Raw genomic sequence first — 144,179 nt, 5'->3', positions numbered from 1 at the left:
GATGTACATGCAACCTATATAAATAATAACAATAAATAAAAAAAAATTTTTTTAAGAGAAGAAAAGAAAATTTGGGAAACACAAGCCAGGTGTAGTGGCATACGCCTTTAATCTCAACATTCAGGAAACAGAGGCAGCAGGATCTCATGATCTCAAAGCCCCTCTGGTAGCAGCATTAGTTACACGGTGAGACTCTGTATTTCAAAGAAAGAAAAAAACAACAACAACAAACCTAAAAAAAAAAAAAAAAAAAAAAAAAAAGGCAAGCAAGAAAACGGGGGTGGGGGGGGCATTTCCAGGACTCATTCAAGATGGTAATGGCTGCCAACACCCACGAGGCCACAGGGCCACTCTGAGGAGCCTGAGAGATGCACAGAGGCTTCAAAGGGTGGCATAGGGACAGAGGGCGAGTCTGCAAGCACACATGGTAGCTCTGGAACAACTAAAAACCAAACAAAAAGGAGTCCTTATGGAAAGATGTTTTTAAAAAGTGATTGGGTGGAATTGGAAAAAAACAGATGGCAGGACAGAGGAGAAGTGGAGCTAAGGATGCCCGACAGGCCTGGGAGCCAAGGAGCAAGGCTGGTCCTCAGGCCTGCAGGAGAGCTGCAGCTGCTGCCACCACTCTTGCTGCTCACCCTGCATGGGAGAGGAGATCCGGGGCTATGGTACTGCCCTTGGGCTGCAAGCATGTTGATTGCTTCCAGGGTGCTGATAGAGCCGCTAGGGCCAAGGGCAGGGCGGTGTGCAGCAACATAGAGTTCACACCGATCCTTACCAGAGACACACTGCCCCACTGCAAGATCATTCTGACCCTGAACAATAAGACATCCGAGATGACGAATGGTCCCTTCTCTGGATTAAGTCTCCTTGAATGAGATCTGTGGTCCCTGCTACCGCCGGAGGCCATGTGGATGTCTGTGGTCTGTTGCATGCCATGTTGATGTCCGTGGTCTGTATTGTTGCTGGATGCCACATTGATGTTCGTGGACCAGCCTGCGGCTAGAGCTCAGGTTGATGTCTGTGATCCGAGCTGCCATCTCACCACATGGAAGTTCGCGATCCATGTTGCCACCAGCCACTATAGGCAAGGAAGCTTCTTTTGTCAGGGTGTCAAAGACTGTAGACTCATATCTGAGAACGAGAGGCTAAGTTAACCGTGCTTCTCTCAGCACCTTCTTACTTTCTGGCACAAGATGTTCTAGGCTCATCTTTTATTTTATCTACAGTACTGGTGACTTGTTTATTTTTATTTACTTTTACAGTGCTGGAGCTTGAACCAAGGACTTTGTGCATGCGTGTTGAACTCCCTACTACTGAACCCTATGCATGGCTCTTGTTTTACATTTAGTTTGAGACAAGGTCTCAAGACAAGATGTCCTGCTGTAGTCCCTGAAAGCCTTTGACCTTGCAATCCTCCTGCATCTGTCTCCTAAGTAGCCAGGCTCAGCTACTTTTCTCTGCCTTATAGTCAGCCATTCCTCTAATCTAAGGGACCTTGATCCTTTTAATAATTCGGTTTGGAAACCAGGATGTAGCACTGTTGAGCTCCCTCCCTCTCAGTGCACAAAACTAGGGTCATGTGGCCGTGGCCATGTACACCACTCATGCACTCTTCTAGATTTGTTACATAGTGCACATCATACTGAAAACTTCTCGTTTCAACCCCACACAGCTTTTATGACACTTTCCCCTCTTGTTGCGTTTTAACTCTTCAAGAATGAGAAGCTTTGCTCTCTCTCTCCACATAGACAGTAAAACCACACACCAGACTGCTTCTCGGTAAGGACACCCTCATCTCATTTGAGTTCCAATGCTCATGTCAGACGCCCCCAAATGTATGCCTCCCTATATAAGTCAGTTTGGATACTAACACTGGCTTTCTGGCTGCCTGTTTTGCTTGGGCCCTAACCAACTATACACCAGATTATTCACGAGAGGGAAAGAGAAACGATATCCACTCTCTTGTAATTTTAAATTGTTTTTGAAAATTTAGCATACAAGGTAGTAGTCATTACAATTTTGTTTTGTTTTTGAGACACTGTTCTTCTGTGGAGCCCTGGCTGTCCTGGAACTCACACTGTAGACCAGGCTGGCCTCGAACTAAGAGATCTGCCTGCCTCTGCTTCCCAAGGGCTGGGATTAAAGGTGGTGCCACCTCCACCCGACCATTACAATATTTAACAAAGTGTGTTTTCCTAGATTCTCCTCTACTCTCTTTGCCTCTCCCCTGCTCTCTGCTCCTCTCCTTTTCTCTCCCTTCCTCTGCTCTCCTGTCCCCCACCTCTCTACTATTTCTGATCCTTTTAAACCCCTCCACCAGTCTCTCTGTCTCTGTCTCTCTCTGTCTCTCTCTGTCTCTCTCTGTCTCTCTCTGTCTCTCTCTGTCTCTCTCTGTCTTTTGGAGACAGGATTTCTCTGTGTATCCTTGGCTGTCCTGCAACTCACTCTGTAGACCAGGCTAGCATCGAACTAACAGAGATCCATTTGCCTCTGCCTCCCGAGTGCTGGGATTAAAGGCCTGCGCCACCACGCCCTATCCGCTTCTCTGTCTGCTTATTCCTGACCACGCTTAACTTGACAGTTATTTCTTCCATGTGTGACCCCTACACCAGGTCTGTGCTGTGGAGTCCTTGCTTCCTCCTTCAAGCCATCAAGCTCTCTGCCTTGGGCTTGGAGCCATGGGGAGACTGCAAACACCTCAGGATGGTTCCTCCTTTAGGGCCTCTGGCTGAAGGTCTGCTCGCACAAGAAAACAGTTCAGCTCAGGCCATGGTCGTTCCTGATAGTCGGCTGTTGGCTCGGGCCAGCCCTATCAGTCACTTGCACGCAGATGCCCTTTGCGGGAAGGGGAAGAGGCGTTGGCTACCGGAGCCTAGCCTTTAACTGTGGGCTGACTTCCCACATCTCAAAAGACAGCTCAGCCAAGACAGGCCTTCAGATGGCTTTGTGAGGGAAATGGCTTTAAAAGGTTAGTCAAATTTAACGCCCATAAAGGAAATAGTAGGTGACTAACAGAAATGACAGGCTAGCTGCACTCTCTTGCTGAAATGGCAGACTCATTTGTGTCTCTGAGTAATTTCACAACACGCTGTGCTCCTGTGCTCGCTCACAGAGGATGGAAACTGGGGCAATTAGGAAGGTCCATCCAGTCCCGTCCTTAACTGCCCAGGCCTCGTCAGGTTACTTCCCCTGGCTTCTCCCGCTCAAAGCATGCCTTCAGAAACCAATTTATTCATACAAGTGGGAGTTGCAGACGAAATATGTACGAGAAAATATAATTCAATAACGCTGCCTCTGAGGCTTGAATTTCCAGTAAAACATTTCCTGGGACAACATTTGCGTCGACTCAGCGCCACCTGCCGGCTGGTGGAATCCTAGCAACTGAATGTTCATTGGCCGGGCACCTTCACGTGGGTGGGGTGGGGTGGGGTCGGGGCGGGGCAGTTCATTTTACCCATTCATTCTCAACAAGTGTGTTGGTATCAGTACAAGAAATACCATCACTGTCCTGTCTAGTGTGGTACTTCTTAAATTCAACACAAGTTGGAATCATCTCGGGAAAAAATTCAGACTTTTAAGCTCTGCTCTACAAAGATTGTAGTAAATGGACTACAGTAGGTCATGGGAGCCTATATTTCATTTTAATTTTTATTTTAATTTTATTGATTTATTCAGAGAACAACTCAATTGTTATCCCATCACTTGTATCCTCCCGTTCTTCCCTCCCTCCTGCTTTCACCCTATTCCCCTCCTCTAGGTCTATGACCGAGGAGGACCTCCTCCCCCACTATATGGTCATAGGCTATCAAGTCTCATCTTGGTAGCCTGCTTATTCTTTCTTTGAGTTCCACCAGGCCTTCCCACCAAGGAAAGGTGGTCAAATATGGAGCACCAGAGTTCATTTCAAAGTCAGTCCCTGCTTGCCACATAACTGTGGAGAATGTCCTGTTCATTAGGTAGATCAGAGTAGGGTTTCGATGTTTACTATTTTATTGTCCTTGGTTAGTGCAATGGTTTGAGCAGACCCCCCCTGGGCCCTGATCCACCCATCATGATGTTCTTCTTGTAGGTTTCTAGGACTCTCTTGGTTCTTCTATTTCCCCATCTCCTATATTTCTCTTACCTAGAGTCTCAGTAGGATGTCCTCACGTCTATCCCAATCTCCTGGTAAGTGAAGACTTTCATGGGACATGCCTTTGGGGCTAGTGCCCAATCATAAGTGAGTATATACCATGTGAGTCTTTCTGCTTCTGGGTTAACTCACTCATTATGATCATCTCTAGTCCCATCCATTTGTCCACAAATTTCGGGATTTCCTTGTTTTTAATAGCTGAGTAGTATTCCATAGTGTAAATGTACCGCAGTTTCTTTATCCATTCTTCAACTGAGGGACATTTAGGCTGTTTCAGGTTCTGGCTATTAAGAATAAGGCTGCTATGAACATGGTTGAGCATATACCCTTGTTGTGTGGTGGAGCATTTTCTGGGTATATTCCAAGGAGTGGAATAGCTGGGTCTTGAGGAAGCCCTATTCCCAGTTTTCTGAGAAAGCACCAGATAGATTTCCAAAGTGGTTGTACAAGTTTGCATTCCCACCAGCAATGAAGTAGTGTTCCTCTCTCTCCACATCCTCGCCTGCATGTGGTACAACTTGAATTTTTGATCTTAGCCTTTCTAATGGGTGTAAGATGGAATCTCAGAGTCGTTTTGATTTGTATTTCTCTGGTGACTATTTTAAACAGACCGTCTAAGCTGGGTGTGTTGGTGCACGCTTTTAATCCCAGCACTCAGGGAGGCTGAGGCAGGCAGATCGCTGTGAGTTAAAGGCCAGCCTGGGGGTCCAATGGCCCTTTCACAGGGGTTGCCCAAGACCGTTGGAAAACACAGATATTTGCATTAATAACAGTAGCAAAATTACAGTTTCACAGTAGCAACAAAATAATTCTAAAGTTGGGGTCTCCATAGTGTGAGAAACTGTATTAAGGGCATTAGGAAAGGTGAGGACCACTGAAGTACGTGAATCTGGGAAACAGGAAATCCGTATGTGGGACAGGTTGAGGAAAAAGCAAATACAGAGAAAAGCAGAAAGATCTGTAAAGGCAGCGGGGCCTGGGACACCATTGCATTAGCGGGGTGGGGGTGGGGGGACAATGGGCAGAGTGTGCACAGACACACACTTGGTTGGCGTTTTCTTATCAGAAAACAAAGGACCTAGAAAAGCAGTCTAACTTTGCCTCCAGAGCACCTAGGATCCTAGAAAATTTTTACACAGGAGGGTGACTTAATCAAGATTCCCCAGGCAGCTAGACTGATAGCAGGGCCTTGAGAAAAGAAGCGTCAGAGTCCTGACTGGAGTACGGGCAGAGAGTGAGAGGAAGCAGGCAGATAAGAGGCTGAAAGAGCTACCTATGGCAGAAGTCAGCGATGGGTAAGTGGGGAGGGGGAGGGCCCTAGCGGGAGAGGCCTCAGCTCAGCTACAGGTGATCTGGCTAGTGTGATTAGACAATGCACAGCAGGACGGGGGACAAGACAGGAAGAGGAGGGACGCAAAAGGGAAAGTGAAAATGCACAATGTTCCTTCATAATTGCCTTTGTTGACCTGTGTCACTTGCTGTGTGATCTGTATTTTTCCTTCTACCCACTGTGTCTTTCTGTGTTGGCTCATCTGTAAAATGCAGATGTTAATTCTCCCTCCCCGCAGGATTGTGTTAAATGACTTAATTTATCCCATGTAGGTTTTTGTTTGCTTGTTTTTGTTTTTAGTTTTTGTTTTTCAAGACAGGGTCTCTCTGTGTAGCCTTGGCTGTCCTGGACTCACTTTGTAGACCAGGCTGGCCTCAAACTCACAGCGATTCGCCTGCCTCTGCCTCCTGAGTGCTGGAATTAAAGGCCTGCGCCACCACGCCTGGCTCACTTGTGTTTTTTAAAAGCCTAGCACAGAAGACTCAATAAATGTTAGTTATCATTTTATTATTTCATTATGTTGTTTATAATAAATTAGAATATGCTTATATATTATGAATAATTAGACATAATGTAATAATTATATAACTACACAGTTTTGTAACACACACCTATAGGACTGATTCTAGTGGTTAACATTACTTATAATGGCATTAGTTGGCATTTCACTAGCAAGACATGTTCCAATCCCAGTCTTCCACTCCCTGCATGTTTTGGACTGTGGCTTCCATGGTCCTGTCCCGAGCTTGCACTGGTACACCCAGAATACCTCCCTGTGTTCAGTCCACGGCTGCTGTTGACTAATGTCGTGTTGGTAGAGGTGACATGAGATGAGGCTTGGAGCATGCCCAGAAAGTTTGGCCAATTCGCCTTTGCTGATAACGTTCATCAGCAATGCCCTTGTCCGTCTGACCACCAAGCAGACCTGCGCGGACCTGCAGCCTCAGTCCAGAGGGGGGCCCCACCAACATACAGACTGTCATCCAGGAAACAAACAGGTCTTGTTGTGTGCAGATGGGGGTAGAATTTTCTGTTGCAGAGCGTTATTGCGGCTTGCTGGAGCTGAGTTCAGAGCCTGCACCCAGGGGCCAGACAAGGCTTTTTTTATTAGGGCATCTAGAATGGGAGATGCAGCACTCCCCAAGTCGGAGGGCGGACCCCTGAAGAAAGGCAGCTAACATGTGGCGAGACCCCCAAAAGTGTCCCGCTTAGGTCCTCTCTGCACCTAAGGCCCTGCTTGTCAACCTTCCTAATGCTGTGGTCCCTTAGGGCCACCCTTTAGTGGCCCCAGCCATAAAATTATTTTGTAATTTTGCTGCCATTGTCAAATCATAATGTACATATCTGATGCATAGGGTATCTGCTATGCGGCCCCCAGAGGTTGAGAACCGCTGACCGAAGGGATACGGAGCTTCAGACTGGCCTGGCTCTGTCCAGCCAACATTCCAAGTGATTGTAGCCAACTAACACGTGTGAGATTGATTACTAGTGTAAGGTGGGGGTGGAGGCTAGCCTTTGTTTCTGGATGAGTAGGCTGTGTTTGTTGTTGCCATGTTTTTAACTCTGGCTACTGGTGAGCCCCGACTCCCTTTCATGTCTTGGGTTGATTTTGACTTGAATATAAGAAAGAGCTATACTTCCTACAGGTCCCCTTCTCAGCATCTGATCATTTTATGCCCCCTTTGAGATGCACCTCAACTGTTTCACATACTCACCAACTGTGATAAAGGGACACTTTTAAAAAATTTAAAAAAAAATTTTTTTTTTAAATTTATGTGCATTGGTGTGAGGGTGTCAGATCTTGGAGTTACAGACAGTTGTGAGCTACCATGTGGGTGCTGGGAATCGAACCCGGGTCCTTTGGAAGAGCAGACGGTGCTCTTAACCACTGAACCAACTCTCCAGCCCCGGGACACTTTTTTATATTGATTGAGAGACTCTATTGTCTACCCACCAGGTTCTTTGCAAGCAGAGACTGCATTGCTGTTCTAGATCTGACAATACATAAGGGCTTCTCAGTTCTTTGTCAAGAGCAATAATTTTGGGCAGTGCTGCTCATTAAGTGTATGGATGGATAGAAGAAATATGATATATACACACAATGGGATACTATTCAGCCAGGAAAAGCCTGCAATCCTGTCATTTGCAGTATGGGTAAGCCTACAGCATATTATGTTAAGTAAAGAAGCCAGATGTAGAAAGGCCAGAACTACATGATCTTTTATGTAGAATCTACAAAGGGTTAATTCTTAGGAGGGGAGGATGGTGACTAAGAGTAAGCTCCACTCACAGCCCTGGTAGCAGAGTGACTCAGTGAGGCTATTTTAGTCTTGGAACCACGCAGCAGTCGTGCCCCCCAGGTGTCACCATGTGGCTTCTCTCTTCCCTCCCTTTGTTGCAGCTCTGGGGTAGAGCTCGGAGAGAGCTGGAAGGTGTTAGTCATAGGACATAAAGTTTCAGCTGGGCAGACTGGGCGTGTTGCTAGAGCGCATGTTGTGATAGAGGATTTAATCTTATAGTCCAGGGGCCCTGGGTTTGGACCCCAGGACAACAAACGGGAAGAGAGAAGAGGAGAGGGAGGAGGGGCAAGGAGATGGAGGCAACACAAAGAGAGGAGAAGAGAGGAGAGAGATGAAGCGCCCAACATGGCGACTATACGTCAGAGCAATGTATCATATACTAAACAGTTGCTGAAGAATAGACTCCCAAGTGCCCTCAGGACAAAAAGAAACAGAAAGTATGGGAAAGAACGCTCATGAGAATAGCTTGATATCACCATTCCACGACACACACACACACCAAAGCACCATGTTACAGGCAATCAACACATGCACTTTTGTTTTGTTTTGTTTTGCTTTCGAGACAGGGTTTTTCTGTGTAGCCTTGACTATCCTAGACCCACTTTGTAGACCAGGCCAGCCTCAAACTCACAGTGATTTGCCTGCCTCTGCCTCCCGAGTGCTGGGATTATAGGCGTGGGCCACCACGTCTGGCCTCCAACGCATGCATTTTATTCGTCAGTTTTACAAGGACATTTAAAAATAACAGCATTTAGGGCTGGGGACCCAGCTTAGTGTTGGAGGGCTTGCCTAGTGTGAGGCCTTGTGCAAGGCCCAGAGGTTCAATGTCCAGCGCTGTCCAGTAAATAGATGATTTATCACACCTGCCTGGGGTTTTCCCAACTTGGCCGATGAGGTCACTCAGGATGTCTTTATGTCTAGAAAAGGAGTGTCATAGAGAAAAAAATATAGTAGGTGCCCAGCCCATACCTCCATACCCTTCCTTCCCCATACACAGCTCCACTCACAGCCCTGGCAGCAGAGTGTCTCAAGGAGGCTAAATTGAATCGCTGGGTGCAGGCTCCCTTTAGCCTCAGAGCCATGCACGCAGCAGTTCCCCGGGTGTCACCCAGTGGATTCTGCCTCCCTTCCTACCTTCCTTTTGTTGCAGCCCTGGGCTGTTGGGCTTGAGGAGCCTATTATGTTCGGTACAACATAACAGGAATAGTGCTGGGTCAGGAGTCGGACTTACTGCCTAGTAGCCTCTGACACGGCATAACTTATACTTAACAGGTCTAGCCAGAAAATGGGACCACTAGGGCCTGCCCCTACCACCACCGGCTGTTGGAGAATCCAGTGGGAGAGCGCTCTTTGAACTGTAAGGTGAAGTGGGGAAGACCACATGGCGTGGAGCTTCATTAGTGGGGGATGAGGGGGCAGCAGTGTAGAGGGAGCAGGAGAATGGTACAAGCATAGTGTGAGAAATAAAAAAGAAAAAGATAAAAGCAAAAAATTAAAAAGAAGGAGGAGGAGAGGAGGAGAAGAAGAAAAGTGTGAGGGCCAAAGTTATATTTTACGTTTTAGTTACTAGGCCCAAGAGATCCCTGAAATGAAAATGAAATGCCTCTAAGCTGTAAGCCCCTTGCCCAAGGACAGATACTTCCTGAAATGCTGGAGGCTAGTGTTTATGGCAAGCCACATTTTTTGCTCCCCTAAATAAGTCTGTTTGACCCAACTACACAGAGGTGCTTGATCACGTGTAGCCAGGAAATACTTTAGGATGTATGATTACCCATGATTGGATGTAGGCAGGAGGCATGCAGGCAGAAATATATTCTCGTCCTGGGTTGGACCCGGTGGGAAACACAGTAGCCTTATAGGTTTGCCTTTATAAACTTCTGCAAAATGTATCTCAATACCATTTTCTGGGAACCCAAGAATGTGCCTGGCTAGAGTCCATCATCCTGGCTAGTATTTAATTAAAGCTTGCTTCAAATTTGGCTCCAGATTGTGGCAGGGGTCTTATTCTCGTCGGGTGGGATTAACATCGGCCTTGCTTTTGTGCCCTCGTGGTCTTGGACCTCAGAAGCGGCCTTTCTTGGAGGACAGTCCCTGGTATCTGCAGCAATCCTTTGCTGCCTGGTTGACTTTGCCCCTTCCCCTCTTTTGATCTGGGCAGCTTTGAATTCTTAGCCTTGAGGGCCTGTGACCATTTCTCTGCCCCACTAGTGGCCTCTGTTAATCTCTGTGAGTTTTCCCTGCAGGAACCTCCAAGTGAGACACTTGGGATCGGGAACTGATTGTGGCTGGGTACACATCTTTAATTTAATCACACCACTCAGGAGGCAGAGGCAGGCAGAACTCTGAGTTCGAGGCCAGCCTGGTCTACAGAGTAAGTTCCAGGACAGCCAAAGAGCTCCACAGAGAAACATTGTCTCAGAAAAAAAAAAAAAAAAAAAAAAAGCTGATTATGAAGTGATTAGGAGTAGCCAGGCTGCCCAAGGCCAGCCTGGACTATATAGTAAGTACTGGCCAAGCAAGGCTACATAATAAGGTCTATCTCAAAAAAAAAAAAAAAATAAATAAATAAATAAATAAATAAATAAAATGAATAGTAACAACAACAATAACAGAGTTAACGTTTTTCCTTATCAACTAGTGCTTGGAAAAAATGATAAAATGATTTTTTTCCATCTTCATATCCACATTTTCCAGGTACAAATGCGAAGAAGAGAAACTTTGTGTGAAGGTCCCTCCATCCTCCACCTGCCGTCTGTGCAGGGATTTGCTTTTTGTTGTTATTTTGCTTTGTTTGTTTGGGATAGGGTCTCCCTATGTAGCCCTGGCTGACCCAGAACTCTTTATGTAGACCAGGCTGACCCAGAACTCTTTATGTAGACCAGGCTGACCCAGAACCCTTTATGTAGACCAGGCTGACCCAGAACCCTTTATGTAGACCAGGCTGACCCAGAACCCTTTATGTAGACCAGGCTGGCCTGGAACTGGTAGAGATCTTCTTGTCCCTGCCCGTCTCCCACTTCATTCTACTCTGAACTCTCTATTCATTCCCCAAAGTGTCCAGGTTGTCCTGTTAGGGCTAACTGGATTAACTCTACCGGGTTACCTCGAGGTGTTAATCTCTTCCAGTGCTGATGTAATTGTCTAAATGATAATCTTTAAACCTTGATTCAAAGTTGGAGAAGGGAACGGAGTGTGGAGGGGGAGTCAGTGCTTGCCCAGCCCCGCAAGCAAGCAAGTTACTCATTGAGCCAGGACTTGCAGACTCAGCGTCTCCTCGTTGGTGGGCGTGTCCGGGCTGGTGGGCGTGGCCAGGCTGGTGGGCGTGCCTTTGCACCTCGCCTGTAGCTTAGAGCCAATCTTGGATGTAGTAGAGGTTGTAATAAGGGATTTAAAGGAGCTGTTGATATGTAAACTTCTTGCTCACAGATTTATTTTCCTCCGCACCTCCAGCTTCCTTTTTCATAGCATTCATCATTTCAATGAAGTAAAAAAGGCCAGTGAAGGGAGGGTAGAGAAGAACTGCTGCGACAGGACAGGACAGAAGGTATGAGGTATGCGTGGAATTTTACACAGAACCTGTGCTAACCTCTCAAGGAGTCCCAAAGGTGTTTCCTACCTCGAGTCCATAACGAAGAGTGAATCGTCCTTACAGAGCCTTCTTATCTCGGCCCCTCAGCTCATCCTATATGAGCTTGAGTTTCAGAAAACAAAACAAAAAACAAACAAACAAACAAACAAAACCATTGCTCTCAGAGGAGCACATGAGGTCCCCTTCAGGGAATCGGTACCTTGGAGTTATGTTTAGAACATTTTAAGAAACAAAACCTTGTAGAGTTGACTAAATTAACCAAAGACCAAAGCGCAGGGCTGAACCGATGGCTCAGTCAACAAGGAGAAAAAGCTGCCCAGGGTGGTGTGTGTTTGTAATGCCTGTACTGGGAAAGCAGAGACAAGTGGACCCCTGGGGGTTGCCAGATACTAGCCTAGCAGTCATGAGAAGTTCTAGATCCATCAGAGACCTTGTCCCTCCCTCCGAAACCTGAGTGGTACCTCAGGTAACAATCTTCATGTTAATCTTGTCCTGCTTTTGATTTTTACCTTATGTGTATGAGTGCTTTGCATGCACCTATGTCTATGTTCCCCTTACGAACCTGGTGGCCAAGGACCCCTCGGAACTGAGCTACAGTGGGCTTCGAGCTGCCATTTGTGTGCTGGGAACTGACCACAAAAGAGTTGCCAGTACAGCCAGGCGTGGTGGCGCATGCATTTAATCCCAGCATCTGGGAAGCAGAGGCAGGCAGATTGCTGTGAGTTCGAGGCCAGCCTGGTCTACAGTTGCCAGTACTATATAGCCTCTAATTAATAATAATAATAATAATAATAATAATAATAATAATAATAATAATAATTTAAAATTTTGGTCCTGGCGATTGAAACTAAGGCCTCATACACGCTAGGCGAGTGCTCTATTCTTGAGCTATGTCCCCACGATGTAGTCAGTCCTACTTAAAATGATAATTTTCAGATGTAGAAAGGATAGCTCAGTCCCTGGAGTGCTCGCTCTTCAAACATGAAGGCCTGAGTTCAACTCCAGAACCCACATTTTATTTTATGTATTTATTTATTCAAAATCCCAACCACAGTTTCCCTTCCCTCCTCTTCTTCCAGTCCCTTACCTCATCTCACCACCTCATCCACTCTCTTCAGAAAAGGGGAGCCCTCCCATGGGTATCAACCAGCCATGGCATAGCAAGTTGCACTAAATCTAGGTACCTCCTTTTCTATTAAGGGTAGACAAGGCCACCCAGTAAGGGGAAAGGGTCCCAAAGGCAGAAAACAGAGTCAGAGACAGGCCCTGCTCCCACTGTTGGGGGTCCTACAAAAAGATCAAGTTACACAACTGTAAGTTATGTGCAGGGGGTCTAGGTTAGTGCCTTGCTGTTTGGCAGTTCAGTCTGAGTTCTGATGAGCTTGGGTTAGTTGATTCTGTGGGTTTTCTAGCAGTGGGTGCTCTTGACCCCTCTGGTTCCTGCAGTCCTTTCTACTCCTCTTCTGAAGGATTCTCTGACCTCCACCTAATGCTGAACCCACGTTTTAAAAAGCAGGATGTGGTGGCATCCCAGCACTGCAGGGGTTGAGCCAATCTGCCTCGCCTAATGGCAAGCTCCAAGCCAATGAGAATCCTGTTTCAAAAACAAGGTGGATGGATTCTAAAAAAATACCCAAGGTTAACCTCTGGCCTCCACACAAGTACATATGCTCCCAGACAGACGTAAACCATATACACACACACAACAGACACACACAACACACACACACACAACACACACACACACTCATGCCCAATAAACACAATTTTCTTTTTTCAACACATGGCCACTTTTTGTATTTTAGGATGACCTAAAACTCATAGTAATCCTCCTGTCTCAGCTTCCCAACTTCCTTCTTCTTATAAAGTAGTAGTAGATAACCTAGGTTATGAAAATAAAATAAAATGTGATTGTGCATATGCTCCTGTTTACAATAAACCATAGAGGGCTAACAGTAACGAAAAAACAATTTCCCCAAGTCTTCATGCTTCGTGGAACATCAATCCCACCAATCTCTAAGTACTTTTTTTGTTTCTTAAAATTACATTTATTTACCTGTTTATTTATTGGGGTGGGCAGGAGAGTAGTCGCATATGCATAGATGTCAGATGACAACCCACAGGAGTTATTTTTCTCCTTCTACCATGTGGATCCTGGGGGTTGAGCCCAGCTCATCAGTGCCGTCAGCAAGCACCTTCATCCACTGAGCCATGTCTTTGTCCCTCTAAGTCTTTTCTTTGGTTTTATTTTACTGAGAATGAACACACCAGGAGCTCTCCCAATGAGCACCAGCCCAGCCCTTTCTTTGTATGACATCACTCCCTGTCTACTTCTAATCTGATCAGGTCCCTGGAATTCCCTTTATGTTGGTATGATTATCTCCACATACATACGTCCTTGGCTGTTTGGGGTCATGAACAGACTTCTGAGTATCCACTATTAGTCCCTAAGGAGAATGGAGAAGCGTCTCACTCCATTCTCCTGTTGTTGATACAAAACCCAGCTCTTGCCTCAAATGGAATAAGATAGTTTATTCTGGAGCCAAATATGAGTAACCTCAGCCCAGGGAACACGGATCCAAGCTGCCCAGAAAGATACATTCTACTGCAAAGGGTTACATGAGATTTGTTAGTTATGGAATGAAGTCGTAATTCAAGGCAGTTGCCAAATACACTGGTGGGGCAACAGGTAGGCAGGCTATAGCAAAGCAGGGGAGGAGCCTTTGCTATAGGTCTCTGATGGGTCTGATAATGTCTTAACCTCTGGATTGATGGAAACTAGTGGTCTGTTAAGATATTTTGCTTGGGTCTATAATGGTGTGTGTGTGTGTGTGTGTGTGTGTGTGTGTGTGTGTGTGTAGGCATGCCCTTATGATTGGGTTGTACAGAGGCCAGATGGGGATATCTGGTGTCTTCCTCTATTGATCTCTGGCTGATTCCCTTGAGACAAAGGAACTTAAACCTGGAACTCTCTGGTTTTTACTGGGGCTGCCTGGGCAGCAGGCCTAGGATCTACCTGTCCCCACATCCCAAGTGTTGGGGCTGCATGTGCCTGTGGCCACACCTGCCTCTTCACATGGGTGCTGGGGATCTGAACTCATGACCTCAAACTCAAGTGATCTTACTCACTGAGACATCTTCCCAGTGCCTGGTCTTCACCAATCTCACTCTCCAAAATCATGAAGTTCAGTCATCAGCCTTCTAGAATCTCTAAGTATAGGTTTGACTTTCAGTGTTTTTGGGGAACTTCCATTTCACAACTTTAAATATATATGATATACATAGCAGTATATAGAGGTAGTTCTCACTTCTTTTCATGAGTGCATAATATTCCAGTTATATGAATGGATCATTAACAGCCATCTATCATGGGTAGATTTTGTGATTCCCCTTCCCCCAAATCTCCCATTATTTCAAGCAATGTTCATTGGCTTTTAAGGATGCTCTTTTGTGATTTTGCCAAGACTCTGCTTTTCTTTTAGAGACAGGGCCTCTTTATGGAGCTCAAGCTAGCTGTGAACTCTCAATCTTCTTGTAGTCAGCTCAGTGCTAGGATTGTAACCCTGTACCAACATGCCTAGTTTGCTAGAGTATCTTTGAGATGAAAGTCCTAGAGGTGGGATTTTTGGATTAACAGAAAAGAAATTTTGCTAAATATTGTCAAATTTTCCTCTCCGCATATTGTACCGTTTTTCATTTCCATTAACTGTACTTAGATTTTTAAAAAATTCTTTGTCGTTTAGAAACTTAAAAAAAAAAGATTCATTTATTTATGTACACAGTATTTTGCCTACATGTACACTTGCACACCAGAAGAGGGCACCAGATCTTTCTGTAGATGGTTGTGAGCCATGTGGTTGCTGGGAATTGAATTTAGGACCTTTGGAAGAGCAGCCAATGGTCTTAACCTCTGAGCATCTCTCCAGCCCTGTAGTTATATTTTTAAAACTACTTTGTTGGTTCTTTCATCTACCACCCTTCTCCTCCCTTATTCCACCCTTCCAACCCCACAGCTCTAAGAGGGTAAAGGTGTCATTGTTATCATTAGATTGCATCCTGCTGATCGGCAGCATTGAGTTCCTTGGGGCACAGTTGATCTTCACCAACAAGCTATCCAATTTCTTCTTCCCATCTCTTTACACAGCACCATGTGACAAATGGCAACAAACTGCAACCAACAGCAACAAGCAACCACAGAAGCAGCAGCAGCAGCAGCCGCCGCTCTCTGGGCTCCCCCCATTCATATGCCCTCTCAAGAGTCCTCAATATTCCAAATGTCATACACCATCTGTAGCTAGCAAAATCACGTTACAGCATGAGGCAAATCATAGTCAGCTGCTGTGGACAATCTGAGCAGCCCTGTATCCCACACCTGGGATTAAAACAAAACATATTCCTGCAACATTTCTGTGTTTTTAAAGAAAGCAAAAATTCTCACTACAATGAATGAAACACAAGCACCTGTTCTTCACTGCCTTCTCCACACACACTGCCTTCACTTTCAGGTCTGTGCTTGTTGTCACCTGCTTAGCCTGCTTAAACTCTAGCGCTCCTCTGTTCAGACCTACTTTAGTTCCTAGCATGGCTTTAGCGCCTCTGGTAACACCAGCTGTTAGCATACCAGAAGCCATTTTGCCTCTAAGTCTCCATTTTGATTATAAGATAAAACTAAGTTCAAATTCTCAGGCCCCTACATGCCTGAAACCAGGAAGGTTCGATGCCTGCTGCTTGGGATAAAATGATAGACGACAAGTGCATGCTGTGCTTGGGTTAAAGATAAATGGTGTTCTATTAGTGCTAAGGCTGCAATATCCTGTTACGTTCCTTACTCCCAAAGAACTGGAAAGCGCCCAAGATCTCCCCTACCCTAAACCCCAGCCAACTAGCTTAAAATGCTTTGTCTAGCCACTTGGTTACATTGTGCTGAGAACAAAGTCAATTCTTTTTGTGTTTACCTAATCATAATGATGTAATGCTATCCTCCTCCTTGCTTCCCACCTGGTAACCTGGTTACAGAGATATCTATCATTATCTATCTATCTATCTATCTATCTATCTATCTATCTATCTATCTCTATCTGTCTGTCTGTCTCTCTCTCTCTATCTATCTATCTATCTATCTATCTATCTATCTATATATATATATATATATATATATCCTGCCTTAAAAACAGACCAATGTCACAGTCTAATTGCCAAATTTGAACTGTGGCCCTGACTGGTTCAGTTCTTCTTACCAATGTCACAGTCTGAATTTGTAGGCTGTTGCCCTGACCAGTCAGTTCTTGTTCAGCATTCAAATAAACTTCCATCAATCTGAATCTGGTGTTCGGGTGGTCAGTGTGTACTTATTCCTGAACCCATAACAGTGCTAACTTGACAGCTGAGACAGTGATTCACTGCCAGCAGGGAGGGTCAACAGAGTCACAGCACCAAACTGCTGCTTGCGGCAGCCTGTAAAGTTGTTTTCAGAGACCTCTCTCCTCCCAGGCAAAGCTGACAGTGTCATGATGAGCTGATTCAAAAGAGACCCGCAGTTTATTAAAAGAGGATTTAAAAAAATCCTCTCTTACCCTAGAGAGTAAAACAAGGGCCTCATACATTCTAGGCATGCGTTGTGTTCCACCACTGGCCTACATCCCCAGCTTTAAAAGATTTTTAAATATAGATTAAAACAAGTGAAAGGGTAACAGAAGTTCAGAGAAAGAATCAGACTCATCCAACAGCATGGGCGCTTCTTCTCAAAGAAGTCATTGTCTTTATAACAGCTATATATGTGTAGGAGTTTGGTGATTAAAAAAAAGTTAGTGTGGGGGGTGGGTGGGTGGGGGTGCATGTGTGCCAAAGTGTACATGGAGGTCAGAGGACAGCTTGTAGAAGTCAGTTCTCTCCTTCTACCATGTGGATCTTGGGGCTCAAACTGAGGTCTTCAGACTATGGGGAGCCCTTTCCCCCACTGGGCCATCTCACTGGCCAGATTTGGGTGCCTTTTGACTGTCGTTAGAGAATTCGAGTGTGATCACAGGGTGGCTCCCTGGATGTTCCACGCAGAACTGCCGCAGCAGAGGTAAGCTCAAATGCTTCTACTGCAGCAACAATAATTGTCTTGTTTGTGAGATTTCCAAGGCCAGGTGTGGTGGCATACGCCTTTAATCCCAGCACTCGGGAGGTCTGGGAGGTAGAGGCAGGAGAATCTCTGTGAGTTCAAGGCCAGCCTGGTCTACAAAGAGAGTCTAGGACAGCAAGGGCTGTAGGAGCCAGCCTAGTCTCAAGTTCAGAAAGTGACCCTTCCTCAAAGGAATACATACAGAGCACGACACCTAATGCCTTCTTCCACACATGTTCCTGTGTGCAAGTGCACACATACATACAGACAGATAGACACACAGACACACATATACACACACAGTTAAGGAACTGAGAGTGTAACTCAGTGGTAGAGTATTTGCCCAATGTGCAAGCTCCTGGACTCAGGCACTGGTCACCCCCTCCCCGACACATACCAATTAAGGGATTCTGAGGTAGTGTTTGTGAAGGTTGTGGAGAGCATTGGACTGACTGTCCAGCACAGCCACCAAACAAACAGCAGAAAAGAGAACAAATCTATGGTCTTTGGTTCCTTGCAATTCATCTTATAATGGAGAACGAGATAAGAATACTTCTTTAACTGGGTGTAGTGGCACAGGCCTTTAATCCCAGCACTCAGGAGGCAGAGGCAGGTAGATCTCTGAGTTTGAGGCCAGCCTAGTCTACAGAGTTCTAGGACAGCCAGGGCTACACAGAGAACTGCTGTCTTAAACAAACAAAAACAAAACAAAAACCCCCAAACCAAAAAGACTGCTTCTTTCTCCCTCTTTACCCCAAGGCTTATTAAGGCATTTTTCCTACTGATAAGAGATGTCATTACATTATCACATATTAAATTTCTCGATTAAATTAAGTTTAAACTTTTGAATATCCTATGCCTTTATTCATGTGCTTTGAATGTTTGTCCCAGCAGAAACTTATGGCAAGTTTTTTGTTTGTTTGTTTTTGAGACAGGGTTTCTTTACATAGTCTCCTGGAACTCTAGGCCAGACTGTCTTTGAACTCACAGAGATTTGCTTGCCTCTGCCTCCTAAGTATTGGGACTAAAGGTGTGTGCCACCACTTAATTTTATTTTGAGACAGGCTCTTGCCACATAGCACAGGCCAGCCTGGGGGTTGTCCTACCTCAGCCTCTCTGTGCTATGATTACAGGCTCTGGGAAAGGAGACATCTAGAAAGCTGTTGAATCATGGAAGCTCTGCCCTCCAGGGTGGGCTCACTGCCTTATAAGGGCTGTGGGCCTGTGCTCCTCACTCCCCCTTTGCACTTTTCTGATACCATGTTGTTCGTCCACTATCTGCTATGTGTACTTTGATCCTGGATTCCCTGCCTCCAGTGCTGTGGCCACCAAATGATTCAAATTATAATAGCCCAGTTTCAGATACTGTGTGATGGAGGCACAAAGTGCACTAAAGTGAACAGTGGTACCATGGAAATGGAGTGGACACATGTAGTGTGGACCTGGATGGCGGAGGCTGGACTGTGTCAGTGACCACTCGAAGCCTGTCCTGCTGTGAAGGTCCTGATGAGACTGAGGTGGGTAGAAGAGGAGGGTGTGGGGGAACGTCTACTCTTCTTGGAGATTCCTTAAGTGGTTGTGATGAGAACACTGGTGGAAACATGGACAGTAGCAGCTATTTAGGCAAGGCATCACACGTTGTGGTACACGGTAAGCTGAAGGGTGCGCCATCTTTTATTGAGTGGCAAAGAACTTGGCAGAATTGCACCTCTGTCGCAGGATCTGCTGAAAGAGCCACCTCAGCACATCGTTTGGGGTGCTACGTAACTTCTTTTAACTTTGCAGAGTGAAACATAACACAAGTAAAGTGCTTTAAACGAGGAAATCTATCATCTATCTATCTATCTATCTATCTATCTATCATCTATTTTGTTTTTTTGAAACCCCGTTCCTTTGTAGAGGCCTAGCTAGCCTAACTCTGTTCTCCCTTTTCTTCTATATTTTTCTTTGTGGCACCTCTAAGCAACTGCCATTTTATTTATTTTTGTGCTTGTGTTCCATCTTCTCTCCCCAATGGACCGTTAGCTCAAGAGAACAAGTAATGTGCTTCCTTTGTTCAGGTTTGTGTGCTTGTCTGGTGTGTTGCTGGGAGTCAGATCCAGGCCCTCATCTTCTCTAGGTAAAGACAGTATCACCGAGCCACATCCCCAGCACCTTACGCTTTTGAAACTACTTTCCTTGGCTAACCGTCACTGAGGGTCTGAGATGCACCAGCAGCGACATCAGGGAGCTCGGAGGTAAATCTTCTCTAGGTTGAAGAAGATTGTAGCCTCCGCCAATATCTTCGATGTAGCACTTTGTAAGACCCCTCAAAAAAGTGCCCCCTCAAAAAAAGAAAAAAAAAAGACACTGAGCCAGAGGCGCCTACTTAAACTGTGCCTATGTCTGCATTCCTGATGTATGCTTACTATGGGTAAGCTATCATTGTTTGTGTATGTGTGGTTTTGTTTTTTGTTTGTTTGTTTGTTGTTTTTCAAGACGGGGTTTCTCTGTGTAGCCTTGGCTGTCCTGAACTCACTTTGTATACCAGACTGCCTTCGAATTCACAGAGGTTGCCTGCCTTTGCCTCCCTGAGTGCTGGGATCACAGCTGTGTGCCACCATGCCTCGCTAGCTAGCATTGTTTTAAGTTGCTAAGTTTTGGGGATAATTGTTTAAGTTGTAATAGATAATTAATAAAGAGTCTCTGAGCCAGATTAATTTATTACTGGTTTCTACACACACACACACACACACACACTGAGCAGGAAGAGATGTAAGAAGGATTTACACATCAATACACTCCACTCCAGGAACCCAGACACCATAGAATCTGCACATCAGGAGTCTGAAGAGCAGATGGACAAACAGCCACTTCTCCAGGCTGTTCTAGCCATCCAGCCCATTGGCTAAGCCATGAAGAACCAGCTTGAGACACTAAATCATGCTGTGCTAAGCCAGCAAGCAAAGGTTGGGGCGGCTTCTACTGAAAAAAGTACCAGATACCCCTCCCCCCACCCCTTTCTGGATTCTTTTCTGTCTCTTTACTCAAGTGCAACGCTGGTCACGGCTTCCCAGACACTGACCCTGTCTACCCTCCATTCTCCCAACTCATGCTGAGCAACACATTTCTGGTGAGTATATTCATTTCATAGGCCTGAGTAGCAAACTGCCGGGGACCTTAGAGCTTGAAGGAAAGGGATGCGTTCTCTCATAGTTTGAGCTAAAAGCAAGGTATCGCAGGGTTGGGAGTTCTCTAGAAGGCCTCTAAGAGAGAATAGTTCTTTCTCTTTCTCTAGGCATCTAGTGTTGCCAATGCTCTCTGGTGTTCCTTGGCTTGCAGCCCTTTAAATCCAGTCTCCTGCCTGTTACCTCACACTATTCTCCCTGTGCCTTCATGTCACAGCTGGTAAAGAAAATGACTGACCACTCCGATGTGATCTCCCTAGCTATGACTGTAACAGCTTTCCTCTAAATAAGGTCACACTCTGAGGCACTGGGACCCAGTGCCAACCACACCTCCATATTTTGGAGGCGATAGATTTCAACCTGTGACACATACCTATAGCCCCTGATCCATTCTGTGCATTCCAGGACCTTGAAATATTGTCTTTAATGTGACAAAACAGTAATCCTTAGTGTTTCACCAACAGACATTTATTGAGTGCCTACTACACAGAAGGCACTCATGTGGGTTTTCTGCGATAGAAATGAATCTGTAAAACATGTGGCCATATGTACTTTGGGCACTCTTGCTAGGTTAAAATCTAACCTAGGGTCTATATTAATTTTGAATTCTGTCATCAATAGTACAAGTTAAACAAGGAAACAAAGAGCCACACAAATAAATGCCTGTGTGTGATGAAATGACTGCCCTGTGCCCAGTTGCCAGGAGACTTGCCAGTTTGGCAGCCTCTCGCTCCTCTGTAATCAACAGCTTTGAGTGAAGCCAAAACCAACAAGCTTCTGGGGGCCGGTTAACGTGACCACATGCCCGACTCCTTCCCACCTTATGCCTCTAAACACCTGACATTTCATATATTCGTGGCTTTGCTCCTGTCTTCTCTCCAAGTAGGATGTTAGCTCCAAGCTCATGTCTGCTCAGCTCTTCCTGCTTGTTGGCTGTGGTGTTGGGAGGGTGGTCCTTAGCTGCTCCAAGCCCTGGTTTTTGTTGTTGTTGTTGTTGTTTTGTTTTGTTTTGATTTTCGAAACAAGGTTTCTCTGTGTAGCCTTGGCTGTCCTGGACTTGCTTTGGAGACCAGGCTGGCCTTGAACTCACAGCAACCTGCCTGCCTCTGCCTCCCAAGTGCTGGGATTAAAGGCGTGTGCCACCACCACCCCGGCCTCCAACCCCTGTTGGTTTGAACATTTCCCCCGCATAATCAATATTTCCAAAGATTTATTTTCATGTGTCTCTGAGAACTGAAACCACAAATGTTCCCAAGTCTGGAGATTAGAAATGCTTTTCTCCACCGTCAGGCTTTCTGCTTCTGCAGTTGCGTAACTGTTCTTGCCTAGACCTTTCCATTTCTGCCTGTTGTTTACTCACTGCCTTCCTTGGCTGTCCTTGGGTTACTCTCACGCTCCGTTCCTCTCTCCACACACAGGCACTGACTGTTTAATTTATTTCTCTTTATTCCTTCTTGTGCAGTACTAAAGTATGTGAGAGTCACTCCTTTTCTTTTTAAGTACAAGGCTGTCTGCCTCACCTTGCCACCCAGAGCAGGTCCTCTCTCTGAGCAAGTAAACTTCCCTTGCCATTATTATTTTTTCCGGAAATAATTTCTACTTGGAAACCGCAAGTAGTTTTGAACCAGTCATTTGGCAGCCTCTGAGGGAGACACACGGCGTTCCCTTTAGAGACTCCTTACTGCTCAGCACAAAGACACCCTATCATATGGACAGTGAGTAACGCTCACTGAATAGGCTCCCTGCAGCTCGTAATATTGCGCAGGCAACTCACACATATTTTGACTGCACACTAATCTCCTGAGTCCGTTTTACAGATAAAATGCTACTCAATGACTTCTCTTCTGCTTTTGTTCCTATGTCACTGTCCCTCTGTATTTAATAAAGTTTTCAGAGCCAATGTCAGAGCTTCTTGGTTCCTTCCCACGATCCCACATCTTCTGTTTTTGTTTTTGATATTTATTTGGTTTGTTGTTTTTGTGACTGTCCTGGAACTGACTCTGTAGACCACGCTGGCCTGGAATTCAGAAATCCGCCTGCCTCTGCCTCCCCAGTGAGTGCGCCACTGCCTCCCGCTGTTTTGGGTTTGTATTCCCAGTATTGTTTCAAATGCTCTTACTGTTTGCTTCCACCACTGGGCTTAAAACAAAAACAAAAACAAACAAAAAATGCCAGCAATAGAAACTCAGTTTTGTTCAGCATAGCATTGTGTGCCCCTACGCACAGTGGCAGGGCACACCACAGGCACTGAATAACTAACTATTCCTGAAATAAAAGCATTTCTGAAGGCTCTAGTTACTTTTGACTCCTGCGAAGTAACAGCGGCAGCTACTTTTAGTTCTGAAAGTGGATTCTGGGAGATAAGACACACAGTGGCAGGACGTCACTTGATGAAAACTTCAGTGAGCAGGGTTCAAGGTCACCCCTGGAGGAGAAGGAAATGGGGCGAAAAGGAGAAGGGAGGATTGATGTGAAAAGGTGGGGGGTATCTAGTGAGCCAGAGGACAGGGGATACAAAATGGGGCATCCTGCTTCCTGCTGGGACTGAGCAGGACAGGGCCTGACTCTCAGAAAGGGCTAAGGGTGAAAAAGATAAACACAGAGAAAATGAAATCCAGCTACCCAGAGATGCCAAGGGGGAGAATAGAAGTGGAAGGCCTGCCGCGCCCCCGCCCGCCCCCCGCACAGAGCTTGTCTACTGTGGAGAATGTAGATTGGCGAAGCCTGCAGGTTGGGACCAGGCAGCACAGGGCACGAGGGTCTGGAGATGCCAAGAGGCGTGGGGTGGGGCCGAAGGGAGTGGGGTGCAGGGGCGCGGAGAGGCGGTGCAGCGGCGGGCGGGGCGGCCCCGGTGGCCGTCGCTCACTTCCGGGAGAGCCGGGCGCCCTGGCCACCGCCCGGTTGGAGCCGCCAGCCGGCCGGGGCCTCGGAGCCTGTGAGCGCACAGGCAAGGCCGCAGCCCAGCGTCTCTGCAACTGCCGTCACGGTCCGTCACCATGGGGGCGTCTGGGCAGCTGCTGCGCGCCGTGATCATGGGGGCCCCGGGCTCCGGCAAGGGCACCGTGTCGTCGCGCATCACCAAACACTTCCAGCTAAAGCACCTCTCCAGCGGGGACCTGCTCCGCCAGAACATGCTGCAGGGCACAGGTGGGAGCTGAGACCAAGGGCCGGTGAAGGGCGATCGTCCTGACGGGGCTTTGCGGGCCGGGGTCGAGGGTCCTGCAACGCGGGTGCAGCGCTCCCGGATCTCGCCTGGGGAAAGAGCCGCTACTCCCCGAAACCTCTGGTCTCGGTGGGCAGCTTCGGGTGGATTGCGGGGGGTGAGGGGAGGAGGAAGGACTAGGAAGTTCAAAAACTAAAGGAAAACCCTTGGCTTTGTTTGAAAAACACATCCGACTCCGCTGGCAGCTGCTGTGGGGGTCCAGCTGGGGGAGCTGTGCCCGCCTGTCCACGTGTTCGCGGAAGGCAGGTTTTGCATTTGCCTGGGTTAGCCTTCTTTTCTGCACCCCCCTTCCGCCCTTATTAAACTCCGTGGGATCTTGTAAGTGCTGACCTTTCTCTCTTCAAGGTCAAGTATTACTTATTCTCTTTGCAGTCACAAAATTGGCTTAGATTTTTGATGCCCCCAGATATTTCTTAGGCACGAAAGTTATCCTTGTAGGCGGTTACATAAATGAGTGTTGTTTCTCCTGCCAAATTCTTCTAACTCAGCACAAATCTAGTCAACAAACTACATTTTACAATAGGTGGGTTTGTGATAAATTCTATTTTAAGGAAAACATTTTAAGTTTATTTTTCTGAGGCAGTGTCATTCGATGTAGCCAACAGTACCTTTAACTTAAACTTGAGAGTCTCCTGCCTCAGCCTCCCTGGTGAGTGCTAGGGTCACAGGCACAGCCAATTAACAGCTGTAAACTATTTTTCAAAAGCTTACACCAGATGTTTACCTCACAATGGCGCTGACCTTCAATTCCAAACTAGTGCCTATTTTGAAATTCACCTGAAGCTTATTTACATAGAAATAATATCTGTTCAAGGCAAAAAAAGAAAAGAAAAAAAAGAAAGAAAGAAAGAAAAGAAAAGAAAGTAGAGGTGAGGGAGAAGGGAAGACAGAAATGCATAAATTAAAAAGCAAAGCTTTCACTTAGTCCCTCCCTTAACCCCTTCCTCAGAGAGAAACAGTGTATTTCCTTCTGGGATATCTCTGAGTACAAGCACATTTGTACATCCTCGGTGTGTTACTCTAGCTCCCTGTTTTCTCACTGTGCATTTAGTCCGTCATCCCATATGGAGCCGTTTATGTCCTTTACACTGTTTGTTTACCTTTACCTGTTTGCTGAGTCCACTACTATTTATTTAACCTGTCCACTCCCTCCTGATGAGTGGATAGCTAATTTCCAGGAAAGGGTGGTTTTTGTCTTTTTGTTTTAAAGACACTGATATTCGGGGGCGGGGGGGGGCAAATCAACCCACTGTTTTCAGTTTTTTTGGCTGGGTCCTCTGCACCCCTGGGACATATTTTCCTCCTCTTCTAATGCTGACCTTAAAAAATAATAAAGGTTGCAGTTAATTAAACGTTATCAATAGGTTGTTTGCCCCTCCCTCCCCCCTTGGTAAATGTTCTTAGTGCAGCAGATTGCAATGTTTAGCTACGTGGACAGTCCTCACCGGAGACTGCTTGGCTGGTTTGCTGCTATCCAAAGTACAGAAGAGCTCTTTAGGAATGACCTGCTCTCTGACTCAGAGCTGGCCTGACTGTGGGTGGCTAAGAATGCTCAGGGATGGAAAACACAGAACATTTACAAAGAGTAAATGACGGGTCTTTAAATAAATAAAGTTTTGAAAAATGAAGAAACAGGGCTCCTTGCTTCACTTTAACACCTGTAAGAGTCAGGCTGACCTCTCCCTTGCAACTCTGTAAAAGGGAAAGAGGTCAGAGAGTTGGGGGAGGGGCACATTAAGATGTTCAGCTCCAGTGGGTGGGGCCATGCACGCCTGTAATCCCAGCACTCTAGGAGGTAGAGGCAGGCAGATCTCTATGAGTGCAAGACCAGCCTGATCTACAAAGTGAGTTGAGGACAGGCAAGGGTACTCAAAGAAACCCTGTCGCAAAAAAACAAAAAACGAAAAGACGTCCAGCTGCTCACTCGACAGTTTCAGTAAGCAGCTGTTTAGTATCTTTTTTCTATGACACAGAAAGACAAATCTTAAAACTTTTAAGATTCCCTTGAGCCCACAGAGATCCACCTGCCTCTGCTACAGAGTGAGTCCAAGGCAGCCAAGGTTGTCTTAAACAAACAAAAAACAAAACAAAACAACCCAAAAAGAACCTTTTATGATTCATTATCAGAAGTAGGTCTTTTGTTTTAACGGGGGTCTCACAGAGTTGCTTTGGCTGGTCTTGAATTTATAGCAATCCTCCTGTCTCAATCTCATCAGCGTTGGGATTAAGATCCATCGGGCCCTGTTAGGAGAACTAAGGTTCTTGGGAGAAGTCTTTGCAGGTCAAAGTTCAAGGTACACAAAGAGCCATTTGCTCTCTGTTCAGCTGGGAAAACATCTCAGAGGGTGAAGCCCTGCTGGGCCCTGGGGATGGTTTCCACTGAGCCTGGCTCATCCAGCTGATGCCTGAAATCCAGAACTGCCAGGGCTTGGGATGTCCGAGTTACTTGCTCCTTAAAGAAATATGAGCAATTCCTTAGCAAACATAGAAAATGACGCTTGGGAGGTGCTATGAGATTGTTTTTACAGATGTTAATGGCTCCTTACGCAGAGTAATTTTTACTAAGTGGTATTTGGCAGGTCCCATAGGTCAAGATTGAAAATATATTCCCAATAAATATTGTGAGTGGATTGGATATTTCCCACAGAATCAGGCAAAGAAGATGTAATCTTTTTTGGGGGGGGGGGAAGGGGCTGGGGTTTGAGACAAAGTTTCTCTGCATAACCCTGGCTGTCCTGAAACTCTGTAGACCAGGCTGGTCTCAAACTCACGGTGATCCTTCCTGTCTCTGTCTCCTGAGTGTTGGGATTAAAGGTGTGCACCACCGCTGCCTGGCTAGAAGATGTAATTAAAACAAAGCAGAAAACCTGCTTCATGTTTTCCGATACTAAATCATAAGAAACGAAGGAAAGAAGGAAGGAAAAAAGAAAAGAGGGAAGGAAGGGCTGGAGAATACTGAAGAGAACACTAACATCCTTGGTAAACCAGCCTCACCCGGAGACCTGACTGATTAACCCTTTGGTGCTTTCTCCTCTATTCTCTCTTTTCTCTTTGTCACACTTGTGCGCGGTTGCACAACAGGTACTTTTCATTCTCACTTGCTGTGAGCATGCTTATATATATCAGTAAGTCTCAGCTTTACTATCACAAAGACGGCACAACTGATTTCTTTGCCCCTGTGATTTATTGGCTTATTACACCAAAGCTTGAGCTTTGCTCATGCTAAGCTGGCTCTCCAGAGCCCTGTTTACTGGAGACTTCTGTTGTTAACCATTCTTTTGCGGTAATAAATAGTGCCCTGCGGGCAGCAACTTTACTTATTTTCCTATGAGTAAATTCCAAGTGTGGAATTTCTCGGAACTAACTGTCATTTTATTAAAGTGCCGCTTTATAGCCCCTGACTAGATCGTTCCAAATGTGTTTGGTGGTAGGAGGAGGATCTGTTCCTTCCTGCAGGAATCATCTATTTTGGTCGTAAACATCTTCCTCAGCTCTACATTCGATTTAAAATGCAAGATGTGAATAGTATTCATTAAAACAAAAAGTGTATGTGATGAGAAAAAGTCATCTCAGAAGAGAGTCTAATGACCCTGGAAACAGCGGCTGACCTGTTGACAGTAGCAGCCCAGGAAACCTTAGGACACCAAGCAGAACAGTGCAGTCAGAAGGCTAGGGTCTGAGATTTTCCTCTCCTTCCTTTCATGAGAAAACAGTGCCACAGAGGTCGAAGTATTCCCTCAGTGGTGAACAGCCTTTCCGCACTCACCCGGGCAGCACGTACATATGCTGAGGTTGAGAGGATACAGAATCAACAGTATGTGCCCAGACTACAGTGAGATTCAAACCGATGAGCTACCTCTCCCGTATACACAAACACCAAAATGAAAATAAAACATCATTTTCTGAGGTACTAGGGTGGAAACACAGGTCCCGAGAGAGTCAGTTCTATAGTCTTTCCACAGTCAAGATTTCCCAAACTGAGGTTCAGGGTGTAATTTTAAGTAGACTATTATTTATCTCGGAGTGTATTTTCAAAAAAAGGAACTTAGAATTTTGTGAACATTTTAGCATACTTATTGAAAGGGCGTGTTGTTTACGGGAAGCAATAATAATTCATCTGTGGCAGATGTAGTAAGGTGAGCATGTGAGTGGCAGAGTCTGGTCTGGCTCCTTGGCGGGCGCTTCATCTGTGATACAAGCCTAGAGGACTAACACTTTGAACGTCATTATCTGTATGTTGAGAGAGCCTAACTCAGCAGGTAATCTTGGGCCCCTAATCAGCTCTCAAGTGTCCATATGGCCAAGCATCATTGTGTGGACTCATGAACACAGACGTGGATAACGACACCCAGATTGATGGCAGAACAGGTTATTTTCATAATGGTAGTTTGGAATAGTCAATATATTTACATGGTTTGAAGTTCCAAAAATAAAATCTAAGAGACTATTTAGTGATGAGAGCCTTGTAAGATATTTCATGCACATAGGACTTGACGTGTTCCCTTAGTGTAATGGTTCCCAACCTGTGGGTCGTGACCCTGTGGGGTGGCAGTTGGACAGCCCTTTAGCAGGCATCACCTAAGACCCAAAACACAGGTGTTTACATTACAGTTCACAACAGTAGCAAGATCACAGTTACGAAGTAGCAACGAAAATAATTTTATGGTTGGTAGTCAGCACAACATGAGGAACTATATTGAGGAGTCACAGCGTTAGGAAGGTTGAGAACCACTGACTTGGTGTTTTCTGTAAGTGGTAACACAGGCCCTTACTGTTCAGAACCGCCAACAACAGTATGCTTTCCGGGGGTGCGGTTCATGTCTCCCCTAGCATTGCCTTCTTGAGATGATTCATCGGCCATGTAACTTCAACATTTAAAGTGTATGTAAGAGCCAGTGCACTTCGGATGTCACAGAGTTGGGTAGCTGTCACCACAACAAATTTTAGAACATTTTTAGTACCCACAGAAGAAATCTTATACCTATGAGTCACTCCCATCACCACCCACCCCAGGCAAGCCTCTGGCAGCACTACCATATCTTTCAATTCCCACATTCTGGACATGTCGCAGAAATGAAATGATAGTCTGTGAGCTTTTCTCTCCGGCTTCTTTCACTTAGCACAGTATTTCTCTTAATTATATTCATTTACTCAGTGTGTATGCATGTGCACACATTTGTGTATGCTATGTTCAAATACTATGTATGTGGAAGTCAGAGGACAACTTGGGCGTGGGCAGATTGTCTCCCTCTGTCCTGTGGGTCCAGGAATCCAGCCTACGCCGAGAGGCTCAGTGGCAAGCTTCTTCACCCACTGAGCTGTGTCCGCTGGTTTTAGAATGTCTCACAGTGTTGCCCAGGCGGTTGTGAACTCCTGGGCTCAAGTGATCCTCTCTGTCCAGCCTCCTGGGTAGCTGAAATTCAGGGTGACTGCCACTGTGCCCAGCTTAGCTTAATCGTTTAAAGATTCCCTTGGGTTGTACTCTATTACTTCTTATTGTCGTATATATATGGAGGGTCTACAGTTTGTTTTTAGTTGATGTTTAAATTAGCTTCTCTTTTTCCATTAGTTATATCTAAATACTTCAGAGCAATCTTAGAGCAATCTTAGGAGAGGTTGGTTTATGTCTACTACCACAAAAAGTAAGCTTCCACTAAGTTCTTAGTAGTTTTCATTTTTAGTTTACAAAACAATGGTATTTTTGGCCTTTTTATGCATATGTGTCATTGTACATTGTTCACATTCGCCCCCCCCCCACACTGTCCCCCACTCATAGTTATTGTTTTTTTAATAAAACATCAAAGCTAGAACTCAGAAGAATCCTGGCCCATGCCTGTCTGACCACATTATCCATCCATGCACCCGGTAATCTGGGGGTCCAGTAGGCACACACACAGAGTCGGGGATTTCACTGAAGATGCTCACAATCAGGCTGCGGCTGTGAGGTCAGGCTCGCACATGGGTATGTGTGTCAGTCAGAGTGGCTGCCGTAAGAGCACACCACAGACTGGATGGCTCAGATCGCAGAATTGGTTTTGGAGCTTAGAAGACCAAGACGAAGGCTCTAGAAGAGTTGGTTTCTGGTGAGGCTTGCCTTTCTGGCAGGTAACCAACCGTCTTCTCACTTTGTTTTCAGACAGCGTTTCTTCTGTGCTCAGGCACTCCCACTGTCTCCTCAGAGTTTACAGGCAGTTTCTGTCAGATTGAGGCCCCACCCTATGGCCCCATTCAACCTTAATTACCTTCTTAAAGGTAAATATAGACTTAAGTATAGTCACATTAGGGGTTAGATTAGGGTTTCAGTGTATGGACTGAAATAGCTCAGTCCATAGCAGGATGGAGACACTTGGCTTCAGAAGAGGTAAAGGTGGGGGGTGGGGGGGGCCATGAGAGAGGGGGGAAGGAAAGGCAGGAGGGGGGAGCTTGTGACATTATAGAAGCTTAAAGGAGGAATTTTTGGTTAGCTAGGAGGTTAAGGCTGGCTTGCCATAAGAGCCTTCTAAAATAATGTCTGTTTTCATTGCTACAATCAAAGACTAGACACAGAATAATTTATTTTTAAAAAGAAGTTTATCCAGTGCACCGATATTGGAGTTGGAAGTCCCATGATCTTGTGGCTGCACCTGGCAGAACCTTTGAGAGGTTTGGGCTCTAACTATGTCGTAAAGCGATAATAATGCTGGGCTAATTCTCTCAGGAGTGAGGTCTAGGTGACTGCTTACTGTGGTTTCTCTCTTCATGCATCGACTTGCTCTTCCACTTGCCTGCACAGGATAATCCATTGTTTCTCTGGGTGCCAGATTTTATAAGCGGTTCTGGCTCATGAACGTCTGGCCACCTACCTAACACACATCTGTATCTTCTGATTTATTTATTTTGGATTAACCCCATCAAAAACATGGTGTTGAGTCAGATTATCTCTCAAGAGGAGGAGCAAGGGACTTTTGCCGAGGTGAGGTGAGGAGGGCTAGTGAATGTTAGTCTCCTGGTAGGGGGTGTGCCTGGAGGGGGTGTGCCTGGAGGGGGTGTGCCTGGAGGGGAGGGTGCAGGTGGGGAAGGGAAGAGGGAAGGTGAAGACAGACTGCTAGGACCGTGTCCATGCTGGGAAGCGGTGCACCACTGCCAGAGCTGTGCATCTGGATTTCTGTCCTGGAAGGGAAAGGAGGAGGAAGCAGGACACAGATAGACCTGGGAGAGAGAAGGGGGTTGACCTGAGAGGGCGCACAGTAGCTGGGAGGAGGAACAGTGGCAGAGGGAGGTTTTGCTGTTCATTATTTTGTTAAAATGTCATTTTCGGGAAATGTTCAAGACCAGGAAGTGTTGTAATAAGTATGTAAGGAGAGTTAGAAGAGCATTCATGGGCTTGGAGAGATGACTCAGCCAATAAGAGAGCGGCTGCTGCTCGATCGGAGGACCAGGCTTGACTCCCAGCCAACAATGGCAGCTCACAACCATCTGTCACAGGGGCTCTGAGGCCCTCTTCCGGCCTCTTTGGGAGCCAGGTATGCACACAGAGCCCAGACATACATGCAGAGAAAACACCCACACACATAATTTTTTTCAAAAGAAGTGGTCTAAAGGGACAAATGAGGTATGTATTATGTACATGGAACTTTCCAAAGGCTATTTTATTTAGTTACTTAAAATGTTGTTTTCTTTTTATTTTATTTATTTATTTGTGTGTGTGTGTGTGTGTGTGTGTGTGTGTGTGTGTCATGCACACATGAGTGCACACAGTGTCCATGGAAGCCAGGAGAGGGCCTTGAATCCACTGGAGCTGGAGTTACTAGTGTTTTTAGTTACCCAGTCCGGTGCTGAGAACTGAACTCAGGTTCTCTGAAAGAGCAGCCAGTGCTCTGAACCTCAGAGCCACCGCTCCGGGGCCACCTCCCCCTCAAAAGCTACATTTGTGGGCTTGGAAAATACTCTCAGAACCCAGGTCCTTTCCCAGGCACTGCTTTGTATAGTTGTGTGGTATGCTTGTGTGTAGTATGGTTTAGTAATGATAAATTCTTGGTTAAAATTCATGGTTTAGGTATCATATACTCTTTTCCTTGGGACAGGGCCTCCTAGTGCCCTGGAGCCGACCAAGTGAGGCTGGCTGGCTGGCTGGCTGGCAAACCCAGGATCCTCCTCGGTCCGCTACCTACCTGGTGTATTACAAGTTCACGCCACCACAGCAGATTCTGTTTCCTGTGGATTCCAGGGACTAAACTGAGGTCCCCGTGCTTTCAAGGCTAGCACTTACTGACTGAGCTACCACCCTCTTTAGCCCTTGTGTAGTTTTTTCTAACAAAATTGTAAAAGCTATAGAAAAATGAAACATTTAAACATTTGTGCTTATACCATTGTACATATTACATGAGTAGAAATAGGCTTACTTTTATAAAAAAAAATTTTTTTTGAGACAGGGTCTCCGATAGTCTGATGTGCTACGAACTCTCTGTGTAGCTGAGGACGATCTTGAACTTCTGATCGTCCTGATTCCATTTCCCTGGTGCTGGGATCATAGGCAATGTTTATCCACCACATTTGGTCTTATGCTGGAGAGCTAATCCAAGGTTTCTTTCATGCTAAGCAAGCACTTTAAAAACTCAGCTAGGGACTGAAGAGATGGCTCAGCGGTTAAGGGCACTGGCTGCTCTCTTACAGAGGACCTGAGTTCAATTCCCAGCACCCATATAGCAGCTCACAACTGACTGTAACTCCAGTTCCTGCAGATCTGACACCTTCATACAGACACATATGCAGGTGAAACACCAATGAAAGTATATGAATGAATTAAAACTCAGCTAAATCCTTAACCCTTTGCTCCTCCTGCCCCTTATTGTGGTTTTTTGTTGTATTTGTTTTTAAAGATATGGTCTTGCTGTGTATCTCTGGCCGCCTAGAACTCACCATGTGGCTGAGATTGGCCTCAGACTTGCAGAAATCCTCCTGCCTTGGCCTTCCAAGTGCACCACCACAATACATCCACTTTGCTTTTGTTGTTCTTTTGAGACAGGGTGTCATCATATAGGGACTTGATATGTGACCAGGTGTCATCATATAGGGACTTGATATGTGACCAGGTGTCATCATATAGGGACTTGATATGCGAGCAGGTGTCATCATATAGGGGCTTGATATGCGACCAGGTGTCATCATATAGGGACTTGATATGCGACCAGGTGTCATCATATAGGGACTTGATATGCGACCAGGTGTCATCGTATAGGGGACTTGATATGCGACCAGGTGTCATCATATAGGGACTTGATATGCGACCAGGTGTCATCATATAGGGACTTGATATGCGACCAGGTGTCATCGTATAGGGACTTGATATGCGACCAGGTGTCATCGTATAGGGGCTTGATATGCGACCAGGTGTCATCATATAGGGACTTGATATGCGACCAGGTGTCATCATATAGGGCTTGATATGCGACCAGGTGTCATCATATAGGGACTTGATATGCGACCAGTGTTCATCATATAGGGACTTGATATGCGACCAGGTGTCATCATATAGGGGACTTGATATGCGACCAGGTGTCATCATATAGGGACTTGATATGCGACCAGGTGTCATCATATAGGGACTTGATATGCGACCAGGTGTCATCATATAGGGACTTGATATGTGACCAGGTGTCATCGTATAGGGGCTTGATATGCGACCAGGTGTCATCATATAGGGACTTGATATGCAACTAGGTGTCATCATATAGGGACTTGATATGTGACCAGGTGTCATCATATAGGGACTTGATATGCGACCAGGTGTCATCATATAGGGACTTGATATGCGACCAGGTGTCATCATATAGGGACTTGATATGCGACCAGGTGTCATCATATAGGGACTTGATATGCGAGCAGGTGTCATCATATAGGGACTTGATATGCGACCAGGTGTCATCATATAGGGACTTGATATGCGAGCAGGTGTCATCATATAGGGACTTGATATGCGACCAGGTGTCATCATATAGGGACTTGATATGCGACCAGGTGTCATCATATAGGGACTTGATATGCGAGCAGGTGTCATCATATAGGGGCTTGATATGCGACCAGGTGTCATCATATAGGGACTTGATATGCGAGCAGGTGTCATCATATAGGGGCTTGATATGCGACCAGGTGTCATCATATAGGGACTTGATATGCGACCAGGTGTCATCATATAGGGACTTGATATGCGACCAGGTGTCATCATATAGGGGCTTGATATGTGACCAGGTGTCATCATATAGGGACTTGATATGCGACTAGGTGTCATCATATAGGGACTTGCATATGCGACCAGGTGTCATCATATAGGGGCTTGATATGCGAGCAGGTGTCATCATATAGGGACTTGATATGCGACCAGGTGTCATCATATAGGGACTTGATATGCGAGCAGGTGTCATCATATAGGGACTTGATATGTGACCAGGTGTCATCGTATAGGGGCTTGATATGCGACCAGGTGTCATCGTATAGGGACTTGATATGTGACCAGGTGTCATCGTATAGGGACTTGATATGCGACCAGGTGTCATCATATAGGGACTTGATATGCGACCAGTTGTCATCATATAGGGACTTGATATGCGACCAGGTGTCATCATATAGGGACTTGATATGCGACCAGGTGTCATCATATAGGGACTTGATATGTGACCAGGTGTCATCGTATAGGGACTTGATATGCGACCAGGTGGCTGTTGAATGTGGGACAGTCCCACTCTTTGTTTCCCTTTGGTTTGCTTGTTTTGAGACAGGATCCTTTGTAACACACACTGGCCTCAAACCCATTTATGTACCTGGGGCTGGCTTTGAACTCCTTATCTTCCTCTACCTGCTGGTATTACAGATATATGCCACTATGTCCAGAAAAGCTGTTGTAAAACACTTTATTTTTTTTTTCTGTAATTTTTCACTGATTCTTTGTGAGTTTCACTTCATGTACCCCAGTCTCACTCATCTTCCAGTCCTTCCATGTCTTCATTTATTTATTTATTATGTGTACATTGTTTTGCCTGCATGTACCCCTGCATGCCAGAAGAGGGCACCAGATCTCATTATAGATGGTTGTGAGCCACCATGTGGTTGCTGGGAATTGAACTCAGGAGCTTGGGAAGAGCAGGTGGCGCCCTTAACCTCTGAGCCGTCTCTCCAGCCCCCCTTCCATGTCTTCTACCCTTGTAATCTCCCCTGTAAAAGAAAATAAAATATTTTTAAAATTACATAAACAAAACAAACGGAGAAACAAAATCCCAATGTGGAAGCCTCTGTGTGTCATATAGTATATGCTTTTGCCCAAACACCTTTACTTGAATGTTCACTGCAGTGAGTCATTGGTCTGGTTCAAGGCCTCTGGTTTCTGCTACACCATCAACTCTGGACCCTCACTGACACTGCTCTTGGATATCCTGCTTTTGCTCTGAGTCATGGAGATCCTGCAGCTTTGGTTCTGCAGGTCCAGGCCCTTCATGCCCTCCATCAGCTTATAGGTTGGGAAGATGTTGGGGTGGCCCAACTCAAAGCCCTAGATCTGGGCCTCAGTGGTAGCTGAGTTGGTCAGCCTGCCAGGTCTCCCACACCCACACCACTAGGGGCGGTTCAGGAGAAGCCCTAGGTGAGGGATAGCCCAGGCCTCCTGAGTGCCAAGGCAAGAGAGGGTGCTCTCCCACATCCACACCCACACTCACACCACCAGGGCCATCGATAAGGCACTGTCACATGGGCCCAAGGTCCAGCAGCATCCTGTAGACAACTAATTCCAGAGATCTGGAATAGGCCACAGCAAACACACTTACTAGTTTTTTTCCTTCTGCTGTAGAAATCGGTGTGTTGGCCAAGACTTTCATTGACCAAGGAAAGCTCATCCCAGATGATGTCATGACTCGGCTGGCCCTTCATGAGCTGAAAAACCTCACCCAGTGTAGCTGGCTGTTGGATGGTAAGTGCAGTGTCCCGAGCATCTCAGCCACAGAGGTAATGCGTGCTGGGACTACGGCGGTCATCAGGAGGACAGTCAGTCACCTCTGAGTCCACCTTTAACATTTAATTAGTCAACCGGTTAACTTGTTTTATTTTTGAGATGAGGTCTTAACTATCCCACACGGGCCTCCAACTTGCTGTGCAGCTCAGGATGAACTACAACTTTTGATTCGCTTGTCTTTGCCTCCCAGGTGCAGGGATTACAAGAGGGGGTGGTCACGTTTGTTTCCGTGGTGCGGTGAGTCCTCAGGGCTTCCTGCATGCTAGGCAGGCACGCTACCACCCGAGCGAGAGCCCAAGCCTGTGGGTCTAGGTCTTTTCTTGAAAGAAAAGAGGGTGTGGGAGCACATGATTTCTAGGTGGCTTCAGATGAAACTTTAATCCCTTCCCCTACTCTTAAGAATAGTGTTTAATTTGTTAAACTTTGGTTGTCTTGCTTCTTGAGACAAGGTCTTATTATGTTGTCTGGGCTTGAACTTATGAGCTTCCTGTCCCCTGTCCTGTCTTCCCTTTCCCCTATTCCTGGCATACCCAGCTGAGACTATTGTGTGCTAAGGAAGGATCTACCGAAGAGAAGTTAGACTGAAGAACAGTTCAATTTACAGTAAGATGTACACCTTCCCCAGGCACAGCCCTGTTAGAGTCTTTGTGGGTCGCTTGGCTTGTACAACCTGCTTGTTGATGTAGTGAGGACTTGGGAGCGATGCCAATGTTTTTGTTTTGTTTTTTTGTTTTGGTTTTTCGAGACAGGGTCTTTCTGTGTAGCCTTGGCTGCCCTGGACTCACTTTGTAGACCAGGCTAGCCTTGAACTCACAGTGATCCACTAGCCTCTGCTTCCCAAGTGCTGGGATTAAAGGCATGCGCCACCATGCCCGGCCAATGCCAATGTTTTAAACTTGGGATACTTTTCTTCAAGATCAATGTTTTGATACTGTCTTGGAAGAAGTGTGCTACCCCAGCGCGGTTTACTTCCCCCCTATTTGACCCCCACTCTCCACCATCACATGGAAATACTCAGTGTTAGCCACCAAGCCCTGCTGCCCAGCTCCCTAGCGCCCAGCCTGCTACAGTCAGAGAAGGCGCTGTGTTCCTTAACTGCAAAAAAGGTTCTAGATGACTCAGGAAGGTGAGGTGGAGAACGAACAAAGGGAGAGGCGGGGCAGAGTACTTACTCAGGTTGTTAAAGCTAGTGTCAAGGGGAAAAAAACTTATGCTTACTTATACGTTCCTCAATATGTGCAGAATCTTGAAATTCGAGGTCTCTGGCGTGTGGATACCAAGCTCAAGAGAGGTGGCTGTGTAGACCAGGGCTGTGTATATTTATTCATGACGTTAATGTTGACTTCGTAGACCAGGGCTGTGTATATTTATTTATGACATATATGTTGACTGCATGCCTCCCAGGTACACAGAACTGTTCCAGGCACTAAACCAAAACAAGAACAAAATCCAACAGGATAGTCTAGTGGTAGAAACATTTGGATAAGTTCAGATTCAACGTTGATGGGAACAGAGAGCCATGTGGTGAGCAGGTAGCTGCTTGCTTCCTTTTCTGATAGAAGATATTGAGAGATGACTCAGCAGTTCCTGCTCAGGCTTAGTGACGTCTTGCTGTTGTGTAAGATGCTGGAGTTTGGCAGTGCTCCTGTGGCAGGCAGCCTGTCTGAATCTGTTCTGTGGGAGGAACGAGGTGCATGAAGGTTGAGAGTAGATGCTGCACAGCACTGGGGAGTGGCCAGCTTCCCACGAGACCAGCCCATGGCCATCCGTGGAGAAGATCTGGGGACTGGGCCAAGGACAGGGCACCAGGGGAAGGGCCTGGAATGGGGAATGTTTGTTTTTTATTTCTTCATTGTTGTGCTGCAACAATGCCTTTTCCTTTAGAAAAACTAAAGCAGGTGAAATGTATAAGAGGAACAGATTGAGTCCTCAATGATCACATCCTTCTAGAGCAAGTACTTTTAAGTGCCTCTCTTTAATTTAAAAAGGCATTCGCTGCAGGAATAAAAAAAATACACATATATACAAACTTCCACTCATGATTAGATATGTTTTGCTCTTCCTATTTAATACTGTTTTTCTTTATATATTGTGTTAGTCAGGCTTGTTTTTTTTTTGTTTTTTTGTTTTTTTTGTTTGTTTGTTTGTTTTTCTGGTGTGACAAATACTTCAGAGAGACAATTGGAAAGAGGGTTGGGTTATCTGGGCTCCTGGTTACAGAATTTTCAGTCCACACTGCAGCCCCTGATGTTCCTGGGCTTTGTTGAGAGTGTGGCTGAGTCAAGGCTGTTCTCTCCATGGTGTCCAGGAAGCATTGAGGAAACCAGAAGCAGCTAGAGGCAATGCCCCCTTCAGAGGCACGCCCCCAGTGACGCCTAAGCAGGCCCTACTTCTCGCATATCTATATTATTGACTGCACCGTCGTAGATTAATTCAGGAATGCAGTCACAGCCTTTCTCAGTGACTGGCTCTGCCAACTGGGGATCAAGACTTCATCACATAAGCTTTTGGAAGATACAACTTGTTACCTAAACGGTAACACACACACACACACACACACACACACACACACACACACACACAGAGAGAGAGAGAGAGAGAGAGAGAGAGGAGAGAGAGAGAGACAGACAGACAGGCCGACTGACTGACTGTGATGGTTTTTCTTGGTTGTCAACTTGAAACTAAATCCCAAGAATCAAGCAGCTGGGTACACTAGTGAGGGATTTTTTTTCTTAAGTCATTCGAAGTGGGAAGACCCACCTCTAATCCAGATCTTTGAGTGGGTAGGTCTATCTTTAATCAGAACCATACTTTCTGCTGGCAGACTATGTAAAGGACATAAAAGAAGGAAGCCTGATCTGTTTGCCTGCTTGCTGTCAATCTCCTGCTGGCAAGCCCATTCCCTCACTGGCATCAGAGCTTACTTCTTGATTCTGAAGACCAGCTGACACATCCAGCCTTATGGACTGAGCCATGGATTCTTGGACCTTCTGCTGTTCAACAGTCATTGTTGGACTAGATGGACCACAAACTAAGCCATCCTAATAAATCCCATGTATGTATATATGCATATTGTTGGACTAGATGGAACACACAGACACACACACACACAGACACACACACACACACACACACACGGGATTTATTAGGATGGCTTACAGGTTGGTCCATCTAGTCCAACAATGACTATTTAACAGCAGAAGGTCCAAGAATCTGTAGTTGTTGAGAATATATATATTCTATAAGTTCTGTTCCTTTAGAGAACCTAGATTAGTACAAATACAGATTTTGGTCCCAGAAGTGGCTTGAGAGCAATAGAAGAATAAGGGTGAATTTTGCTTTTTAAGTATCTGGAATAGGCCTTTCTAGGTATTGAGGCCTCTCCTAGAAGCTCAGAGAGTACTGAAAGCCCATGGTGTGAAGTATTTTACAAACTTAAGGAGACATGAGCCAAATCCCAGCATTCAGGAGACAGAGGCAAGTGACTCTCTGACTTCTGAGCCAGCCGGGCCTCAGAGCAAGCTCCAGGACAACCAGGTCTACAAAGGGAAACCCTATCTCGCTGTGACCCCTGTCCCTCCCCCCAAACACCTCAAAACACCAAAGAAACTTAAGGAGATAAAATCATTTGCTTATCCTGATTCAGCAGTTGTGATAAGCAACAGATTGGGTGACTATGTATATTAAATTTTTGACAGTTTGTGGGAAAATAAGAAAAATGGGGGACTGGAGAGATGGCTCAGAGGTTAAGGGCACTGACTGCTCTTCCAGAGGTCCTGAGTTCAATTCCCAGCAACCACATGGTGGCTCACAACCATCTGTAATGTGATCTGATGCCCTCTTCTGGCCTGCAGGTGTATGTGCAGGCAGAGCACTGTGTACATAATAGTAAATAAATAAATCTTAAAAAAAAAAAAAGAAAAGAAAAATGATGATGTTAGTTGATCGCTCTGAGCATCTCTGGATAAACTGACACAGGAAAAGAATGAGCTCCATGGTGAGATTAACCAGCGTCTTGCCTCTCAGAATACAGTGAAGACAATGAACTCAGCTATACAGTTGGCTGGATCTAGATGTGAATTATTAACAGTCTAAACTTTAGGCTCTAAAGGGTTCCTAGTGTGGCCTAGAAGACATCTTCTCTCCAGAGGCCACAGAGCTCAAGTTTTGGAAAATAAAACCAAATCCCTCATTATGAGCATTAATTAGTACAGAATGGGATCCTGTAACTTGGGGTGGAGATGTGTAGGAGGACTCTACTGAAGCTGAGAACTTTGACTCCTCAGATTCTCAAGGGTTTACCTCGCCTAGAGGAGTAGTGTCCCCACCCTCAGCAGCAAATGTACCCCACCCCCACCCCTGAAATACTTCCTTTTCCATCTTTGGCTGAGGAAATTAACTAATCCTTCATTGTCTGCTAAACCAGCAGTGACTTTCTCTGAAGGAAATGCCATGAAATACAATACTGATGTCCCTCAGGGCCCACCAGTAACTAGACCTATAACTATATAGCTGACCTTTAACCGGACTGAAGGCTAAGCAGGCTCCTGGAGATAGAAAGTGTAGTCCGTATGGAGCTACACTACAGATGAAAAAGCTTAATGATTTTGTTAATTCATTCAAGCAGAAATCTGGGGACCACCATGTGTAGGAATGGACTTTACGGGTGTAGGATAACGGTGAGAGGAGCATACAATTGCCACAGGCGGAGTTTATTGATATGGGTTCTCAGAGTAGAGATTCTAGGTTTAATATGGAAGCTCACACAGTTGAAAAAGGTGTCAACATCTGTCTGAATGGTTGGCTGAAGCATTTCTCAAAAGATGGCCTACTGAAAAGGAGCTGGAGATGCCAGGTGCCCTTGGCTTAGTGTTGATGAAGGGGTTGTAAGGCTCAGGGCAATTGCAATGCTAGAGTGGGTTGCGGTGTAAAACCTAATCCTCTACAGTGGGGCAGCCCAGAATACATGCCTTTCATTAATCCTATAAGACGCAAAATGGTGAGAGGGGCACTGGCACGTTTAAGGAGCTTTGTAGCCGCCCTTTTCCTTGCTCCAGACCTTAGGGTTGGAGCCACCGCTGCGCAGTTGCATGGATTAAATGCAGTGGGTTTCATTGGGCCCCAAAGCAGCAGGGGCCAAGTGGCAGCACTGAGTTGCCAAAGGCCAGGTGACCGTAGTTGTTGCAATGGGAAGCATGTCCATAATAATGGCCTGACCCTCAGGGCTCAGTGCAGGCAGAGTGAAGTTTATGGTGGCATGACTCACATGGACCTTTGGTCCTGGCTAATCAGGCACAGTGTTTCCAGGCATGAACTAAATAAGAAGCCCACTGTGTTTTTGTTTGACCTGTATAACTGGAAAATTTCTCAAACCAGTAAGAAAGGCTGCATTGGATGATGGCAAAAGAGAATCTTGGCTCTTGAACTAATTTCTAGATGAGCCAGTTTGCAGACCAGACCCAGAACCCCTTGGATGAAGTGATGGCCAGATTCCCCTGTAGAAGGACCCTGATATAATACCTAAGAGTTTTACTGTTAGCCTTGCTCCAGTTCCTCCCCAGAGGGAGCCTCAGCCTTTTACAGGGGTAACTGTGCATGGAGGGAAAGGAAAATGTCAGACTCCCTGGAGTCTACTCGATACTCGTTCTGAATTGGTGCTGATTCTGGGAGACTGCAGGAAACACTGAAGTCCTCCAGTTTAGGCCAGGTGATTAATGGAATTTTGGCTGAAGGTTGACTCACAGTAGGTCCAGTGGGTCCCCGAACTCATGTTGTGGTTGTTTCCCCAGTTCCAGAATGTACAGTTGGGACAGATATACTTAGAAGTTGGCAGAGTTCGTCTATTGATTCCCACCTGTGGACTAATGAGTATTGTTGCAGATGCAAATGGAGCCTTTACCAGGGAAAATAGTGAATCAAAACCAGTATTGCATCTCTGGGGGAACTGCCGAAATTAGTCCCACCGTCAAGGACTTGAAAGATGCAGGGGTGGTGGAACTCCCTTTAATTCTCCTATCTGGCCAGGAAAAGACAGACGGATTGACAGCTATCCAAAGCTAAATCAGTTAGTGACTCTAATTGCAGCTGTTGTAGCAGATGTGGTCTCCTTCTTTATGCAGATTGTTTTAGTTAGGGTTGCTGTGATAAAACATCATGACCAAAAAGCAAGCTGTGGAGGAAAGGTTTATTCAGCTTACACTTCCACATTGCTGTTCATCACCAAAGGAAGTCAGGACAGGAACTGAGATGGGGCAGGAACCTGGAGAGAGGAGCTGATGCAGAGGCCATGGAGGGGTGCTGCTTACTGGCTTGCTCATCATGGCTTGCTCAGCCTGCTTTCTTATAGAACCCAGGACCACCAGCTCAGGGATAGCACCACTTACAATGGGCCGAGTCCTCCCCCATTAATCACTAATTAAGAAAATGCTCTACAGCTGGATCTCGAGGCATTTCCTCAAATGAGATGCCTTCTCTTATGACTCTAGCTTGTGTCACACTGACACAAAACCAGCCAGTACAAAGATTAACATCTCTTGGTACATGGTGTGCAGCTATTGATCTAGCTTGGTACATGTTCATAAGGATCACCAGAAGAAATCTGTTGTCAGTTGGCAAGGCCAGGCAGTTTATCTTTACGATTTTACTCCGAGGATATATTAACTCTCCAGCCCTATGTCATAACTTAGTTTGAAGGGTTCTTGACTGTAGGTCTCTTTCACAGAATATCACTATTGGTTCACACTCTTATGCTGATTAGACATAGTGAGTAGGAGGTAGCGACCACTTTGGACTTGTTGGTAACACATATACATATCAGAGGATGGGAAACAAATCCACCTGTAATTCAAGGACCTCAGTGAAATTCTCTGGAGTCCAGTGGTGTGGGGCATGGGATAGAGATATTCTTTCTAAGGTGAAGGATACGTTATCATACCTGGCCCCTCCCACCACCAAGAAAGAAGCACAGTGTTTAGTGGGCCTATTTGGATTCTGGAGACAGCACATTCCTTATTGGGTGTGTTACCCTGGCCCATACCAAGTGACTCAGAAAGCTGCTAGCTTTGTGTGAGGCCTAGAACAGGAGAAGGCTCCTCAACACATCCAGGCTGCTGTGCAGGCTGCTCTACCACTTGGACCATATGATCCAGCAGACCCGATGGTACTTGAGGTGTATAGGATGCTGTTTGGAACCCTTGGTAGACTCTATAAGTCAATCACAAAAGAGACCTTTGGGATTTGGGAGCAAGGCTCTCCCATCATCCTCAGACAACTCTTCTCCCTTTGAGAGAGAACTTTTGGCCTGCTATTGGGCCTTGGTGGAAACTGAACATTTGCCAGTAGGCCTCCAAGTTACCACATGACCTGAGCTGAAGCCAATAGATTGGCTGGAGGTCAGGGATTTGGAAAGAGCATGATTGGAAAACTGGTGAGAAAGACATCCCTGCAAATGGGCAAAGGAGGTGAAGATATTGTGTCCCATGTAAATCCTCACTGAAAGATGGCATCACCAGAAGAGGAGCTCAATAATCTAATAGATTGGGAGGCCCATTCTGTGGACAGTCAGCCTCTTTGCCCAGTCGTCCCTGTCACTGCCAGGAACAAGGTGGCCATGGTGGCAGAGAGAGTTCATACCTGGGTTCAACAACATGGACTTCCACCCCGCAAGGCTGAGCTGGCTAGAGCTGCTGTTGGCTGCCAGATCTACTAACAGTGGAGACCAAAACTGAATCTCAGATATGGCACCAGGTGACCAGACAGCCACCTGGTGGCAGGGCCACTTCCTTGTTGAAGAGACAACACTTTCTCCTTATCGGAGTAGATCTTATTCTGATTGTGGATTTGCCTTTCCTGCATGTAATGCTTCTGCTAAAACCATCATCCATGGAATTGCAGAATGCCTTATTCACCGTCATGGTATTCCACATAGCATTGCTTCTGACCAAGGAACTCACTTCACAGCTAGAGAAGTGTGACAGTGGTTCCACAATTATGAAGTCCACACTCCCTACCATCCTTAAGCAGCTGGCCAGATACAAAGATGGAATGGCTTTTTTTGGGGGCGGGGTAGACCAGGCTGGCTTCGAACTTACAGTGATCTACCTGCCTCTGCCTCCCAAGTGATGGGATTAAAGGTGTGTACCACCACCTGGCTTGGAATGGCCTCTTGAGGACACAGGTACAGACACAGTTGGATGGCAGCATCCTGGCAGGCTGGGTCAGGGTTCTCCATAAGGCAGTATATGCTTTGAATCAGTGCCTATACATGGTATGGTTTTTCCCATAGCCAGGATCCATGGGTCCAGAAATCAAGGCGTGGAAAGGGGAATCGTTCTGCTCACTAGCACCCCCTAATGGCCCATGGTCTTAAGTTCTGCTGGTTCAGAAGTTTTGGTTCCAGAAGAGGGAGCGTTCCTGCCAGGAGACACAACACACTACATTGAACTGGAACCTCGTGCTTCCCCTTAGTCACGTTAGGCCTCTGATGCCCATAGCAGTGTTAGGAGGGGTGATTGCTCCAGATGGCCAAGGGGAAATTGGATTGCTACCCGACAATGGAGCTAAAAAAGATTATGTCTGGAGTGCAGGGGACCCTTTAGGGTTCTCTTGGTGCTACCATGTCCTGTGATTCAAGTAAAAGGGAAACTACAACAGCTGAATCCAAGCAGGATGACAAAGAGCACAGACCCTTTAGGAATGAAGGTGTGGGTCACTCCTCCAGGAAAAGAGCCAAGACCCACTGAGGTGTTTGCTGAGGGTGGAGGAAATAGAATGTGTGGTACAGGACGGTAGTAATAAATACCATTGTTAAAGCCATATGACCAGTTGCAGAAATGAAAATTATAGCTGACATGAATGTTTCCATAATATTTTATTAAGAATGTGTTTGGAGTTGGAGAGATGGCTCAGAGGTTAAGAACACTGGCTGTTCTTCCAAAGGCCCTGTGTTCAATTCCCAGCAACTGCATGGTGGCTCACAACCATCTAGAATGAGATTTGGCGCCCTCTTCTGGTGTGTAGGCAGATATGCAGGCAGAATGCTGTATTAATAAATAAATCTTTTTTTTAAAAATGTGTTTGTACATATTTAAGTTTTGAGATACTAAATTTATAATATATTTTCAGTTATATGAGGGATGGTTATATCATGTTAGGCATAATTATGACCCGGTTAAATATAAAATGTGTTTGTGATTGTATGTTGGAGGTTATGATCAGGCATTATTATGACCTGGTTATTGCTTTCATTTGGAAACTAAGCATGGCATAAAGTTGACAAGAGGTGGACTTGTGGTGGCTATTCTTGGTGTCAACTTGATGACATCGGGAATTAACTGAGTGGCTGGGTATACCATCGGAAGTGTGAAGACCGGGTATACCATCGGAAGTGTTAAGATCCACTTTTAATCCAGATCTCGTGAGGTGGGAGGATCCACCTTTAACCTAGGCCACACCTTCTGCTGGCTGCCTGTATTAAGGGCACGGAGAAGGAAGCTCCCTCGCTCTGCCTGCTTGCCCTGGCTCTCCTGCTGGCAAGTTGATTCCTTCACTGGCACTGGAGCCTAGTTCGCGTACACCGAAGACTAGTTGAGACCTATAGCCTACAAGCTATTCTAAAATCACACACACACACACACACACACACACACACACACACACACACGAGATTATGTTTATATTTTGGTATTATACATGGCAATATATACACTTGGAGAAATATATATATTTGGCATACATGTAACACTTTAATTCCCCACTTGAGGAGCATTTGGGCGGCAGCCAGGGTTTCAGTATTTGAAATGATGCTGCAAAACACATTTCTTCTCCTGTCACAGGGTATTTTGATTCAAGTCTTTCATTCCAGTCAACGTTTTTGTTCTAAGTTACTGAAGATAAACATTAAAAAATAACTGTGTAGAGTGTTTTGCCTGCACCCATGTATGTGCACCACGTGCGTGTGATGCTCATAGAGACTCAGGGCATCCAAGCTCCTGGAAGTGGAGTTCCAGGTGGTTGTGGGTACTCTGTGGGTGATGGGAACTGAACCCGGGCCCTCTGCAAGAACAGCAGCAGGAGCACTGTGATAAGAATCAGGTCAATGGACAGGTATTTTTGTTAGGCTTTTTTCAGTGCAAACTCCTTGGTTACAAGTGTAGGCATTAGGCTAGACAGCTGTGTCCACACTTCCCTGCCACTGCTTAATAGCTTCATGAGCTACAGCAAGGCACTTGTGATTGTTTTGCCCCTGTTTCCTCACAGTAAGGTGGAGATAACAGCACCTGTCTTATGGTTATTAGGGCAGTTGAGAGAAAGAGTCCCTATAAAATATTTAATATTTGGTATCTGAAAGCATTCTGTGAATTGATATTCTATTAGTTTCATTAAGTATACTAAAATTTTTTCTCTCAAGATGACTTACTTCATTACAAATTTTACAGTAAGTACTTGCTTTTCTTTTCTTTTTTTTCAACTCGAGACTATATAATATGTTACAGGTCAGCCAGGCATGGTGGTGCACACCTTTAATCCCAAAGCTTGGGAGGCAGAAGCAGGCAGATCTCTGAGCTTGAGGCCAGCCTGGCCTACAAAGTGAGTCCCAGGACAGCCAGAGCTACACAGAGAAAATCTGTCTTGAAAAGCCAAAAGAATTGAACTCAGGACCTAGAAGTTACAGGTCAAACCTCTTGCCACTAGCTTTCTTTTGGAGGTTATTTTCCCTCCCATCCAGGTTCCCTAATTAATATGTGATCACATTATAAGGCCCAAGTCATGAGCAAAGGCTTCCAGGTTCTATTGTTGGCAAGATATGTGTTTAACAAAGCTGGTGCACACGCGTCTTTAACGGTGGTCACTGTCGAAAAGTGTATTATTTCCATCAATTTTAACTTTTCCATGTGTTCTGCACAGAATGTCCCCAGTCATAACACTGCAAAGTAAAGGAACTAAGATCAGAGTATTATTTAAAATTCCCCAAAGTGCTTGTAATCTATTTTGGGATTCGATAATCAGTTCTCCTTGCTTTTCTCTGTAGTTTGAACCACATTGTTTAAACTATTTTAGCTGCACTAAATCTTGCATTTCTCAAATGCTTGAGACCACATGTTTCTATTTCAGAGTTTTTGTGCTTTGGCCTGGATAGACTTTACCAGCTGAACATTCCTGAGCAGCCTAAATAAATCCCAATTCCAAATTGGACGCTTTCTGACACTGCTGCACCTAGGTTTCTGGAGTAGGGATGTTCGTTCAGATTGCAAAAAAAGTTGTTTTGTAAGTTAGGGCTTGCTCCTCTGTGTTTTGCTTTCTGTCATATTCCAAACACAGCCTTCTTAGATTTTGAGTGCAACTGATGAGACCTTCCTGATATATCCTTCCTAATTTTTGTTTGTTGTTTTTCTTAGACAGTGTCTCTCTGGACAACCCTGATTAGTTGGAACTCACTATGTAGACCAGGCTGGCCTTGAACTCAGAAATCGGCCTACCTCTGCTTCCCGAGTGCTGAGATTAAAAATGAGTGTGCCACATCTCCCCTGCCCCCTCTCTCCACTCTTTCTATCTCTCCCCCCTCTCTCTCCTCTCTTCTCCCTCCCCTTCTCTCCCCTCCTCTCTCTCTCTTCTACTCTTCTCCCCCCTCCTGTGTGTGTGTGTGTGTGTGTGTGTGTGTGTGTGTGTGTGTACTCACCATCATTGCTCGGGTGTTGGAGGAGGCCAGGTGTCAGATCCCTTGGAGCTGGAGTTACAGGGGGTTGTCAGCCACTGGGTGAGGGTACCTTGTGTTTGGCTGGTTTTTGTTAATTTGTAGGGTTTGCTTGTTTGTTTTTTTGCTACAGTTTTGCTTTAGAGAACCAAGTGTGGTGCCTCACACTTGTTCAATTTAAGATGCATTTTTATAGTGTTGCGCTCATGTGTTACGTACGTGCACCATGCACATGCCTGGTGCCCACAGAGGCCAGAAGGTAAGATCAAATCCTTACACCTGGAGTTATGGAGGCTGTGAGCTGCCATGTGGGGGCAGGGATCTGAGCCTTTGCAAGGGCAGCAAGCAGCTTAACTCACTGAGCCGTCTCTCCAACTCCTTTCCTTTGTTTTTGAGATAGAGTTCCGTGTGACCCAGACAGGCCTTTAGCTCCATTTTTAAATACGTAGCCAAGGCTTTGAAGTCTGGATTGTCTTGCCTCCACTTCCCATGGGCTAGGATTACAGGCGTGCCACCGCCCCGACTTGAACTCAGTTTGGCTGAAGAGCAGAGATCCTAGTTAGACGGCAGGCCGTGTTCCTTTCTTGTCTACTCAGGCTTTCCAACTGAGGCTTTCCTCCCCCAGGAGGGCAGTGTTTTCTGTTACACAGAAAGTCCCTCACATGCACACTCAGAACGCTTGTGCACTCTACAGCCCAGTCAAATAGACACCAAAAAATACAATTACAGTTACATTATGGCTCTGGTCAACATGCCTGGTATCATTCCTTGGGTTCGATTTGCCTAACACTTTTTCTTTCTTGCCTTCCCCTCCTCCCTATCGCGTAAGGTTTTCCAAGGACACTTCCACAGGCAGAAGCCCTGGACAGAGTTTATCAGATAGACACAGTGATAAACCTCAACGTGCCCTTTGAGGTCATTAAACAACGTCTAACTGCTCGATGGATTCACCCTGCCAGTGGCCGAGTGTACAACATTGAATTCAATCCGCCCAAAACTGTGGTAAGTAAATGCAGCGGGGCTGCCATACAGCAGAATGTCCCCCCGAGTTCTCGTACCCTAATAGATACAGACTAATGACAGGGGAGTACTTGATGGGTGTAGTCCACTCAAGCTTGGCAGTAAAGGTGTGTTCTGCTCTGACAGGTCTGGTGTTTGTTCAGAAGTATTATGGTTCAAATATAAAATGTCCCCCGAAGGCTCAATGTGTTAACTGCTTGGTCCCCAGGTGGTGGGGTGATTGCTGAGGTGGAGCACGACTGGACGAAAGTGTGTCACTGTGGCAGTGAGTGCCTCTGCAGGTTACATATGATCCTTAGTCCCTCCCCCACTCTCTGCTTCTCATGCATCCTGTGACACACACACACACACACACACACACACTCTCTCTCTCTCTCTCTCTCTCTCTCTCTCTCTCTCTCTCTCTCTCTCTTCAACCATGATGTTCTGAGTCCCAGCTCATGAGCCCAAACAGCCAAGATTTGAACCATCAGAAACTACATGCCAAAATAAACAGTTTCTCCTTTCTAGTTGTTTTTCTCAGGCGTTAGTTACAGCAATGAGAAACCCAACAGAAAAAAATGTTTATTGATTGATTTTTTTTTTTTTTTCCCACTCTGTGCCAGGGTGTGAGTGGAGGGCAGAGGGATTTGAAACACTGGCTTATAGCTGGGATTTTTACCACCTCTAGTATCCCATGCCTGGGAGCCAACCCTTGAGGGCTTGGGTGTGGGGGCAGGGAGGGGCTTTTAAATCCAAACCTTACAGTACTATGGAAGCACCCCCCTTCCCCCGGAGCCTCACACCTGCAGTGATCTGCCTGTAGTTTGAATCCTGTCCACTGAAATGTTAGCGAGTTTGTGACTGGCATTTGAACATTGAAAAGCTATCTGCTTAAATAGGTGCTGACATTCTTCAAATGACTGTCTAGGGCATCGATGACCTGACTGGAGAACCGCTGATTCAGCGGGAGGATGACAAGCCAGAGACAGTGATCAAGAGACTGAAAGCGTACGAAGCCCAGACAGAGCCAGTCCTGCAGTATTACCAGTGAGTTCTTGCTTTTCTCAGCTTCTCTTGTACAATCAAGGTTTTGATTTTCCACACTTTATGGCTGAAATACTGAGTTACCAGAGCACACGATTCCAGCTTGCTGAAGCAAAGGGAAAGTCTAGGCTTTTGTAAAGAAAAGACCAGAAAGTAGGCAGGGTTCCAGCCTCCTAGGTTTCCTGTTTTGCCATTCTCTTAGTTATGCCTGCTTCCAAGGAGGACTTTGTCCTCCTCCTTCCTGCATGGTTGCTGGTATTTGCCAGAAAGGCTACACTTTCCTCTTTCATGAAGGGCTGAGTAAACCTTTTATTCAATGAACAAAAGCTCTGAGCATCACCCAGATGAAACAGAATAGCCACTGGTCCGGGAAACCTCATACTTACTGTTGTAGGCCTGGGTTACTGCCAGTTCTCAAGTCAGTCACAGGCCTTGGGAGGGTCGATATGGACTGGTCCACATCCAAGGCTTGAGGCTCCATTTCCACCCACATTCTGCCATGTAGTGGAGGGCTGGACCGGTGCTGGGGCAGTAAGCCCAGTAGTGCCCACCAACTGTGCCAGGAGAGGACGCTTGAGCATAGAATTTCAACGGCAGCTTTGAAAGCTCCTACTCATATGTTTTTTATCTGCTCTTCAAGGAAATCTGTATCTTACAAGGAATATGAGAATTACCCTGAGCTAATTCCTGACTCAGGCCAAGGAGCGGCTTGGTTTCCTTGTTCAGCCCTTCCTTCTTCCAGGGGATGAAAGCTGCTCTCTGCTTTCACTGTATCCTGCTGATGATTTGGGCCGAACCAGTACATGTTGTTGCAGTAAAGAGCACAGACGCCAGAGTCCAAAGGCCTAGGCTCAAACCCCAGCTCGCTATTTAATTTAACATGGCCTTCGCCTCTGGCTTAACCTGCCTGGTTTCTCTTTCATAAAATGTAGATGAGGTGAGAGGCTTGAAAGTGAGTTAATGTGTATAACTCTGCAGTTGTCCCAGATGCACTTTAAGCACTGGACACATATTAGCTGTTACTCTGGTGGCCATCACTGCTACATTAGGAGAAGTGTGCAGGAAAATTCGAAGCCAGTTTTGAGCTGTTGCAATACTTCTCAAGTTTACTTCTGGAGGGGAAAATTAAAAGAGTTGGCAACTTACTTAAAACAAAAGAATTACTTATTATTTATACAATATTCTGCCCGCATGTATGCCTGCAGGCCAGAAGAGGACCCAGATCACATTATAGATGGTTGTGAGCCACCATGTGGTTGCTAGGAATTGAACTCAGGACCTTTGGAAGAACAGACAGTGTTCTTAACCTCTGAGCCATCTCTCGAGCCCAGCAATTTACTTTTTACAGAAGCCATTACTCTAAGTTTGTGTTTGTATGTTGAGCCTGGCTCTGAAGATTAACAACTCTCTAACCTGGGCAAAGCATTTCATCTCTGTGCCCGATTGCTTACTCAGCCAATATATATAGTATACCGCTTTACAGAACTGTTAGGGACTTGAAGTGAGAGACCCTCGGGAAAGGCTACTGAATCAGCCAGTGTTGGGCACTGTGCTGGTCCTGTGCCAGGCCCTTGTCCACACTGACAATTAGATTTAGTTCCTGTGAGCCTCCAAGTAACTCACTTTGTATGGATAAAGAGGAGAACTGGCCAATGAGATATAACATGTGCTTATTATTGGCAGAACCACTCACACAGGCTGAAGCAACTGGTGGTATGGAGGGGCCATTAGTCATATAACTGAAGAAATTCGAATACAGATAACTGGCCCAGGGGCTTAAGGAGTGCTGTCAGACTTAGCCCTTTCAGCGCCATCCCTGTGTTGGCTTTAGTCACAGGAGGCTGCAATGTCTTCTGATTGTAGCTCCTGCCAGCTCTGTTAACTGAACAGAAAAGAGAGATCTTCCCCTGGCCCAGCAAATGTCATGGGACTGATGTCCATTAGCTGCAGCCTTGTACTTGCTGAAGACAGGGTGTGGGAACAGTTTCACTTGAACCTCCTGTACTGAGTGTGGTCACCTTGATTGGCCGCAGGGTGAACAAGAGAATGCTTTGTGCCTGTGCAGGAAGCACTGCTACTGATAGGCTGTGGATAGAGCCAACTCTCTAGGGCTTAGCTCTGTGAAAATGTAGGAAGTTGAGGAAAGCTACAGAAATCAGTGACTTTTGGGGAGTGGGGTGGGTGGTGGTGGTGGTGGTGATGGTGATAGTCTTTCTGGGCTTCTGGCTACTGCCATTTCTTGCTATAAATTCAAGCTTTTCTGCCTAAGATCTCATGCATAGGGTCATCTCTGGGCTTAACTAAAAATGAAAAGAGCCTTAAAAAGAAAGGACAAAATAGCTGGTACTGTGATTTTTTTTTTTTTTTTTTTTTAAGATTTATTATGTATAGTGTTTGGCCTGTATGTACACCTACACACCAGAAGAGGGCACCAGATTTCATTACAGATGGTGGTGAGCCACCATGTGGTTGCTGGGAATTGAACTCAGGACCTTTGGAAGAGCAGCCAATGCTCCTAACCCCTGAGTCATCTCCCTAGCCCCAGTATTGTGATTTTAAAAAGCTTACAGTTGCCTTATTCTTTCCAGCTGTGGAACATTCATGTCTAGAAACATGATGATGCACTTACTCTCTGGAAGACTAATTTTTGGAGCTGGGTCCGTTTCATTACAGAGAACTTATAATGGCAAACGTTCATGTGGTGCAGCGTAAAGAGTGAACAGGTGCCTGTGTTTCAGCAATACTGTGCTCCTGGCACTGCAGCTCGTGTCTCCCTCAACAGGCTTTCCTGCTCAAAGCTTGCTCTCCTGAATGCTCTACCTGCCTGAGAATTTAGACAACTCAAGGGCTTCTACTATGCAAATACCACCTCTGCATAGTTTCCCTCTGTAGCAGATGTTATTTTACCTAGAAAACAGCTGCTGTTATTTAAGTTAACCATGACAAATGTCACGAGGTGTCAATAAAGGGATCCTTTTGTCCCAATGAAAGCCTAATGAGACCAGTTATACAGAGCTATGGCAGCCTGTTTTGGGAAAGTAGCTAAATCAAGTTATCTGCCCCTTGGGTGACCTGCAAACCAGTCTGCACACCCAAGAAATGTGTGTGGGTTGGGGAAGTTCAGAACCTTAAGGTGGTCTGTGTGTTTTGAGAAGCAGACCCCAGGAGCCTGACCTCCACACTTCATCCTTCCCCCTACTGGAGTGAAATACTCTTCAACGACTAGTCTGTCTAGCGACAAGCCAGACAAGCACAGGGATGAACAGAGAACTCTGACAGAAGACACAGTTTAGGAAGGTAGACTAGAGGCAGGAAAGGAACTTGATAAAAGAATGAGTATTTGAAAACTTTCCCAAGGCTTCGGTGGACAAAGCCAGGGTGATGTCCTGGTGGCTGACACACCCTGTTTTAAACCTACCAGCCTGGGGGCTTGAGGCTGAGTCCCTTCCCAGAAGCCAAGTGCATCTTCAAGTAGAAGCAGCTGGGCTTTTGGTAAGATAGAAAGCATTAATATATAGGCTGGACCAACAGCACTGGTGCAGTATGACAGCTAAAGTGCTGCCTTCTTTATGTGGAGGACAAAACACAAGCTGGAATCTAGGTTCCCCGATGTCCAGCTAAGCTCCTCTCCCTGGATTAGAGACCTTAACACTCTGGACTTCTCAACTCATGTGAACTTTACAAATTGTTTTGAAAAAGCTCACTAGGCACACTCAGACTGTGTAATCTACCTACCTACCTATTTGTTTTGTTTTTCATCTTTAGGAAAAAAGGGGTGTTGGAAACATTCTCCGGAACAGAAACGAACAAGATCTGGCCCCATGTATATTCTTTTCTACAGACGAAAGTTCCAGAAACTATCCAGAAAGCTTCTGTTACTCCCTGACGAGGGCAGTAATCAGGACAAAGCAGGGCCTCCTTGCCTCTCCTCTGTATTTCGAAGCTCTTTTCCTAAGACTTCTCTGAAAATTATGATTTATTCCTAGTGGCTTTCTTTTGGGGATTACTAAGGATGTGCCAAATGAGTCAGATACTAAGGCTGATCTGTTAAAAATAACCTCATATGTTTGGTCTAGAATCTAGTTGTCTTCTGTGGATGTGCAATTAGAATACATGAGATGTTGAAACTTAAAAAAAAAAAAAAAATCAGAGCACAATTAAAAAAGAGCAACCGGTCGTCATCTAACCTTTTCAGTTAGTCAGCATGGGTGACTGCATGGTCATGTTTTTCTGGAAAAGTTAAAAAAATCATGTCACTTGAGGCAAATAAATATCTCATTAGGGGCTTCTGCATAAGCCAGTGCTCCATTGCAACCCCAAAAAGGTGTTTTCTAGCCCAATGGGACATGATATTGGAAGACGCTGTTATAGATTCCAGAAAGAAAACAACTGGCTTTACAGATGTTGACAGATGCAAACTCACTGCTCTTTACAGGAAAAGCAAGGGTACAGGCCACCATGCTTTGTGTTCTCTACTAGTTCAATTTGCTATAAAAAAGGCAGCCACTGGCCCTTAAGAACGCGTGACTTTAATATGGCTTGTTTTCTTTTCCAAACATGCATGTACTAAGGTATATGATTTATGTTAACTGACTTTTTAAGTTCTAGCATGAGCCCTGGCAACTGGCAATGGAATTAATTCCCAGGTTCTCACATATTACTCGGTCTGAGGACTGTGTTTTAGGACCTGTCAGTTTCCCGCTTTGATCCAAGTGGACTGTCTGCCTTGAAGAGCAAGGGATAGTAAAAAGAAAACTAAAGGGTAAGAGAGAACCCCCATGGCAGTTTGCCACTGAGGAAGTAGATGGGAAATGCCAGGATGGCCCCTTGGACAGAGCGACCAATCAACTCTTCCACATGTGTAGTAACAGAAGGAACTGCAGGATGGGTTCAAAAGCACTGAACCGGAGTTCCCTTGAGGGCATCTGTACCTGTATTGAAGTTCCTAAATTCAAGCTCCTCTTGTCTCCGGCTCTCTCAAGTTCTGGGATCCCTGTGTGCTACCACTTCCCATCCCACTTTAAAGGGAGACAACTCTTACGGCACCATCTAAGCAGCCGCCTCTTCCACCTACAGCACTGGGAGTCCGACTCTGCCTTGTGTGCTCGGCAAGCACCCCGTCACTGTGCTCTCTCCAGTCCTTAGGGTTTTTGTTGTTGTTTGAGACAAGATCTCGCTGTGCAGTTCTGGCTGTCCTGGAACTATGTACACACCAGGCTGGCTTCAAACTCAAGAGATCCGCCTGTTTCTGCCTCCCAAGTGCTGAGATTGAAAGCATGCACCACCACACCCAGGCCCAGCCTTTAGTGAGGCAGGCTTTCACTATGTAGCCCAAGCTGGCCCCACATTCGTGACCCTCGTTTCAGCCTCCTTAGTGCTTAAATCACAGGGGTGTACCACTAAACCAAGCCTGAGAAACCACTTTAAAATGTCAGTCACTTTAGATTCGTTAGTGGGAGAAGGGCTTGTCCTTATACATTGTGGCCTCAAGTGAGAAAATAGAAGTGGAAGAAAAACAAATCCTACCTTTCAGAAAGATGTACTCTTATTTTACTTGGTGCTAAATCAAAGAATCAAGCCCTTGTACAAGCCTTTGAAATTCTGGCCTATTTTATTTCAGACACTTGAAGTACAAATGCCAGCAAGTGGTTCTTATATATTTGGGAGTGAGGAGGAATCTTTGATTTTTAAATTTCATTTTTGATCTTTCAAAATGGACTAGGCCTTAGGATTCCAATGAACACTTTGTCCTTCGTCAATGTCTCTATAATGCCTTATCTGAATGTTGATAATCGCTTTCTAAAAATGTTGTGAACTACCTAAACCCAGGCTGATCAGCAACATTCGGTGATGTTGGTACTGTGGCTGTTGCCCTTTGCCTCTGGCCCTTCATAGGCCCTCAACCCCCTTCCTGTATGCTGCTGTGATGTCTCAGTGGCTTCTAATAAATAAGTCTTTAAAAAATACCTAGACTGTTTGCCGTTTTATGAGATTCTTTATCTCCTGCTATATACATATAGTCACTGGCTTTCATGACACTGTTAGATGTGGGGGTTAAAGAGGAGTAGGGAACATGAAGTGAGAAATTTTTCCCCCTGTGACCAGAACCAAAAATTTCCTCTTGGGAAACATGTATGGCTTCTTTTCTGTTGAAACAAATAAAAGAAACCTGTTTTCTGCCGCTGGACAGGCTGGTATCAGACATGTATTAAGAGTCATTGCTAACAGCAGGATGGTGGCACACTCCTGTAATCCCAGTACTCAGGGAGGCAGAAGTGGACAGATCTCTGCAAGTTTGAAGCCAGCCTGGTCTACAAAGGGAGTCCAGGACAGCCAAGGCTACACAAAGAAACCCTGTCTCAAAAAACATTAATAATAATAATAATAATAATAATAATAATAATAATAATAACAATAACAACAACAATAGAAAAATTATTGCTGGGGCTGGAGAGGTGGCTCAGCAGTTAAGAGCGCTGCCTACTCTATCAAATGACCTGGGTTTGATTCCCAGCACCCACATGGCAGCTTATAACCATCTCTAGTTCCGGGGAATCCAATGTACTCTTCCGGCCTCCAAGGGCGCCCATGCACACATGTGGTACACAAACATACATGTGGGCAAAACACCCACACACACAAATTTTTTTTAAAGTATCATTACTGAATACATTTGCTAACCAGCAGAATGCTGCAATCAGTACAAGAGTTATTTTTGTGTCCCATGGACTATACATGGAGCTAAATGCCCTGGGCAGGTGCACTGTGTCTGCTCACTGACAAAATCCCTCCATTAATAAGTTTGCAACTAAAGATTTTTATTCTGGAAGTTAGGATTCAATTTTATTTTATTTTAACAATTAAATTAGTCTAGCTGGGCTTAAAAAGCATTAGTAAAAGCCAGTAAGGTTTCTGAATCTCTAGCATTCTCCTACAATTTTTTAAAAAGATTGTTATTTATTAATCTATGTGTATATGTGTGTGGGTACCTGCAGAGAGCTACAGAGGGCATCAGGTCTCCTAGAATTAAGAGTTTGTGAACCAAACATGAGTGCTGGAAGTCAAACTCTGGCCCTCTTTAAGAGCAGCAAGTGCTCTTAACCAATAAACCATCTTTCTAGCCACCACTTTCTTAAAAATAAAATGTATGTACATATGTATTAAGTATGTATTTTATGTATGAGTGTTCTATCTGCACACCAGAAGAGAGCACTGGATCCCATTATAGATGATTGTGAGCCAACATGTGATTGCTGGGAACTGAACTCGGGACTTCTGGCAGAGCAGCCACAGCCCACAGCCCTCACTTTTTAAAGATCTCTAACGATTATGAATTTTTCCATATACAGCACCAAACAGTATCATGCGAGTGTAGACTGGCCCAGAAGCTTCATATTGTCTCACAGGATTCTACATGTCTGAAGAGTAACATGAGAAACCAAGTAAAAGATGCAGGGATTTTAAAATGATTTTCTATCTTTAGAAAAGATCTAGTTTTAAAAAAGCCTATGAGCACATGTCACCTTTGTTATTGATGGGAGGCAATTCATACTCAACATGTATGCATCTTTGTAATTCCGCACTAACTGACACTGTAAGCAAACCAATGCCAGCTGGATCAGCTGCTTGGACAACCTATGACATAGTATAAACACACCCATCATTAGGGGAACTGAAGGCTGCAGGACTTAAGTGCCTTCTTGATAAAATGTGAATGGTGTGCTGGAAAAACGGAAGTGGCACACCCAACCCTAATCTAGACAAGCACCACCTGAGAACAGTAAATTGGCCTTTTTCTCTGAAGAGACCCCAGGATTAACTTGAGAGTCACCCTGCCTACACTGTATACTGTACGAGAAACCATTTATTAACAGAAATGCATGCTCCTTGGGGAAACATATGAATTTACTTTTTTAAAAAACTTAAATTAAAAATAAAAAATGTAAAATACGTGTGTATATACATGTATGTTCTCCTGTGTGTGTAAGATGGTCAAATGATACTTGAGGGAGTTGGTTTTCTCTTTCCAACATTTAGGTCCCAGATTGAATTCAGCTTGCCAGGTTTGGTGCAGGCACCTTAACCCAAGTGAGCCATCTCAACAGCTCTTACTCACTTTTAAAATATGAATGCTAGTTTTAAAAAAGCCTAATATTTCCCAAGAAAAATTATAGGCTATTATAAGCTCCTTAGGCAAAGATTTCTGAACGAACCACTGATGGAACAGTTAAAAGTGAATCTCAGTAATAATTCTAACCAGTATTTTCTCTACCACCATCAAGTGGAATGACAGCTCACAGGGTAAATGGAGGTACAGCTATTTCTTCTGCTCTCTCCTAAGACAGAGTGTCACAGAAGATTGGCTGTGAACTTGCTATGTAGCTGAGGAAAACCATGAACTTCTGACCCTCCTGTCTTCACCTCCCCAGCATTAGGGCCACAGTTATGTGCCACCATGTCCAGTTATGTGGTGCTGAGGACACAATCAAGGGCTTCATGAATCCTTGGTGAGAGCTCTATCAATCTTAAGTCCTCAGCTACTTCATTAAAAAATAAAACATTTTATGAACAATATATGAAATTTACTAAGTAAAGCAACAGTCTTAGATATCAAATATTTTTCATTGGTCAGTTTGAACTTCCCAATAGATTAGAAAAAATTTTCTAACCTGAACTATGAGTTGTCTATTTGCTAAATATTACTATTTTCTATTACTTCTTAAGAAAAGAGAGGAAACTTATTTTGGCAAGAGATAGCTGGCTCTGAATACTAAGAGGACATTTCCAAAATAGAGGAAATTAAAGGACTCCAATATACTATCTTCTTGTTTTGTTTTCTGACTGGACCTCCCAGGCTGTCCTTGAACTTAGAGATCCACCTGCTTTTGCCTCCCAAGTGTTAGGATTAAAGCCATATGCTACCACACCCAGACCAATAAACTGTCTTAATATTAAAGTCACGCCAACAATTAAGTTACCATCCTCAAGTGCAAATTATGACATCCATTAGTGGTTCCCCCAAACAAATCAATCACACTTTTATATACTAAAACACAGAATACTTCCTTTGGTTTAAAAAAAAAAGAAATCCAGCCAAATACATAAAAATCAGTTCTTTCTTAATCCAAGTCACAGCCGTTTGGCTGACCGTAGACAAGTTGTGGGCAGGAGTGAAGTCTGAATGGCTACCGCTGGTCAAGTGCCACTGCTGTGAAATCAGGGATTTATTTTGTTCTATTCTACCCATTTGGTATGAAGAGAGCATGCGGCAGACAAGAAGAAAAAAGTAACTTCCGAAGACTAGGCCATCAATTAAAATAAAAAAGCCAGTGAACACGACCATATAAATTAGTCAAACATTTTATTATAGAGTATATATATTTATATCAAAAGCACAAAAAAGACTTTATTTTGGGAACCAGGAAGATTGTGGCATTACAGGAGTAGGAGTCAGTGACTCCAGTCCACTTCCACAACAAGCACTAGGTGGCCCATCAGCCAAAAGGAGACATGAGGCAGAGGTCACAGCTCTGCACCACGCATGGCTGCTTAGCATGATTTCCTTACTCAAACAGACCTGCATTCCCAAACCTCAGGTACCCACTTTCCAAATATTTGCTATGAATCGAAGTGGGTACTGAGCCAAAGATTACACTCCAAAATAACCAAACTAGTGCTCCTGTATGCCGGAAGATTAATCCTCAAATAATAAGGATATCATAATTGGCACTGTCTTCTAATTCTAAATAAAAAGAATCATCAAATATCCGGGTGGATCTGCAGTGAATTACACAGGAAGAAGTAAAGCTCAGAAGCATCTTCTAGTAACTGAGCTAGAAGCGAGTGACAGGTGGAGTGAGGCCCACCATCACCACTGAGGGTGACTGTTATCAAATTTAGACGTGGTTGGCAGCTCAAGGCAGCGCAGCGCTACATTTCTCAAGGCGTCACCAGAGCCAAACACACAGTAGCTGTAATCTAACAGTGACCTTCTCTTCCTGTTTGTCCTCACAGGCCATTACCATTCTTTTAAAATTTACTCCCTGAGAGGTCGCAGACTATGTCAAGTAAATTAAGAGTAAGCTTGCAGTTCGTCTTGTTGGAAAACTCGAAAACTGTGTCGCTTTTCACACTCACTACTCGAATATTTAAACAGTCATTAGGACAAAGTCACCTTCTGAACAGTTTTGAGACTATTTTGGGGGTAAATGTAATGTTTTTAACATCAATTTTATACTAGTCAAGGAGTTAACCTGTGGTGCCGAAAGCAAATGTAAATATTATCTCAGAACAGTAATTTGTGCCATCCAGCTTGCTGATTAGTAAAGTAGGTCACCACTACTGATTTATTGCTTTTAATGTGATGGACCCCAGATCTGACAGCTGAACTATGCGGTGGGACACAGCACTTTTCTACCTTGAATTCTTTCTGCGAAGTTGGACAAGTACATACCCATGTGACAGAGGACTGAACCAGATGCCTCCTCAGCCAGCCAGTCCTGTGAACACTGCCTTGTGCAGATTTTCATACTTTGATTCCAAAATTAAGAACAGTTGAAGGCAAATTTAGTAACTGAGGGGTTGGGGAGAGCCCAGTTAGACCTCCTGCAACATATGGTACCGCTCCTCCCTTCAGAAACCACAAACAGCAAAAACCCCTAGCAGCACATAAAAAAAGTTGCAAAACATTTCAGTACTCTTTTCCCTCCCATCAAAAACCGAACAAAAATAAAGTGCAGCACCCATAAAAGTGTCAAGAAAATAGCCAAGCTCTTCCTTTCTTGTAACAAAATAGTCCTTGGCCTCAGCAGTCTTAGCTGCATTACACAGTGTCCATCATTTTGTCATCATCTTCTTTATGTACCACTGAGTTTAAACTGCAGAGAGGTGTACTGACAGAATACTGAAGATAATCTGGGTTCTGGATGGGAGAGAAAGAAGAGGGAAACAGCACTTGATAAGCAGTTTCACAGCAGAGCATGCAACTGTGCACACGGCTTCAGCTTCTCTGTTCTTCTGCGGCGCAGCAAAATAGGAAAGCAAGTGGGTTTTTGGACTTCACTCAGGCGGAAATCAAAACAAAACAAAACCCTAAAGATAGGATGTTATTACTTAATCCACAGAGATGTGGTAAAGACAGAGTGGATATATGTGAACAGAAATTAATAAGTACCATCTTTTTAACCCTTTCAACAAAACTATAATTTTAATTCTTTAATCATACAAGGCTAAATTTCCCCCATGATCCCTACATTTAATAAATATGGCTTTTAAGGAGCTAGAGAGATGACTTAGCAATTAAGAGCACCGGTTGCTCTGCCAGAGGACCAGAGTTTGGTTCTCAGCACCCATATGGCAGCTCACAACCATCTGAAACTTTCATTCCAGGGGATCTGACAGCCTCATCTGGCCTCTGTGCACGCACATGGTATACAGATAGAAATTTAGAAAAAAAAAAAAAAAAAAAAAAACAACCCATATACATAAAATAAAATATAAAATTTGTTAAAATACAGTTTTTATCCAGCAGTGTATTCTTTTTTTATTTTATTTTTAATTTTTTAATTAAAAAATTTTTTTTCAGCAGTGTATTCTTAAGATTATTATCTAATTACAACAGTTAAGTATTATAAATGTAAGACATTTGGATAAAGGCAAAATTCATGTACTGAGTAAAATAAACTTGAAGGAAAACCAGATTTTATTTTCTAAAACTTAGATAGCATGTTCAGTTAATGTAAAACTAAATGAATTACTTTTAAATATTCCATGGATAAGAGTGTAAGATCTTAAAACCTAAGACTTTACTTAGCAATATGACGCAGCTGCTCCTTTATCCACGAAGCCGCTGTGGAATCCTATCAAGGCTAAGCACGGTAGTACATGGTGTGTTTCAGGGACTCTTTCATTATTAAAAAAATGAAAATCAAGAGCGCTACCACATTGTAAGCTTATAAAACAAAACAGTCAGTACTCTTGTGACACTACTCTGCTTCCACAAAGTAGTGCCAAATCCTTTCTGCCGTCCAGTTCAGATGCCAGAGTCCTCCAAGACCAAACTTACAGGAACTATCATGACAGAATTCTGAGCATTAAGTATTGGCTGAAGAGATTCTCTAGAGCTCACTGACCCACTTGAAAGAACAAAAAGGAACCCTCCTAACCTAACTGGCACTGAGACTGCACTGACTGCCCCATGGCTGTCGTGTTCTCAGCACTTTGCTTGTCTCAGTACACAACTCTCCCCAAGAACACTACTTGTAGCATATGACTCAGAAGACTGAAAAGTGGAAGGGACATTCAAAACTAGATTATCAGCCCCATAACTTACTGTGTTGGCTTTAGGCAAAGCAATTTAACCTCTGCAATTTTCAATTTACTTATCTGCAAAAATGAATTAATACAATCATAGTGATTTTAAGAGATGAAATGATACATGCCACTATATTATACAACCCATAAAGTGATATGAAATGCTATGTACCATTATTACAGTAAGAATGCTTTCAGACCTCAAAATTGTCATTTTGATGCCTCAGGTAGCCTCTCATTCTACCCTGTTTCATCTAGTCACTAGCCTCATGCAACTCAAGGGATCTGGAACAGCACTCCTCTCCCTGAGGAGAGTCTAGGTCAGGATGCTTAAATCCTCACCCTGTAACGAACCACTGGTCTATTAACCCAGGTTAACTAGTATGAAGTTTCCTGATAACACTTAACAACTCCAGTGACAAAGTTGTATGACTCCAGCCCTCACAACCACAAATGGCAATGGAGGCCTAGCCACTGGTATCAGCTGTTAATTGGCATGTATAAAAAGGACTTAACGACTTGAGTCTCTCAAACTGGAAGCATTTTCTTTTTTTTTTTTTGTTTTGGTTTTTCAAGACAGGGTTTCTCTGTGTAGCCTTGGCTGCCCTGGACTCACTTTGTAGACCAGGCTGGCCTCGAACTCAGAGAGATCCGCCTGCCTCTGCCTCCTGAGTGCTGGGATTAAAGGCATGCACCTCACCATTCTGCATCTTCTTGATAATACAAATTGCTAGTGTTTTAAGGTGTGTATGTTCTCCTTTTATGTAAAGAACCAATGACATCCTTTAAGTTTCTTTATCCTTTCCATGCTCTAGGTACTAATTTTAGGTTTATTTGCTGACTTTAACATCATCATAAAACTCCGTTGTAAAAATTGCTTTCTCATGTGCTACTTCCTAATACTGTATTTAAGTAACATTAAAGATGTGATCAGGGGGCTGGAGAGGTGGCTCAGCAGTTTAGAGCGGTTGTTGCTCTTGCAGTGGACCAGGATTCAATTCCCCATACCTGGTGGCTAGAAGTCATTTGTAAGGAACAGTTACTTCCAGGGGGATCCAAGTCCTCTTCTGGTTTCTGTGAGCACCAGGTACACATGTGGTGCACAGACACACATGCAGGCAAAATACTTTCACACATATAAAACGAGTCTTATAAAATTAAAAATAAAGAAGTAATCTGCAGGCATTCTTCAGGGGGCTATTCCTGACATGTCTAATTAAAGGAGATCACTAGTAATTCTTTAATGCCAGAACGTGAATATTTACATCCTTGAAAATGTTTTTGGTTAAATATGATCAACTGTTTTCTGTATTATTTTAGATAAATTAAAGTGTTAGTGTAAATTTAATAACTGTTTTAAATACCTATTACTAAAATGGTAAAATTATAGTGACATACATAAGGTCAAGAGGCTGAAAATCTCAATCTTTACCATTTTATGAGGCTTAAAGACAAATACAGGACTCTCCTCATATTGTCTTCTGAATGACACTTTCCATCTCCCAATGTAGACAACAAAATAAACTGGCTAAAGCTGGTCTTAAAATGGAAGTGAGAGGTAACTAGGCTCTATCAAGCTGCTACTTCTAAAATTACGATGGGGAGAGACTGCCTGACAACATTTTAAAGTCTGAAAAGTACTGTCAGCTTCACTAGTGGCCTGCTCCCCTCGTCACTGATTATTTTTTTCATGCCACTAGCAGTTTTTGTCTTCATCTGGCAGCAGACCCTGAAGAGGTTCAAAACAGTTGCCAATATCACGTACACTATTACTGGATACCTAACATATAAAGAGTGCTGATTTACAAGGTATTAATTTCATAAAGCCATCAACAGATCACTTTAGCTACCATTTACATGTTCGCTCTTAAGCTGAAATAACAAAAACTGCCAATAGTGTTTGACTAGACGCGATGTTTGTGGAGAGCCACCCTGAGTTTGGAATGGAGATGACCATTAGGTGGTGACACTTGGCCTGAAGAATGTCTAGGTATAGCTCATCTTTTCCACATTAAAAGGAGAGAATTTGGTGTCTCTAAGAGACAGAAGAGACTCAATGCCAAAACATGAAATAAGACTAAGGGTTATTAATCAAGCAATCACTCAATCAATTTTGAGGCAGGGTGTCTCTAGGTAGCCCTACAGCTCACAGATTCATCTGCCTCTGCTTCCCAAGAGCTGGGATTAAAGTTGTGCTCCACCACATTTGGCTTAAGGGTTACTTTTTGAGGCGAGGAAATTTTAAGTGGTCACAAATATATTATGCATGAGTGGTCTAAAGAACACAATTATGTGAGTAGTCCCTGTTGCCGCTTACCTGTGATAAGGATTCTAAGGAGCCTAAGCACCCAACACCAGAATGGGGAACATGATTCTGAACTGTCACAGGTTGAAAACTTTGTGATTGAGCATAAAGTCTTACTCTTGACTTGAAAGCTTCAAGTTCATTTTTGAATGCTTCAAAATACCCTTCTTCTTCAGCCTAGAATGTGAAAACAGACAGACAGAAAGAATGTTTCTGGACTACTAAACCACAGAATCAATTCTAAAAACCACAGAGAAAGCTGAAGCAGAGGCAGTAAAGAGCAGTCAAATTGCATGAACCGGCACAGTCTCCTGGCAGATTTGTGCATGCTGTTTCTTTTACAGGAGCATGAACAAATAGTTGGTCTGCTCCATGTTTCTTTCTGCTTCAACAAAATTAACTAATAGGAACAACACTCCCCACACAAACGCAAAGTAGGAGTAGCCTGGTGGTACCATTAGTAAGACTAAGGCTAAGGCAAGAGGACAGTAAGTTCAAGGTCTGGAGGCTGCACAGTTAATTTACAAGGAACAGAGCAACTTAGTGAAACTGTCTCAGTGGCAGGGCACTTGCTTAACATGCACGAGGCCCTAGGCTCAATCCCTAGAATTGCAAAGCAAACTATCAACCCTGCACATTTGCCCTGTTCTCAGTTGGGGAAGGGGGCAGTGTTACCTGTCTAGTCCACCTCTGTCCTTTTTAAACTGTATTTGTAAATGTTATAAAAAACAAATTCAACAGTCAACTTAATTATTATAAGGATATTGTAAGTGTTCTAGTTAAGCAAGTGTCTCTTTGGCACCTGGAAACAAACAAGTATGGTAACTTCAGCTAAGAGAAGCATCTAATGACGTAGGAGTCTCTGTTCTCCATGAAAAATCCCTCTCTACTGACAGAGGCCTCTTTTTATAAACATTTCTTCTAAGCCAGGTGGTGGCGCTTGGGAGGCAGAGGCAGGTGGATCTTTATAAGTTCAAGGCTGCCCTGGTCTACAAAGCGAGTTCCAGGACAGCCAAGGCTACACAGAGAAACCCTGTCTCAAAAAACCAAAAACCAAATCAAACCAAACCAAACAAACAGCAAAAACCATTTCTTGTATATGTAACTGGCAGGGTGCATGCCCTCTGCTAACAGTATGCTGGCTTTAAGTTCAAGTGGTAGAAAGATCTTGTTCTTCTTGTCAGTGGAGTTTAAGAGTTAGATAGAACTTGGGTGAGATTGAAGACTAGTTCTGGGTAACATAAATAAGGAAAGTATGTTCTAGGAGGATATCCTGTCTTTTTAAATATTTCCTTAGTTTAGCTTAACATGGTAGTCTAGTGATAGCCAGTACTTGTGTGGACCTATGTTACTGCCCCATGTTAGCATCCAAAACTAACTGCTATCAAAGGCAAACAGCCCAACTGCTGACTTTACTGTAATCCTAAGGCCTAAAGAAAGAGAAACCTGTTTAATGAAGGAACATTCCAGACACTTCTCTTCTTTATGCCAATTTCTTTTCTTACAAAGCAGGGGTAAAAAAAAAAAAAAATCCTCATAAAACACAGAAGGGTTTAATAAGGATTTAATGCACTATGCTTAAAACAGTGCCTGTCATGACAGAAGCATCCCATGAATATTCCTGCCTAAATTTAATATTAAAACAGTTAAGGTTGAAGAGTTCTGTTTTAGCAAAGAAAAACCTTAAAATGTAGTATGGAAATGTCCCATCACCAAATTAGTATCAGTTTAAACACATCCATTAAGGTATCACCAAAAGGGATGGTTTTTATTGCTTCTGTGAGTCATGTAAAAATTTAGTTAACATACGTCTAGCTAAAATTCCAACCCAGTCATTTGTTCATTAAAAGCCTACTTGAAACTGTAGAGTGAGACTAGGAAACTTCAGATGAGACTGTAGGAAACTGTTGGATGAGATTAGGAAATTGTAGGATGAGACTGTAGGAAACTGTGGATGAGACTGTGGGAACCCATAGGATGAGACTATAGGAAACTGTAGGATGAGACTGTAGGAAACTGTAGGGTGAGACTGTAGGACACTGTAGGATGAGACTGTAGGAAACTGTAGGATGAGACTGTAGGAAACTGTAGGGTGAGACTGTGGAAACCCATAGGATGAGACTATAGGAAACTGTAGGATGAGACTGTAGGACACTGTAGGGTGAGACTGTAGGAAACTGTAGGATGAGACTGTAGGAAACTGTAGGATGAGACTGTAGGAAACTGTAGGGTGAGACTGTAGGAAACTGTAGGGTGAGACTGTGGAAACTGTAGGATGAGACTGTAGGAAACTGTAGGGTGAGACTGTAGGAAACTGTAGGATGAGACTGTAGGAAACTGTAGGATGAGACTGTAGGAAACTGTAGGGTGAGACTGTAGGAAATTGTAGGATGAGACTGTAGGAAACTGTAGGATGAGACTGTAGGAAACTGTAGGATGAGACTGTAGGAAACTATAGGGTGAGACTGTAGGAAACTGTAGGATGAGACTGTAGGAACTGTAGGATGAGACTGTAGGAAACCAGGATGAGACTGTAGGAAACTGTAGGGTGAGACTGTGGAAACTGTAGGGTGAGACTGTAGGAAACTGTAGGGTGAGACTGTAGGAAACCAGGATGAGACTGTAGGAAACTGTAGGGTGAGACTGTGGAAACTGTAGGGTGAGACTGTGGAAACTGTAGGATGAGACTGTAGGAAACTGTTAGGGTGAGACTGTGGAACTGTAGGATGAGACTGTAGGAAACTGTAGATGGACTGAGGAAACTGTAGGGTGAGACTGTGGAAACTGTAGGATGAGACTGTAGGAAACTGTAGGGTGAGACTGTAGGAAACTGTAGGATGAGACTGTAGGAAACTGTAGGATGAGACTGTAGGAAACTGTAGGATGAGACTGTAGGAAACTGTAGGGTGAGACTGTAGGAAACTGTAGGATGAGACTGTAGGAAACTGTAGGATGAGACTGTAGGAAACCAGGATGAGACTGTAGGAAACTGTAGGGTGAGACTGTGGAAACTGTAGGGTGAGACTGTAGGAAACTGTAGGGTGAGACTGTAGGAAACCAGGATGAGACTGTAGGAAACTGTAGGATGAGACTGTGGAAACTGTAGGGTGAGACTGTAGGAAACTGTAGGATGAGACTGTAGGAAACCAGGATGAGACTGTAGGAAACTGTAGGATGAGACTGTAGGAAACTGCAGGATGAGACTGTAGGAAACTGTAGGGTGAGACTGTAGGAAACTGTAGGATGAGACTGTAGGACACTGTAGGGTGAGACTGTAGGAAACTGTAGGATGAGACTGTAGGAAACTGTAGGGTGAGACTGTGGAAACCCATAGGATGAGACTATAGGAAACTGTAGGATGAGACTGTAGGACACTGTAGGGTGAGACTGTAGGAAACTGTAGGATGAGACTGTAGGAAACTGTAGGGTGAGACTGTAGGAAACTGTAGGGTGAGACTGTAGGAAACTGTAGGGTGAGACTGTAGGAAACCAGGATGAGACTGTAGGAAACTGTAGGGTGAGACTGTGGAAACTGTAGGGTGAGACTGTAGGAAACTGTAGGATGAGACTGTAGGAAACTGTAGGGTGAGACTGTGGAAACTGTAGGATGAGACTGTAGGAAACTGTAGGATGAGACTGTAGGAAACTGTAGGGTGAGACTGTAGGAAACTGTAGGATGAGACTGTAGGAAACTGTAGGATGAGACTGTAGGAAACCAGGATGAGACTGTAGGAAACTGTAGGGTGAGACTGTGGAAACTGTAGGGTGAGACTGTGGAAACTGTAGGGTGAGACTGTGGAAACTGTAGGGTGAGACTGTGGAAACTGTAGGGTGAGACTGTGGAAACTGTAGGGTGAGACTGTAGGAAACTGTAGGGTGAGACTGTAGGAAACGGATGAGACTGTAGGAAACTGTAGGGTGAGACTGTAGGAAACTGCAGGGTGAGACTGTAGGAAACTGTAGGATGAGACTGTGGAAACTGTAGGGTGAGACTGTAGGAAACTGTAGGGTGAGACTGTAGGAAACTGTTGGATGAGACTGTGGAAACTGTAGGGTGAGACTGTAGGAAACTGTAGGATGAGACTGTAGGAAACCAGGATGAGACTGTAGGAAACTGTAGGATGAGACTGTAGGAAACTGCAGGATGAGACTGTAGGAAACTGTAGGGTGAGACTGTAGGAAACTGTAGGGTGAGACTGTAGGAAACTGTAGGGTGAGACTGTAGGAAACTGTAGGGTGAGACTGTAGGAAACCAGGATGAGACTGTAGGAAACTGTAGGATGAGACTGCGTTTCAGAGAGTTGAGCATTTAAGGTAACTGTCATCTTTTTACATTTAAAAATAGAATTAGTTTTTTGTTGTCTGTTTCTAACAGGAAATGTTCATTGCCGTATATCATGAAGAGAATGAAAATAATTCAACCACTCAAGCATAATCAAAGTTAAACCTCTTGTATATTTCCTTTTAACTTTTAATTGCATGTTAAAATGTGCAAAAAAAAACCCTTATGTTTGTGTGTGTGTGTGTGTGTGTGTGTGTGTGTGTGTGTGTGAACGTGCGCGTGTGCAACTTACTGAACAAAAATCTATGTACCCACAGACATTAGGAATAAGACTATCACAAGAACCTCAGGAAGCAGTTGCCAAGGGTTCTTCTCCTCTCTCTGTGTTTTAGTCATTCCTTTGCTTTACTTTTTCTTCTCATACAAATAGCTCCTAAAAACATACTGTTTAATTCCATCTTTATAAATGCTTTATAAAATATAAAATACTTAAAACTACCAGCTTTATAAAAATTGATACTGGCTATACAACTAGCTTGTTTCATTCATTCCCATTGGTTTTTTTTTTCAATCTATTATGTTGATGAATTATATTAATGAAAAATACCAAAATTTATTCTTAGGGTCAGGCTGATATTATAAGTAAATCTATAAAAGTACAGCACTGAGTACAGAGATTTAAGAACTGCTGTGGGACAGTAATTTTCAAGGCACATAGATCGTCTACACTGTAAAAACTCATGTGTGCAACAATTTCTTTTTATGTACATTTATGCACATTTACTGTGTTCAGAAATTTGAAAAAAAACAAAAAAAACAAAAGACAAACTACTTTGTTTGTGTTTGGAGACAGTGTCATGTAACCCCTGTAGGGAAGAACTCACTATATAGACCAGGCTGGCCTAAAAGTCACAGAGCTCTTCCTTCCTCTGCCCCTTGAGTGCTGGGATTAAAGGAGTGCAGTGCCATGTCCAGGAAATTAGACTTAAAAGATCCAGAAACAAATATACTATGTGCTGCCAGTAGCAGTGCATTTTTATTTTACACTACCATGTTCTTCAAGAGCTAACTGTGACCACTTGAGACTCGGAAAGGGTGACCAGTAAAGCCCAGGAATGTGACAAGTCTCAACAACAGTGACACATTCTCTAAAACACGATCCTCGGCTCCTATGTAAAATCCCAGCACAGTGGCACACCTCTGTAACCCCAGCACTGAGGAGGGGGAGGCACAGAGACAAGCAGACCCTACTAGGGGCTTGCTGGCCTGCCAGCCTACAGTGAGCGTCAAGTTCACTGAGAGATCCTGTCTTGGAAAATGGGATGGAGCTTCATAGAGGAAGTTACGCTGTCAACTTCTGGCCTTCACACTGTGTATATATGTAAACCTGCACACACACAGCACACACACAATATTTAAAAGGCAAAGACTATTCTTTAAAGCACCCCCCCTCCCTTCCAAAGGTAAGAACAGTGAACTCTGCTTTTCATCTTCACAAGTCTCTCGTGCCTGGCTTAACAGCAGACAGCAGGTTCTTCCACTCGCTTCGGCATCAATTGCACAGTCATGAGTGAATCAGAGTGACTGCAGCCTCTAATGTCATACGGCATTGTGGAAATCTTTGTTACTGAGGGCTTGCTGACTATCAGGGCTCCTGAGCACAAGCTGAGAACCTGCTCTCTATGGTACATCCCTCAAAATGCTTTTGCTATTCAGATGTGCACTTGCTCAGTTCCTCTAGAAATACTTCCAAAGAGGTTGCTTTAATGTATACTTCTACTAGCAGTGAGTTCAATTCTCACAGCTTTGCTTCTTAGAAAACTTTTAATTATTACCAATTCAGTAAACACAAAACAGTAATCTTTCTGACCGTATCTACTGTCTTTAGTAGGGCCAGCATTATGTTTATATAAACATCCATCTCTTGTTCTAACCCTGTAACATACACATTTTCTTAGATTATTAACTGCTCCATAGATACATATTAGCTGCATAATATTCCCTGTACCACAAGCTTTCTGGAAGTCATCCTTTCTTGCTTGCTTCCTTCTTCCTCCCTGTCCCGCCTCCTTTACTGTCTCTCAACAACATCTCACTATTGCAGCCATGCTGACCTCATAATCCAACTCACAATCCACCTGCCACATCTCTACTTTTTTTTTTTCATTACAAATTTGGTTTCTTTTCTTTTGGTTTTCTGAGGCAAGGTTTCTCTGTGTAGCCCCGGCTGTCCCGGAACTCTCTGTGTAGACCAAATTGGCCTCAAACTCAGAAATCCACCTGCCTCTGCTGGGATTAAATGTGTGTGTCACCACGGCCCAGCTACAAATTTGGTTTCTTAAACAGTGAGTTCTACATGTGGAGGATGCTGTATCTGTTTTGCTCAACACTGCACCCTAGCCTTTGAAATGGCTTTGCTTTACATTAGAAAACACTCCTTATATACTAAATGAGTAAACAATGAGGTACTCCAGAACAGTCACATTAATTTGAATGGGCTTCAATTTAAATACATGGTCTAGTGCAGCCTCTTACTCTTTAAGTCCCAATCAGCAAAACAAAACAAAACTGTAATACTTTTGTGGTAGTTTGAATAAACATGGTCCCCATAGATTCATGTATTTGAATGCTTGGCCATAGGAAGCGGCACTTTTAGGAGGTGTGGCCTTGTTGGAGGAACTGTGTTACTGTGGGGGTGGGCTCTGAGGTCTTCTATGCTCAAGGCACACCAGTGTAGTGGAACACAGTATCTTCCTGCTGCCTTCGGACCAAGATACAGAACTCTCGGCTTCTCCATTACAACGTCTGCCTGCATGATGCCATGCTTCCTGCCATGATGATAATGGATTAAACCTCTGAACTGTAAGCCAGGCCCAATGAAATGTTTTCCTTTATAAGAGTTGCTGTGGTCATGATGTTGTTTTCACAGTAGTGGAAACCCTGAGACAACTATGTAGTATAAATACCATTTATACAATATAGGCACTATACTAAGTTACACATACTAAGTACGAACACTATACATTTCTTTTCACTAGAAAACCTACTGTATTTAGCAGCCTACTGGCTAGACAGCTTCTGATATTCACAGAACAAAGAGAGCTCAACTATAGTCCAATCTTTGCATTTAACAATACCAAGTAACTACTTACTTTGGCTTTCTGGAAAAATAAACGAAAACAGCCTCTTGGATCCACATTACAGTTTTTGGCCATTTCCATAATAAACTGCATTACAACAGCTTGATGTGCTATTTGTTCCATTAGAGCACCTTTCTGAAAAAGACATACACAAAGTTATAGAAAATACTTCTGAAAAGAGACTGAATTAGTACTGATGCAAATTTTGAATTTTTAGAGTGCCTCTGACTTTATTGTCCAGTAAAATATTACATGTACATAAAGTGAATGTCTTACTGCTATTACATGGACTAGAATAACTATATGCTTTTGGCTTAGTTTATATTATGATTACTTTATGAAAAATTTAAAACATGACTTTCTAATTAGTAAAAAAGAAAAATGTTATGATAGTTCACGAGAACAGGAGTGATGAGAAGGCAGCAAAGCAGGGCACAGGGAAACAACAAAATCCCTGCAGTTAGCTAGAAGGTTGGAAACAATAAAACTTTATAATTCCTTCTAATAACCTTCCTGCTTTAATTTAAACAATGTTAAAAAGGGGGGCGGGGGGCAAAAAACTAGAATTCTAATAAGGTTTCCAGACACTAAAGATTCATACAATACCTGCTCAGCTTCTAGGTGAAAACACCATAAAATAAGATATTTAGCAGTTTCTTCGCATACAAGGTATGGGTGGTCAGACAAAAATCTCTGACTATCATCCCATCGACTCAACATACCTGTAAAAAGAATTGAATCACAAATGTCAAATATTTTCCTTCTTCCCGTAAGGCAAGAAATGGATTTTAAATATTTCTCTTTACAGACAGTTCACAGTTCCAGAGCAATGTGATACACAATAGGGCAAGCCAAGAGCATAAACCTCTTAAAGCAATGTCCAGGCTGGAATGACAGCAAGTTTATTTCAGATATTAGTCTTCCTTAAGAAGAGTTAGTGGCCAGGTGAAGTCTCCTGCTTATGGCAATACCCAAAGTCCCCCCACACTGAGACACTTGATCTTCCCTTAAGGTGAAAGATACTTAGTATTGTTTACTAAGAGAACAGGATGGTTTTTATTATAAAGGTGGAGAAGAATCTCTGCTATTGAGTGGCCACGGCAAAGACTGAAAATGCAAGGGCTGTCTGGGCCACAGAGCCTGTTCAAGGACAGCCTGAACATCTTTGTAAGACTGGTCTCAAAAACAAAACAAATCAAAACAAAAAAGAGCAGGGCGTGGTTCAATGATAAAGTATTTGCTTATTATGTATGAGGCCTGAGGGTCAATCTCCAGTATAAAAAAATTTTAAAAGCACGACTTCAAGAAATTATAGTTACCAAACATAAGGGCTTACTAAAAAATCAGAATACTGTATGTGTAAGATATATATCTTATTTATTTATTTATTTGGCTTTTTGAGACAGGCTTTTTTCTGTGTAGCCTTGGCTATCCTGGACTCCTTTTATAGACCAGGCTGGCCTTGAACTTATAGTGACCCATGTTCAAATGTTAAAGTGTTCAAGAGACAGTAAAATGTGGACATTTACCAATTTAGGAAACTTTATCAGTCAGGAAACAAATGTGTCAGTATTGTAATAACTGATATACTTAAGTTACTTTGGTGATGTTAGTCCTTTACTAATGCCACCTGGTCAGTGTGTACAGGAAACAATCATTATTTTTTTAAAATTTAGTTGAACATATTTAAAAGGCTGCCATCTTTTTTTTAAGATGTTAAACGAATCCAAATACTACATCTGCATCTTTATCAAAGTCACTGTGCCAAGCAGCGCAGCAGATGGAGTGCTGTTCAGGGCTATCCATGAATGCACGACAGTCACAATATCAGAAGCTTCATACTTAGATTTACACGCAGCAGCAGACAGTTGGGATGTTATTAAGCCATCATGGAAGTTTCACAGGACTGTCTTGACAGTATGATAATAAAGCTTTGCTTTCAACACAAAATGAATTCCTTCCTATATACTAAATTTCATATGAGAACATAAGATCAAAACCAAAGACAAATACTTCACTTGGAAATACACAGCGACATGTGGGAGACCAATTGAAAATACACTATCTTTAGAAAAAGGTTGTGGGCAATTTTTAAGATTTTGAGACACAATGATTATGTAAATTTATTTGAAACTACTTCCCCAGCTCTGAAAAGGAGAGCTGAAAAGAGCACAATCCTTATTTCTTATACCCAAAGACATAAAATGACTCTTATGGCCCATCCCCTTTCCCCATACTCTTTCCAGAGGGTCCCTTGGAATCCAGGCTGCCTCTGACCTTGCCATGTTCTCTCTCCAGTGCTGGAACTATAGGACCTTGCCTCACCAGCCTGATTTAAGCAGTTGAGAGATAAAGTCTAGGGCTCCATGCATGCTATGCAAACACTACCAAATGAGCTACACTCGCAGTGCCTTTGCTAGCTTGCTTACACGTCTACTTTACCTACAGTCAATCATCTGTTTACCTCAACACGGCAGCGCCATGAGTGAGTTAACAAAGCCTTGTCAATCTCGATTCTAAATTAAAGATAATATGAAAAAGATACGTAACACCTGTTAACAGCCACAGAGCTGTCATTACAAGCTGAAGTTTTTATCTTTTTAATTAATACCTAAGACCTTAACACTTTAGACGGGACAACAAAGTAAACTAGATCTTGAATTAGTATGAAATTGAGAAGTTACAAGTAGTCCATATAGGTCTTAAGAGAAAAGGTGTGGAATTTTATAAGAAAATATTTAAGGAGCATCCTGGATTACAGGATGAGAACATATCTGAGGTTACTGTTATTCGGAAATCTGTAAACACAGTAATACAATGAGGGTGACGACCAGAGAAACGGACCAGAGCTGAGCAGCCTCAGTGTGCGCCTCAGCTTCACCGGGCAAGTCCCTTCACAGACCTGTGTCTTCCTCCGTAAGGCAGGGCTAAACCAGTACCCAACACGAAGGGTTTTTATGAAAGAAAGACTTTAACTCAGATAAAGCACTTAGAACAGTAACCCACATAGCAAATGCTCAATAGCAGGTGTTAACACAATAGTAAATAATTCACTCAGACAGCAAATACTTATGAAGACAATCTTTTGGTTAAGAATAAGTCAGCCACTCAAACTACCAATCAGTTTCTCTGAATGCTTAATATAGCTTACTTTGACAAAGAAAAATAATTTAGCTACATGTTTCAAACCATGTGTCTTCCTGGTGAGCATCTGAATGTCTTCAGTGCTCAATAGTCTATCTGACTTTTAAACTGCCCCCAGGACAGACACCCTGCACTATATTTACAGAACATGTTTAACATTTTACACCATCTACGCTAACTCCACCTGCTAAATTCCTCTAGCTAGGCTGTACGGTCCTTGGAAGACTTTGACTGCTTTTACATTCTGAGCCCTAGATTTCAAGTGTTTCTCATCATCTGTCACCAGACAACCATTTTTTAACCTCCATGTCCATGCATAGTCAGGTTACTTAAAAACAAAATCCACCCTCTTTCAGCCATCCTACAATGCTTCTAAGGCTTCAGGTTGCCCCATCAAATACTCTATAAACTCTTCTGACATTTCCATTTCTTTGATGTTCAGTGATTACACTATTATATATATTTAATACATTTTAAAATATTAAGCCATCCCAAAATTGTTAAAATAAGACCTTAAAGTATTTTTTCAGTGGGGCTGGAGAGATGGCTCAGCAGTTAAGAGCACTGTTTGCTCTTCCAGAGGTCCTGAGTTCAATTCCCAGCAACCACATGGTGGCTCACAACCATCTATACCCTCTAATGCCCTCTTCGGGATGCAGGCATACATACATACAGAGTACTCATATACATAAAATAAATAAAGGCTTAAAAATATTTTTTCAGGTAATAGAAATGAATTATATTTGTTGTGGAGAATTTGGAAAAGTTCTCAAACTTGAAAAATAATGCAATTCTATCACAGAGACAATTTACTTCCTACATTTTTAGTTAACTTTATATTTTATTCAAGTACCTCATAGCATGTTTTTCAAAAACAGGATATTTTTTAAAAAGTAGAACCAAGTGAATACAATGAAGATATTATAAATGAAAAAAATAAACAGCTTCTGTGCAAATGTTTACAGTTCTTAATAACATTTCCAGGGAACATCCTACATAGATTTTTTTTAATGCTGAATCAAAGCTAAGCATGGCTACAAGAGAAAACGATGAGCTCTGACACACCACTGTACAGCTCAAACAGCAGCCTGAGGACCACGAGGACAGTGGTGTTAAAGATGCAAACAACTGTGGGAACTGTTTAGAGAGTAAATGAACTCTGTGACTAAGCCAGCGTTTTGTATTTCTAAAGCACGGAGTCAACTAATAAACGTAAGTGTAAAAGAAAATCAGATCTCAGTAAACCATAACACTACAACAGTGGTACCATTTACCATTAATTGGTAAATTTCATCCAAGTATGGGTAAAAACAACAAAAGAAAGAGAGTTGTCAAATAGCACAAGGGAGCGAGAGAGTGTTAGGAAGAACTATGAAGAATGTAAGTAAAATAGAGACACTGGTGTGAGTCCCTGAAGCCTACACAGACAGCTCCAGTCACCAGCCCCGCCCCCTTTCCCCCAAGAGTCTAGAATGGAATCCAAGTTTGGAAAGTCTTCACTTGGAAGCTTTAATTATAGCTGTCATTCCAGATTTATTTTAAGCAGTTCATCAACATATCTATCAGCCTGGCAAATGCTTTTTCCCTTTAGTAATAAGCAGACACTAGCATATTTACTTTCTCCAAAGGCTGATAACATCAAACCCTCAGACTCTTGTCTCAGGTCTCTATCAACTTTGCTATCACTTTGTAAATGTGGATTTTGAAATCTCATCATCCCATGTAACTGCAAAATAGTCCACTCTACGTTGATGGAACTTGGTAAGCAGAAGTAGCAGGTGCCCCAGATGTCTATTTATAAGAAACACACATGCCAGAAAGTGGAAAGTAAAACATGAAAAGTTTGGGATCCTACTACCTTAGGACATTTCTGTGGATCCAATGTGCTGCAGCACGTAGGTTATCTCCTCCAAAGTGAAAAGCCAATGTGCATTTCCACTAAGAAACAGGCACAATGGGAATCTGGGAGTGGCTAAAGTCTGGTTGGATTTGAAGACAGCAAGGGTCTGGTTAGTATTACAAGATGAGGTGCTGGAAGCTCACAACATGCAATGGTAAAACAACTGCTCACTGATCATTTGTGGATGCCAAGTCAGCCTTTTCTCCTGGCCATCTTATTAAACATACAATAGTTTCATTAACTAAGGGGTCATGGCAGGCATAGGCTTGAGATTACACACTGATTCAAGAGCATGAATTCTTTACATCAGGATGTTTTGGTAGCCTCGTCCAGTAGAATCAATGGATACTGAATTTTCTACAAGCAAAAAACTCATGTTAAAACCTCAATAAGGCACCGTATTCCATAGAATTTATTATCCCTGCCACCAAGTAGTAGCTTGAGTATATTGGTCCAGTTTTCTTGTAGGGATCAATAATCCCTCTTATGAACAAGCCCAGTCTGGAGCTGGAAGTACTCTGTTGCTCCCATGCTTCTACCAGTAATACAACATTCTTGGCTCTACCAGATGAATTGGTTACTGCACCACATTACTTTTGACTCATTTTATACTAAGATGAATATGAATTAATGAAATTCATGGTCTTACCATGGTCTACTCAGAAAAACAGCTGGTTTTACAGTGAGGAGGAAAGGATCTACTGAAGACTCCCTCTCAGTGTCAGGTGGCTTACAACATCTTGTGAAATTGGGATGTTTTCCCACACAAATCTGCATTTCACCAAACCACTGACTCTACAACAAATGAAGGTACTGTTTTTCACTTACTAGGTGACATGGCTCCAAAACAACAGGCCTACAGAATGCCAGTTGTGAAAAAAAACACCACTAGTGACACTATTCTATCAAATGCTGTGTCCAGAAAGATACCAGTAGATGATGGCCCATCACTTTCCCGCAGCAGGACACATGGACTTTGGCAACAAGGAATGGCAACTGACAGACAACACAGGACTTGCTTGCAAACCACTGTCTTCTATCCTTGTGATGTAAGATTCTGCTGTGTTAAGGATTTTATAATCTACCCGAGAGGGCTGTTACTCCTTTTGTTTCTATAATATGTGATGACACACTGATGTATGTAGACAGGTGAACTTCTGTGTTTAGCTCTTCAAGTACTAGCTTTTGCTAGTCTTGCTGTTTTGGTTTGGCTGTCTGTGACAGGGTTAGCCTTCCCAGTGCTGGGAAGACAAGCATGCGTTGTCATCATGCTCCCATCATTTCCTCAGGTACTATTCTTTTTTTTTTTCTTTTTCGGTTTTTCGAGACAAGGTTTCTCTATGTAGCCTTGGCTGTCCTGGACTCGCTTTGTAGACCAGGCTGGCCTCGAACTCACCGTGATCCGCCTGCCTCTGCCTCCTGAGTGCTAGGATTAAAGGCATGTGCCAAATGCTTTTTCGGCATCCAAGGAGATGATCATGTGGTTTCTTTTCTTTCAGTTTGTTTATATAGTAGATTACATTGGTAGATTTCCACATAGTGAACCATTCCTGCATGCCTGGGATTAAGCCTACTTGGTCATGGTGAATGGTATCTTTGATGTGCTCTTGGATTCAGTTTACGAGTTATTGAATATTTTTCCATCAATGTTCATATGAGAAATTGGTCTGAATTTTTCTTTCTTTGCTGGAGCTTTGTGAGGTTTTAGGTATCATGGTAACTGTGGCCTCATAGAATGAGTTTGGTAGTGTTCCATCCATTTCTATTTTGTGGAGTAGCTTGAAGAGTAGCAGTATTAGATCTTCTTTGAAGGTCTGGTAGAATTCTGTGCTGAAACCATCTTGCTCTGGGCTTTTTTTGGTTGGGAGACTTTTGATGACTGCTTCTATTTCTGTAGGAGAAATAGGACTAATTTGTTTATCTGATCTTGATTCAAATTTGGCAAGTGGAATCCATCAAGAAAACTGTCCATTTCCTTTAGATTTTCAAATTTTGTGGCATATAGGTTTTCGAAGTAAGACCTAAAGATTCTTTGTATTTCTTCAGTGTCTGTTGTTATCTCTCCCTTTCTATTTCTGATTTTGTTGATTTAGACAGTGTCTCTCTGCCTTTTAATTAGTTTGGCTAACGGTTTGTCTATCTTGTTGATTTTCTCAAAGATCTGGTGCCCCCCGTTTGACTACTTCCCTTGGTGGGGAGGCCTGGTGGCCCTCAGAGGAAGGGGAAGCAGGCTATACGGATGAGACCTGAGAGGCTGTGATCATATGGTGGGGAGGAGGTCCCCTTCTGTCACAGGTCTAGGAGAGGGGAACAGGGTCAAAGAGGGAGGGAGGGGGAACGAGAAGATACATGTGAGGGGATAACAATCGGGATGTAATCTGAATAAATTATTTTAAAAATAAAAATTAAAAAACGGAAAAGAAAGGCATGCGCCACCACGCCCAGCTATCAGGTACTGTTCTTGAGTTAAATGTACAGGTTTTCCTTTTGAAGCAAAAATAATACTTTGAGGGAGCACAAATAGAGAAAGGTTTCAACGTGCCATTGATTAACAAAACATAAACAAGAGCCATGTCTATTAATTCACACAATACCTGAATAAAAAAAAAAGTTTGAACCTCAACTTCTCACCCTTGCAAGCAGCATTTTCAACCCAGCTGTGTGGCACTGCTTGTCTCAGAACACACCATGCATGTACTTTCTGACTCTGCATTTCCAATGCTGTTGCCTAATCTTTATAGAAACCCTTATCTGCCCTTCCTCAACAAACTCAGATGTTACATCCTCTAGGAATCCTTCAACCTCATCATCTTCACCCCACTCTTCCTCCCCTAATAGAAACAGCAAGTTCTGAGGCTGGAGAGACAGTTTAACCATTAGTAGTGCTTCTTGCTTTTCTAGAACCTGAGCTCAGATCCCAGCACCCACACTGGGTAACTCATAATCACCCGCAACTCCCACTCCTGGGGATCTGACCCTCTCTTGTGGTTTCCATGGGCCCCCTACACATGTAGCATATACCTAAACAGACACAGAAACATACACATAACTAAAAATTTTAAAAAACTTTAAAAAGGGCAAAAACTGTATGTTAGATCTTTGTCTATACATTTCTGTTTTATTATCTGAACAACATGTCAAGGAACTGTGAATTAAACAGCATCATACGCAAATGTAAAAAGAAAGGAAAAGAAAAGAAAAATGAATGTTGGAGCTGGAGAGATGACTCAAGTGAGTAAGGGCACTTGCCACCAAACCTATGATGGAAGTGCAACCTCTAGGACCCACATGGTGAAGAAGGAAAGAACTAACTCCAATAAGTTGTACTCTGACCTCCACATATGTGCACCTGATCTCTCCCCACTGCCTATGAAATAAATATATAAAATTCTTAAGTAAATGCTAACCTTTTAATGTTAAGAAAAATATCAACCAAAAGAAAAAAACCCTGACTAGTCAAGAAATGCAAAGAAGTGATACTGTCACGGAGAGTGGCATTAACAACTGTTCTTCTCTTCACACCCTGGTTTAAGGCACATAGAAGGTCTGAGGCAGGCCTGACAACTGTGCCAGAAGCCAGAACAACAGTGGAGTTGGCCACATGTAGATTTTTTTAGACCTCATTTTATAGGTTCATTTTTATACACATACCAATGATATCTAACACAATCAAGGAGGAAACTTATTTAATGTACTTACCAAAATGTCTGATTTTTTGCTCGTATCTCTGCATAAATGACTGTGATTTATCTTCATCTTCTGTTTTTCTTTTATCTTGATTAATAAAACTCTGGAAAAAGTTTAGTAATTAAAATCAGCATTCTAATTAAGTCTGTTCAGAGACTGAACCTTAGCAATTTTTACTACAGATGTAATGCTCTAAGAATATAGCATAGCACTATACATCATTGATCTGTTAAATTTGTCATTAAAAAAAAAAATCGAACATTCTCATTTGGTAGTTACATTAGTTTTGTTTAAAATTATACATTTATCTAGCAATCACACTGAGAAACAATTAAATGAGCCTTTTCATTAACCTGATTACCCTATCAAAGAAAGATTCTTTACATGTGTAATTTACATCTGGATCATTCATTTCCAAACTCTAGCCTAATCTTTGGGTTTCTTGATAGAAACAAACTCAGCAATCCAAGCACATAGAGTCAAAGATATTTACTATAAATTCTTTGAGAAGAGATTTTAAAAAATAAGCCTTGATTGCATTTCTAAACATTCTCTTTGAGAGGCTAAATAGTTTTTAATACTTAAAAGGAAGTACAAACTTCTACTAAGAAAGAATTTACATTTGTTAATTAAGTCAGAAAAGAAGTTTCTCATCTAACTAGCAAAACTTGTGCAGTAGTTTCCAGAGCATTCTGTGATACACTTAAACACTTGTGTTATCACTGTTTCATTTTCAAAAACGAAAACATAAGCTAGCTCCCTGCCATCTTTTATTTCAAAATAAAAGCACCTTGTATTTTGTTTTGCTACTTAGATCTATACTGTCCTAGTCACAAATATACCTTAACATTTTCTACTAGCCCCATGAAAAACCAAAGATAAACAGATAAAGTTCATAACCTAATATATTCAATATATTACCATTTAAACATAGAAGAAACACACACACAAACACGCACACAAAATTAACAAAGCGCTTCACTTCTGGTGTTTTGGTATTGAGTAATGGAATCTGATGTATATTTTACACTTACAGCACAGCTCAATGTGGTTTAACCACACTTTCAGCACTCAGTAGATCATGTGTCATTGTTACAGTAGCACATATACTAAAATTAGAATGACAGAGTTCATTAGCATGGCCCCTAAGCAAGGATAACATGCAAGATTATAAAGCATTTCATATTTACTTTACGTGTGTATTTTGCCTACATGTATGTATACCATATGCATGCCTGATGACCAGAAGGATCAGAGAGCACCAGATCCCCTGGAACTGAGTTACAGGATGGCTGTGAGCTGACATATGGGTGCTAGGAACTGAACGTGGGTCCTCTGAAGAACAGCCAGCGCTCTCCACTAATGAGACATTTGCTAGCCCTGATCTCCATTTCTCAAACAGTGGATAATCACATTAAGCAAATTAAGACAGTCTCGAGAAGCTAAGTATCTCAGTTTCTCTCATTTGTGGACCTTGCAGTTTATACAGATACATAAAATCATGTATGTATACATGGCATAGAAATAAAAGCTAAACTGTCTAAGAGAAAAAAAGAGACCATAAGACAGGAAGGGTTAAAGAGAGAAAGGAGAGGGCACAGGAATGGACATGGCTGAAGTCTATTATATACGTGTATATATTGTGAGACTCAAGGATATAGAGAATGAATATATGCTAATAAAGGAAGAAAAAGGCTCACATGCTAGTAGTTATTGAGCTGGACATCTCAGATTTAAACTATTTTAATTCATAAGTTCTCATAAAAAACCAATGTACAATTTTGAGTAAATGACCTTACAAATCCAAAAGAAAATTACTGAATTTCACCAACCTAAGTGATTACAGAATAAAGGTACAGATTAAAATGTCATGTTCTAAGTTTCAAATCCCCTATCCTGACAGAGCATGGATTATACAAGTATACCTATTGGTAAAAACTCACATGTAAGGTTACATGCCTATCAAAGGAAGACGTGAACAGCTGACGTGGAACAGGGAGCTCCTATTTACTTCCCATACATAGAAAGTTTTCTTATTAAAATTTAAGCTGTAAGGGTAGGAGAGATGGCGAGGGGGATTAAGAACACTTGCTGCTCTTCCAGAGTTAATGCCCATGTGGCTTACATTTACACAAACATACATATATACACATAGTTTTTTAAAATTAAACTTTAAAAATGTTCAAATTTCCTCCCAAGTGAAAATGATGGCATCTAAAGGTCTCACTGTTCTGTATTCTCTTCAAAGTGCAGTAAGATCATCTCTGTTTCAGACTCAGAAAAGACTAAAATAATATACAAAACCTATCTTTGTCATGAAAATAAAACATGTAGCTTCTGAGAACTGTTTTCCTTAGCCATTTTGACAAAATGGAGAGTAAGCAAGCGAGAGAATGCATCAACATATTTATGCCTATCTACACATGCCTATCTACTATTCTTGAACACTTACTCAAGCTTTATTGTATTAAAAATATTCATTCATAAGTGATTTTCACCTTTCCTCCCCTTGCATGCACTCTGTAATCAATCTTGAGAAACTCTAATTTCCAAATAGAAAAATATATAAACTCAGCGGCTGGCCTCAACTCAGACTGGCCTGCCCATGGCTGGGGTCTGAATGCATGTGGCACAATGCCCTCCTGTTTATGAGTTTGAAGTGAGGCAGAGGTACATGGCAAGACCCAATCTCAAGCCTGAGCATGGCACCACATGTCTTTTTTGGGGAGAAGCAGAGGCTGGGCTATATCACAGGTTCCAGTCTAGCCAGGGCTACACAATGAGATCCCATCTAAAAATCAAAGGAAGACAATACAAAACAAAACAGATTCTCTCTTTTAAAAAGTAAACAACAACAAAAACTATTAATTTGGCAGTACTGTACTATTTAAGAAACTTTACTATCTAGACTATTCATTTTAAAGGTCTGTTTTAATGTTTAATACTAATACTTATATAAGAAAGTCAAGATTGGCACCTAAAACAAGGATGTCTAATTCTTTCACTTTATCCAATATGGTGCTCAATGACTTACAGCAATAAGACAAGAGAAGAAAAGACAAGAGCAGGAAAAAAGTGTGTTCTTACTTGTAAATAATATAATTCTACCAGTCAGAAACCCTAGAATACACCAGGAAAATCTTTATCTGATATACACTTTCAGCAAAGTGATAAGCTACAAGCCAAAATATAAATATCAGTAGTTTATAAACTAATAACATGCTGATAAATAAATAAGAGGAAAAAAAATCATACAACTGCCTTAAATAGACAAAAAGACTCTGGAATAAACCTAACACCACCAAGGAAGTGAAAAACATTTATGATAAAAACCCTAAACCACTGAGGAAAGAAATCAAAAATAGAAAATGGAAAGACCTATATTGATGGACTACAAAATCTAATATTGTGAAAATGATTATCATACCAAAAGCATTACTGATTCAATGCAATATTCATCAAAACACCAGAAACACAGAAACCAGAGAAAAAAAGAATTCAACCGGAAGCACAAAAACCACAGATGGCCCAAACAATGCTGATCTAATAGGTAATGCTAGAGATATCGCTGTACTTGACTTCAATTGTGTACAATAGAGCCACACCAACAAATTATGTCAAACAAATTATGTATCAGAGAAAAGGTAGCTTCTTCAAGTGGTAGTGGGCAAACTGGGTATAAATCCATACGTAGAAGAATCTAGATCCCCATCTCTCATCCAAATGCATCAACATTCTTAATGCAAGACCTGAAACTGATATATTACTAAAGGAAAAAATACAGAAAACACTTCAAGATAACAGCATAGGCAAAGACTCCAAACAGGTCTCCAGTCGCAAGAAATAACACCAGCAATTAACCAAAGAAGCTTTATAAAAAGTTACTACATAGCAAAACCAAACAAAAAGATAGCCTACAAAATGAGATAAAAATCTGTGTTAGCTGTACCCTAGAGGTCTGCTACCTATTTTAAGACTAAAATGTTCTACTACATTTACTTGTTTATTTTGCATGAGCACAGATGTGTATGCTGTGTGAGTGTGAGTGTGCATGTGTGAACATACCACAGAACGTGTTGGTGGCCAGAAGACAATTTGCAAGTGTCTTTCCTTTCACCGTGTGCGTCCTAAGGATCAAACTCAGGTCATTAGCCTTGGTGGCATGCATGTTTAGCTGCTGAACCATTCCACTGACCCAAATATCTTTTACTATAGTACACAACCAAAATAACTAAACCATAATAAATCAAGCAACCCAATCAATAAATGGGCTACCGAAATTAGCAGACAAATCTCAAAAGATAAAATACAAAAGGCCAATATCTATATGAAAAAATGTTTGACATCACCAGCCTTCAAGAAATGCACATTAAAACTACACTGAGATTCCACCTCACCACAATCAGAATAGCAGTCATCACAAAAACAAGTAACAACAAATGCTGACAAGGTTGCAGACAAAGGGGAACACTTATACACTAGCAAGAATGTGGGAAGGACTGTAAGCTATGCCTGGCTAGCTCAGTCGGTAGAGCATGAGATTCTTAATCTCAGGGTTGTGGGTTCGAGCCGCACATTGGGCGCCACTTGTTGGCTCTGTTTCTTAACAATTAAACTTTATACACCCAACTACCTTATACAAGAGGAAAAAATGGTTAAAGGGAAACAAGAGTGAATCTTCGGTATCTGTTCCACGGGACAGGTCCCTAGGTGTCTCTGGCCTGCGCACAGGTCCGCCCTGTTTGCTGACCCTCTTCCCAATCCATGTGTGCTCAAGCCCGGGCTGAGCCTGCTGATCCTCTCTCCTCTCCTCCTGCCTGTCTCTCACGTGCAAGGGGTGGTCTCTCCCTCCCATTGAGGGTCGATTGGAAACACAATAATCCAGGTGGAGTCCCTCTGTCCCCTTCCTGAATTCCAAGCCCAGGATGGCTCCACCCAGTCTATCTCAAGGTTAATCTCAGGGAGTAGCCATGGTGTGTCCAAGGGCAAAGCCCACCAAGACTGCTTTCACCTGTGACAAAGCTTACACTCCTTCCCACACAAGAATGCAAGAGAGCCCAGCTACTATGTAAGTTAATATGTAGGTGTCTCAAGAAATTAAAATTAGATCTACCTTATGGCCCAGCTATGATACTCTTGGATATTTACCTGAAAGACTGCCAGTTAACATATCAGAGATACTTACACATCAAAATTTGCTGCAGCATTATTTTATTAGCTAGGCCAATAGCTAAGTCTAACATGGATGCCCAACAGATGAATGAATAAACTGTGGGATTAAATACACACGAATATAAAACACAGTAATTTATAGCTACAAAAAAAGAATGATGTTATGTGATTTTCAGGAAAATTATTTGCATCTGGATATAATCATATTCCCTGTATGGGCCCTATATTTTCTATAGATGCATGAAAGTACAGACAAGATGAAAATGTGTAAACTATCCACGGGCACGAAGGAGACTAACAGGAAGGGGAATGGGTGAGAAGGGAGAACGGTGAGCAGAGCAGAGGACCTGGACATCTCAAAGCACCCTGCATACTCACATGAAAATGCCATTACATAACCCAGCATAGTAAAATTTAAATTAAAAACAAAGATTATCACCTGAGTTTACTAAACCCATGCTGGTAAACTGAGGAATGACTTTATTTACAAATTCTGTAACTAAGTGTGCTACAAAACCAACAGGAAGCTGACAGCATAGCAACACCAGGAAGTACTCAACCCTCAGTTGCAGCACACAGGCCCATGCTATCTTATCACTTTTTAGGACATTACTTGACATACCCTTCCCAGCTCCCCTATGTGCTGAAGGAAGAAAGCCTTGGAGATGTTCGCTGTTTAAGAGGACTGATGCTTTGCAACAGTTACTTACAGAAGCTTCTGGTTTTCCTTTGTTTTTATCTGCGGTGCTGGGAATGGAGCCCAGGGCCTCTTGTATGCTCTACCTCTGAGCCATATACCCAGCCCCCTTTTCTTCTTTCTTTATGGTCCAACAAAAGATCATACCTTATTAAAAACATCCTTGCTAATGGCATCCATGTTCCAGAGACACATCCTCTCTCTTTGGACCAGAGCCTCCTCTTTCTGTCGCCATTCTTCTTCCCGCTGCCTCAGTTCTGACGCTGCAGTCTGTGCCTTGGCATGTTCCTGATCCAAGGACTCAGAGTTATGCAGTGCTAAGCTGCCAAGTTTCTGCTGGGCTTCAGCAAGATTCCATTTACACGCCACAGAGCTCTTCACAAATTCTTTCTGCTTTTGGCAAGCCAGCTCAATCCCATGGCTATACATCTAAATGAAAAATAACATCAGTATTAGTAAGAAATGGGGGCGATGGCAGCACTGATCCAGTCCGTTGTTTTCCAACTCACAGGAGCTGTGTATGGCTTTGGGTGCACAGCAGATCTTCTTTGTCTACAATTGCAGTTTACATGCATCGATTAGACTCTGAGCTTCTTTGTTCATCTACGCCCCTCCCCTGACAACTGACAACACAAAGGCTGGCAACTGTCGGTGACTTGCACACAGCTGGCCCACAACACGCATCAGATGTGCAGGCTCCAGAATCCTGCACCAGAAGTAGGAAAGCAAGGAAGTAAAGTCCAGTCCCTCCGTCATGGCTCCTTCTCCTCAGAAACAGACCTTTACAGCTTTAACCTGCAAGTTCTTCCTGCAGTGAGCACCCTTTACTTCAGAGCAATCATGTGCTGGCTTCCAGTTTCTTCTGTGTTATCACAATCTGTGGTGATGTGAGTGATGTGAGTTCTTAATAGAGAATTCTATTATAAATGGTTATATCACACAGGTATACCATAACCTAATCCTAATGGGAACAGTGAAGATTCAATTGAGACGTGCCAATTGCTTTATCCTGGTGAGTCTGCTCTACTGAGTGATTACTTTTAATATTTGCATAATTACTTATATAAATGCAATGGATGCTTAATTCTTTATATTCCTTGTCCCAAAAATCAACATTTGACGGCGCTTTTTTTTCGTGGTTAAATGTAAAATTTCATTCTACTCACTGAGACTCACTGCTCACAATCTGTTCCCTGTGTCAGTGTTGAAGCCTTTGTGGTTTTAGGTCTCAACTGCACACATATAACGCCAGGTTTTGGCCTATGTTAGCTATTCTCTACTAGAGTGATCCTTCAATAAAAGTGCGTGCGCGCGTGTTGTGTATGTTAGCGTGTGCACACACATGCTTTGTAAGGAAGGAGTTAGAATTTAGTAACTGTTAGATGAATAAACTAATCTTTACTTCTTGAACAAATTGTTCTGAGGCAGGTAGTAAACATGGCCCTCCTCCCTGAGTTGTCAGGCACATTCAAGATTTCTCCTGGGCTGTATCTGGACACTTGCTCTCCTGTTTCCTTAGCCATTATGTGTATTTAAAGCCCAGATTATCACCATGTCTCTAACTAACCAACTAAAACATTTATTTTTACTTCTTGATACACTAGAAAAATTATGAGCTGGAGAGTTGGCTCAGCGGTTAAGAGCACTTGCTGCTTTTGCAGAGGACCTGGGTTCTTGTTCCAGCAACACATGGTGACTCACAATCATCTCTAACTCTAGGGCATCCAACACCCTCTTCTGACCTTGACAGGCAGGCATCAGGATGTACACACACACACACACACACACACACACACACACACGCGTGCGCGTATGCAAGCAAAACACTCCTACACATAAAATAATGAAACAGTTAAAAAAAAAAGTTATAAGACAACTACACTTTAAAATTGAGCCAGAAAAAGGAGGAAAATGAAGCTGTAAAAATTTGTAAAAGACAAACTTATACCAATAAAAGGAATCATGAATAAATGGGGGTACCCTGCACTTTCTAATTATATAGAAGCAAATATTTCTCAAACCAAACCAACTACAAGAGTTATTTATGTTTAAATTATTCTCCATAGACTACTATATACCATTTGGTCATACTAACATGCATACCAACATGCACTGAAATGACTAAGTATAATACTGGGCCATTTAAATTAAAAAAAAAAAAAAAAAAGCAGCACAAAGACGTTAACTCATGTAGGCAAGCACGCCCTACGGAGCTACACCCTGAGCCAGGTCAGGTCTTCCGCTATCTGTGCTCTTAGAAAAGTTTACAAGGACATAATCTTAATGAACAAAAACTGCAAAGGAACTGTTACTATTACAGCCTACTGGTGCAACTTTTCACCACAAGTTCTTCAACAGCAAGCCAGACAGGGCTCTAGCACTGAGGGCAAATTGGACATGGGCCCCGCTCCTAGCCAAGAAGTGATTTGCAACTGATACCTGCTAGAATGGGAAAAATCACTTTTCTTCAATGGAATGCCTCTGGGTACCATCAACCATACTCTAGGGCAGGCCTTATGCTGAGCAGTAGTTGGCCAATGAACTCCATGGGTTTTGGGTTTTGGGGGGAGGGGGGACTTATTTCATCTTAGCATTTTAAAACTATTTCAATTTTATTTATTTACTTAGTCTTAATGGCCCTTTCTTTATTTTGATTTTCATTTGGGTAGTTTTTTGTTTTTGTTTTTTTAAGAAAGAGAACATAAGGTTGGGTGGGTTGAGAGGTGTGGGGTACCTGGGAGAAGTTGGGGGAAAAACATAATCCAAATATATTGTATGAAAAAATTTAAACAGAAATAAAAAAAATTTACATTCTCAAATAGGACCTCCAAATTCTGGTTTGCCTTTTCACATACTACCTGTTATGGTGAGTTAGTTCCATCTCTCATATTTGGTAAAATTTAAGCCAGTAATTTAAGATGGATTTTAGAAGTCTGTGGATTGATTAAACATTTTATTCTTTTAAAATATTCTAACCTTCAAATTTAAGTCTTATAGCTAACAAGACATACAAGTAGGCTTGTAATAATTATATGTCCTTAGAAGTAATGACTTTGCAAATTTTATCACCATTTAAAGGCCTTCTCATCCAAATAAAATTTTATAGTATTTCTCAAATAGGCAGTGCAGGAGTAGGTTGGTAAAAACACTGGGCTAGGAATGTTGAGTTCCAGTGGGGAGTCTGCCACTATCTAACTGGATGACCTCGAGGGAATCTCCTAATGAAGGAAATAAAAGCCTCTTTGTTTTTAAAGCCCCATCACCTAAACTGATGCACAGGTAAAATAAATCTAGTTTTAAAATATTGACTGTCTTAGGTCACTTCTTTGATTCAACCATAGTGCACTGAAATTCTTGAGACAATTTTTCCCTCTCCACACCTGTTTTAATGGACGCCGACAATTGTTCATTTTTCTCCTTCCGTGGTTCTATGTATATACAGATGACACTAGTGAGCCATAATTAGTAGGTGACCACTGACCAATCAGCTCTCATTTTCCCTCACTTTCTCTCTGACTAGACTGTCTGTGGTTATGAAACCGCATACTGTGTGTGGGCCCAATTAACTCAGCTGGCTGACACAACACCATGATCCGACACTTGCCAGCAGAGAATTTAAACTGGTCACCTTTATGTTTAAAAACCTGCTATTAATTCTGTTACAATGTTGTATCACAGTTTGCAAAAACGCCTAGAAATCAGACATTGAAAAGATTAGTGTGTCCGCCTGTGCTCTTGAAATCTAGTTCAAAACACATGCAGATGAGAAGTCAGGACAAGGCGATGTGCATAAAAGCACTCCCCAGAAAAACCAGAAATTGTATTATCACACTTGGCAGTTTCTGAGGCAGGAAAGCAGGGTTGGAAAAGGGGTAGAAGTCTGAAAGAAAAACCAATTTTGTGGCTGTATGTTTTCACTGAAGACTGGCCCAGAATGAAACTATGACCACAGTATGATTGCGCGAAACGGAGGTGTGTGCCAGCGTCCAAAGCGAAAAGCTAACAGAATTTGCTGAGATGTCAGCCTGGGAGAAGGCACGTGAGATGTTTATGTCAGGACTCGGTGTACTATTATAGAAGAACAATCACTCGCTGTTCCTATCAACTGTGCACAAACTAGCTGGAGCTTGTAATGAAGGCTCGGAGGAAAGCACGCACAAGAGGACAAAGGGTCAATGCTATCCAGCCTGCGCTGCCCCCAAATCTCCGCGCTGATAAACAGAGCCAGAGGAGGAACCCGCTTGCAAAGGTGAGGGGGCAATCAGTCGAGGTGAAGGGACAAGAGTGTGGGTGGACGAGGAGGTCAGTAATGCGCGCGTGGCCACTTCCCCTCTCGCTCAAGATGCCACCAGAGCTGTGGCTTGCCATCAGGCCCCCCGCGATGCCCGCGGACATTTCCCCATACCCCGCCCCCTTCGGTTCCCCCTCCCCCCGCCCCCCTGCAGAACGCAGGCCGCTCTCACCTGGGCACCGCCGTCCGGGAACAGAGGATAGTGGGAAGAAGACGGGGAAACGTCCAAGTCGCTCTCCTCCTCGGTCTCCCCGCCAGTCCTCGGGAAGCTCCAGGGGCCCGGTGGCGGCCACGGCTGCTCCATGTCCCGCTGGGGAGGGCAGGACAACCGCCACTGCCAACGGCCCTGGCGTGAGTGGAACCTGCTGGGCGGAGCCAGCTACCCCGCAGGCCACGGTCGTTACCCAGAATCCCTCAACCGCCGGCAAAGCCGACGCACGCCCCGAAGCAGGCCTCGGCCGTGCCGCTGGCGGACTGCGGAAGAAGTGGCCGGCCCTGGCGTCATTTCCGGTGGGCGTGACGGGGCGTGGCCGCTTCTGAGTGGAGCGGGGGCCAAAGTCTGGAGATGAAGTCCAGGGAAGAATAGGGCACTCTCTGGCATGGATCCCGGCGGTTAAAGGGTGTTCTAAGTTGCTCCTCCTCTTTTTCAAAACTGCAGCTCTTTGGTGTACAGCGGTCTAAATCGGCGTCGGACCGGAGCGTTCTAGGAAGGAGAGCTAACTTTACCTTCAGTTACCCGCGACCAGGCAGTTTTGCAAACCTTGGTACGGCGGGAAGAGGACACTAAAAATAAAACTTTGGAGCAAACACGTTTGTGAAGAATTGAGACAAGTAATAGACATATCGGAAGGCTTCCTGATTTTCGTATCTTATAGAATCCTGGAGACCCGTGAGCTCGCTGTCCCTTTTCTTCTTTGAGACAAAAATGTTCCCTAGCAGCCAGAGAACACATCTTAAGAGAAAGACCCAGGGACTGGGAATATACCTCCAAGGTAGAGTGCTTGCCCAGCACACGCTAGGCCCTGATTTCAATTCCCAGGACCAGGGAGAGAGAAAGCAAGACATCTTGGCTCTGGGGAGTCTAACTTCAGAACCAGCGTGCTTAACAATCAGGCCTGTTGTTGTCTACTCATAAGCAGATAAGACACCAGAACATCGATCTTTCAGCCTTTGATTGGCAATTATGTGGTGGGGGGGGATGGGGAGGTTCTCAGGGGAGGTTCTCAGGAGTAGGGCGGAGGACCACATCAGTTATCCTGTTCTAGCATTCTTCACCGTATTCCCTTGAGTCAAGGTCTCTTACTGAGCTTGGAGAACTCTGGACTGGCACCAAGCAAGCCCCACGGGCCTCCTGTCTCAATCCTTTTACAGAGGGCGAGGGTTACAGGTGAAGGCTTTTAAGTGATTGTTTGGGTTTGTTTGTTGTGGGGTGGTGGTGGTGGTGGTTTTCCGAGACAGGGTTTCTCTGTGTAGTCTTGGCTGACCTGGATTCAAATTGTAGAGCAGGCTGCCCTCGATCTCACAGAGATCTGCCTGCCTCTGCTCCCAGAGTGCTGGGATCACAGGCATGGCCGGCCTGATTGTTGGGGATTTGCTAGCCCTCTTACCTACTGAGCCATCTGCCTTAGCCCTGCTTGGCAAACTCCAAAAGTTGGTTAATCCTACTCGTTTGACCAATACACAAGAAAACTGCTGCTAGAACTGCTGTGTGACCTTTAGGGAAAATGCATGACATGGGAGCTTATGTGCTTCAGTTTTGTTCTTTCATGGCCAGGAAAATATCAACAGTATTTTTACGTCAGTATCTAAGGAGTCATCTACAAAGATGTTTTGAGGTGGTTAAAAAAAAAAAAAAAGCTAAAAATAAATAGGAGCAAAGGAAGAGTAGATCTAAGTGTGCTGACAGGAAACTATCTCTGAAGTGAACTAGGCATGGTGGTACATGCCTGTTATCTGGGAAAGGCTGAGGCATGGGGGAATCATCAAGTTCACCACCACCCTGGGGTACATAGTTAAGGAAATGGAGTTGCAGAATTAGATTATGTAGAGTGAGAATTTATATATTTTGTTAAAAAGGCAACATGTGTATGTATGTATGTAGTGTATGTAAAATTCTTAGAAGATAAAGAAGAAATTTAACGACTACCTTGGTGGTTAGGCACAGATGGAAGGTTCTTAGGCTCACACTTGCACTGTTTAGCCTTCTTGTATGGCGCTGATGCAAGATTTTCCTAGAAGCATATAACTTTATAATCGTAAATACAAGTTGAAAAGCAGTTCACTAAACCCCTGTTGAGGTCAGGTGTCAAATGTCAGGGCGGAAATGTAACGGGCTGGAGAAAATGAAAACACTTTCCTCCCTCGTTATTTATTTGAAACCACAAAGTGCTTTGAGTGGTGCCTGGCAAGGAAACCAGCTCTCTGTCCATGCAGAGTTCACTGTAGATCTAAGATGCTCTCCTCAACTTCCTTCTCTTCCAGTTGACCTCTAATTTTAGAACTCCTCAGATTTTGTGTGGGGGAGGATCTTGTCAATTTTTGTAGCTTTAAATAACATCTGGTTATTGACAGTTCCCAAGTTGCAACGTAAGCCTTGACCTTCACCCCCGTGTTTCACCCTCATACCGTTTATCTGCAGTTTGGGCATCACTGTTAAAATGTTTTATGCACATTTAAAATTCAATGTGTCCAAATAGGAGCTATTTTCTTAGATTTTAAACATTCCCTTCTCCCCAAAAAGGAAGGACGTTCTAAGACTCAGAAATCTACAAGATTCACAAGCCCAGGCTCCCAAACATATAAAAGTAGTAAACGCTGGAGAAGGCCACCAATCCCCTGTCTGTTTCTCAGAGGTCAAACATCACTCATGTAGGGAGAAGAGACTTCTCTTGGTTCAGGGTTTCAGAGGCAACAGGTCATCACATTGAAACAGCACATGGTGGTGGGGGCATGAAGCTGCTACACCTTACATCTTGGCAGATTAGGGAGCATATGGCTTGGACTGGAACCAGAGACACACATAACCTTCAGGGTCCACTCCCAGAGACCCATTTCTCTCTTAGGTAGGCTGTATAGTCCAAAGGTTCCACAGCCTTCCAAGTCAGTGAAGTCAATGGATATTTCAGATGTTCAAATTAGCCTCTTAGGGGAACATTGTTAAAGTTATCTTTATAATATTGTGTTTGTTTCTCAGTTTCTCTCTTAACCTGGCCCAAATAAGTAAGATTCTGTTATATTATTTTTAACAGCTGCACAGCACAACAGCTGAGCAATTTTACTCTACTCTTAACCCTCTAATCTAATCTGGCTTCCTTCCAGCATATATTCCAGAGATGCTTGTAGTTTGTGGCTACTTTCTTGCTAAGTTCTCTCCTCATCTGCCCTGTATCTCTGCCCTTTACTGAATCCCTTACTTCCTCTTCTCACTCCGCCCTGCCCGCCCGCCCCCCCCCCATGGCTGGCAGGAAGTCTGGCCCCATTCTCTCCCATGATCAGCTATTGGCTGTAAACTGCTTTATTGGCCTATCATGGGGACAATTGGAGAGCAGTGTTTATACAACATTGAGACAGGAGGTTCTCAGAACAAGGATTGCAACCGGATATGGGGGGGTGGGTTACGGAAATCAGCATTTTAATTACACAGTAGCCTTATGCCAACAGAATATTATTTCATACCATGAATGATGATGGGGTGAATATAACAGTATGAAAAGCCTCACTGTGAACCACTGCTGACTTCAGGGCATAAATCTTGTGCCTAGGCACAGTTATTATGATGATGATGATGATGATGATGATGATGATGATGATGTGTGTGTTTGTGAATACCAAGCTGTTCAAGGGTTAAGGTTAAAGGTGAAGTGAGTTCTCTCCTTCCGCCTTTACAGGGGTAGGTTCCATTGATTGAACTCAGGTTGGTAGGTTCATGTGGCCAGTGTCTTGACCCACAGAGTCATCTCCTTATCCCTAAATACTTAAAAAATCATAATAAAACAAGCTTTGGAACTTAATCATACTCTTTTATATTCTTATGTTGGAAAATAAAATTTGTTACAAATTGACTTATGTTGTAATTTGCCTACTAATCAGCAAGATGATTTTTCTGAAAAAAAGAAAAAAGAAAGAAAGAAAGGAAGGAAGAAATGACTTTCCAACTACAGAGGTTATAGTAAAAATTCCCAGCCACTGTCCCCAAGGAAGGCTTTGTGTGTTATTCTCATCAATGTTGAGCCCATGGATGCCAGTGAGTCCAGCTCAAGGCAGACCGTGGCAGTAGTCTGGCTCACACATGCGAACTCAGTTAGATAAAGTAGATCCCATGGATAGACTCAGATCCCAAACGGCTCCAACGTTGTTAAAAGTGTTTTGGTTTTAATTTGCTCTTTCCTTGGAAGCATTCCCAAAACTGGGGAAAATGCTGGAGAACTGAGTATTTTTGTTGCTGTTTGTTTGGTTTGGTTTTTGAGACAGGGTCTCTCTTAATAGCTCTTGTTGAGAACTATATGTTCTTAAGAAATACTCAAATTGCCAATTTCTGTTTATCATTGAGATTACTGTTGTTGGTTTGTTTGTTGGTTTGTTTGTAGACAGGGTTTCTCTGTGTAACCTTGGCTGTCCTGGAGCTGGCTTCGAACTCAGAGATCTGCCTCTGCCTGTCTCCCAAATGCTGAGATGACAGGCTTGTGCCACTACCTCCTGGCTTGAGACCACCTGTTTTTGTTGTTGTTTTCTTTTTCGTTGTTGTTTTCATCCAAACAAAATTTATTTTCCAGCACTTAAAATTGTTGTCTCTAATCAAATGTAATATGCACCTCTAAACAAAGTTAATGTTTGTCCCACATAGACACAGAGGCTTTATCACATCTACCAAAATTAATCAGTGGGCGTTATATAAGGTCCGATCATAGTCAATATTTCCTGGAGTTCTCAAGTACTGTTTGAGGTTTGTTAAAGTCAAGGTGCAAAAATGGCCCACCTGTAATATTTGGTTCTTGACATTTTAAAGATCTATACCAGTTACTGCCAACCTTTCCTTTGTTCTAACAATGCCATTGACTGTTTCAGCTGCTATGTAGACGGCTCTACGTCCTGTATGTGACTGATAGAACGGCTTCTTTGCGGCACCATTAATGTGCTCATCTGGCCATGTAGCTCAGTGATGGAGTACTTGCCTACTATGTGCAAGGCCTTGGGTTCTACCCTTTACATTGTTAAAAAAAAAAAAAAACAGCAAAGCAAAATAAAAGCATGTTTATCTCTCACATCTCCTTCAAGAGCAGTTAAGTGTAGAGCAGCATTGCACACCCAAACAGACTTTGATGATGGAAACGCTCTCTTTGCACAGTCTAGTGTAATAGTCACTAGCCACATGTGGCTACTGAGCACTGGGAATGCCCCTGGTGCAAGTGAGAAGCTAAACTTTATTTTGTTTTAACTAACTTAGCTATATGATGCCAACTCTAGCAGACAGTGCGGCACCAGCAGTCGATTCAACTTCAAGCCAATTTACTCAGTCAAAATGCTTCTTCTAGATCTATCATGTGAATCACACAGGCGGGTGTGTAGTGGTAACGTGGTGATGTCATTAGAGCTGTTCAGTGGGTCCATATAGGTAGTACCAGCTGCTCCTTCTTGGGTAGTAACCCAAAGGATGCAATTTTAGGAGTTTTTAAGACATAAGCTTTATCTTAACTTTGCTAAAACCAAGGGGGAAAAGCCAGGCACAGTTCATTAATTTATTTGTAGTTAAAAAAAAAAGGTACAGTTTCTTCTTGACATATCAGACTGGGAGAAGCCTGAGTCGTTAATGAACATTTTAAAGAAAGACTTGGAAAAAAGATGGATATAAGATAAAGGGTTTAGGGTTTTTTTTTTCCTATTTTAAATCTAGCTTTGTGCATAAAAACAAAACAAAATTAGTGTTCTGAAAATGCATTGTTGCTGAGATAATCCAGCTTGTCTCATGGCGGTTCTCCACCCCACCCCCACCCCCCCCTTTCTCCAGGAATTGCTCACAAGTACTGAGAGCAGCTCACTTTGGAAACTCAGTCCTCCTGTGTTATACATGCTTACCAGAGGATAATTCACTGGCATGGAAGACTGTGGGGCTTAACAAATCAGCCCACAGAATACAGACATAAATAAATGGGTTAGAAAAGTACTTTAAAGGGTTTTCGATCATTTATTATGGCAGATAGCTGTCTTCAGAGGGATGTAGCCCTAATAAGAAGGTATAGCTCTGATGGAGAGGAGAAGGCCTCTCTCCTAACAGGCACTCTGTTAGACAGCCCTTCACATCCTGTACACAGGGACCTCACTGGATGCTGGAGAGCTCCTGAGCTCAGCAGAGGTCCTATAACAAGACCAACTCTGAAGAAAGCAACAGGCTTTCTTCTGGAACAACACAAGTCTAAATATGCAAGAAAGGCTGCCTACTATTTCAGGGGATGGGACTCCTGAAACAGCCGGGGACCTTGTCCTGGAAGTAGAAGTGGCAGACACATACGCATGGGTGTTTTGTGACACATAATACGTAGGCTATGGTTGCAACCATTGAAGAAGCAAAGGCTCTTCCTCTTTCCTATGTTTTAGGTTTCTCTTATCTGTTGTGGTTTTTGTTTTAGTTTTTTTGTTTTGTTTTGTTTTATATAATTCTAACTTGCTTTCTTTTTTTGGACTCAGTAATGGAAGTTGTTGGGGGAAATAGCATTTACCAGCACCCAAGTGTTAAATGAAAACCAAGACTCCCTTCAACCACTCTATCTGAAGCTCTTTCCAAAGGTATACCTTAATAAGAGTCTCTAGTGATCCACTACCAGCCCCGAGAACACTCTAAGTATAATTATACATATTGTATTTTCATTTTCTTTGAAATGGATGTGTGGTAGATGGTTTTTTGTTTGTTTTTGTTTTTTTGGACCATGATTTTTCTTCTTTGAGATCATTGACTGTTAGAACTCATAGCTCTGCTTCATTCTTTGTCCACGCTATTTAATAGCCACCAGCTTTATTATGACTCTACTTAATGAACATTTGTTTGATTCCTTTCTTTTTTTTTTAAATCTTAATAATGCACCATATATCCTCATGGTTTCTTTGTTTTTTGTTTTTTGTTTGTTTTTTTCTGAGACAGGGTTTCTCTATGTTAATAGCCCTAGGTTTCCAGAACTCACTTTGTAGACCAGGCTGGCCTCAAACTCACTTGGCTATGGTTTCCTTGTTAAAGTATACCCATAGGATAAATTCCTAGCAGCAGAAATACTGAGTCAAATTAAAAATTCTAATAGACATTATCAAAGCACTTTCTAGAGAAGTCATATATTATAAGCAGAATAGTGGTGCCCAGAGACATCTGTATTCTAGTCATGGAGACTGAAATTAATGTTATTTTATACATGATAAAGGGGATACTGAGGTTTCAGGTGAAGATAAGGTTGTTAACCAGCTAACCTTAAAATAGGGGAATTATCTTGGATCTTCTGAGTGGTCCCAATGTGGCCACAAACGCCCTTAAAAAAAGATTATTTTATCTTTAATTTAGGTGTATATATGTGTGTGTGTGGGGGGGGGTCTATGCACATGAGTGCAGGTGCCAGCAGAGGCCAGAGATATCAGATCCTCTAGAGATTGACTTACAGGCATCTTCCAGTCATTCAGCGTCGGTGGTAGGAACCAAACTTGGGTCCTCAGCAAGAGCAGGAAGTACTTTGAAATCTTGCTTCAGCCCAATCACAAAGATCATAAAAGATTGAGAATTGAGTCAAAACAAAGGCGGCATGAGCAAGACTTGACATGACAGTGCCAGTTTTGAAGAAGGAGGAAGGGAACTCGGAGCCAAAAAGGACCAGCAACTGGAAATGTGAGAGAACTGAAATGTGCCAGGGGCGCAGCCCTCCTGCCACCTGCATTTTTGCCCAATAAGATACAAGTTAGACTGTTGATTCACAAAAACTTGAAGATGATTTTAAAAAAATATCCTAGAACTCATTCTGTAGACCAGGCTGGCCTAGAAATCAGAGGGATCCACCTGCCTCTGCCTCCCTAATGCTGGGATTAAAAGTGTGCGCCACCATGCCCAGATGATAATAAATATCTAAGGCCTGAGAATACAGAAACGCGTTATAGTAGCCGTAGAATTCTCATACATCATATTTATTTCCATTTCCACCAATATGTTTACTCACACTCGTTTTTTCCTTAAAAAATAGTTTTTCCCTTTACATGAATTCATGCTTTTGTTTAATCATTCATTGTTTTAGGTTAGAAGGAACATGTGGATCGTAAGGATGTGATTGTCATATTCTTATTCCCCGTTAACTTACTCTCTGGAAATTCTTATTTGGAGAATGCTTTTGTTTTCTTTTCTGTGGCCAGGATGTGAACAGGATGGACGATGCGTCATTTCTGCAGTGCCGAGGCTGTCAGCTGCACTGCAGAGGTACTCTGGGAATAGAAGCCACTCACTGGGATCTGTTTATTGCCACAAAGGTGTACTGCCTTAAGGTTTCTATTGTTGCAATAAAACACCATAAGCACAGTCAAAGCGGAGGAAAGTGTCTATTTCATCTTCCAACTCTCGGGTCACATTTCATCACTGAGGCCGGTCACAGCAAGAACTCAGGCAGAATTGTGGAGGCAGAACTGAGACAGAAGCCATGGAGGGACACTGCTAGCTGGTTTGCTCAGGGATGGCACCACTCCCTGTGGGATAGGCTCTTCCACATCAGTTGTTAACCAAAACAATGCCCCTGCAGGCTTACTAACATTAGGCCAGTCTTATGAAGGCCTGTTCTCAATTAAAAGTCCTTCCCAGGTATGACTAGGTTTGTGTCAAATTATAAACATCCACTCCAGCATAGTACCTACAGTCCTTCTACTTGACTTGGTGACAGTCCGATCCTTGAATGGCTCTGTTTGGTCTTTAAGAGATGACCACAGCACTGATTAAGTGGTTTGCAACTTGGGCTTGAGACATTATGTACGTAGCAACTTCCACATTTCTTTGGCCTCTGAGAGCCTGAGATGACCACTGTCGGGGTGGAGGGGGAGGTGGGGGGAGGGTAGGAATAATTCCCAGAAGCTAAAGAGAGACCTAGGTGGCATGTGTAAATGTGTACATATGTTAATCACTGCTTACAGTGAGTGTCACCTAGATAAAAGGCCACGAGTTAAACAAAGGGTTCTAAAAATACTGCTTGGTCAGGTCAAGGAGAGAAAACACTGACAAAAGGAGTCGCTAGACAGCTGAAGGGAAACCAGAACTCAAGGCTCTGCTACTCCGCTGAAGTGAGTCCAGTGCCATCAAGAGTTAGGACAGTCTAACATCAAGAGGCGGATAGGCTCAGAAACAGAGCATGTGATTCTAGGGGCCAGTCACGTCTCCTCTGTGTTGTGGAGGCAGGGAGGTGGTAGGCCCCTGCACTTAGATATGAGTGATGTAATGAATTATGTACCCTTCGGGGAAAGGCTGTTTGGGAGAAAAGTCTGAAGCTGTAAAATACAGATAACATCTTCCTCAAAGAATGAGTGTGGAAATGAAATGATCGCACGCAACATGCCCAGGCCTTTGTAGAGCTGCAGTAAGAATGGATTCCTTCCTTCCATTTTACCTCTAGAAACTTAACTATGTATTAGTATTACCATGGGTGAGATCCGTGTGAAGATCATCACAGGTCTTGACCAGTTAGCTGTTGTGACATTATCTGCGCTCTCGCCATCCAGGGAGCTGGGCACGCATCTGTATATGTCTGTGTACACAGAGCACTAGGAACTGGGTGGAGATGCAGCACTGTATTCTTTTTCACACTGAGGTTTCCTTTACAGAGAAATGAACTATAGCTACCGAGGAGACTATTTTCAGTGGCATCTTTTTAGGGACACCTCCCTGTAGGATTTCTGACTACAGAGAGCCTCGATGTAAAGTATCGATAATAAATTACAAGATATTTTTTTAAATTCTATTTTGTTGAGGCAGGGGTCTCGTGTAGTCCTGGCTGACCTCCAACTCATTAGATATCCCAGGCTATTTTGAATTTCTGATGCTCTTGCCTCTACCTCCCCAATGCTAAGAGTACAGGCATGAATCAAAGGCAGATTGATAATAGTTCTAACGAATAGTAGGCAAACACTACTAACTGAGCTGAACCACATGGCCCAGCCCTAATATTTAAAGTCTATTTTTTTTTTTTTTTTTTTTGAGACGTTGCCCTTCCAGGAAATTTTGGATCTGCTATAAACAGCCACATTCTTCTGTTTTAAATATCACATATAATGGGAAATTGCCATTTCTCTTGCCAGTTAAGAACTCTTCCTCAGCCTGCCTCTTGGTGTACAGTGTAGCTGCTGTTTTGGCAAATACAATAACCACCGCCCCTGGGAGATGGTGCAATTCAACGCTTGCCTTAAACTACTGGGAAAGTCTGAACAGTGCTGTAGTGATGAGGAGCTGGCAGTTTGGTTCCTAGACCTGAGTAAGTCTCTTTAGAAATGACCTATTTGTAGTTAGTTCACTATTCAATTTCTTATTGACGGTGAGCATGTTTTCTGGGGCAAAGAAGAGACAAGACATTTAATAATCAAAGGCATTACTTAGGGAACAGGAATAGAAATGGTCACAGGAATCCCAGTGTCTGGGGTACCATAGCCACTAAAAATGATTACACAACAGTTATGATCTCATTCCACTTTGGGGATAGAAACTGTTAAACTTTTGGGCACAATTACTGAGGCCAGAGAGCGTCCTGGGAAAGACAGAAAAACAAAAACAAAACAAAACAAAAATCCCATAGCATCTGCGGACAGGTTCCCAGGTCCTTGAGACAGTCACAGGGCCATGCCTCTACCAGGGAGGCTGAGACCACCTCAGCACCTGTGGAGCATAAGTGCGCCTGCGCGTTGGCCTCTAGCGTTCCAGGGGAGAAGGTTGAGCGTTTGAGTGTCCATGGCAACCCGATGGTTCCGCCTTCTGGAAGCTTACACTCCCGAGCTTGATCTGAGATACTGGCCCCAGTGGGAGGGACCTGGGCTGAGGGGACTGATGGGGGAACAAAACAGTGGGAGTGGGTCAGGGAAGCTTCTGGAAAACACTTCCCTGGTTGTAAACTAAGAAATAATTGGCTCAAGGCTCTGCACAAGAGGATCTTTGGGGTGCTTTGGCCCACACAGGGAAGGATGCCTCTGGAGGTGGTGGTGGAGCTCCAAATCCGGGAGGTAAGACTTAGTTAACTCTAAGTTCCCTTCTGCTTCCTTCGCACACATCGCTTTTGGGACAGTGTCCTTTTGTCCATAAGTCTGCACATTTGTCTCCCTTGGACCTCTTAGCCTTTAATTCAGTTCAGTCTGTCCCGTCTTTGATTTTTCTTTCCAAAACCAACATGTTTCTTGGCTTCTTTAAAACAATCCTGATTTAAGTTCAAGCAGGACTTTTAAAGATAAAGACTTTTGTGAAAGGATTTTAATTTTTAAAGTAATCAAAGAATACATAATTTTTGTTGTTGTTGTTTTTCGAGACAGAGTTTCTCTGTGTCACCCTGGCTGTCTTCGACTGGCTTTGTAGACCAGGCTGGCCTCAAACTCAGAGATCTGCCTGCCTCTGCCTCCCAAGTGCTGGGATTAAAGGGGTATGCCACCACTACCCAGCTAGAATATATAATTTTTAAAGCTCCACTTTCGACAATGTTCCACCTCTAGGAATCAAAGCTGTTTACCTTAGCTTTGGGTTGCTAATTTCAACAGGGTCATCAGTCTAGCAGTAAACACCTTGTAATCATTCAACTCCTAAAACGAGGTGCAGGGGCACAGTGACTCCACTGTTCTATTTGGGAGTCACTTGTTCCTTTTGTTCCTTGCTTCCACTCTCCCACTTATAAGGACACGACTGGCATGGAATTTGGTCTCCCAGTTTTAAGGGGTGTAGGCCATAGTTACAAGTGGGATGCTAACAGGACAGTGCATGGAAATTCAGCTAGATGCCACACGGTCAGCAGACTCTAAGGTGTCGCTGAGCATGCAGCCGTGAAAAGAAAGCCAAAGGGTCCTGGGCTTGGCTCCATTCTGCTGACAGTTACCAGTTACGTGGTATCAATTTCAAGTGCTCAGGAAGAGGAAGAACTCCCTAAGAAGCCCTGTGATCGATCTCTCTTACAGCGGGGCAGAAATAAGATCTCGTCTCATGTCATTCAACATTAGCAGTTAATTTATTTAGATTCTTTTTTAAAGGCATCCTTCACAGTGTACAAGTAATTAACAAAGACATTAGTGTTTTTCTGCGCTAGAGAATTTAGGATTATTCATGAAGTGGGGTAAAGTGATCTGATCTATACTTTTAAAAGCTAGTGAACTCAGGCCCCAGCAAACAAAGTGTGGAATTCCAGAGGTGTCTTCTAGACAGGCCCTCAGTTATCAGACTTGGGGACACTGCAAGAGCAAACGCTGCCACTCCCAAACGTCTGGCCTGAATGTGATAGTTAAAAGTGACCTCTGAAAATAATGCACGCAGACCACCCAGAACCTCACAGCTTGGCAGATCTACTACACAAAGAGGTAGTCAGTGTTGAGAGTGTTGTGGGAATGTGAAGATTGATTTATTGAAGGAGCTGTTCTGTTGGTGTGCCTGACTGACCCCCACTCTCAAAGGTCCTGCTTCCTCCCAGTGAGAACCTGGTCATCACTGCCATCCTCCACAGCCCTGTCTATCCACAGCCCACAGTCCTTTCTATTTATGAACGCCGGAACAATTGGCCATTAAGATTATCCGATGGCACCATGTCCACAGGTGACTTAAGAAACTTTCCTTCCAGACATAGCAGCATTTAGAGATTTATAGCACTACCCTCTTTGGACAGACATTAATCAGACTCTACCACATTATTTGGTCATCTTTGGTCCTACGATAGGGGGCGGGGCACCATGAATGACCAGCTTTCAATGTAAACAGAAATCTAGGAGTGGGCACCTAGTGCTCATATAGGGCAACAGGCTCTCCCGAAGAATTTCAAGTTAAGTACTGTTACCTAAAATGTGCTTGATACAGCAAAATGGGATTGATATGAAAATAATAGCATACAATCATCCTTGCGGTGCACACAGGAAAGCGGTGCGGGAGCCCTGAAGAGAATCACATGGCTTTTTCTTCTTTTTTTTTTTTTTTTACTTAATAGAGGACCATTCGTTCTATTCAGCAGAGATGATGAGTGACAAGGCTTCATCTCCCGCCATTGGCCATTGATGCCTGTGGTCTGCCTACTTCCAGCTTCTAAGTTCCCCTGACCACGGCCCCCCACTCCCACCCCCCCCTGACTCCCGGCTCAGCTTCTTGGCCCCCTGCTATGCACTGCTACTGGTTGCCAACAGAATTAGGAAATGAAACCGTAGTCTCATACTTACATTTCTGTGGGAACCTTAGACAAGCCCAACTTTTGAATATGTCTTCTTCAACATCTTGGCTTGGTCTATGAGTGCTAAAAGACACTATTAATAAGGAGCAGTGGAAAGTAACTATCTCAAGACTTTTTGCTCTTCTTACTACCTAATCCACAAAGGTGGGAGAGCTTAAGGAATCAGGATAAGGATAAAGCTCCAATTATGACAACAGATGTTCAGAAAGTAAGCTGGAAAAGTGTCTTTAAACTTTAAAAATACTGCTTAAAAACTACCGCAGGAAAGGGCTGGGGATAGCACATGGTTTATCTGAAAGCTCATGTCTCTTAAATTTCAATTTACAAGTGATAACATTAGTTTTGGGGGGGATTACTAATTAACATTATTCTTTCATCTGTAAATAAATAGCAATCAGCCAGCTTGATTTCTCCGCAGTTGTCTTGGGGATATGCGGCTGTTGAATATATATACGCATTAGACTTTCTTTCTCTAGTATGGCTGTGTTCAGAATAGGCAGCACTTGCTCCGGCCCAGGATCATGTCAAGACAGCAGGCTCCCAGAATTCCCAAAGGTGCCTGAAATGTCTGAAGGGCAACTGAAGGGCTCCGGAATGGGTCGGAATCCTCGAAGGTGGAAACCTGCAGACCTTCTGGTGCCAACAATCAGTGAGATGGTGTCACTGTTGATTCCACAGTACAAAAAGAAGCGGAACAGTGTGGGGTGACAGCCAGCAATAATCCACAATGCTGTACTGCATGTAGCCCAGAAAAAAGCCAAAAGCCACATCGGTGACGTTGTGCCGCCCAAGCATGATCCTGGAGAGACCTAAGACGAAGGCCCACAGCACCACCAACACCCTCAGTGGAATAGCCAGCACCAGGTGGTTCAGGATGAACCGCGACACCAGGGCGGCCCTCGTGGCATGGCCCGAGGGAAAGGAGTACTTGTCCACCGAGAGGGTGAAAAACATGTCCATCTGATTGTGCGCTGGTCGGCGCCTGCGGACCAGCCCTTTAATGACAGCCACCAGCAGCAGGTCCAACAGCAGGGCAAAGATCAGGTTCATCAGCACTTCGCGCCCGGCCCAGCTGTCGCTCCTAAGCAGGCAGTAGAGGGTGCCCAGCAGCCAGGGGATGCCGTGCCCCGAGATCTCGAGCAGCTTCATCAGGGGCCGCACGCTACCCCAGGCCGAGCTCTCCCCGGCACACACCCCCAGCTTCTTGGACAGCCACAGGTCGATGGCCAGCAGGGAGCGCAGGGCGATGCCCAGGAAGGACGGGTTCAGGTTCATGCGGTCGTCCTCCGGCGGCGGGGCCGGGGTTGCTTGCGCGGGGGCCGCGGCAGTCAGCGGGAAGGAGCCGCGCCGGTGCACCGGGCTGTCGGACGCGCGCAGCCGGGCGCAGGCAGGATCGGCGCCCGCACGGCCGCATAGCAGCGACTGGAACTCGAACCTGCCGCTGCCGCCACCGCCGCCGCCGCCGTGAGCCGGGCTGCCAGGGACGCTGCTCCCGCCCGAGGCGCCCAGCGGCCGTCCCTCGATGGTCCTCCGGGGGCTCGGCATCACGGCGGGCGGCCGGTCCCGGGGACCCGGCTAGACCGGAGAGAGGCTTCCCGGCCCCGCAGCCTCTTCCGCTTCCGCACTGCCATACCCCCGCCCCCCCCCCGCCCCTCCGAGGGCGGGCCGAGGAGCTGCTGAGCGCGATTGTGACACCTGGCGGAGACGTGGGAGGGAACTGGGATATCCTGTTTGAGGAGAGGTGGGAGGATGCTGAGGCTGGGAGTAGAGGGTGAAGGGTGCAGTGATGGGGTCATTTCAGAGCTGTGGGAGGTTTGGAGAAAGATAGTCCGGTTGCACAAAAACAAACTCTGATTGCCTCCCTCTTTATTTATTTATTTATTTATTATTATTATTTTTAAAGATTTCTTGCCCAGGAGTGTTCTTGCGGGACAAGGAAGGTGTGTACCTTGGAGTCTACCTCCTGAACCAGTACCTGGAGACAGGCTGCTTTTCATCTGTGTTCCCCATTGTGATTCAGCAGAGCATGATCTTTCAAAAGGTGATCTTGACTTCTCAGTGGGTTTTGCTGTCTGAAGTCATCTTAATAGTTATTATAAAGAATAGTGGTTCCGTACACTTTTTAAAAAATCCTTTTTAAAAAAAATGACCCTAAGGCAATTCAACACGGTGTAAAAGTACAAGCGGCCTTGAGGCAAAGAAACACAGCTTGGAAGACTTGCTTTTGCTCTGCACGCCTGAGCCAAATTCTGTCAATCGAGTGCTAAATACCCTGGTGGATGCTTTCTATTCCTGGAACTCCCCGTGGCATGTTCTAACTGGAGCAGAGAGCGTTTCTGAATGTTCTTGGAGGTGTTAGAGACAGTTGCATCATATTTATGAAAGGAGCTATTAATAAACTGCAGACCTTAGGAAAAACTTTCCTAAACCCAGAAAAATAATCTAAAACCGTAAGCAAATCAGTTAAACCTGAAGTCCTGTAACTCAACAAGAAAGCTGTTCATACTTTCTGAAGTCATGTGTTACAAAGCAATAGCAGTAAGGGCTAGATTTCATTCAAATGAATGCAACTATGATTTTAAAAAAAATAGTCAAAACGCTGGCCAGGGTTTCCACCACAGTACACTGCACACCATTCATTACTCTGTAATCACCAACAACACCCTAAGGTTTTGTTTTTTGATTTGGAGATGAGGTTGCCGTTACCTTTAGTAAGCCTAATAGCTGCCCGGTGTCACTGAGAGGGACTTTTGGGGCAGAAGGAAGATTGCATCACATCACTTCCAAATGTCTGGAAGACAGTACCCAGAAACCCACCTGTCTCCTTTGACCCAAGGATGGGAGAAAGGATAAAAGATTGATGGTAACACTTTTATAAAAAATTACAGCCTATTCATTCAAAAATTATGTCAAACTGGCTGGGTAAAAGGGCAAATAGTTATTATCTGGAAAATACAGTTAGAACCCAGATGATCCTACTGGCCATATGTAGGTGATGGGTGTTGAAAATGAAGTGCCCACCCCCAACATTTCCTCCATTCTATCAGTTTCTAGCCCTAGAGAAGACTTCTAAGATACATCTGTAAGAAGGACATTGATGTCAAATTATGTAAGCACAGAAGTATACACCCATGAGTCACCTTGGGAACTTAACCTAATCCAACCTCCTTTGCTTTTTAAAAAGGAGACTGAGACTCACACTTTATTGCTTCTCTACTACTGTGTAGAAAAGCTGTTGGCTTGAGATTACTAGTTAAGCATACTGTGGAAACATTTTTTTTTTTTTCATTTTCTAAAGCAAAACGAGTTGCTTAGGCTCATATTCTAGTTTCTTCTAGTTCCAGGTTTCTTGCAGTCTGTTCCGTTTTCTAGCTGAAAATACTTGTAGCAAGTAAAGTCATAGTCTTTCCCCTTGTATGGCTTAGATTTGAATAACTTAAAAGCATTTGGGTAAACAAATTTCTCATAAAAGGTCATGAGCCATTGTATTTGAATAGACCAAGCTGACAGTTTGCCCCCCCCCCAAAATCACACTTGAGAAAACCCTAACATGTAGATGTATTAGATTCTTAGAGCTGGCAGTCAGCAGTAACCCACGAGCAGAAAACGCACACACACAGCACTGGAGGCTGGAAGTCACAGCAGAGTGTTGGTCGGTGGGGCCAGGGTACTTACCGAGGCATGATAGAAGGCTAGTTCTCTGGGTTATAGCAGTGGTTCTCAGCCTCTGGGTCACAACCCCACAGAGGATTTGAACAATCCTTTCACAGGAGTCGCAGAAGACCATTTGAAACCAGATGTTTACATTACGATTCATAACAGTAGCAAGATTGCAGTTATAAAGTAGCAACAAAAACAATGTTACGGTTGGAGGTCACCACAATATAAGGAGCTGTATTAAAGGGTCGCAGCATTAGGAAGGTTGAGAACCACTGGTTTATTATAGCATCACCCCAATATGTACCATATAGCCATTTATTCTCTGTAGTGCATGGAGTTAAAAAACATTCTGCACATTAGACCAGAGGAGCTCCAGTTCTTTAAGTCATAAGAAGATATGTGTGAGCTATAAAAATAAAGGCAGACACTGGTCAGAAATCTCAGGTGATCCATGCTGGGTCTGTTTACTCTAACTATTCAACTACATTTACTTTCTTGGGATTGCATGCCAGAACAGAAAATTTTGTGCCGCCTCTGTAATCTCCTTCTGAGTGCTATATGGATTTTGAATTTTTCTCTGCTCAAGTACACTCATGAATTTATTTTAGCTCATTCTTAACTTTAAAAACATGAATTTTTATGCTCAATTACTCACTTTTTTAGGAAAAAAAAGATGTTTTAGGTGCTTAGCTCACTCCAGCATGACCTCATTCAAATTTTAACTAAGCACATCTGTATTGACCCTATTTGAAAATAAGGTCATATCCTAAGACATTAGGGTTAGACTTCAACTTGTGAATTTTGATAGAAGCACAATTCAACTGATAACAGTGTGAAATGGAAGGGTGTAATTATTAAAATAATTAGGAAAAAAATTGTTGCCCACATTACTTAGTAAAGCAAGCAGCCAAAACAGTGTTCATTTGTGCCCTCAAAGGAGACTGAGCTTTGAAACCTCAAGCAGAATTTGAACTATGCTGAACTTTAAACATCTCAGCCAGAAGTTGAAAGGCTAAAGGTACCACTGAAGAACTACTGAAAACCTTTTCTTTTCATAACATCCTGGAGGCCTGTCCTGTTTCATTGCTGCCTCAGAACCTTTTATTTCAAGAACAGAATAAGCAGATCTGACCGTGTTGAAGGCGATAACGCAGTGTTTTTCCTGTGCTCACTGACAGAGTCACTCCATCACTACTTGTCTTTGGTGCTATGTATGGGTAAACATTTTATTTGACTTCCTGTTCAGCACAACCATTTGCATGGACAGAGGCGTCATCTGGTTAACACGTAATAAGCACCTGCTGTCTACGGAATGCTTTTCTATGCCCTCAACACTCAGGTTGATGCAAAATGTGTTTGCTTGGACAGTAGGTCAAACTTGATGGCATTTTAAGCATGTGATAAACTTAGCTAACTCAAATGTCTTTGCACTTATCATTCTGATAATTATGATTCATCTGTGCTCCAGCCATTTGTTGTACTTTTACCACATGCTTCTTGACAAATGTTCCCGTTGAATTCTAAAATATTATATGTCTTGGTTTCATATATGCTAATCACTTAGAAGAACATAAAGTACAGTAGTATCTAGAAGTGCCTTTTAATAAAACTTTGAAATTTTCTTATCCCCGTTTTCCTCCATAGGTATTTGAAAATGCGATAGATCCTGGAGCTGTTGCAGAACTTTTAGAAAGTAGGTACTTAGGAGAAAAAAAAAAAAACCCATATGTAATTCACAGGTACAGAATTCCACTGTTTTTGAAGTGTGATATTTCTGTGTTTGATCAATATTTAAGTTTAGGAAAATTCTATGGTAAAATTTGGTTCACTATTTACTTGTTTGTGTTGTTTGGTTGCTTTTTGGAGACATAATCTTGCTATGTAATTTAGGCTGGCTTTGAACTCGTTCCTCCTGTCTCTACTGTCCAGGGCACAGGGATTATAGGCAATATGTCATCACACCAACCTTTAAAATAATATATATATTATATATAATAGTTATTATTATTATTGTGTGTCTACAATATGGGCACTACTGTACAATGTATGCTTAAAACAGACGACAGTGTTGGTGGGTTGGTCCCCTCCTTCCATCATGAGTTCTTGAGCCCTTGGGCTTGTATGCCTTTACCCGCCGAGTCATCTCACCACCATCACATCTACCTTGAATCACTACTTTTAATTGTTAGAAACATTTTTCTCATTATAGATGTGAAACCAGGTGTGGTAGCACATGACTCTAGCTCCAGTACTCAACTTCTGTGGCTCTCTGGTTTTGCCAGCACCATTTGATAAAGAGGTTGTCTTCTTCAGTATATATTTTTGACATCTTTCTAGAAGGCTAGGTGGTTGTAGATATGTCGCCTTGTTCCTGGACAGTCCATTCTACCTTGTTGTTTGACATGACTTTTTGTGTCAGTGCCATGTTGCTTTTGTTACTGTAGCTCTGTGGTATGACTTGAATCAGGCATTGCAATATCTTTACTAGTGTTCTTTTTGCACTAAATCTGCAGATCACATTTTTGTTATGATAATTTTCACTATATTATATCAATCCACGTGAGCACGGGTGGTCTTTTCATCTTCTGGTTTCTTTTCAGTATTTTAAACCTGTTGCTATTGTATGCGTGCTGAATGTGTGAGCATGTGCATACCACAGCGTGTGTGTCTGTGTGTGTGTATGTGAAGGGAACATGTAGAAGTCAAAGGATGCCTTTTAAGAGTTGGTTATGTGCTGCTTCGGAGGGTTCTGGGGATTTAACTCAAATCATCAGTCTTGAGTGACACATGCTTTAACCTGCTGAGCCATCCCTCCTGGTCCAAGATTTACATTTTATTCCTGTCTTTATACATATTATAGAAAGCCTCTTTAAAAATATATTTTAATCTCAAGGAACATAGTCAAATATATTTTCTGTCACATTTGTATAGCCATATAGCATGCTTTTCGGACAAGGAGAACAATTGGCTTTTCAAGCTTTAAAGTGAAAGCATATTGCTATTATTATACTCTATGCATATACATACTTTTACTTATGTGTGTTTATGTGCCATGTGTGTGCATAGGTGCCCACAAAGGCTGGAGAAGGGATCAGAGTCTCCAGAGCTGGAGTTACAAGCACCTATTACCTGTCTCACATGGGAGCTGAGAATACAACTTGGGTCTTCTGCAAGAGCAATGTGCTCTCTTGACACTGAGCCATCTCTCCAGCCCTGAACATAGATACATTTAAGAGACAAAATATTGCTCCCTTTCCAGGGAGTAAAATACTAATTGTGTAGCTCACTCATCTTTGCTGTACCCCGTCACTTTATCAAAACCTGTTATATTGTTGCCATGGCATTTACTTTAAGTGGTGCTTGTTCCTTGCTTCTTTGGTGTCCTTGAGAAAATTGTTCCAGGACCTTCTCACATTCCAAAGTGTTTAAGGACCATAAGTAAAATGATATAGAATTTTCTTATAACCTGTGTGTGTGTGTGTGTGTGTCTGTGTGTGTGTGTGTGTGTGTGTCTGTGTGTGTGTGAGAGAGAGAGAGAGAGAGAGAGAGAGAGAGAGAATATCTATTATATACTATAAATTCTGTATGAAGTTGTTATTCATTGTTTAGAGAATAATGAGAAAAGACTACACATGTTAGTCCAGATGTAATTACTTTTTAAACATTTTCTGTCTGTAGTTTATTGAAAGATGGTTGTAGAGTCTCTACCTAGAGAGCCTGTGAATATAGAGGGCCAACTATATTGTTGTTAACAATAGTATAAGTGAGATATGATAGTTTTAATTTAGCATTTATTAAGAAACAGACAATTTTCTGAAATATTGAAATCTCATTTTTTTTTTCTTTTTAGGCTTCCTAACCAGGTTTGAATTAATACAGCTAGTGTCTCCAGGTAATATGCCAGCAAACACACTCCTAAACTAACAATTTTGTCTTGAAGGATTTTTAGCATGAAAGAATGGGGAAAGGATTTCAGGGTTTTTTTTTTCATACATTTATTTATTTATGTATCTGAGCACTTTGTCTTCCTGCATGCCGGAAGAGGGCATCAGATCACATTATAGACCGTTGTGACCCACCGTGTGCTGGGAATTGAACTCAGGACCTCTAGAAGAACAAAAATGCTCTTAACCACTGAGCCATCTCTCCAGCCCCTGATTTCAGTTTTCTTTATGAGTGAATCATTTCTAATAAAATACTCTATACCATCATCTTTGATAGGTATAAAGAATTCCATCCACTTGTGTGCACATGTGTGCGTGCGTGCACGTGTGCATGTATGTGTGTGTGTTTCTGAGGATTGACTGAGGCCTCATACATGTTAGGCAAGCAGTGTGACACTGAGACACACCTCTAATCTTAATTTGGAGGCAAAGACTCACCAAATCATTCAGGCTGACCTGAGTCCATACTTCCACCACCCTCAGCCTCCCACGTAGCTGGGATTACAAACATGCACGCCCATAGCCGGTTCCTTGTGAGTCTTCACAAGCTATGGACATTGAGATTATATAGTATTTGGGTTTTTTGGTTTTTGTTTTTGTTTTTAACCTTGTGACTATAGTTATTGGTTTTTGTCATTTTTCAATAGCTATCAATTTCCATAGTACTATTCACCTTAAGTTGTTATTTATGTCTTGTCTTTCACATAACCCAGAAAATTGGTTTTCCTTCCTATCTTAGTATATTTACAGAATAGAATTTCCAGACTGAATTGTGCCTTGTGAGCCTGGGACAAACTGGTTTCCAGTGAGGCCCCACTAATACTGTACCTGGCAGAGTAGAGCATGCCCACTCCTCCTGTTGTGGCTAACCCCACATTATCATTTGAATTATGACGTTTGAATTATGTATTAATTTGTTTAGGTATGTTTTATCATATTTTATGACCCTTTATTTTTACATATGCTATGTAATTCTCACTTTAAAATTTCCTTCTTAAAAGTTTCAGTTTCTTTCATATTACAATATTTTTCCTTCTGGTTATAGTCATTGTTCTTGTTTTGTTTTGTTGGAGACGCGGTTTCTCTGTGTAGTGTGGCTGTTCTAGAACTTACTCTGTAGACCAGGCTGGCCTTGAACTCAGAGATCTGCCTGCCTCTGCCTCCAGAGTTCTGGGATCAAAGGTGTGTGCCACCACTGCCACCACCTTGTTCCTCGCTCTTGATTGCTCACAGAATTATGCCTGAATGCAAGCCTCTCCCTTTGCTGTAAATTTAGTCTTTAGTCGGTTATGATCAGTTCATATCTATTCCTCTCTTTTATTGCACCATTTTGATATTTTCTCCAGTGAATTTTCCTTTTTTCCTGAGTTACTGAGAAAAGGGTGATAAGTCCAACAGCTTTCATAGCAGAAGGGGAAGTTTGAGTACGGACTTGTTATGAAGGTTGTGGATCCCTCCATAATTGGATATTCCTGGGGGAGGCCAGGGCCCCAGGAGAGGGGTGAAGAGCTAGGCTTCTGCTTCTTGGTCTTTAGCAAAGGTCACCCCAGAAACATAAGAACTCTGCACTCTGAGAGTGTAGTGCAGGACCACAGGAGAATGTGCCCCAAGACACAGAGACTTCATCAAAAACGTCTTTGCGGGAGCATCTCGGGCTGACTGTGCCGTCCTGATTGTTGCTGCTGGTGTTGGTGAAGTTGAAGCTGGTATCTCCAAGAACGGGCAGACCCGTGAGCATGCTCTTCTGCCTTACACCTGGGTGTGAAACAGCTGATTGTTGGTGTCAACAAAATGGATTCCACTGAGCCACCCTACAGCCAGAAGAGATACGAGGAAATCGTTAAGGAAGTCAGCACCTACGTTAAGAAAATTGGCGAAAGATTTATACGATCTGTGGTGGCGCACGCTTTTAATCCCAGCACTCGGGAGGCAGAGGCAGGTAGATCGCTGTGAGTTCGAGGCCAGCCTGGTCTACAAAGTGAGTCCAGGACAGTCAAGGCTACACAGAGAAACCCTGTCTCGAAAAACCAAAAAAATAAAATAAAAAAAAAAAATTGGCTACACCCCTGACACAGTAGCATTTGTGCCAATTTCTGGTTGGAATGGTGACAACATGCTGGAGCCAAGTGCTTAATAAGCCTTGGTTCAAGGGATGGAAAGTCACCCGCAAAGATGGCAGCGCCAGTGGCACCACACTGCTGGAAGCTTTGGATTGTATCCTGTCACCAACTCATCCAACTGATAAGCCCCTGCAACTGTACCTCCAGGATGTCTGTAAAATTGGTGGCATTGGCACTGTTCCTGCAGGCCAAGTGGAGACTAGTGTTCTCAAACCTGGCATGGTGGTTACCTTTGTTCCAGTCAATATCACAACAGAAATCAAGTCTGTTGAAATGTAACATGAAGCACTGAGTGAAGCTTGTCCTGGGGGACAGTCGGGGCTTCAACGTAAAGAACGTGCCCATCAAAGATATTAGACGTAGCAACATTATTGGTGACAGCAAAAATGACCCACCACTGGAAGCAGCTGGCTTTACTGCTCAGGTGATTATCCTGAACCGTCCAGACCAAATTAGAGCTGGCTATGCTCCTGTGCTGGGTTGCCACGCCACTCACACAGCAGGCAAGTTTGCTGAGCTTAAAGAAAAGATTGATCATTACTCCAGCAAGAAGCTGGAAGCTGGCCCTAAATTCTTGAAGTCTGGTGATGCAGCCGTTGTTGATATGGTCCCTGGCAAGCCCACGTGTGTTGACAGTTTCTCTGACTATCCTCCACTGGGTCATTTTTTTTTTTGCTGTTCCTGACATGAGGCAGACAGTTGCTGTGGCTGTCATCAAAGCTGTGGACAAGAAGGCTGCTGGAGCTGGCAAACTCACCAAATCTGCCCAGAAATCTCAGAAGGCTAAATGAATATTATCCCTCACATCTGCCACTTCAGTCTTAATCAGTGGTGGAAGAACTGTCTCAGAACTGTTGTCTCAATTGGCCATTTAAGTTTAATAGGGAAAGACTGGTTAATGATAGCCATGCATCATAAAACCTTCAGAAGGAAAGAAGAATGTTTTGTCGACCATTTGTGTGTGTGTGTGTGTGTGTGTGTGTGTGTAAGTTTTAAATTATTAGTGTTCAAAATTAGTACTTTTTAATTGAAACAACTTGAGACCAAAATTCTGCCACAGAATTTTGAGCATTATGAGCATTAAAACAAGTTTAATGGAGCTGGAGAGATGGTTCAATGGTTAAGAGCACTGCCTGCTCTTCCAGAGGGTCTGAGTTCAATCTCCAGCAACCACATGGTGGCTCACAACCATCTATAACGTGATCTGATGCCCTCTTCTGGCCTGCAGGTGTACGTGCAGGCAGAGCACTGTATACATAATAATAAATAAATACATCTTTAAAAAAAACAAGTTTAATGAGGAAAAAAGAAGAATATTGGGATAGGGATAAGCCCTTGAATTATTGCCGTGTGACTCTAGTGATAGACAGCTGGACAGAACAGTGTGAATAGGGCTAGGCATTTGGTCTGAATCTGTACAGCGGTGCTCGAATATTGTGGTGTGAATTCAGGGGAGAATGCCCTGAACACGCACACAGATGTTCTAGTTTGAATCTAGGTATAGACATTCAGAGACTACAGTGTGCATCCAGAAATAAATTCTTGAACTTGTGGTGGTATAAATGTTGCTGTACGAATCTAGGGATAAACAAGACATTTAGACACCAATGGTAATCTACAGATTATAGTGTGAATCTAGGGATAGCGACTGAATATTATAGCATTACTCTATCCATTCAAGAATTACTTGTTTTGGTAGACAACACAGAGCAGTGCCTCTACCTGCTATTCAGAAATTCTCACTGAATGGTCTTTCTTTCTTTCTTCTTCTTTTTTTTTTTAGAAAAAAAAAAAAAAAAAAAAAAAGACAGGCTAAAACCAGGCCATTGAGTTTTTTTCCATAAGTTTTTTCTTGTTTGACCCAATTTTATGTTTAAACATATAACCCTGCGAAGTTACATTTAATAGAATAGGGTCATGTTTATTTTGGTATTACTTAATTTTGTACTAATTAAAAAAATCTAAATATTATAAAAATTTCAACCAACACATGATTATATAGACTAAAAGTAAAAAGAACCCATTCATTAACGACTCCCAACAGATACTTTATGACAGTTTGATGTTTATTTTTTTAGTCTTTAAAAAGTACACTTAGTATGTGATGCATTTGGCACTTATATTTAACTCCAAAGTAACACACAGCCCCTATATACTACTCACAGGATAGCGTGTGTACTTACTTTTTAGACTTTTATGTGTTTTGGACTATTGCATTTCTTTTAGTCAAATCCAGGTTGGCTTTGAACCCATGATTCTCCTGTCTCACCCTATTGAGTGCTAGGATTTACATGTCTTTCATGTGAGCAGAGATCTATCTGCGAGGTAATGAGGATAGTTGTTTAAAAATGAGGACGGGGACTGTTCACGCCGACAGCATACTTACTGCTTTTAACTCACACGCTAGTCATATGCAGAGTGGAAGCCTTGTCTGCTTGCTTTGTGTTCACAGCTCTCCAGTTTCAGATTATGATTTTAGGGGCACTCAGTTTAAGTTATTGAAAAATAACAATTTTACTCAGTGTCAGATGCTGTGCAAATAAGTCGTTTAATTACACCAATGTGGCATATGTCAGCAGCAGTGGTCCTTGGTACTAACTGGGTAAAAGTAGTTTGCTTAAAGTCTCCTGTAGGGTCATCTGGACCGTTTTGGTTCTTAGAGAACAGCTCTTTTACCAGCAGACCCATCATCCTTTTGTTTTGTTGTAGATAGTATGTTCTTGTTTGATAGTTTTCACAGCATCTTCAGACATCCGGTCAAAGGACAGTTGACCATCAGATAAGGGACACAGTAGTGATGCTCAGATCTGTGTGTAGCTTACTGTAGTAGATAAACAGAGCCAGTGATTTCACTCCCAATAAATGAAGACACCAACCCCCCTTCTGACTCTTGAATTTACAAAGGTGTGAAAAAGTGATGGACACAGGGGGGCAGTGTAATACTATTTGACGCTAAGCTTGGTGTTTCGGTCAACCTCCTAAGGCTTGAAGCTCAATACTTTCTCTTTGGCCAGCCATGTAAAGTCGATACAACTGTCAAATCCTCCTTTCCTGGGTACCTGTGAGCTGAATCAGAGCTCAGTTTCCCGCCACAGTTAGTGATGGTCACTAGAAGGGAGTAAGGGAAGACCTGCAGACCTGGCTTTGAATGCCTATGTTCCCATGTGGCATCATGACAGCTGTGGTCAACTTTTAGTCTCAAGGAGAATCCAATGAGCCCCTCTATCAAGAAGTATGGTGCTAGCTGTCCTATGCTCCACAAACACAAGGTAGCTTTCAAACTGTTACTGTAACTAGAAGCTTATTTTCTTTTGTTTTTAAATTTTATTTTATTTTTATGTGCGTTGGTGTGAGGGTATCAGAGCCATTGGAACTGGAATTACAGACAGTTGTGAGCTGCCATGTGGTTGTTGGGAATTGAACCCAGGTCCTTTGGAAGAGCAGACAGTGCTCTTAATCACTGAGCCATCTCTCCAGCCCTGAAGCTTATCTTCTAATAGTCTCATTTGTTTCCTTTTCGGGAAGAAGATGTTCACTGAGAGCACTGATGATGTCATTGTCTATGTCCTTAGGTGATGGAGAACACTTGGCCTATACAATCAGGCACTTTGAGCATGCTCATTATTCGTCACGTAGGCTCCATAACATCTTCTTATGTGCTGACATTTCCAAACTGGCTGAGATTTGGGTTACTGAAAAATGATCAAACTCAGGAGATGGTTTTAAGATACTTTATAACCTTCAAACTAATTTTCTATTTAGTTAAGCTAATCCCTGCTTTAGTTTTATTTTAGTTACTTTTTTTGTTTCAAAATCTCTAACAAAGTCAACCCAGGAAGAAATGATTTATTTGGCTTATAGTTCAAAGTTATAGTCCATTACTAAAGGAGGTCATGAGGTCAGCTGGCTTGTTCCTCATGGCTTGCTCAGGTTACTTTCTTTCTTTCTTTTTTTTTTTTTTTTTTTCTCAAGACAGGGTTTCTCTGTGTAGCCTTGACTGTCCTGGACTTGCTTTGTAGACCAGGCTGGCCTCAAACTCACAGAGATCCACATACTTTCTGCCTCCTTGAGTTGATGGGATTACAGATATGTGTTACAGGCTGCTTTCTTATAGTATTCAGGACCACCAGCCCAAGCGTGGCACTATCTACAGTGATCTGGACCCTCTCTCTTCAATCACCAATCAAGAAAATGCACCACAGGCCAATCTAGAGCTCTTGGCATGCAGTAAATTCTCAGTGACTATTTCTTGAATATGTGAACATAAAGATATCATTGAAAAATGAATGGAGAGTAAGAGTTAAAAAGATTATAGAAAATATTTGGCCTTTTAAACTTGTTTTTAAAAGTTGTGGAAAGTGAATTTCAGAAAGGGTGATTGTTTTATTGAGTCACTGATATACATAGGTACTTAAGTTATCTCATTTTAATATTCATATTTATTTATGAGTGAAGATAAGAATTGTGCTTACAGAGTCTCTACTGTGTGTCAGCCACACTTCCACAGGGTTGGGAGCAGCATCTAGGACATTTAAATCAAGGCCATCATTTGTTAAGGAGAAGGAATGTTAAGGCGGGGTGTAGGGAGCAGAGAGAAGAGTGTGGGGCACATGCCTGTACTCCTAACACTTGGGAAGTAGAAGCGTCAGAGTCAGGAGTTCAAGGCTATTCTTGGCTGTATAGCCAGTTCAAGGTCTCCCTGGACTACATAAGGCCTGTCACAAGAAAACCAGCCCCAAAAACAAACAAATAACACCCCCCCCCCAATCTCTAAAGTTGTTCTGTTTTGGGAGAAGTTCTCTGTGTAGCTCTGGCTGTCCTGGAATTTGCTATGTATATCAGGCTGGCCCGGAACTCACAGAAATCTGCCTATCTCTGTCTCTGGAGTGCTGGGGTCACAATTGTTCACCACCATGCTGGGTGGTACCTGGGTTTTCTTCTCATATGCAGAAAATCCTAAAGGAAGATTTTAAGTAGAATCAAAAACAATGTGTACAGAATGGATTTGAGTTCAGGGAGATCACCAAGAGACCAGAGCAGGAGAGAGGTAGATGGTTGGACCAAGATAGTAACTGTGAAGATGAAGAGATGAAGGCAGAGATTACACTGATTTTAGAGATGGCATCAAAAGGGCTTCCTAATGGATTGTTGGATACTAAAAAGATGGTAATCAAGGGAGAATCCTAGACTTTTTTTTTTTTTTTTTTTTTTTTTTTTTGCTCAAACAACTGATGCTAGTTGTCTGATGACATTAGGAAAGAGTTGAGTTGTAAGAAAACAGTATCAGGTTTTTTTTGGACCTTTAGGTTGTAGATGTGATGAGGCATTTAGAGTGAAACTTGAAAGAATAGGCTCTCAGCCGAGTGGAGAAGCCAGCTCAAGCTTTAGATGTCCTTTGTGGAGAAGGGAAGATATATGTCCACTGTGGGTGAAGCTTGTCTGTTATGGCAAAAGAAATGACACTGGAATAAAAATAGCAAATACCATATTTTGTATATTTTCTTCACTGGGAACCCAAAGGCCCATGTTGAATAAGTATGAAGAAGAAATTAATCCACCTTATCATTTGATGCAAGTTAATTTGTTTGTTTTCTGTAGCTATTATACCTAAAAACACCTTCATCAGAATTCTTCTCACAAGTAACAAAACAGTCACCAAACAGCAACGCTATCTATTTTATCAGTTTTAGTGACGTTTTGCTGGTGTTCTGGGTAGGAGACACTCTTAGTCCAAACTGATTATGTAGCACCTGCTGTGCTTATAGGCATCGCTCAGATGGCAGCTTTCCTGTCCATCAGCTCAATGGCTGTCTGTCCTGTTACGCCAAGACTATTTTTGATAATGAGTATTTTCTTTAATATACCCTTTGTAACAATGAAATACAACTTATAGCTAACATAGCATGTACAGTTCATGGCAGAAATCAATTAGGGAGACGAAAGGAAAGTGGTTTATAATGAAAACAGGATGCATTTTAGAATGTAAATGACAGAGAAAGTGATGTCATTAGAAGTGACATGATTTTTAAAATGCCAAATAGGTCTCAGTAGAGATCCAAACAACAAAAAGTAAAAGTATTCTTTTACTTAAGTAATACCCATACTTCTAAAAAAGTCAGTGTATTGCAAAGTAATGCAGAGTTCTTTGTAACATAATTTTAAGTTCTAGGCTCACATAATCCTTAGATTATTTTTAGCCTAAAGAAATATCTGGTAAGGCATTAGAAAGCCATTCATGCGTGGTAGAGAAGGTGGTTTGATATTTAGGGCTTACTCCTTCTCAGAAACTATGTTAACAAATGTCTAAGACATCCCTGAGTTGATACCTCCCTGCCTCAAATCTGGTTGTTCTCTGGGCCCTTGGCATCCCTGAATGCAAACATACAGATCCCACTCAAACTGTAAGCTTTGTGTGAGCAGGATTGTGTCTGCCTTGTTCTTGGCTGTCTTCTGGGCCTGGCTTAAAATTTGTCTTTGGTAAATATTTGGTGGAGGAAAGGAAGGATAAATGGATGGATTTTAGTTTGTTCTATTTTGTGTAGCAACCTTGCTTTTTTTTTTTTTTTTTTCCAAAAAGACTATCCATGAGGTAAAATTTTCACAAGATATATTAAAAAAAAAAAAAGAAAGAAAGAAAGAAAGAAAAGAATTTAATTTTGTATAACAAAAGCTAAATTCAAAATGTCTAGTTTGGCCCACATGCCCTCCCCGACACCATCTGTCTTAGTTAGGGTTGCTGTAATGAAACACCATGACCAAAGCAGCTTGGGGAAGAAACAGTTTATGTGGCTTACACTTTCACATCACTTTTTTGTCGTCAAAGGAAGTCAGGGCAGGAACTCAAACAGGGCAGGGACCTGGAGGCAGGAGCTGATACACAGGCCATGGAAGAGTTCTGCTTACTGGCTTGCTCTCCATGGCTTGTTCAGCCTGCTTTCTTATAGAACCCAGGGCCACCAGCTCAGGGGTGGCACCACATCACTAATCAAGTAAATGCCCTACAGGACTGCCTATAGCATCATCTCAAGGAGGCAATTTCTCAACTGGGGTTCCCACTTCTGAGGGGACTATAGGTTGTGTCAAGTTGACATAAGCTAGCCAGCACACCACCTGAGCATCTATTTTCTTAAACTTGAAAGGTGTAGAATACATTTACTTATGCCTTTTTCCCCCCTTCTCTTCTAGTATGGGAAGAGTTGGCCTACTATGAAGAAAACACACGAGATTTTCTGTTCCCTGAACCCAAGCTGACATCGTCACACCTTGGCCTGCAGAGGGAGTTGCTCATGAAAACAGCTAGAGGCTTTCCAGTGAGTGACCTGCCCCATTGGGGCTTCTGTGGGGAGAGAAATTTTTAGGGCTTCAACATTTTATTCTTGACAGGGGCGACCTCGGGCAGGTAGCTTTGTCTTGTTTAGTTTGCTTTCATCCGTGGTCAGACGCCCAGCTCATAATACCAAATTATACTGATTTCTAATATTGATCTAAGAAAGCTTTATTATCTAACTAATATCTAACTATTATCATTACCATATCCAGTTGTCACATGATGTCCTAAAAGGTTCCTCTTTCAGCTGCTTCTTATTGCAGAGTGACAGAAAGATCTGTTTAGTCGCAGCTGTTATCACTAAATAGAACAGTGACAGCAATAATATTATCTCATATTTGTTTTATGCCTTCAACCTTCTACATTTTTTATTTTATTTTATTTTATTTATTTGGAGATAGGATTTCTCTGTGTATCCCTGGCTGTCTTGGAGCTACCTCTGTAGAGCAAGCTAGCCTTGATCAACCTGCCTCTGCCTCCCGAGTGCTGGGATTAAAGGTGTGTGCCACCACCACCTGGCCACTTTGTACAGTTTTATCCTCCTTCTAACAAGTTTCAAGATAGCAAGGCTGGCACTCTGTTCTCTTTAGCAGAGGGGAGCAGATGGAGGCTGGTATCACTGAGGCCCCATGAGTGATGTGGTACAGCAGGCAGCCAACTTCTAATCTGTTCAGAGGCATCTAACCCATCCCACATTCAGTGCCTCCATTGTGGCTCTATGGCTTGTGATTTCTATCTTTGAAACGACCACTTCTCCTCCTCCTTCTTCTTTTTTTAAAAATGGATTTTTATGTCTCTTGGATAGCATCCACTTTAAGGGCTGCATCTTTGGGAATTATAAAAAGCGTAATTAATACGTACGCTTTCTGTTTCTGCACTGTGAATTGCTGCCACCATTTAGTGAGGTGTCACTGTCCCTGCTGGGTTGAGAGCACTCTTCAGAGTGTAATTGGAGGGACCTCCATTCCTTCAATGCCTCTGATGAGTGAAGAAAAATGTTCCTCAAAAGTTGTCCTAACCACAATTCTGAACGCCTATAGCTTTAAGCCCTCCCTGTTATCTTTCAGGGTCTGACAAATATTCCTGAAACCGCGTTTTTCTTTCTCCAACATCATCTCTGTGCATCACTAAAGTCTATGGTTCCTGTGAGATGCTCACCTTTATTGTTTCAAGTTATTGACACTTACCTTTCAGAGTCTCAAAGGGAATAAAACTGGAACCAGCCTGAGGAAATTCTTATATTAACTTTGTTTTCCTCGAATTCCCTGTTAAACAAAAGCCATCTTCTAAATCAAAACAAGGATAAACACTTATCTCCACCCCCCCCCACACACACAAGTGTCACGTGGTGTCGAATGTTCTGGGCATGAACAGAAAAACTAACGTGTAAGAAGTCGAAGTTGTAGTTATTTATAAATGGAGGTAATTATCAGCTTTAAAATTCATTGAAATACCCTCAGACATCAGGTTGAAAAAAAAAAATCAGTGCTTGTAATTGAGTTTATCAAACTTGTCAACAATTTGTAAAAAGATAGAGTGATTTGGTTTCTCTGAAACATTTCATGAATCCAAATCAAGCCCATTGCCAAAGCTTCAGCATCAGCTGATGCACACAGTGTGTGCTGAGGTCACAGCATGGATTGTCTTGTGCTGTCACCCTGGGAAGGCAGGGCTGTTCCCTTCCCTGTTGTATGGAGGGGGAATGTGCTGCACATCACGTGCTCACGGAGCTGGTGGATGGTGGAGTATGATTTCTGTGCTTTCGGTTTATGCTCTTAGCCTCAAACACGGTGCTAATTCTCCCAGCTTTATTTCAGTTTACTCTTCCTGGTTTTTAATACTACGGTAGAAAGAGAGGGTGAATGGAGTGTGTAGGTTAGGCAAACCCTTCACCTGCTTTTATTGTCTTTTATCAGTTCATTAACAATTAGATTTATTTTCTCCACTGGAGAGCTATACTGGGATCTCCCTCCCCCCACCTTCCCTCTCTCTCTGTTTTTTGAGGCAGAGTTTCTCTGTGTAGCCCTGGCTGTCCTGAAACTCACTCTGTAGACCAAGCTGGTCTCGAACTCAGAGACCCTCCTGCTTTTGTTTCCCAAGTGCTGGGACTAAATGCGCGTGCCACCACCACCACCCAGCTTTTTTTTTCTTTGTGTTTTCCTACATTGTTGGTTTTTTTCACTTTATATCTCACCAGTCATATAGATGATAATAAAGCACCGCACACCAAAATAAACATATACGAGTTAAGAATAGGCCTGATGAATATCAGTGTTTGATCTAAGATGAAAGCATGCTTGCTAAGGCGCGTAGGTAGGAAGGAGAATCTCTACCTGCCCTTCTCCTTACTGATCTCACTTTTATGTTCCTGTGTTTTATTATTTATTTGAGACAGGGTTTCTCTGTGTAGCCCTGGCTGCCCTAGAACTCTCTATGTAGACCAGGCTGGCCTCGAAGTCACATAGATCCACCTACCTCTTGCCACCCAAATGCTGAGATTAAAGGCGTGTGCCACTACCTCCCAGCTACACGCCCATATTTTAGATAGAGTAGCTAGCAGCATGGACACTGGGACCCAGATGCCTGGGTCCAAGCAACAGCCCTGCGACTGCCAGCCTGACAGGCTACTTAAGTTGTGTCCAAGCTCACTTATCTCTTCCAAGTGAACATTTTATTGGGACCCACATCACAGACTTGTGTGAGGAGTATGAGTGTATAAGTTCCAAGCCCACTTACACCCCAGCTTACAATAGAGTATACATTACATAGATGTTTAGCTCGGTGGTCCTCAGCCTTCCTAATGCTGCGACCCTTTAATACAGTTCCTTATGTTGTGGTGACCCCCAAACCATCAAATTATTTCATTGCTACTTCACAACTGTAATTTTGGCTCTGTTATGAGTCACAGTGTAAATATCCAATATGCAACTCTCAAAGGAGTCACACCCCACAGGTTGTTATTTTCTTGATATTTTCTACTTAAAACATGTATTCTGATTATGCATACTGCAGAAGGACACTTGGGTTCTTGGAGTTCCAAGAGAGATGGGATGGGCAAGAGGATTGTTTCCAGCAATTGTATTTGCTTCTCTTTATGCTGTCTTATTTTTAGGGCATTGCTCCCAAACTAGAGTTTTCTACAAGGACAGCCATCCGAGAATGTGTGTTCCTGCAAAGAAACAGATTTATCGTAAGTATCATCAAAAGGGTGGTGATAACAGAAATGACAGGTACCCCCTCCATCCCCCCCTCCATCCCAATGTAAAGACTGTTAAGCTGAAGTCATTTTGCTGAGTTTAAAAGAAACTGAATATATAGTGACCTGGAAAGTTTTGCTAGGTTTGATTTCTGTAGTCAGACCCTTTGCTCAGCCTGTCACTTTCGAGTGTTTGCTGTGTATTCAGGCTGGTGGTGTTAAGTGAAGGCTGACGGTTAAGTGATGATGCCAAAAGCAGACTATGAGACTACTAGCCTCCTGCACCCCCTGCACCCCACCCACCATCACAGACACACTGAACAGAACAGCTGGAAGAACAAAAAGGAGCCTGACGGAGTCCTTGCTCAGTGCTAAGGTGGGATTGCAATTAAGATGCTTGTGTATTCACCGAGACAGCTAGCTTTAATTTTTAAAACCATGTTAACCTTGTTGAGGTGACGCATACCTGTAATCTTAGCCCTTGGGCAACTGAGGTGGGGGACTTGCTACAGCTTGAAGGGCAGCCTTGGCTATGTGGTGAGACTCTGGCTCTAAACAGCAACAGCCTCTCTAGACTATTAGAAATGCTTTCACTGCTGTACACGTAGAAATACTTAATTCCTTTGAATAATTCTTTGCAGTGAAATAGTTGGACCCATGTATTATATATGACAACTCACGCTTCCTTGTGTCTGGAGTGTGCCTGTGCTTAGAGCGTGTCTATGTGTATCAAACTTCCCCTAGGACAAATAAATTTCCCTCTTATTAATTAACATTTGGATGTTAGTAAGTTATACATGCTAATTATGTTAAGCTAAATGGTACATAAAGTAGAGAAATGCTTTTCTTTAAAAGATTTGTTTTATGAATCTGAGGCCGTCTTCTTAGTTTTAAATTTTCAATCAATTTCGGTTATAGTCTTGACTGAATTATCTTCTTTTTCAATCTAAAGGGTATTTTTGGCTGGAAGTATAGCCCATGGGTAGAATGCGTTCCAAGCACGTTCAGTTCCCTGCACTTGAAATCCCACGCTTGATTCCCAGCACTGAAAGAACCAAATGAAACAGAACAACAAATCTGTTTGTTTGTTTTGCTTTCTGCCCTCAGGAAGAAAAGTATAAACTACAAAGGCCTTTATCGAAATCCCATGGACAAAGAGTCCTCGCAAATAACAGGAAAATGAATCCAAAGGCAAAAAGCCCCGACGGACACCCCAAAGGCACCCAGTGCCGGCTGCATGTCCCGTCGTTCTCCGGACATCTCCTCCGCCATCAGCCAACTCAGCTGAACCTCGGAGAAAGCTTCAGGTTCCACGGAGAAACGAGGCCTCCCTTTGTAGTTAGACATGTGAGCTCAAAGGGATTTCTCACAGTAACTTGCTATGTGAGGATGCAGATGAGAGTGGGAGAAAGAATTGCTGTGCCATGCAAACATGTGGGCCCCAGTAACTAAAGAGAGACTTAAATGAATAATAACTGCCCTTAAATTATTTATCTTTCAATGTCATTGTTAGGAAGTGCCGATAAAGGCATCTCCGAGAGAGCTTGCTCAGTGTCAATTGCCCCACTTTTTCATTTTGAATATTATTTTAGAGTATGACGTCTATAGATGACAGCTTGCCATTACTCAGAAGAGTGTGAACTGCCAGGGATTGAAGGTGTCAGTCAAAGGCTGGCTGATATGGTGCAGCAATCCAAACTGAAGCTCCATCCACTGATAAGAAACAGTGTTCACTTTCTCAATGAGATTGGTGCTCAGTAGCCAAATAGGGATAGGATGGGGCATGGGGCGGGGGTGGGCAATGGTTGGCCTCACCCAGAGAGCCATCTGAGCCTTAGTCAACAGAAGCAATGGCCGTCATTAGTCACTGTGGTCCTCTTAGTTGCCTTGAAAATTTGCTTTTAATTACTGTATTATAAAACAGAGACATTCAAGATAGGTTTACACATCAGCTCATCAGTCTAATAAGAAGACAATCTAAAGTCAGGTGTGGTGATGTGCTTTTTGTGACCCCAGTACTTGGGTGGCTGAGGCAGGAGGATTACTATGAGTTTGAGGTTATAGCCTGGGCTACATAGTGTGTTCCAGGAAAATTTGAGCTACTGAGTTACACACACGCACATGTGTGCGTGTGTGTAGTTACAAATCATTAATTTGATTCATTTTCTTCAGTTTTTTTAAATACATGTAGCCTCCATGTTTTTGATGAAGCTGTAATTCTGCATATATAGATACATCCAAATATACATGCTTTGCTGTGCACGCCTTTAATATACATGCTTTGCTGTGCACGCCTTTAATCCCACCATTCATGAGGCAGAGGCAGGTAGATCACTGTGAATTCCAGGCCAGCCTGGTTTACAAAAGGAGTCCAGGACAGCCAAGGCTACACAGAGAAACCCTGTCTCAAAAAACCAAAAAAAAAAAAAAAAAAAAAAAGCTTGTAGCCTGTCTCACCGAAAAAATTTCAATCTAGCTTTATGCTGCAGATGAATATCTTTTTCAAGTACTTTGATCTGTCTTTTGTAGATCATGTTGACTAATTTTGTTTTAGGAAAATGTGGCCTGTCACTTTAAATAAGTGAGTAGTTATTCCTACTGTGTTTTAAAAGGATCTAGACAGTAGACTGGAAGAGATTTTGGTCAGTCTGCTGATTTTGGAATACTCTGTGCAGTTTAAAGGATTCTGAGCCGGGTTGCTGGCTCACACCTGTAATCTCAGCACTCAGGAGGCAGAAGCTTTGGATTATTTTTGTTTTTTGTTTTTTAAATCATTGTCAGTTGTGAGAGTGTAATTTGTGTCTAACTTCAGTTCTCTATGCTCCCATTTGACACATACCCTCATATCCAGCCCCAGTGGAGATGGTGGACAGTTTCTTCTGCGGAGTATAATGTAACATGCTCGGAGACTGTGATTTAGGTTATTAAGCATCCCTATGGAGGGTGGCATTATGGGTAATGAGAAAGGAACCCAAGCTACTGTAGGTGAGGTCTTATATGTCTCCTTCACTTTCAGGTGGACAGTGGAAACCCCTTTGGTGAAAATACGTTGGTACATCATTCACAGAAGTCCAGAAGGAAATCAAAGTTTTTAAACTTTGCTTTTCCAGTGAGAAAAGGTACTTGGCTTTCCTATTACTGATATTCCCTTTGTGAGCATCAGTGCCTCCCACTTAGCATCTTTAACTCCAAGGAGCTACAGGTTACATTGGAAACAGTGGTTCTCAAGGTCTCTCCTGCTGTGGAATTTCCATGGGGCAGAGGCAACCAAGACAGTTCATTTTCAAGTTGCCCTCCGTGCTTGAATGGGACTGAGCAGGATGGTGTGACTAAACACATGTGACTGCAGCCCCCAGCTAGGCTGGCAGGGCAGACAGCAGCTCGCCCGGGTGGGAACTCCTTGCAAAGTTCACTGACAGCAAATATGTTATTTGTTTTGCCACTTTTTTTTTTTCTGAGGGGGAAGGGATAAGAAACTGATGAGGGGGTCATGACACTTGCTGACCAGATACCGTGCACAGAGCCAGCTCTCTGAGGCAATTAGGCTTAAGGCAGTGATGCTCAGGGGTATGGATGTCAGGATCCAATGCATTTGCAAGTGGTAATGAGGACTTTAAAGGGCTGTGGTTGACCTGGATGATGGCTATCCACATTTACCATGTTAGAACTTGAAAGTGAGTCATTGTAAAATGCAGTACACTAGCAGAGAAGTCACTAACCATTAGAATAGTAAGGTTACGTCATGTCACCATATAGTAATGTAATGACATGTCACCATTAGAATAGTAATGTTATGATGTTTTTGTGGTAGATTTTGTTACTCCCTGGGAGAATGAGAATAAGAGGAATAAATCATGTCCTAGTTTAATGATAGATGCAGGCTTTAATTTGGAGGTTTCATGAAAGATCCTGAAGGGACACCCCACCCCCTCCTGCTGCCGTTGAGGTTTCTGGACTACACATTGATTGACAGTGTCTGTCCCTATTGAAGGTCATGGCAGCTTGCCCAGAGTTCTAAGTCTAGACAGGGCTGTGATAGACCTTTCTGTTACCTCCTGGTAGTACTGCCTTGTGACATCCTCACAGTGGAGTTCCCTGTGTTAGGCTTAATGCCTTTAAGGGGTCGCAGAGTGTTTTGTGATAACCCAGACCAGAGTTCTTAGAGCAGACTGACTGGTGACAGCTGAGCACAAAGTTTGAGGTTGAGAGAGGAAAGGGCTTCATCACCTCCAACATTTAATTTAAGCCCTGCAACTGAAGATTGCTGATGTAGCCTGTAAAAGCAGTGCCATCTTCCCGGACTCAGTGGACGCAAGCAGCAGCAAATGTCTGTTCCTGCTGGCTTGCCTCTGATGGAGCCCGTACACCGCGCTTGTCTTGGGCTTTGCCTTTTCTTGGTCCTGGCAGGTGAGGAAGTTTGCAGAGATTACGGTGTGAGTACAAGTCACACATCAAGTTGTTAGCAGAGCTACAACCTCCAGATGTTCAGATCTCTGGACTTATAATCTGGAATCCCTGGGGCTTGTCAAGCCATCCCTGTGCCTGGGGCACCTACAAGCCTATGGGAGAATAAAGCTGTGCCTCTAAGACTGCCTTGGAGCCAGTGGGGGCTCTTGTTTTGAACTGTAGATCTTGATAGAGTACTGGGGTGGGGCTTGGGTCCTCTTCTCATAAGCTTCCCCGTGGTCTTCGAAACAAGGGGTCGGAAGTAGAGCAGATGTTAAAGCAGTTCTAACCTCACTGGTGCATGGGAGAACTCTAGGGATGCTTATACCTCAGGGGATAGTTTTGTAACTATATCTCCAGGCCACTTAGCATTGCTGATTTCTTGCCTGGCTTAGGGTGGGGGTTTTCCAGGACCGTGTGCACATACAGAGATGGGCATACCCAGGTAGGGAACTTATCAGGCTTAAAAAAAAAAAAAAATCTCTTCTTATTTCTTCTTATTGCAACTGGTGCTGTGAGGAGACCGAGGAGTCCAGAGAATGTTTTGTCATTAAACCTGGGAGAGAAAATCCACTTGCGTTTCAGTTTTCTCCATGTATATTGATTACTTCTGGAATTAATTGTTTAGTGCTGCAGGATTTTGTTTTGTTTGGAACCAGAGTCTTGTACATGTTAGGCCACCGCTTTACTTTTTAATCACCCTTGTACTCACAGGTATGTACTTACCTCTCATGAACAGTTAGGGTAATGACAGTGATTTGCGGTTTAGATGCATTGCGTTTCTCTGTGTTCTTATGTATTGATTGGATTAATCTTATATTCCCGTTTACCTTGGACAAGTAGCAGCAAGAAATCCTATGTAATAAATAGGTCTCCAGAAGCAAACAAGGACTCTGAAGCAGTGCATAGGAACTTTATATTAGACCCATAGTGCCTTCTTTGAAGCTCTGGGCACCTGGGCAAAATATGTTTTCTCTCCTTAAGGCTGTGGAAAGGTCCGGAACTTATGATCCATGCCAGGTTTGTCCCCACCTCCTTTCCAGCTGTGCTGTCACTGAAAATACAACCTGACAGTGGACCCCAGGAAGACAGAAAGGTCCCATAGAATTTCAATGCCCCAAGGGAGACTCACTTGTGATCTTGGAACTTACAAGGGACCATTTCAATTCTTTTATCATTCATTTATCATCTGGAATCTTGTTTCTGCTATGGGATAAATGTGTCAGAGGTTTTATAGCTAGTTGGTAATAATGATCCTCACACTTTTCCTCTTTCTTCTAGCATCTTCTCTTGACAGCCTTGCAGCAAACGTAAAGGTAACTGTTGAGAGAATATCTTATGTATTGTATGGACGCAACACCTGTCAACAAAAAAATCTGATGGCCTCTAGCTTAGGCAGGAAATAGGAGGTGGGGCATCTGGCAGGCAGAAAGGATTCTAGGATAGAGCCAGGCACAAGAGATTCACTCAGCAAGATGTGAGGAGGACAGACATATAGTGCCTGAGCAGAAGTAACCCTGTAGTCATGTGTCAGAACTTAGGACGGAACGAATGGGATATTAGTTTTGAGCAAGTCAGAGAAGAGCCTAGCTATATGGCGGCCTAGGTATCTGTAAAATTATGTCGAGTCTCATTAGTCATTATTCTGGGAGCATGGAGCAGGGAGGAAAAACCTCCCCTACAACAGGTAACTGCAGCATCAGCATCTGTAGGTGATTTATTTCCAGTGTCTGTGTCATGGCCCATGCAATGAGTGGGGAGGGTATATTCCTAGCTGGGCTGCTCATGTTGGGGCAGCATAGCTTAGGTAGGGTCTGTACAGACCAGCGCTCAGGTTCCACTGTCTGCATCACTGTGGGATTCATTGGCTTGCTTCCCTTCCTTAATTTGCATGATTTATTACCAAGAAAGGGTTTTATAGAGAGTGATTCTTGCTTTATCACCAGTGACTCATGTTGCCTTCCTCTAATCAGATACTTTTATACAGTGAGGTGGTAAACCTGTCCTCAAACTTGATCAGTTTGTCAGACTGAAAGCTCCAGCTTGCACGCTACAAACTGAAAGAGATATAAGTGGAGGAAATTAAGTATATATGGAATATAAGTATATATGTGCTGTGGTGTACGGCACAGATGCACTTGGTTTAAATACCAGATCTTTCCCAGAAGCAAAAAGTCTACATCCTCAGAAATCAGAGTTCCAAGTGTGTTTACTTTGGTTTGTTAACCAAATGCAGAGCCATTTGGCTATGTGCCCTTGGCCTGGTCTCCTGAGGCTTCTGTACTGCAGCCTCCTCTTTTATTTACAGGAGATCCCTGGCCATGCATTCAGTTACCTTACCTCAATTTCTCTTCCTTGTCCTAGCCTGCTCCTAGTTCTATGTTAGGCACATCAAAACCTAAACTACAAGCGAAGAATAATGCATGTTGTCACTCAGGTTATCAGAGAGCCAGACGAGCGGATTGTCCTGCGGAGTCAGTCACCGTCAACTCTAGATTCAACTAAGTTTGGAAAGCCCTTGCCCAGTCACCAAGGGGATGCCAATGTCCATCAGGAAACTTTGGTTGCCACCTCGCAGCTTTCCAGATCTCTCAGCCCTCTGGATCAGCCTCTTCTCCGAAAAAGGTCAGCAGCCAGCACCCATCCCCTTTCCCAAGGAGCCTTGTGCTCTGTCAGGAAGAAAGCCTGCGTACCTTGTCAGTTTGTTTTGCTGGAGTATTCCAGCTGGTGAATGTGACCATCCCTTTTCTAACCCTGTACAAAATGTACCATTAGCCTCTTCTCCCTCCTTGGGAAGAGGTGTCTGAGGATGCCTGGTGTAGATCTAGTGGTGGTGCTCAATGGTAGAGCACTTGTCTAGCGTGCATGAGACTCTCAGTTCAATCCCCAGTACTGTCCAAAAGAAAAACCAAAACACACTAGCACTACAGGCAGCAGAGAGACAGGCTGAGGCGATAGCCCAGGGAATGAAAATGAAAACTTGATGCACAAGCTTTAGGGCCTGAGTTCAGAACCCAAGCACCCACAGAAAAAAGGGAGGTGTGGTTCCACTGGTGGAGGTGGATTGGCTGGGTTTGAAGACAAAGCCTAGCCCACAAAATAAATGAATTAAATGGATGGATGGATGAATGGAAGGATGAGGTGAGCTTCACATTCAGTGAGAGAACAGGTCTCAAGGGAATAAGGTAACGGGTGATAGAGGACACCTAATGTCTTCCTTCCTTTGCCACACACACACACACACACACACACACACACACACACACACACACACACACACACACACACACCCACCCACACACACACACACACAGGAACACATGCACATGCACATACATCCCAAACACAAAACAAAATAGGATGCTTGGTATAAACAGGATGCAAAACTAACAGTATCCATCTACCCATTATCTTCTGTCATAGATTTTAAAACTGAAGTTTCTAGTTTTACAATATAAAAATATTCACTAGACATTTTAGAAGGTATACACACACACACACACACACACACACACACACACACACACACACACAAAGGAATGGAGAAAAGTCTATGTTTCACTATTCAAAAGTAAACACCATTAATGCACATATTTTATTTGCTCAGACATAGTTTCTTGATTTGTTTACATTACTAAAGGCAGTGGAAATTTTTCATATGGCTCTGTCTATAGAGTTGAAGCAAGGGACTGTATTTGCCAGTCAGCATTTCAAATATAATGCATACACTTTCAGTTTGCCCAACTTGGCCAGGGTTAGCCAAAACTCTGTGTTAAGCAAACCAGCAGAGAGGTCAGTTACCTTCACTCCATGGGAGGGGCACTGAGTAAAACCAGACAGCTGCTGTGAAAGAAACATGTGCAGGCCAGTTTTTCTCTTCGTTGTTAGTGATGGGCTTTACAGAAAGCACAATCACCTTGCACAGACAGCTCTACATTAAACAATCCCTGAAAGGCCAGGGAGTGTAACAGAAGTTATATTTGAGTTTAAGGTAGTATAAGAAAGCAACAATCAAGATTTTAGTGTCTTTTTTTTCAGAGCTGATAGCACAACTATATTAAAATGTTAAACTACTTAAGGAAATTAGATCAGATATTTTAATGTTTGGTCACTGTATTGGAAAGTGGTATAGCAGACTTTAAAACACCAGGTTTGCCAGGGTCAGATGGTTGGAGTCACTATTATGCCTGTTCTGGGCTTAAGTCTCCTTCCCTTCCTGCTGTGTGCTTTTCCCAGGTTGGCAATGGGGGAGCATTATTCAGTATTTAAAGACCTAGTGCACGGGAACTGGTGGTGGCTCCAGTGACACTTGTCTTTAAATGATATGTGATCTCAGCAGTATTCCACATTTAAACTTCTATTCCATCAGGACTGGAGAGATGGTTCAGTGGTTATGAGCACTGCCTGTTCTTCTAGAGGTCCTGAGTTCAATTCCCAGAAACTACATTGTGCCTCACAATCATCTATAATGTGATCTTATGTCCTCTTCAGCAGATAAATCACTCATATACAGTAAATAAAATAAATACATCTTTAAAAAAAACAACCAAAAAACTTCTATTCCATCAATAATATACAATAAATAAAATAAATAAATCTTAAAAAAAAAAAAAAAACAAAGAACTTCTATTCCATCGTGAAGATGACTTCGATGGTGAAAGGCTCACCTGCCTTCAGCCACAGTGCTTCTCTGCTGCAGGAACTGGAGTAGCCCAAGGCTTTTGTCGGTGTGCTTGCTCAGATATACCTTCCTAACTCTTAGGATTAGTACAGTAGGCTTTTCCAACACTAAAATATATTGAAATTCTTGGGCAACTGTCTGTAATGTACCTGATCATGACACATCTCTACTTCCTAGTGGCTCACAAACTAGACAAGAAGGTCGACATGACGCCATCCACTCAATGTGACACAGATCACAGTGTGCCCTCAACAGGCACTCTGTCCAAATGCAAGGGAGGGTAGAACAGACAGTAGTTAAATCCCACAGAGGGCAGATGGAGGGCCTGTGTGCTTCTGAATATGCCAGGTGGCATATGCATTTTTCAGTCTACACACACACACACACACACACACACACACACACGGTTTGTTGTTGTTGTTGTTTTTCTTCCTCCTCCTCCTCCTCCTCCTCCTCTTCTTCTTCTTCACAGGTTTTCTCTGTGTAACAGAGCTCTGCCTGTCCTGGACTCACTTTGTAGACCAGGCTGGCCTCGAACTCACAGAGATCCACCTGCCTCTGCCTCCCGAGTGCTGGGATTAAAGGCCTGTGCCACCACCACCACCCAGCCATTTTGTTCTTCTTATGCTGGACTCCCACCCTCTCCCTCACCCCTCTAACTCCTTGCCGGCCCCCCTCCCCCTTACCCTGCAGCAGCCCTCATGCTTTCATGTTGCATGTACTCCTATACCCTCCCTCCAACACCTACCACCTCAAGGTCTCTCCCTACACGGTTTCTCTCCTACTTAGAGTTATTGTTGCTGTGATGAAACACCATGATCAAAACAACTGGGGCATAAAAGGGCTAATTTGGCTTACATTATCAAATCACTGTTCATCAGTGAAAGATGTCAGGACAGGCACTCAAACAGGGCAGGGACCTGGACATAGGAACTGATAGAGAGGTCATGGAGGGCTGCTGCTTACTGGCTTGCTCCCCATGGCTTACTCAGCCTGCCTGCCTTTTTTTTTTTTTTTTTTTTTTTTTTTTTTTTTTTTTAGTAGAATCCAGGACCATGAGCCCAGGGATAGCACTACTCACAATGAGCTGGGCCCTCCCCTATCAATCACTGATGAAGTGATGCCCTACAGGCTAGCCTGCAGCCTGTCCCTACTGAACTTTAAAAAAAAAAAAAAAATGAATTCCCCTCCTCCCAGATGACTTTAGCCTGTGTCTAGCTGACATAAAACTATCCAGCATAGTTACCGTTCTAGTTTTATGACCTATATGAGAAAAGACACATAGTATTTGTCTTTGTGAATCTGACTTTGTTTGCCCGGCGTAATGATTTCCAGTTCCATCCGCTTCCCTGCAGAGGTTAGGATTCTGTTTTCTTTCTGGCAGGATGAAATTTCGCTGTGAATATTTTCCTAATTTGTGTGTGGCACACATGCATACCACACACATACCCACTCACCTGTTGGTGGGCATACAGTCTAGTTCTATTTCCTACCTATTGTAAATGCCATAGCACTGAACGTGCATGGGCAGGTTGACTTAGGAAACTTCAGATACATGTTCAGGAGTGGAGTACTTGTGTCGTATCGTAAGCCTACTTTTATTTTTATCTTTGGGATACTTTGCACTGATCTTCACAGTGGCTTCTTCAGCTTGCATTCCCACCAGCAGTGTATGTTGTCATTTGTTTTCCTGTTAGTGCCTGCTGTTATGGAATGGGAGGATGGACTCTCCAGGCAGTTTTATTTGCATTTCCCTGATGGCTAAAGATGTTGAACTGTTTTTTTTTTTTTTCCCCCCAGTTCTTTTTCTCTTGTGTTTCTTTGAGAACAGTATTCAGTTTAGCAGCCCATTTACTAAGTGGATACTTTAAGGTTTTTTTTTTTTTCCCAGATCTTTATGTGTTCTAGATGTTAATGCCCTGTCTGATGCATTATTGGCAAAGTTTTTCTCCCGTTCTATAATCAGCCCAATATTTTGTAAGTTAATTAACTTTTTACATTTTAATGTAATTCATCACTTTCTCCTTTCCCTTTCTTCTCCCCGACACCTTCCATGTCCTCTGCACTAACAAATTGATAGCCTCTTTTTTTTTTTTAAATTGTTACATATGCACTCTATTCTGAAATATTCCCTGAGCCATAGATATAGGATTTCTTCTACAGATATATTCACTGGGGCTGTGGTCCCCACAATCCATTGATATTTTCGTCGTGTCCAGTTGTGGTTTTCTGTGATGGTCTCTATTTGCTGTAGAGAGAAGCCTCTTTGATGAGGGGTGATGGCCACACTTCTCTGTGGTTATAAGCATAACATTTAGGGTACAGTTAAGGAATTATGCTGGGTTAGCTAAGTGGCAATGGCAGGTTCTCCTCTTCTAGGATTTGTAACCTCATTAGTCCCCAGGAGTTGTCCAGGCTTGTAGTACTAGGCATGATTTCCTTCCTATTGAGTAAGTCTTCAGTCCACTTAGACAGCTGTTGGTTACCAGCAACGTGGCAGTGGTATATCTTTGGATATCTTACTATCCTGGTTGTGGTTCATAGGTGCCATACCTGGGCAGGACGAGTAATTGCTTCCCTTCCTTGACAGCTTGCATAGTTAATACCTTATGATACTGTGTAGCCTAGGCTGCAGGGAGGATGCTTTCAGACTGGTTCAAATAATCCAAGTCCCGTGTCCTAAGTGTTCAAATTTTTAAAAAAAAGATTTATTTACTTATTATGCATACAATGTCCTGCATGTGTGCCCGCCTGCCAGGAGAGGGCACCAGATCTCCTTATAGATGGTTGTGAAGCCACCATGTGGTTTCTGGGAATTGAACTCAGGACCTTTGGAAGAGCAGCCAGTGCTCTTAACCTCTGAGCCATCTCTCCAGCCCAGTGTTCAATGTCTTCAGCAAAAGGGTCTACCATCAACCTCTGAGGGGCATCCAAGGTAGCATCAGTGCCCTATCTTGTTTAGGGAGTCATTTGGACTACACTGACCAGCTACTCAAAAGAAGGTTCCTTATGCCTGGTACTGTTAGTGTATTGTTCTTATAGCAAGCATTGTCAGCCCAAGAGGCACAACTTCATCATTTCATCATTTAATATTCTCTTATATATTCTCTCTCTCTCTCTCTCTGTCTCTCTCTCTCTCTTTCTCGTCATATATAATTTTAGGCAAGTGTAAAATAATTATTCCTTGAGGCTTCAACCTTGGTGCTATTTATCCCTCCTCCTTCTTTCTCTTTCTGTATCAACCTCCTCACCCCCTGTTCCCCAATTAGCGCCCTCCTTCTCCTTTTCCCCTTTCCCCCTTCATATCACCTGAATCCTATTCCTCTCTCAGCCCCCCACCTCCCACAGTGCCTTTAGAACTTGCTGGTTTCTGCGGTTACTCGTGCTGTACATTCAGACCTGTGGATTTGGAGCTAGGAGCCTCTGATAAGAGAGAACATGGGTGTGATGTTTGCCTTTCCAGATCCTGTTCATTTTGGTTTGGTTTGTTATTGAGACAGGGCTTCTCTGTGTTAGCCTTGGCTATCCTGGACTCACTCTGTAGGCCAGGCTGGCCTCGAACTCACATTGATGCACCTGCCTCTGCCTCCCAAGTGCTGGGATTAAAGGTGTGCACCATCACACCCGGCCTACCAGATCTTGTTCAATGTAATCTTTTCTAGTTCCACCTGTTTACCTGAAAATTTCATGGCTTCATTTTTTTTCTTTACAAATGAATAGTATTCCATAGTGTATATGTACCACATTTTCCCCATCTTTTGCTTCCATTTCCTATCTATAGTGAATAGGTAGAAATAAACATTGCTGGGCAAGTGTCTATGGAGTAGGATGCTGAGTCCTTTGAGCCTGTGCCAAGGAGTGGTATTTCTGGATCATATGGTACACTTAATTTTAGGTTTTTCGGTTCAAGATTTTAATGGAGATGTACAAAGCTTTTTGAATACCAGAGTGGAGAATGTAGTCACAAAGAAAAGAGGAGCAGCCCCTGTTTCCCATATCCCCCATTGGCAGCACGCTGCCTCCTTCACCATCCAGCCCTGCTCTTCTTGCATGTGAGGAGAAAGAGAATGACAGAGGAGGCTGTGATGTCACAGCTCGATTACCTGTATGAAATTACAGTATTCTAAAGGCCTATGTGTCTAGCTGGTGGCTATTTTTTTTTAAAGACTTGCTGTATTTCTCATATGATTCTTAAGGAGAAGAGAAACTATGTATACGGTGTCTTCTGAAATATGGCAGTACATCGAGGGTGCAGCCATTTTGCTGCCCGTTGTTTTTCTGGGTTGGTGATAGATATGTGGACTCAGTCCTACTCGGAGCCTTATGTTCTTGGAGACTAGTAGGGCATGCTTGCTCCAGAGAAGGATGTGTTGGGATAGAGATAGACATGAGCTACAGAGAGGAGGAGCTGCACAGAGTTACTGGATCCTGGTCCTGTCAACCACTCCAGGCTTCCATAGTCTGATGATGGAAAGTTCTCTATACGCCCTTTGCTGCCATCCTCGGTAACATCCCAAATACTTGTACCATTCTAGTGTATTTCACGCATTAACAGAATGATTTTTACATGAATTCGTATTATTCTTTGAATGTTTTAAGGAAATGATATTTGCACTTTTCCTCATATCAAATTTCTGGGCACACCTTTAGCTTAGTGATACCTCATAATTTAGGATTCGATACTCACCCCAGTATGAGTAAATTAACTACTTAGACAATATTATCTTGTGGCCCAGAGTGTATGTTTGTGCACCGTGTGCATGCATGATCCTGTGGGAGGCCAAAAGTGGATGCCCTGGCACTGGCTTTAAAGGAAGTTGTGTGGCAGAAGGTGTGGGTACCAAGCACTGACCCTACATCCTCAGTAAGAGCAGCAAATGCTCTTAACTACAGAGTCACCCCACCAGATCCTCAAACAATACTCTTTAAGCCCCGCTGCACTTTTCAGTACCACTTGACCCGAGTGTTATATTTGTCTTTTTGAGACAGGGTTCTGCTGGATAGCCCAAGCTAACCTCGAACTCAGATCCTTCTACCCCAGTCTCCTTAGGGCTGGGATTATAGTGTCACCACATTTAAGTCTGGGATGAGACATTAACCAGAGTCTCATCCTGAGTTTCTGTCTGGGGGACACATTAACCAGATAGGGCCAATGTTCACTCTCAGAAGTGTTGTGAAATTAACCACACACGTCAGGTCAGCTAACCTTTATAGGTAGGGCTCGGGAAGGACTCCTAGAGAAATCAGCAGTAGAGTTCATCCCAGGAGAGTGGTCAGGAGTCAATAAAAACGGGGGCTTGGCTGGGAAGGTGGCAGCATTCAGCACAGAGGAATCTGGGACTTGGTGGAAGGGATGAAGTGCTGGGTGGGAAGCTGGAAAACATTATCAGGTCTGTACTTAAGGTTGGGGTCTGAGTGGTCCAAAGTAGATGAAATGTAAAATAAAGTCTTTGTTGTAGAAAACAATTGAGATCGAGTTTATAAAATGCAGTTTGAGGGTAAAGGAGCAGGATTTTTCATTAGAGAACTCCCTGAAAACCAGTAAAGTCCAAAGAACAAACTCATCATAGGCAGCCGCCAAGCACAGCTCATTTTAACCACGTTTGTGTTTGTATTCCCACTTTCCTCATGTGTGGGTTTGACGCCAGCAGTAAAGTCATAGGTGTACCATTTTGCATCTTGACTTTTTAGCTTATGGTTAAGTTTCAACCCATATTTTTAAGCACTCCAAGCCAGTGTCTTTTTTAGTTGCTACATAATGCTTCACTCCATTTACTCTGTTGGGCAGGTTCCAACCTCGTTCTCAGTCCACGTGGAAGAAGATTCATGAAAGGGTATGCAGCCTCCTGACAACCCACAGAGCTCACTCAAAGGTTAGGGGTTCTGGTGAAACTAGATCCGTGCTGACAAATGTGGGAACTGGAATTTGAAGTCTGGTGAGGAAAGCAGACATTAGTGAACTAACCTTAGAAACAATGTGAACCGTGACACTCACCCAGCTGAGAACATGGTATCGTGAGCCTGACCAGGTAGGTATTATAGGTGGAAGTCAGGATAGGCCCCCAGAAGAAGGGACGGAGGACATTAATGCGACTAGTTCAGTCGGCACAGCACTTATCAGGCAGAGTTCCTGGGAGCTGTTCAATGGAACACGCATGCTCTCATCCTCTGTCCACAGCAGTCCCAACATAGTGAAGAAATTGCTTATGGGAGGGTCTGTGCAGGGCCACAGTCTGGAATAAATAGCTTTTGAAGTTTAATAAGGTAGTTTTGGCTGTTTGATGTTTTCTGTGAGCTTAAGGAGGGTTCCTGAGCTGTGACAGAGGTGCCCAGTGCTTGGTGTTTCCTGCAGACATGCAGCTCAGTGGTCTTGAGCTGAACATCAGGGCCTTTCAGTGAAGTGTCAAAAGGGTCCTCAGTTGCTAGAACTGACCATGTCACACAGTGTAGCCACCTTCAGACTGGCAGGATAACATCTGTAAGTGGGTGTGGGTCATGGCACCCATGGGAGTGGTCAGTTTCTTTTCTTCTCTCTAAAGAGCTCGGTTTAATCTTATTTCCGAACCTAAAGGAAAGAGATCTCCTTAGATGGAGAGAGGGAAGGATACACACACACACACACACACACACACACACACACACACACACACACACGACCCCATTTGTATGGCACATATAGAATGCACAAACCCCCGAAAGCCACATGTCTGACTGCTACCAATTACCATTACATCCTGGGTGATGCAATTGCTGGATATGTTTTGTCATAGGAAGACTTTATCTCCGAAACAAATTGTATCTGTGAAAGGCCAAGCTACCCCCTGAAGATACAGACACTGTATGCAGAGAAATATTTTTAACTACTATCTCATGTAAGTAAGCAGATTAAGAACTGTTGGTTACTTGCAGAGAAATATTTTTAACTACTATCTCATGTAAGTAAGCGGATTAAGAACTGTTGGTTACTGTGGCTTGTTAAAAAAAAGTTTCCATCTCCTGCTGTCACTGCATAGCTAGGAAATGTGAAGGCAGCGGGGAGGAGCTCTGAGAGCCTTGCCCTCCGCCCCCAACCTCCACCCAGTGGAACACTGCTAGCAGGGGCCTGCCAGTTCTCACACACCTTTCCCCATACCTCCCTCCTGCTTTGTGTAGGAGATCCTTGAACTTCCTTCAGCCTCTGTCCTGCCTTGGAGCCTCCACAGGCCACCTGGACTACTACTTCCCTCCTCAAATAGAGTCCCTTCCATCTGTCCTTAATTCTGTGACTCTCCAGGACTCTCCCTCTTCTTCTAACACATACTCTTTAGCACCCTGCTTGTTTCTTTATGAAGTAGACACAGTGCATTGTTACTAGTTGAAACCAGTCTTTTGTAAATAGATGGAAACCCAACAGTTAGCTCGGCACAAGGAAGCCCAATCACACACAGTGCTTGGGACCTCAGCGAGGCCCTGCCTTCCCACATGCTCCCTGCTACTGTCCTTACATCTGACGACCCTCCACAGTGGTCCTTAGCAACCGTACTTCTTATGTGAATGCTGATGGAACTGCTGAGGCAGGTCTAGGCTGCTGATGTGTGAGAAGGGTATGTGACCATAGGGTGGTGGTCATCATTTCTTACATATTCTTTTAGTTTCCCTCCCTAACCCATGCCCCAAATAATAAGTGTGTTTTCTTCAAAACTGGCATGCTTGCCTGTGAGTTGCAGGTTGGATTTCTCTGGATGGGACTGAGGCTCGGGAGCTTGGGTTCTGTCATCATGTAGACAGCTCTCCGCTCTTCCTTATACATTTCCTACATAGTATTAAGAGATGGCTAAATACATCCCATAAATGAAGTGAATTACTGTTTCATTCTGACGACAACCCTATGAGAAGAGTACTTTTACTAAGTTCTCTCTGAAGGTAGGGAGACTGGCATACAGAGAGGCCAGATACCTTGCTGGAAGTGGCGTGGCTAGTCCGTGGGCAGGGCCAAGACTATAATGGCGCGCAGTAGATCTCAAAGACCATGCTCTGAATAGCCATAATGTTTTGCCTTTCCACAGCTAGAGCATGCCAGAAGAATGCCCACATAAATGACAACCCTTTGGCACCCAGGCATTCGGGCGTCCCTGCCCTTGAATGGTCCCCCCCCCCTCCTCGGAGTGAGCATGTTATATCTAATGGCCATCAGAAAGGGGCAGGCCTTTTTAAGCAATGAAGGAGAATGGGATGACCTGCTAGGTTTTGCCATAGTCAGGCTCCTGAAAGTCTGGCTTGAGGGTCATTAATGCTTCAGGACAGAAACAGCCTTGCCCTGGGGCTGGCAGGACACTTTGCCCTCAGCACGGAGGAAGGAGGGCATCTTGATAATTGCCCATCCCCGTAGGTTTTACTTAAGAACATTCTGCTTGGTAGATTAAAAGGTGGATTCTAGGCCACTTGGTCTCTTGTTGCAAGATTCTCTATGCTTTTATTAAGTTGTTACATGGCACTTAGCACACGTAACTATCAAATACCAAATTATATTGAGTTTTCTATGTGGGTAGAAATCAAGTTTTCAATAAAGCCGGTATCTGGACACTAACGTGAGGGGGGCTAGGAAGGAAGTAAAATAGGCTTACCCCCTGACCAAATGCCAATTCTGTCTTGGGAAATGGACTACTTTCATAACAGGCGTCCTCCGCACATGGCTTGGGCGATGATCATAAGCATTTACCACAAGTGCTTGTTCTCCCTTTGATGAGTGTTGCTTCGCGAATCCTGGGTCCCAAGGAACAGAACTAGGGAGAGGTCTCCAGGTTGGAAGGCACAATGGCAAACAAGACAGAGCATTGGGCAGCTCTGGAGCAAACAGGGCACTTGCTTTACGTGAGCAACTTTAAAATGAGAAACTTCCTACCAAATAAACTTAGCCCCCTCGAACAAACAGAAGAATCCTGGGACCCCTCCAAGCTCCTTGGGTAGCCCAGGATCTCTGAACAATGTGACTGTTTATATGTTCTGGCCGTTGGTGGGCTGATGCCCATGTTTACTGTCATGCCTGAGCTCCTAAGGCTGTCCCTGATGGGCCCTGTCCCCCAGGTAGTGTCAGGCCTTTGTTCTCTGTGTACATGGGGGACTGAGCCACAGATATCAGCTCCAGCCCATGTTTGTGGTCTTTCCATCTGCTCCCAGATTTCATCTGGAGCTGACCCTCAGAGGGAGGAGGGAGCAGGGAGCAGGAGCTAGCCTCACTGTCATGCTTCCAAGTAGATGGTCGTCACGGAACTCAAGTCAGACCTTCCTCAGACAGAGAAAACGTGCCTCCTGCTTTTTGCAAAACTCAGGAACAACAAGAAAGTGAAGTGCAGCAAGAAAAGAGAAAGGCTATATTAAATTAAAGTACTATTTTCTGATCCTGGTGTAGCCCATAGCCCCAGCTCCTAAGACAGTAGTGGTTGTGAATTTTTAATCTCAACTGGCCTCCAGGATCCTTTAAACCCATTACCACCACAGCAGAGCTCAGGCTGCTTCAATCAAGCATTTTCCATCTGAACTTTGGAAGCAGCATCTGAGGGACTCGTCACTTGGTGGCTTGTGGGGGAACTGACGTAACGGATAATGATATATAGTCGGTCTCCATCCCAGACGCCCCTGTCAGCCTCTAGCAGACCGCACAGGTGGTGACTATGCGCCCTAGATGCGCAGCAGGAAAATTCCTAGGGTACAGGCTTCAAAGAACATTAGGGATCACCAGGGAGCTCTGAAAAATGTACTAATGCCTATGGCTCTGGTCCATGCCAGTTTAACCCCAACGGGGCACAGCCCTGGGAATGCCACAGGAAAGTGCTTTTCAGGAGATTATGCGCACCTTTAAGATGGTCCACACTAGACTTGAGTTGTGTGAGGATGGAGAGTTCACAGAACAGTGGGTTGGAATGTGTTTAACACTCCCACTTAACATCTAGCAGGTTTGGGTACATTTGCTGGGAACCTAGAACTTCATTGACTCCACACACACACCGCACAGGAGGGAGATGCTCTCAGGGACAGCACCCTGCTCTTATATAAAGAGGTCAGGAGCTTCACCTTATTCTGAACCAGGGATGTAGGAGGCTCAGAGACCAGGGCTTCCAAGGCTGACCTGGGTCTAAGGTTGGGATATTCATGTTTTTCTCCTTATGTGTCAGTTTTTCACCTGTTTCTCAGAGCCACATCTATTTCACAGGGGGACATGAATAGGAACTGAAGAAGATGGAGGGCTTACTCATAGAGACACGTGACACACCCTGGGAGAAGTGAGCAGCATGCTTTGTTGTCTGGGTTGAGTTACTGGTGCCTAGCCCCCGTTAAATCAAACCTTATACTCAGTCTTTTGTGTCCAAGGTAAGAATTGTTGATTAAATTCTGTTTGGGGCTCTCATTCACTTGTCACCTGGAGAATTTGTGTTTTCTGTTGTGTTTGTTTTGAGCATAAAGAATAGAAAACAGTAGAAACATGTCAGGAGCATTTCCATTTGGAAAGCATTTTTAAAAATTGCAACAAAAACATATGAAAAAATTTAAAATGTATCAAAAATGTCTTACATAAGATGGGGAGTTGATTATTTAGGGAAAAAACCTGATAAGTCAACTGGGAAAAGTCCATCAGCTTATTTTTCTCTTTTTGATAAATCTGATTTTATGTTTCATTTTGTGTGTGTGTGTGTGTGTGTGTGTGTGTGTGTGTGTTAAGCTTGAGTGGCATCAAGTTCCTTAAAGCCCAAGAAAAAGAGTATCAATGTCTGGAGAGTCCAGGCTTCATTTTAAAGCTTCACTTTCTAAGATGAATTTGCAAGAGGGATTAACTTCCGTAATTTAAACCATTCCCTCCCCCTATCTCCCCCTACCAACAATTTTTAATAAATATAGATCAGAAACAAAATCTTCTGCAGGTGTCTTTCTAAGAGAACTGC

At 43.3% G+C, this 144,179-nt stretch overlaps 4 protein-coding genes, 1 non-coding gene and 2 pseudogenes across 6 annotated transcripts; 5 read left to right on the top strand and 2 right to left on the bottom strand.

Moving 5' to 3' along the window:
- Positions 1–23,502: 23,502 nt before the first annotated feature.
- Ak3 (adenylate kinase 3) lies at positions 23,503–54,377 on the top strand. The gene is made up of 5 exons (XM_051146308.1): positions 23,503–23,774; positions 35,666–35,785; positions 48,349–48,521; positions 49,450–49,568; positions 53,331–54,377. Exons 1-5 carry the CDS (start codon positions 23,624–23,626, stop codon positions 53,449–53,451), a joined length of 684 nt encoding a protein of 227 aa, XP_051002265.1. The 5' UTR covers positions 23,503–23,623; the 3' UTR covers positions 53,452–54,377.
- Positions 54,378–60,137: 5,760 nt separating this feature from the next.
- Cdc37l1 (cell division cycle 37 like 1, HSP90 cochaperone) lies at positions 60,138–90,963 on the bottom strand. Of its 2 annotated transcripts, XM_051146305.1 has the most exons (7): positions 90,668–90,961; positions 86,352–86,633; positions 80,348–80,438; positions 72,211–72,326; positions 71,617–71,739; positions 64,195–64,359; positions 60,138–60,486 (listed from the first exon to the last, which is right to left on the bottom strand). In XM_051146305.1, exons 1-7 carry the CDS (start codon positions 90,797–90,799, stop codon positions 60,388–60,390), a joined length of 1,008 nt encoding a protein of 335 aa, XP_051002262.1. In that variant the 5' UTR covers positions 90,800–90,961; the 3' UTR covers positions 60,138–60,387. The 2 variants fall into 2 exon arrangements, with proteins under 2 accessions (XP_051002262.1, XP_051002263.1); XM_051146306.1 differs by lacking the exon at positions 64,195–64,359 and having other exon boundaries at positions 90,668–90,963.
- On the top strand, positions 81,425–81,525 carry LOC127190180 (uncharacterized; annotated as a pseudogene).
- On the top strand, positions 84,846–84,918 carry Trnak-cuu (transfer RNA lysine (anticodon CUU)). The gene has a single exon. It is a non-coding gene; the product is annotated as a tRNA-Lys (tRNA).
- Positions 90,964–101,381: 10,418 nt separating the features above from the next.
- Spata6l (spermatogenesis associated 6 like) lies at positions 101,382–143,683 on the top strand. The gene is made up of 13 exons (XM_051146309.1): positions 101,382–101,703; positions 105,793–105,930; positions 109,194–109,242; positions 111,400–111,441; positions 120,799–120,923; positions 124,053–124,130; positions 125,244–125,483; positions 127,153–127,255; positions 129,864–129,898; positions 131,020–131,207; positions 139,052–139,136; positions 140,034–140,135; positions 143,453–143,683. The coding sequence occupies exons 1-12, from the start codon at positions 101,665–101,667 to the stop codon at positions 140,121–140,123; spliced, it is 1,212 nt and encodes a 403-aa protein (XP_051002266.1). The 5' UTR covers positions 101,382–101,664; the 3' UTR covers positions 140,124–140,135; positions 143,453–143,683.
- Positions 104,493–105,514, bottom strand: Plpp6 (phospholipid phosphatase 6). The gene has a single exon (XM_051146307.1). It carries the CDS (start codon positions 105,432–105,434, stop codon positions 104,550–104,552), a length of 885 nt encoding a protein of 294 aa, XP_051002264.1. The 5' UTR covers positions 105,435–105,514; the 3' UTR covers positions 104,493–104,549.
- On the top strand, positions 113,179–114,404 carry LOC127189464 (elongation factor 1-alpha 1-like; annotated as a pseudogene).
- Positions 143,684–144,179: the final 496 nt, after the last annotated feature.

Source organism: Acomys russatus, chromosome 5 (assembly GCF_903995435.1).
Source record: "Acomys russatus chromosome 5, mAcoRus1.1, whole genome shotgun sequence".
Taxonomy (NCBI): domain Eukaryota; kingdom Metazoa; phylum Chordata; class Mammalia; order Rodentia; family Muridae; genus Acomys; species Acomys russatus.
The sequence above is the reverse complement of the archived record's forward strand: the minus strand, read 5'-3'. Positions and strand labels throughout refer to the sequence as shown.

Excerpts from the sequence above, each read along its gene's own strand:
- Ak3 (XM_051146308.1), top strand. The coding sequence starts at position 23,624 with ATGGGGGCGTCTGGGCAGCTGCTGCGCGCCGTGATCATGGGGGCCCCG. Across the intron at positions 35,786-48,348 it reads GTGTAGCTGGCTGTTGGATG|GTTTTCCAAGGACACTTCCA; the intron begins GTAAGTGCAGTG and ends CTATCGCGTAAG. Across the intron at positions 48,522-49,449 it reads TCAATCCGCCCAAAACTGTG|GGCATCGATGACCTGACTGG; the intron begins GTAAGTAAATGC and ends ATGACTGTCTAG.
- Cdc37l1 (XM_051146305.1), bottom strand. The coding sequence starts at position 90,799 with ATGGAGCAGCCGTGGCCGCCACCGGGCCCCTGGAGCTTCCCGAGGACT. Across the intron at positions 80,439-86,351 it reads GCAAGGATGTTTTTAATAAG|AGTTTTATTAATCAAGATAA; the intron begins GTATGATCTTTT and ends AACTTTTTCCAG. Across the intron at positions 71,740-72,210 it reads TTCACCTAGAAGCTGAGCAG|AAAGGTGCTCTAATGGAACA; the intron begins GTATTGTATGAA and ends TGTCTTTTTCAG.
- Spata6l (XM_051146309.1), top strand. The coding sequence starts at position 101,665 with ATGCCTCTGGAGGTGGTGGTGGAGCTCCAAATCCGGGAG. Across the intron at positions 125,484-127,152 it reads CTCCCTTTGTAGTTAGACAT|GTGGACAGTGGAAACCCCTT; the intron begins GTGAGCTCAAAG and ends CTTCACTTTCAG. Across the intron at positions 129,899-131,019 it reads GCCTTGCAGCAAACGTAAAG|GTTATCAGAGAGCCAGACGA; the intron begins GTAACTGTTGAG and ends GTTGTCACTCAG.
- Plpp6 (XM_051146307.1), bottom strand. The coding sequence starts at position 105,434 with ATGCCGAGCCCCCGGAGGACCATCGAGGGACGGCCGCTGGGCGCCTCG.